This window comes from Lepidochelys kempii, chromosome 12, assembly GCF_965140265.1.
Source record: "Lepidochelys kempii isolate rLepKem1 chromosome 12, rLepKem1.hap2, whole genome shotgun sequence".
NCBI classification, from domain to species: Eukaryota; Metazoa; Chordata; order Testudines; family Cheloniidae; genus Lepidochelys; species Lepidochelys kempii.
Genome location: NC_133267.1, coordinates 30,227,999 through 30,372,177, shown reverse-complemented (window position 1 = coordinate 30,372,177; position 144,179 = coordinate 30,227,999). Strand labels below are relative to the sequence as shown.

The 144,179-nt window shown below is 40.9% G+C and overlaps 3 protein-coding genes across 8 annotated transcripts in view; all 3 read right to left on the bottom strand.

Annotated features, from left to right (window-relative positions):
* Positions 1–2,174, bottom strand: part of CLEC3A (C-type lectin domain family 3 member A) — a 4,054-nt gene extending 1,880 nt beyond the window's left edge. Inside the window, exon 1 of the mRNA XM_073308472.1 lies at positions 2,060–2,174. Within this exon, the coding sequence (XP_073164573.1) occupies positions 2,060–2,174 (115 nt within the window). The remainder of the gene's footprint in view (positions 1–2,059) is intronic.
* Positions 2,175–24,105: 21,931 nt separating this feature from the next.
* On the bottom strand, positions 24,106–114,470 carry VAT1L (vesicle amine transport 1 like). Its single transcript, XM_073307987.1, has 9 exons — positions 114,012–114,470; positions 103,816–103,945; positions 98,249–98,464; positions 81,496–81,638; positions 74,693–74,796; positions 73,538–73,593; positions 70,421–70,615; positions 30,148–30,231; positions 24,106–27,223 (listed from the first exon to the last, which is right to left on the bottom strand). The coding sequence occupies exons 1-9, from the start codon at positions 114,233–114,235 to the stop codon at positions 27,125–27,127; spliced, it is 1,251 nt and encodes a 416-aa protein (XP_073164088.1). The 5' UTR covers positions 114,236–114,470; the 3' UTR covers positions 24,106–27,124.
* Positions 114,471–128,339: 13,869 nt separating this feature from the next.
* NUDT7 (nudix hydrolase 7) lies at positions 128,340–135,480 on the bottom strand. 6 transcript variants are annotated; one of them, XM_073307983.1, is made up of 4 exons: positions 135,381–135,477; positions 131,748–131,898; positions 130,273–130,431; positions 128,340–128,883 (listed from the first exon to the last, which is right to left on the bottom strand). In XM_073307983.1, exons 1-4 carry the CDS (start codon positions 135,416–135,418, stop codon positions 128,500–128,502), a joined length of 732 nt encoding a protein of 243 aa, XP_073164084.1. In that variant the 5' UTR covers positions 135,419–135,477; the 3' UTR covers positions 128,340–128,499. The 6 variants fall into 6 exon arrangements, with proteins under 6 accessions (XP_073164084.1, XP_073164081.1, XP_073164082.1 ...); XM_073307980.1 differs by lacking the exon at positions 135,381–135,477 and adding an exon at positions 132,490–132,625 and having other exon boundaries at positions 131,748–131,901; XM_073307981.1 differs by having other exon boundaries at positions 128,341–128,883; positions 131,748–131,901; positions 135,381–135,480.
* Positions 135,481–144,179: the final 8,699 nt, after the last annotated feature.

Here is a 144,179-nt window from a genome sequence, read left to right as displayed (position 1 = left end):
TTGCATAACTCTTTAGTTGGGAGAAAAATCATAGTAATTACAATATTCAGGGACAATCAAAATGCTATAATGCAATAAAATTAAGCAGCAATCATTTAAATCCCATAAAATCACAATGTCAAAGCAATGCAATTCTAGTAATAATTATAAGCTAAACAAAACATTCACCTGGGTGAGACTCAGTGCTCTGTGACACTAGTGCACCTTCTTCCTTCAAAATCAGCGAGATTATACCAACACAATATTAATGCAGGATGAGAAAGCAACAAATATTCATAAACAAATAAATCGCATATTTAACTATTTTGAAATACATAGGTTTAGTAAAATTAATTTCCCAAGATTAAGTATAATATTAATATGACAGCTTGCTGTTTTGCTCATTGGTTTCTTTGGGCTCTCTTTAGGTGAATACACATGAAATTCCAATGGACTCTCATAGTAGTTCACTTATTCCAACTTTTTAATGTGTTGCTGAATTATAAATTCAGACTATTACTTAGAGATCAGTCATTATTGTACTAGGGCTGCTGAAAAGATTTGGTTTTGGCTGTACATTTGAGGCCTGGTCTATGCTATACAGTTAGGTCAATGTAAGCTGCATTGCATCAACCGCACTGTGGAAATGTCTTCACTTAAATTTGGATCCCCCCACCGTAAGTGTCCCTCTACACCAGGTTAGTAACACCACTTCCCCGAATAGGGTAGAATCAAGGTCGATGAAATTGGGTCAATGAAGTGTAAATTGAGTTACTTCCGTCGACTGTTACTGCCTTTCAAAAGCCATCCCACAATGCCCTACACTGACAATTCAATTGGTACAAGAACTCCTGGTGAGGACACGCACTGCTGACATAAGGAGCCAAGTGTGCACATACGCAAGCGATTTAATAACTACGGTGACTGTATGCATACGTAAGTTAGATCGACAAAATTTTGTAGTGTAGACATGGCCTAATTTAACTATTAGATGGGGTGGAGATGTTGAGAGGTTTTTTCCATAGAATTTTCGCTTTAAAAACTATATTGAGTGATTGGGCTACAACCTGCTTTATATACTTGTCTTGGCAAAAGAACCCCAACCAATCCCAAAAGATGCCATGGCAGACATTTTAAATTTTGGGTGTCTAAAGTTAGTCACCTAAATAAAAGAGGCCCGATGTTCAGATTTACTTTGCCACTGCACAAAAATGCACATGGGTTACAATAGGAATCAGGGCTCCCAGATACCATGGTAATGAACATGGTGTAAACCCCTCAAAACTAGACAGATAGATTCATGAGAAGGGGAAACAAATGCCATACAGCCTCCTGACTTTCAGAGTCGTATGAGCATCGTAAGAAATGGACTTGTGTAAGCTGCTTACTTTTCACTGACTAACAAATATTCACCAACTGTGTGATCTACATTATGCTTTCTAAAAAATGGGAAGTAAGTTTAAATTAAATACACACATTTCCCAACAACATTCAAGGTTTTTGTCTTTGCTTTGCATATTTTTATTGGGAAACTATACTTTTCTCATGAATTCTTTCTGGTTTCTTTTGTCCATCATTGTACAACACTCCGTAAAGAATTAGAACTGAAGAATATCCCACAAATATCCCATTTAAAAGTTATAAAACTTTCTAGGTCATGGAAAATAAATCTCTACAATAATCCTTGGGAGTCTGTTAGTTTATTCAGCTTGTTTTAACCAGATGCACACGATATTCCACCTTGGTGATATCCATTATATAATACATAACTGAAGATCATGGGCCAAACTGCGATCTCATTTACAACTCAGAATCCCAAATAAAGTCAATGGAGCTAGAGGACACTTTTTGGCTCTGTACCCTATATTTATGTAATACAGTTTGGCACATTACACTTCACTTTACTAGTACATGTAACCCAAATAACATATACAAAATCTTCTCTCTAGACAGAGTAAATAAAGGCACAGATACTCTTTGATAATACATTTAAAAAATAATATTAACCACTGGGTTCAAATAAGATTTAAGAGTATTGTAAATGCCTATAGTATATACACCCCCAAATTAAACTGATTACCTTTCACTCTACGTTTACTGTGCTTTCTGGCTTTGAACTTGGAAGCCTGGCCAGTAGCTTGATCCAGCAGTAGTATGCTAATGAGGAGAAAAATTAGAAGTCCAGTTTGTGCCATGTCTCTTTTCAAAAGCTAATAAGACTCTTCCAGAGAGTCTCTATAGCAGCTAAGAGAGCAAATCACACAGCCACAGCTCAATATGAACTGGCTGAGGTCAGCTTTATAAAACCTTAGTGATAGAGTTGGCTGTACTCCTTGCTTACGAAATGTGTTTGATGCTTCAGCTGGCTTCAGCATAAGGTACCCCCTTGTTCTCATTCTTCCTCTTTGACTGAACTGAACAATTTATTTGTTTTGCCGTCAGTGAACTCCATTTTTCAAGGGTTAATATTTAAAACTTTGAGGATGAATGTCATAGAAAAGCAAATGGGCATTCAAGAAACATTCATCCATGCACTGTCACTTTCAAGGAGATACAGTCAGACTACTTACGTGAATGTCATAGAAGCATTTAGCAACATCCCCATCCAGCTTCTTGAAAATGGGTCTGGCCTAAGCCAATTAAAGCTAGACAATGAACGTGATCCTCCTTCCATTGAGGTCAATGGGAGTTTTGCCACTGAGTTCTTTGGCAGCAGGCCTGAGCTCTGTAGCTCTCTGAGGGGTTTTGGTCACTTTCTATGAAGGGTACATTTATCAATAGCTTACAAAGGGTTAATAAGTGACTAACAGATGTTACAAGTTTACCAGCATAAGTAGTATGTGTTATAGACTGGGGTAAGATTTGAGGGGAAAAGTGCTGGTACTCTTCCAGCCTCCTCCCACACAATAAGCGCTTCTCACTTGAGTCATCAAAATCAGACGTCCCTCAGTTAATTGATGTCCACTGGGCTCTTTGAATCAGGCTTCCCTGGGTGGGGCTTGACTATGCCCACGGAATCTGCTGTCCTCCTTGGGCCTGGATCCTTCTTGATTGGAAGGGGAAAAATAAGCAGTGGTACCTCTTGCCCATTTGTGGCACCAAAACGAGATGTTGCCCACAGGGAATTGTGCCTCTCCTTTTTCACATGAGGAATGAAAGAGCTAACGGAGTTGAGGTTCAGATAATCATCACTGGGTCTCTGGGTTCACAGCTCAGGGAGATGAATGGGGCAATTCACACCTGTCAAAGCTGTTCCAGACTCATCCAGACCTCTTTACACTGGCTACATTCCGTTCCCATTTGAGAGGTTTTCTTTGCAACCAGAACAGCTCGGGGCATGTCGGGGCTGGAACAAAAGCTGAGATTCAGGAGAACAAGATAATAGTTTCAGAGAAGTGCCTATATAGTGCATAAGTCTGTACTGGCTGTTCCCAAGCCCTGGTTATCAGGACAACAGCAGAAGGTGTTATGGATTGCTATAAACAACCTCTTTGACTCGAACAATCCATAACACTTGATTAATCATTAAAACATCTATTAATCATTAATTAACCCTTTAAAAACTATTTATAAATGTACCCTTAATAGAAGTATGAGTGGGTCTCTCTAGCATCTCTCGTCAGAGGATCTAGGCCCTTCCCAGTTATGGTAGATCAGCATAATGAAGTCTCTGTAACAGGAATGTTAACTCCTTGGTGTTGTTCTTAAATATCACAGCACAGCAGGGTCCTGTAATAGCGGGCATTCTGACATACTGCTGACCAAGTACAAGACATGTATGTAAACGTATAGTCTGCCTTGAAAACATAGGCTGCCATTTAAGCTGCCACACCAGAGACTGAACTGTGAACCACTACAGCTGAAAGCATGAGTCTCTACAGCACAAGCTAAAAAAGTCAAGCAACCAAGCTGAGAATGTAACAGACTCATATCCTCTGTGGATCAGGTACAAAGGGAATCGTACGTTTCAATAATTTCATCAGTGACTTGGATAATGAAGTGGAGTGTGCACACAAAATTTTCCACACTGGAAGGGGTCCAGGCACTTTGAGAATAGGAACAGAATTCAAAATGACCTTGATAAATTGAAAAATTGGTCTGAAATCAACAAGATGAAATTCAATAGAGACACGTACAAAGTACCATACTTGGAAAAGAAAAAAAAAATCAAATGCACAACTACAAAATGAGGAATAACTAGCTAGGCAGTAAGTATCAGAGGGATAGCCGTGTTTGCTGCTTTTACAGATCTAGACTAAGAGTCCTGTGGCACCTTTTAGTCTAACAGACATATTGGAGCATAAGCTTGCATCCGACGAAGTGGGTATTCACCCACGAAAGCTTATGCTCCAATACGTCTGTTAGTCTATAACGTGCTACAGGACTCTTGCTGCTTTAGCTAGGTAGTAGTATTTCAGAAAAGGATCCGGGAGTTATACTGGAACACAAATTGAATGCGACTCACCAATGTCATGCAGATGCGGAAAAGGCTAATATCATTCTAGGGTGTATTAACAGGAGTGTCTCACGTAAGATACTGAGATAAAGGTTCTGCTCTATTTTGCATTGGTAAGGCCTCAGCTGGAATACTATGTCCATTTTTGGGCACCCTACTTTAAGAAATTGTGGACAAATTGGAAAGAATATACCCATAGTGTGGATGCAGTTATATCAGTGTAAAGGTGCCTTATGCCAGTATAGTTTATTTCCCTTCCCCTATAAGAATACACTATACTGGTACAAGTACCTTTATGTTGGTGTAACTGCATCCATGGGGAGAGGGGGCATGTATTGCTTTAACTATATTGGTATAGTTAAAGCAGTTCAGCTTGTGTGTTTAGACAAGGTCTTATGATCACCTCCAACTTGCAAAAGCCATAGTCTACAATATTGTTTATAGTCTACGATATTGTTCAGTGACCCAGGTAGGTTTTTAGAAGCAGTTTTCTCAGTTTGTCCACACTTGCTTTCCAATAACAGGGTCATTCAGAAAATGAGATAGCTTCATTTATAGGAACCTGCAGGTTGGTCCATGGAGGCTGCTCAGGGTAGAAAGTATGCCCTATTGACAGTCGGATCTTTATCTGCTGCTGCAAACTGGCTTTGAACAACCCATTCTTAGCCTCCACTGTGTATATAACGGATTTGTGGAAACAACATGCAGTTACACGTTGAATACTAAGAGAGCTATGTGGAACTAGTCTTGGATGCTGGGCTGAGCTCCTGAAATAGGTGTGGATGCACAAATCATTTCCTGTTGCATGGAATAAGAAGTTACTGTAAAGGATGGTCCTGTCAGTCACATATCTCCTGAGTTGGTAGAGCTGCAAATAAAACACAGCTGGTGAATAGACCTTTTAAGATGGTGAATGCATTGATCTGTTCAAAGGAAAGCTGTTCAAATATTGCTTTTTGGCCAACTATGTTTTACTGAGGTTTACCACCTCCTCCAGGTTTTGGAGCTAACAGATTACTATTTGTGTCATGTCATGCTTGGACAAAATGTGAAACTGACATGTTGTTGCAACAGCTATTTCTGGAGTTTCAGTAAATTGTTTTCCAGAGTTTCATACTCTGACAAACGGGACCAATATAGGCTTAGCTAGAAAAGCCCTTGAGTTTGTGGCTAATTGTCTGTTGTAGAGAGAATCTGAAAGCTGTCAAGAATTACACTGAGCCACTGCCAACCTGTGGAATTTCAAGTGGCACAATCTGAGGAACTAACAGGATAGATAAAAGTAGATAATATAAAGCTAAGTGTAAGGTCTCTTTCCCTATCACAATTCTCTCTCCAAATGTCATTTCAGACTATCCAAGGTGGAAAGCATGGAGTACACTGGATAATATACCCTCGTTTCAGTTAAATGTAACAGGTTTGCAAACTCTTCAAGTCACTGAATATGTTGTGCTTGGAAAACTACTGTATGTTTCAATTTCCTCAGTCCCTCAAAGCCTTGTAAGTGCCTTTTTAAAGGAGCTGAGCTCAGACCAAGCAGGCATAAGGGGATACTATGGCTGAAATCCCAGAACTAGAAAAAACACATGGATACTGACTAAATGAAGTTGCATGTCTGGAAAAGGGATGGATCAACCTCCTAGTGTGTGAGGTTTTGTAAATGTGATTAGCCGTCATTCTGGGTTTGTGCAGGGAGGGTCAGATGGCTAATCTTCTTTCCTGTCATGTTAACCCATTCTTTCTAACGGAAATTTTCTAGTTAAAAAGAAGACTGTGCTATGTATTAGAGAGAGGGGGGGAGCAGGATTTTTACTACACAAGGTAGGATGCATAACAGGAATTTGTCTGCTCATACACTGAAGACTAGAAAGACCCTGAACACAGACACTTGCTAGATGAAGAGTTCTGGGCACTAATTTAAAATGAAAGATTCTAAGAGTATTTTAAGTTTCTTGCATAAATATTTTGTGTCACACATAGGGGCCCGTATTTGGGCCTTTTCTAAGGTGACTATCACTGTCCTATATAGGTGGCCTAGAGTATTGTATCCTTATTCTTCCAATTCTCTTGAATAGTCAGAATATAGCAGGTTTCAGAGTAACAGCCGTGTTAGTCTGTATTTGCAAAAAGAAAAGGAGTACTTGTGGCACCTTAGAGACTAACCAATTTATTTGAGCATAAGCTTAATTGGTTACTCTCTAATATAGCAGGGGTTCTCAAACTTCATTGCACTGCGACCACCCCCGACAACAAAAATTACTCCACGACCCCAGTGTCCTGGATCACCTAGAGCAGTGGTTTCCAAACTTGTTCCGCCACTTGTGCAGGGAAAGCCCCTGGAGGGCCAGGCCAGTTTGTTTACCTGCCACATCCGCAGGTTCCACTGATCACGGCTCCCACTGACCACGGTTCGCTGCTCCAGGCCAATGGGAGCTGCGGGAAGTGGCGCGGGCCGAGGGACATGCTGGCCGCCGCTTCCACCAGCTCCCACTGACCTGGAGCAGTGAACCGTGGCCACTGGGAGCTGTGGTGGCCAAACCTGCGGACGCGGCAGGTAAACAAACTAGCCCAGCCTGCCAGGGGCTTTCCCTGCACAAGTGGTGGAACAAGTTTGGGAACCACGGCTCTAGATTCTAGAGTCTAGAACAGGGATCGGCAACCTTTGGCACGCAGCCTGTCAGGGAAATCCGCTAGTGGGATGGGACGGGTTGTTTACCTGCAGGGTCTGTAGGTTCGGCTGATCGCAGCTCCCACTGGCTGCCGTTTGCTGTTCCAGGCCAATTTTTGCCTAATTTTTAAATTTTGCCTAATTTTTAAAAGCCAAATGTGACTATTAATCACAATGCACTACCACGGTCACATTCTACAGGAAAAATATGAAACTAAAGAATTAGGGTTAATTTAAATTTGGATAAGAAAATGGGTTGTAAAGAAAGATCCTGAGTAGTAAGTAGAAGGAAGGCCTTGAAAATAATTAGACATAAAGCCAGAAGGAGTGAAGTAGGAAGGACATCTCGTTCAAAGAATAACTAATAGGATAAGGGGAAGTTTGTGACAAGAAAGCACATGACCAATAGGGGTAGCTGCAAATGGTTTTAAATAAGACAAAGAGAATTGGTCTTCAAATGAACCAGCATGGTCCTTCCAACCCACACACCAATGTTGCAGCCTATGTGAACGAGGTGCAGTGGAAAAACTGTTGGTCAGTAAAGAGGAGGGGAGGAAAGGCCTTGAGGAGAAAGGAGGTTGTAAATTGTATCTGGACTAAGACTGGTAATACAGGTGAAATGTCTCCAATTGGTTTTAAATTGAAGTCAGTATTTGGGAATGACATCACTTGTTTGTTGCAGGGTATAAAAAAGTTAACTCTTAAAGGGCTCATTGCTAATATCTGCCTGACTACTCTGGAGTGCACCAGTATGGGTCTAAGCACCCCAGGGTTTAGCCCACGTGTATCTTGATCAAATGCTTATAAGTGTTGTGTCACTGTTTGGATGTCGTAAATTGCTAAATATTTAGGCTTTTTAAAGGCATGTTTAGAGCAACTTTATAAAGTACCATTTGGCCTTTGGACTTTAAGGAATTTTTATGGTTAAATTTGAATCATGGTAATACCCTGCATAAATAATTCCAACACTTTCCCAACATTGTTTTTGTTAGGCTGTAGTGTAATGACAAAAAGGACATATTTTACTACATCGTGTTCCAGAAGAGAATTCACTCAAAAAAAAAAAAAAGAATTTTTACCATGTAAAATGCAGTCAGTTATTTCCATAGAACTTGCTGAAATCTTCAATCAATGGCCTCCATTTTCTATTTCAGCCAAAATATTTTAATGCACAAAATATTTTTTTTCCTGGTTGCAGCAAACACTTTAACTCAAACAACTCATTTCTCTTTGGGGCCCTGAGTGCACAATTAAGTGACCATTCTGCAGACTTTCCCTGAACTCTTGTGCTATGTATTTGGAGAGGAAAAACACCAGAAGTAATTTTCCATTGAAACATTTCTCTGCTGATTAATATGTGAAGTATTCAAATGGAGCTGAATACCCAAACTCACTCCTCCAGCTGGGAGACCTCATGCACAGGCTGTGGTTTGGGTTTTCTGTCCCAAACCCCCAATTTTTACATTTTTTAAATCCTGCAGTTTTGGGGAAGGGTGAATTATACCCTCTTTGTTTATTAAAAATAAAATGGAACTTTGTTTTGTCTTCTTTAAGGAGAAGGAGAGTTAGGATTAAAAGTAAACTCTCTGTTTCTTTGCATTCCAGGTGCAATGAAGATGCTGAAAGGAGTCTTTTAAAATGCTGCCCCTTCTCACTTGGCAAAGATTTCATGCCTGACTTGGGAATTACTGGTGGCACCTTAGTTTGTTTAAACCTATGTTTGGGTTTTTTTTATTTTAAATAAGCAAGGATGACTCATTGTGATAATTTCTCCCCTGTAACGTGTGGTGCTTTCTTTCGCTCCCAGGAAATTATCTGAGAAATTTCAGACTCGAAGTTTTGTTTTTTCTGTACCAAGATTGTCCCAGCCTGGCACTGCTGCTATTCTTCCACAGATAGGCAACTTTCAGACAAAGTGGCAGGAATGAACGCTTAGCTTCAGTAAGCGAGACAGAGGACAGCAGGTCACAAATGTACACGGGGCGGCAAAATTGGTAGAGCCGCCCCGATGAAGACTAGTGGGCTATTATCCTTATGAATTCCCCTTCCTGAACAACTTACTTAACAGTGCAGCTTGCCTCTTGCCAGTAGGTCCAGCCAGAGTGAGATAAATGTGCTGGCTTGTTTGGATTGCTTTCCCACATGGGATTTGGTCACTATGGACTTTTGAGAGTAGGTCTTTTCACGTACGTGGTCCTTTCTCCCTTTAGCAGCTGCAGCCTACAGATGCATGGGCCACCTTGTTTACATTGGCCTCATTAGCACTACAAAAGTGATTTCCACAACTTCTTGTCAACTGTTGAGACTAGCCCACTTCCACCTTAATTGAATTGGCTTGTTAGCACTGACCACCCGCTCCACACTTGGTAAGGCAACTCCCATATTTTCATCACCTGCCCAATCCTTAATCCTTCCCAGGTGGGCTTAATAACCCCAAACACCAATTTGTGTTGCCTCTGCGATAGGTGAGTCTTATCGCATCCACTGTGCAAGGATTCTGGTCCTGGGACTCTTAAAGGAACGGTGGGCTGGGTTTTGCTCTAGCTTTTCCCGCACAGACATTAACTGTTCCCCAGATCCAACTTCCTCTCTCCCAAGAGAGTGCTTCATTCACTTTCCTGGACACATGGAATGGGGTAGCTGACTTCTCAAGCTACCGCCTCTGACTTTAAAAGGCCAGTCCCCCATAATAATGCCAGTGGGGGGACAGGAACATCACTGGGCATTGAGTCAGACCTTTAGCAATACATGATTCATTATTCTAGAACTCCGGCAATTGTGTCCGCAAAATTCCAGAATGCTGACAAATACATCAGTGAAACATCAGGATTCACATTCCCATTTACCCTAAGGCCCCTGTACACTGCTCTGTCAGGGGGAATGGGAATTAGAATAGATGTAAATGTAATCTATTCCCATTTCAAGGTCCCTTCACATGGCCAGAATGATGTAAAGGGGCTCAGAATAAAGGAGAATCTAGCCTTTGATTTGTTCCAATTTTTTTTTTATAGCTGTTGTTTGGATTTGTATAGTGGCAAATGAGGGTGTGTGCTGTGTGGGCGAGTTTGTTTATTTGCGATTGTGTATGCTGATTGTGCTGTAGGGTGGGTGGTTGTGTTTATTTAAGTCTGGGGGCATTGCTAGGAGATCTGTGTGGGTGGAAGTTGGACCTAGTAACCCCGCATCTGTGCAGTCTCCCTCATATAACCAATGAAATTGTTGCAAGAAAATCAGGTGTAGAGGAAGAATGGTGATATGTTGAGTTATCTTTGATAACACAATGGCCTAGGTACTCTTAGCAACACTTCAATGGGCATTCTAGGCTAGCGTTTTGAGTGACCCAGTGACATTCCTGGAATCTTATTATACAGATTACTGTAGCTCTCACTAATAGTCTGATCTGTCTATTTAGACATTACGTCCCTTTTCAGAAATGTTGCCATCTCATGGAAGCTCAGGTGTATAACGTTCCTTCCAATTTTCACATCTGCTATGGTCACTTTGGACTTTTATGGCAATCCTTACATGTTTATTTTAAATGCACTGGTCAATGGAAGGTTCTCAGAACATTTATATGGTATAAATATATTACATCAAAAGCACGCCCTCAATTTTCCTGATTATTCATATGATACAAAAATCTTTGAGGGCCTTTTTAAAATCTTGGTGACTTCCCTTTGCTTAATCTAACTTGGGCATTTAGTTATCATACTGGATAGCTGGGAGAGCACAGCCTGGTGGCTCGACAACTCTTGTGTGGCTGGATTTCCAGGCAGCTAGCATCTTTGGTGGTAGGAAACCGGAGAGAGATGTGGCCACTAATTGATGAATAGGTTTAGACTGTCCGATGATATGAGCTGTAGCTCACGAAAGCTTATGCTCAAATAAATTGGTTAGTCTCTAAGGTGCTACAAGTACTCCTTTTCTTTTTGTGAATACAGACTAACACGGCTGCTACTCTGAAATCAGAAATTCCATTGATGTACAGACCTTAGCATTTATGACAACTCTAGAATTACTTAAACAAATGGGGGCTGGAGAAATCTTTGTTACAGCCAAAGCAATTGTACATGATAGGAAAGATTCATCTGAAGTTTTAGGGAAACTAGATGTGCTCTCAGACAAAAGAGTGCTGACTGACAGACAAATAATCCCCTCAGGATGTGGACTAAAAGTTGCCCAGGCAAGCATCAGGAAAGTTGCCCAGGCAAGCATCAGCTGCTAGCCATGGAAAGGAGGGAATGAAAACTGCTTTATCCCTAACTCCTTCACCCTTGAAAAGTCTATAAGTTTGGTCTCTGTGGTAGAGCTGGAGGAATCCTGTAACAGCCCATTATTTAGGTATCTCCATTTGCACATGAGAGTGACTGCTCTGTGGGCTCAGGGCTGTTAAGGGGTCAGGTTCAGTCTATAGGGATTTCACCATGCAAGACAAGAATGCAAATCCTCAATGTTTTGTTGTCTGACATGGCATACTTCAAGCAGTAGCTATGTGGTCCACTTTTCTCATTTATTCCTGGATGCCTTGCACTTCAGATATAATACAACCAAAACCATATTATAAGTTGTATTATGCTCTTTTGAATTGCAGTTTATGCCTATTTCCAGTAGATGGCTTAAGAGACCTAGGAATAACTGAGTACTCAGTCCATGATTTTGTGCTGCTAAACCCACCAAACTGAACAGAAAAGGCCTGATTCTTTTCTCACAGGTTTGCACTAGGGTAATTCCACTGAGGTTTATGGAACCACTCCAGATTTATACCAGTGTCAGTAAGCAGAGCATTGGGCTTATGCTGTATTGTATATTCTCCAGACAGTTCTTCAGTGCATGATCTCTGGTTGCAAAGATAGCCAGAAGGATGAACTTTTTCATTTAGCATGGGATCCAGGGATATTTCACATATGGGAATATAAAATAGGCAGGGGATGTTTTTTGTTGTTGTTAATATTGTTCCCCAAATGAATGCCTTGATTTCAGTGCTAGTTAATCAACCTAATCCAATGCTGTGACATGATTTCAAGAGTGCTCACGTGTGCTTTAAGTATATGGCAATATGACAGGCTGGTTACGTAGCCTTTAATGAACTCTGTGATTGCTGGATCAAAATTATTTGTTTGCTGAGCCTCTCACTACATTGCTATGGGAGAGTACACACATGCCAAGACTTGATGCTTAAGTTGTTACCCACATTTAGAGAAGACACCTTAAGGCAGGCCTCTCCCTAAGACCCAGGCCAAGCTATTGGGCTGGATGCTGGGGTGAAGGAAGTAGGAATCCTTTAGCCTTAGGGGTGTCTGGAGCAGCCTCCCTGGAGTGGGGAAGGAGCTGGAGAAGGCATGCAGCTAGACCACTTGGTGCTGTCATTCTCCTGGCCCAGCCCCAAATGCCTTGTGTGCGTGGCCAGGCTCCATACCAAAAAAGGGCACACTACTACTGCATGGCTTTCCCCCCACTGCTATCAGCCTTATGTGGTGCTACCATCCCAGCTGTGCGGCAAGAAGGCCCCTCACACCCAAAGAGATGCATGGAGGAAGGGTTTGCTCTGATGAGCCAAATCCTCGCTGAAGTCAACAGGGGTTTTGTCTGAGTGAGGCCAGCAGGATTTAACCCTCTAGTCTTACTTTTTACTCATTGGAAACGTCTGTGTGTCAGACATATTTTATCAAGACAGTCCCTTTGCAAAACATATAATTCTAAGAAACAAACCAATTATTCTAAGGAAGGGCTAGTGAATTCATACTCTCAGCACTGAACTTATAAGGTAAGTATTTGCTCCTTAGCTTTATATATCTAATGCCTTTTACATTTGGGAGCTTAATGCAACTGGCTTGGCTGGCATTTTTGCAGTCTTTGATAGAGCAGAGTTTTGTGAGTCTCTTTAGCACATAAAAAGAAAAGGAGGACTTGTGGCACCTTAGAGACTAACAAATTTATTTGAGCATAAGCTTTCGTGAGCTACAGCTCACTTCATCGGATGCATCAGGAACCAGTGCAGCAATGATTGCAAAGTAACATCTGTATTCTCTCTACAGGGATTTTCCATTTCATACATCACTTACTTCACAATTTACTCCAGTGGCTCCTCAAAACCCAATACCTACTAGTCCAGGAGCCTCAAGGAAAATAAGTAGCTTTTGCCAACATCAGGATTTGACCTTAACACATATTTTACTGAAAAACAGAGAATCAAATAAAATCAAGTCAAGGCAATGTTGAATATTTTTCATGGGAAATTGTCATGTGGAATTAATTATTGATCAGTTGTTCCCTGAATTACAAATACTGTAGCTGCAACAACTGGGTTAACTTCAAGTGGCAGTTGTAAGATCTTTGGGGCAGTAATTAACTTTATGTTCTGTGTTTATACAGTGCCTAACACAATGGAGTTCTGGTCCATGACTGGCGCTCCCAGGCACAATAATAATACAAATAAATAAATAATAATAAAACATAATAATGATCCTCTCTCCAGCAAAGTCTGGAGCAAAACTCCCATTTATTTCAGTAGGCGCAAGATTGGGCCTAATTTACCATCTTATTGGGGATAAAGCAGGAAGCTTAATAATCATTATTATAATTAACTATCTTTTTATTAGGTCTGTGTTCGCTCTGTTGGCCCAATGATTAATAAACAGAGCACTACGAAACGACATTGTTCAGTGATGGAATGTTGCGCTAGAAGAAAGCTCAAACATCTCCACATGAGTCATATTAAATATTGTGTGTTGTTATTAAATTAAAGCCACCATGTCAGCACAAATGCTGCCTAGGCAGTGCTGAAATAACACCTGTCTTCTGCAAGTGAACTGTGTGAATATGTAAAGCCAATATCATGCAGCACAGTCTGGAAGGACCTTGAGAGGTCATCTGGTCCCGTCCCCTCCGCTGAGGCAGGACCAAGTATACTTAGGCCATCCCTGACAGGTGTTTGTCTAACTTGTTCTTTAAAATACTCCAGTGATGGGGATTCCACAACCTCCCATGGAAGTCTGTTCCAGAACTTAACTCCCCTTATAGACAGAAAGTTTTTCCTTAGATCTAACCTAAATCTCTCCTGCTACAGATTAAGCCCATTACTTCTTGTCCTACCTTCACTGCACATGGAGAACAATTGATCACCATCCTCTTTATAACAGCCCTTAACACATTTGAAGACTACCAGTTCCCCAAATATTATTTTCTCAAGACTAAACATGCCCAGTTTTTTAAAATCTTTTCTCATAAGTCTGGTTTTCTAAACCTTTTAACATTTTTTTTTTGTTTCCTACCTGTGGACTCTTGCCAGCTTGTCCACATCTTTCCTGAAGTGTGACACACTACTCCAGCTCTACTCATTACTACTTTACTCACGAGAGCTGAGTAGAACAGGACACTTACCTCCAGTGTCTTACACTCCTGTTAATATACACCTGAATGATATTAGCCTTCTTTGTAACTTCATCACATTGTTGACTCATCTTCAATTTGTGATCCACTATAACCCCCAGGTCCTTTTCAGCAGCACTACTGCCTCGCCAGTTATTCCCCATTTTGTAGTTGTACATTTGATTTTTTCTTTCCAAGTGTAGTACTTGTCTTTTCACTTGTCTTTACTGAATGGGTATCTATTGTCATTGGTATCTAATGCCAAATGGGCGACTGTACAGATCAAAGTTCCCTGGGCACTTTTGTAGGACAAAAATTTAGTCTGACACCTTTGGGCAATATGTACCCTTCCCATGACTGCTATGCTCCACACCATTTCATATACACATGAAATCATTTCAATAGTGCTCTATGTAATTCTTTGGGATTAAAGACATTATAGTGTTAATATTTTACATTTCAATATATAATGCTATTTTCCATCTGAGGAGCTACAAACACTTTGCAACAGTTCAGTAAACCTCACACTATGGGGACAAGCCAGGAAGCTTGGAGCTGAGGTTTGATTTGAATCCAAACTTCGCCAAAGTCTGGCCACGTTGGAACTGGGGTTCCAGCTTTGGCCCCTCTTTACCCAGAACACCTCCAGGGAGGTAGTGTGCTTAAGCCCACCCTGTTGTGACTGCCAGAAAGGAGAGCAAAAATGGTGGTAGTTCGATAATAAATGCCAAATTCAGCACTGAGCCATCCCATTCAATGTAAGTAAAGAATTTAGCCTATTGTTCCTAAACTAAGTCTTGGGTAAGTTATTTCATTCTTTGTTCTCCAGATGCAACTTACAGACTTTGAGTGCAACTTTCAACTCAGAGCATTGTTTCCAGCAATACCTTCCAGTTAGCAGAAGGGCTAAATTCAAAGGGCAGCTATGGCCTTCTCGGGAATGGCCTGGGGGAACAGGGAGGTCTTGAGTCTATTCCGATCTGTGCTACTGACTCATTGTGTGGGCCTGGGCAAGTTCCTTAGCCTCATTGGCCCCTTCTAGAACGGAACTTAACAGTGGAACCAAAATGCACTGTTGAAGGAAACTCAGCCTTTCACATGGAAAATAATAAGGTCACTGGTGAGTCATGAGCAACTCAATTCCAAACCCAAATGTGAAATGCAGGCCCTGGAGGGAAAAAATAGCAATAAGAGTAAAATAACAGAGAACTAATCTGCCAAAGCAAACTGATATTGATGGGGAATGAGAAGGAAAACACTTCAGTCACCATCCATTCTTCTTGGTGTTAGTACTAAAAGAAATGCCCTCTCCTGCTGGAGTCTCTGTAAAATCCTCTGCATCTGATATAGTTCCTTTTCATAGTATGATACCTATATTCTGGCAGGTATATAAGGCCTGTATTCTACTTCCTTCCCCAGGGTTTCATAAAGCATTGCCTATGTTTCATGTGGAGGACCTCAGTTACCTAGTCACCTGGTGCGAGGTGGACTCTAGACTATATATTCAGTGGACTCCAGACTATATATACACAACCACTGTACAGGCATTCATTACAAATAACTTGTTTTCATTGGTGCGTGTAGCTTTTCAGGTAGCTGAACAGTTTGCTATGACATGGAGATGCTGCACTTTATTCCTTGAGGGTCTGTTTACATTGCAGCTGGGGATGTGCTTCCCAGAGCAGATAGACAGATGCGTGCAATATAGCGGGGGGCAGCATGGGCAAAAACCTGTCCAGACCCTGGGTACGTACTTGGCTAGCTAGCCCGGGTCATTGCCTGTGCTTCCCCTGGCTACACTAGTATTTTGAGTTTGTCTACCCATTGTGGGAAGCATGCTCCCTTCTGCAGTGTAGTCACACCCTAAGTAACGTGATGCATGTTTGGGGGTAGGAGTTGTCAAGTAGGGGACTATGCAGTCATCTGTATTGCAAACTGCAGCTTATCAAGAAAATGATACCTGGTGAGGAAGTGGCTCTGGTCTGACAGAAAAGCAATGCATTTCCTTCGCAGAGGCAGAGCAGTTTCTGAAAGGGTTGTAGGTCACCAGGGGCTGATTGATTGCTGCATATGGAATGGAAGAGAGCGCCTGATGTTAGAATGGGCATGAGCAGGGGATGAGCAGGTCATGGGCACTGTGAATACCTGCACAGCTCTCAGAGCAGATTTCTCAGCTGAGAGGACTGAGCCCTCTCTCCCCAACTATGTGCTACAACTGCCTCCTTAGCTTCTTGTCTCACTATTTTTTTTCCAGCCCAGTTGTTTTTTCAGACTCACTGTACTGTGTCAAAGCTCCATCTTCCCCACTCAGCACCAGAGACTCCCCAAGCAAAGGTTAATTGTATCCAGATCAAAGCCTTCCCATTTCCAGGCTGCAAGCAGGCAAGACAAAGCTCCCTCCCTTTTCCAGGATGCAGTAGAACACCCTCGTTCCCTCTCAGCTGTGGACCACAATTCCCCCCCAGGCTCCTCCCCTTCCTCCTCCCCTTTTTTATGCATGGCAGCTGGATCCTGCAGCATCTGTTCTCCAACCATTTAACCCCTGGCAGGCTGCTTTGCTACACTGCAGCCCTGCTAGATGGTGGCAGCATTGCTAACCTCAGATGTTCAAAAATAAGGAGTCAATCCTCTGCTCCCCGCCCCCCCAAATAGTCTTGAGCCTGGGTCAAAAACCATGGGATTTTAACTGAATTCTTTTCCTTTGCCTTCTATTTTGGAGCTCTTTGGTTTTACTTGGGTCACATTTTTCTGCTTTTCTCTGTAACCATAAGGGCTAAAATCTTACTTTTCTCTCTTTAAAGGGCAGCTAAGATCCTCACATAATCACGACTTCAGGAGCAGGGGTTTTCAGAGAAACACCAAATATTATGAGATTTGGTAACCCTTCGGTTCTGGCCTTTTGTCCCCCTTCTCCAAAGTACCTAGGCAGCCTTCTGCTACATGGAGGGTTAATCTACCTCACCACACTTATAGGCCACCACTCTGTGGGGGTGGAGAGCCTGGCCCCCACAAGGAACTGCCATGGAGTGACTATGCAGAAGGATTCCCAGCTCCTGTGTGGCAGAGAGCAGTGCTCTGATGTGACTCTGCCCATAGCCAAGCAGAGGAGAGATATGGCTACAGATCCACCTGTCAAACCTTCAGCATCTAGGGTGGAGTGGCAGCCGCAGCTGCTCTAAAAGTCATGGCTGCAGCAGCACCATTAGTGTTATGCACCATTTTGTGGCATGGGGAAGGAGGTTTCCCATTGCCCCCTCGGAAATCTCCTGCATGAGGCCTGTTTACTCAGGCTTTGCACCAATTTGGCCCCTGGAGCATTATTGCAGTGTTACATACATCTCGTTTTGCCTCATTGCCGTGCTGATGGAATGTTCTGCAGCCTCTTGGAAATGCTGCTCCTTTTGGAAAAAAATGAGAGACAGAAAGTCAGTTAAACTCCATTGCCCGAGCTGAACGCTCTCCCCAGAGATATCTCCAGTGCTGCTGTGAAGGAGATGAGGACAGAACGACTCTGAGCCTGCACTGGAGCAGAACAACCTGGTAGAGATTAAAGGAGACAAAGCCAAACCTCCTCAGCAAATCACCCTGCAGCCTCCATTCCCCTGCTGGCCTTGGTTTGTAGGAATGAGTACTGGCTGGTTTAGTTCATACAAAGAAAAGGAGGACTTGTGGCACCTTAGAGACTAACCAATTTATTTGAGCATGAGCTTTCGTGAGCTTCAGCTCACTTCATCGGATGTGAATCATACAGATTCACATCCCCTTTAAACATCATATAACTTGCCATTTTCAAACAGTGAGGCATGCCACCCTCCTTTGAAAGCCATGGGACCCCCCACCCCCCTCCACACACACACACATAGAATCCAAATGTTTTATTAGACTCTCCATTACTGCACGGTGCAGTCTGGGGGCATCTCACACCCCCAGTTAGGGTCACTCTAGCTGTGGATGAAAAATCCTTTCTGATAGCCGGGCTGCAGAGAAGTTGGGAGAGGATGGGTGGGAATCCTGCACTTCAGCGCACACCGGCCAACAGAAATTATGGGAGGCACAGCCTTGTGTTTTACACCCTCCCTACTTTTCCTGTCAGAATCCAGCCTGGAGACATGAAATGGCCAACAGGCCACCCACTGAAATTACAGGCATGGGGAAGGAAGTCAGGCAAAGAGGAATGAGTGGACAAATCTGGTTAGCAGGCTACTGGATTCCCTGCAAATAACTACAGGCAGGTATGTAGGTAAGTAGGGGTGTGTGCTTGTGCACACGCTCACGTGTTATGGCCATTGGGGAAGGAGATGGTGTAAAGAATGGGTTCCGTTTTTTAGTGGTTTTACTCTTTGGTTGACAACCAAAACCAGCGGAGAAAGAGATTCATGGCTTTAATTCTAAGCATCCAAAGGAATTCTTCTCCATCCTTGGGGTTTACTTTCTCCAAATACCCACGCAGGATTACATCCCTCCTTAGCAGAGGTGGGTGAATGCTGCAAACACTTATTCATCAAACAATTCATCCAACTAATCATGGCAAGATTTATGAAATAATTCAACAAATGACAGACAAGCAGCTCCTCCTCAGGGGTTGCTCTGCCATGATGCACATAATTAATGTAATCTTTTCTCCTACATCACACCTTCTCGCCTCTGAATCATCTGTGTTTTTCTCTTAAGACCTTCCAGATTCTGAACAACTTCCGGCAGTGAAGCACTGAACACAGTGTTGTTCCACTTGGCAGGCATCCAGCCAGCATGCAGATAACCACACAATTTGTAATAGAAGTAATTGATAGAGATACCACAGGTATGGCTTAGTTAAGATCAATCAGATGGGATCAATCAACATGACAGCTCAGACTAAGAAGATAAAGTCACATTCACACAAACTAACCTGTTCCCTCAAAAGAAAACATTTGCTGAGGAATCTCAGCCTGGATATTAAAAATGACTTGGAACAAAGATGTCTTGTTTGAATAATGGGGATGCAGATGTCAATTATAGCTGGATGATTGTTTCAGCTCTTGTCTTTGTGAAAAGGGTGTTAACACCAGGGATAAGGCTGGCTCACACTGCGGGATATACAGGCTGCCAGTGTAAGAAATATCTCCATTGATTGCCTAGGAGCTGGAAGTGTTTTGTACGCTGTATGTGTTGGCAGTTATGTCAATAACCAGGAGAATCCATTCTTGGGATGACCACCAGAAATAATCACTAAACTCAAAGAGAACGAGGACTTTAGGGGGAAATATTAAACCCCCATCCCATCCGCTTTATGTACTGCAAGATGAATTTGTATTTTCTTTGGCTTGATGTGATAGATATACTCCTGCAATTCTGTTGTAGTGTAGCAACTCCTGTGTGTTACAGAATAAGATAATTGAGTACAGATGGCCCAGCAGGAAAACCTGGAAGAGGCAGAGCTTTGCTGGTAATCACAAAGAGTTTACAAAGGGCTAAGGCTGCTTGCTTTTGGCCTGCTCTTGGCCCCACAATCAGCAATGGACTGCTCATTATTTGCTTATTAAGACTGGAAATCAGAAAGCAGAAATTTGATGTGCTTGCCTTCAAGTTGGCATGTGTGCTTTTGGATTATGGGACTCATCCAAAGCCTACTGAAGTCAACAGAAATTCTTTCCATTACTTTAATGAATTTTGGATCAAGCCCTGTGTGACTGAAATTAATCAAAGATAGCCCTACTGCTTTGATTATACATCAAAGTGAACAGTATTGATCCATTTTCTCCCTCCATGCACTAAAGAAGATAACTTTAAGGCCTATATCCAAATGACAAGGCATCCCAGTATGAATTTGACAAGACCACTAGACTTATTTTCTGACAAGAATATTGGTGGGTTCTTCACAGAACAAGGTTCAAGTCCACTTTTGATCCCCATGGACTTTCCTTAGAGAGAGCTAAAGGAAATCCCTCCAAGGTACAGCTGACTAGACCAGTGCACTAAAAGAGTGAAGATAGAGCCTGTTACTCACCTTTGAATAAACTCCATATTCATGAATAGACATTGGAGGCTTTCATTAATCTATGCTGTAAGAAAACTGAAAATTTACAGTGTGGAATCCTGAGGCTACTTCTGTCTTCAGAATTATTTTTCATACTCTTTAGAATAAGATGTTTGATATTTCCTCTTGCAGATTACTCCACATGCCTCATAGAATATTTCCTGATGGTTATTTGGTACAGGCAGTTTCATTTTGTCTTTTGTTGTTGTGTACAAATTCACTACAAAAAACAAGCTACATATGTTAGTTGCTACACCCTACAGTTCAATATAGAATTTGTAATATCTACATAACCTTACCCTATATAATCAACACAGTTCAGAACACCAGATTGTTTATGCATTAAAATATTCTTCTACCCTATCCACATACCATACTATGATGAAACTTATACAATTCTGAAATTACGAGCCTGTGATTATTTTCCCTTCCAAATCTTTATTACACATATTAAACTATATATATAAAATCAACGTATATACTCCTAGCAGGTTATTTCCATTACTGAACAAAACAAGGGAACAGAATTGAGGTTAAATATAGTCAGAGCTGAGTTATATTGTAAAAAACAAAACAAAACAAAAAATCCCTGCAAATATCTATTCAGTTTTTTTAAATGAATTCACTTAGAATGTCTTCATGTTCCTTTGATGTTTAATTTCTAGGAAAATTCCAGAAGATGAGTTTACTGGGAGGACTATTCATGAAAATAGAGAACTTTAAACCAAGTTGGGAAAAGTAATATTTTGAATTAATAAGCATGGGTATTCACATGCTTTTAAGAGATACGCTTATTCCACTCAAGGAGTGGAAACATATCACGTGACCTACATGTCCAGTCAGAACTAAGCAAGGCAGCTCAAAGTTTGACTATCAAATATTCACAGCAAACTGCTTGACACCCAATCTACAGACCAAGGCTATTCAGCCAAAATGTTTGGCAAATAATTTAGAATAATGAGTGATTATTTTAAATTCAGAAAGTCAAAATCAAGAAGTGAAATTCACTAAATAAATAATTTACTATGATGGATTAATTCAGCGCGGAGTCTCAAAATTGCTGCCCTCATGCCTTCACAGTATGCATAGTTCACTCCCGTTGAAGTCCATCTGAGTTTTGCCTACGGCAGGTCCAAAGGATTGGCTCTTCTCTATGTGCCTAGATATCTGTGGTCTCCTCAGAGGTACCTCCAAACTGCAGTAATTAAAGCGTTGGAGCAAGAAGGTGGGGTTGTGCATAGTGGGTGTGGGGATGGAATCTGATGCTCTACTCTGCCTGAGGAAGAGAGGAAACTGAGTTCCTTCTTTCAGTTTCCCTGTGTCCTTCAAATATTAGTGGTCTCTGAAATAAGGCACTATGCATCTTAGCCTTTTCATACTCTGCTTAAGTGATCTTTAAATGAGTGTACTTCATTGTCACATATAATTGCTGCATCGCTCTTATTTTCTTTCCTAAGGCTGCCTTCAGCCTCTGCTCACATTTCATTATTCCAAGTCACTGCCTTATAACAAATAGGTCCTTTGTTCCCCATCTGATTCCATTATGTGTTACTCACAAGTCCTACCAGTAGAATGCTTCTCAGAAGAGTTAGCAAAACTTTTCTGCTGTCAGAGTAGCAGCCGTGTTAGTCTGTATTTGCAAAAAGAAAAGGAGCACTAGTGGCACCTTAGAGACTAACCAATTTATTTGAGCATAAGCTTTCATGAGCTACAGCATCATTGAAGTGAGCTGTAGCTCACGAAAGCTTATGCTCAAATAAATTGGTTAGTCTCTAAGGTGCCACAAGTACTCCTTTTCCTTTTCTGCTGTGACACTCTGTAGGCTTAAGTCCATTGTTTGATCAGAGAATGTGCATTTTGGATCTTTTGAATATCTTCACACCTAAGTAGTGAGAGTTGATATTTTATGAACTGTAATTTGCAACGTGAAGACTAGCAGCTCAGCTTACCTTCAGTAGTCACTGCACAAGACACCAAAGCATGTACTCTGGGAAACAAGCCTATACTGGCATGGAAATGGACTGGATGGTCTAACAGGTCTTTTTCATCTAGAACTTCAATGAATCTGAGAAATGACTGGTGGCTGTGTTGATAGCTGAGCAAGCAATCAATGGAGCTCTTAGGTCTGGAACCCCTGTCCTCCTTTTTCAGGCAAAAAAGCCTGCTGAAAAACCCAAATAAGGAATGTAGAAATCCTGTCTATACTACTGGCAGTCCAAAATCAGAGGTGGTATTCATGACACAGCACAGACAGGTTTCAGTATTATCTGAAATCTAAGCAACCAGGTGAAAATGCCAGGCATTCATTAGATCAAAGAAGCTTATTTAAAGGAACTCACTAGATAGAAGGATGCCTCACTTCATACAATCCTTCAGCAAGACATTTATTCTGAAATGTCAAGTCATTTGGACTATCCATGGAAAGGTGGGATTAAGAAGTAATACCCTGAAAAAGTCATCTAGTTAAAATGGGTACCTTAGCAATGAAGTCAATGTAGAACTGGAAATTCACATGAGAGACTTCTGATGGAGCTACTAAATCAAAAAATCACCAATAGGTGTGCTGAGAGGATATATGTGTATAAAGTTATCACTGGTTTATATATAAAATATTGTGAAAGCCATCAGATCAATAGCACTGGTGTGTGTATATGTATATGATGTGCTAATGATCTGATGGCTTTCACAATAATTAAAAGCACACCCAATCTTCAGGATGTGAATCAAAGCCATATCCATAGAGCTCATAAGAATGCATTCAGAAGATTATATAGTCTTATCAACACACCTGGAGTGGATGGAACTTGGCTGTGAGATGTTTCATGTCCTCAGGGACACCCTGCAGAATAACACATAGCACTTACAGTCAAAGCACTCTACAGATATTGACCAGTTAATACTTACAACACTCCCTTAGTACTATATTGGCTATTTGTCTAACTCAGAGTCTGATGAGGAAACTGAGGAAGGGAGCTGTTAAGTGACTTGGCCAAGGTCATATAGCAAGTTAGTTGCAGAGCTGCAAATAGAAGTCAGGTCTTTTTATTCCCAATACTGTGCACAGAGCCACATGACCTCCCTTCCAACCAGTCCGTCCTGATTGTTTCAGATCATAACCAGGTATGTGGTTCTTTCACTTACACAAGTTAACTCAACTGACTTAAATAGAGCTCCAGTGGGTATATCAGGAAGGAGGGGTAAAAACCCGAGCCCGTTAGCCCATAAAAATATCGTATTACTTTCTGAAGGGAAAAAAAATGCCTCTGATCTTAATGTGCATGCCCAGATTTATCTCCATGCCACCTGAGAGAGAACAATCTCGGAGTTGGTGTTTACATGCTGTGACCGCCACTGGTTCCTCCCCCTAGCACTTCAGGAAAATACTGCTGGGATAGTCTGATCCATAGACTCGCATAGACTGTTAAAAATACCAATTCTTTGTAATATCATAGAACATTTTATGTCTGAGTTGTTACTAGTCTGAAAAGCAGTGTTTTCAGCTGGTTTTAATGACCCTGGTCCAGTGTATTTTGCAATAAAAATGTTCTTTTTCTTAACCTATCGTAGCCTGCTCCCAAACAGGAGCAGTATGCTGGAATGAGTGACACCAGTCCAGGGTAATGCTATGCGTAATACTTTATTTATATCTTTATGTAAACATAATTTGCTTTGTAGGCACAATATAACAAAAGCTCTAAAGCAACAAGACAATTAAACAACGTTTCAGTTCACTTCAATCGGACTTAAGTTAAATAGAAGGTTTCACAGTTCCTTAAGGCAAAATTGAGAAATAATTTATTTCTAACCAATCAATTATCTAGGGAGAAGTTGTTTAACTGACAGAGTTAGCAAGTGGTAAATGCAAATATTTGTTTAGACTGTGAGAGGGTTTTGTTCAGTAATAACAGCCTAACTACTAGCATTTTCTTCTGAATGGCCTGTAACATGCCAGACAAAAGAGATGCTACCTTCTGTGAAGTTTCAGTAAACTCTTAGGGCTAGTGGGTCAAATTCTGCTCTCAGAGCCCAGTACTGCTTCCACTGAAGCTAATTGCAAAACTCCCATTCATTTCAATAGAAGCAGGACAGGACCTTTGCTTAGTCTGGATTTACACCAGTGCAATGGAGAGCAGAAGTTAGCCCATGTTAGGGGAAGGTAGATCCGGAGGAAATTCATTGTATCCAGTGGAATTTCTCCAGCCCTTTAAGGTGATGTTTTGGAGCTCAGAAACTGCCCCTAAATTGGCATTAGTTGCATCAGAAGTATTTTTGCCTCACTAAAATAACCAGAAAGAATGAGAAAAATGGTTTCTTTTCATCATTGTCCTCTATCATTTCTACAGATACTCTAGGAACGTTAATCTTTATTTGACTTGAAAGGAAATTTAAGTGCAGTCCCACCAATACTGTGGTATTAACAGAAGAATTGGTTTGTTATTCTGCTTGCCCTAGTTATCTAAGGCCTTGGGAATGCCACTTTACTGCCAGCTCAGGGTTACGAGCAATATTGCTCAGTTTGGTGTCAAATGAAAACTCATGAATTATGTTTTAAAGTGTGTTGCAGGATAAAATTGCTCCAGAAACTTTTAAACAAACATAACCAACCATTTTTCTTACTGTTGTCATCTTACGTGACAAAAATTAAATGGCAATTCCTTTAAAGGCCCAATTTAGCAGTCCTAATGCATGTAAAACTCTCACTGAATTCATTTGGTCTGTATTCTGATGGCAAACTTGGGCCTAATATGGCACTAATACCTTAGATAAACTCTGGTATGACAAGATGATACAATTATGCTGAAGTTCTGCATTAAATTCTATAAAAAACTGAAATTCTGTTTTGTATTTCAACAACAGCTTTTTCTGTGGCATTTTTCTCTGTAAACTGACTATTTGGCTTTTCTCATAATTTGTATTTTTTTTCAACCCATAGAAAACTCATTTCAAATGAACATTTTGCACAATTAACTAGTATTAGAGCAGCAACTGCATGAACACAGAGTAAAGAGATGGACACTACTTCTCAGGCAGCATGGATTAAACAGGAAAAGAGGAAGGAAAAAAAAAAAGGAAAGAATCTTCTGAAACCTCACACACAAGTCATCCAGACCTATCTTTCCCATCACATTGAGAAAAGCCTGAGAAACCCATTTTTCACTTGGATCATGACATAATGCTGCTAGGTTTAGGAGATCAGCTAACTTGGCATTTGGGAGATGTGTTTTCTTTTGTGAAAAAGATATTAAATCCAAAAGGGGATTGTCAGAATATGAAGTCTTGGACATTCCTTTACTGCTTCTACTGTGAGTGGCTGCGGTCATTAAAAAAAAATAAAAATAAAAAAGGACCATGGAAGAACTGACCAGCTGCTACTTGGGTAAATGGAAGATAGGGACAAGCATATTTATTTCAGTGTCATGTTTTGTTTTCATTTCCATTACTGGGAGGTAGATACGCTACATGTTCTTAAGGGCTCGATCCTGCAAACATTTCCGCACGTGACTAACTTTATGCAAGGGAACAGATCTGCAACGGGATTACTCACCTATGTAAAGTCATTCATGTGCATAAGTGATGATGGAATTGAGGCCTAAGATTTGTGAGCAAATTGATTAATCTTTGTAGGAGTTCGGCACCATTACTCAGCTTATTAGTCCATTAGTGATTTCAGAAGTGTAAAATCAGCCAACAAAATAACATCTATTCCATGTGCTGAACAATGATCCCTACTGTTAGCCAGCTTTTATATATCACTAAGAATACGGTTGCTTCAGTTTTTGGACACAGCCAGCTCAAATTAAACCTTGGGAAGAGGTGCTGTTGAATCAACAGTAAATTTGGTAATAGTTTCATATGGTTAAGAAGCACTGGGCAGAAAAAGTGGCCCATTGACTTTTCCTGAAAGTAATATAAGGGAATGGTACATAGGGTGATCAACAGTAAGCATGAAACTTGGCACCATGCATCAATTTCCATTTAATTTGTAGTGCTGATGACTAATGTGGTTATACAACACTAATCAAAGACGCTTAGTAATGACTTCCGGCATATTTTCTTTCAGACTCTACCATATATTATCGAGGTTCACAAATGAGGTATTTTTTAAAACTTAAGACAGAACTGTTTATGAGATGAAGTAGCATGATTCAGGGAAACAGAATCAGTCTTCTTTGCTGCCTCTTATTTGTGTCTCATAAAGAAATGCTATGTTTTGACCTTCTTTACTGAAAGTCCACAAACTGAAAGCCCTCCCTCTGATTAGTGCAGAATACCAGACGATGGGCAGGGAATTAAAAAAACAAATCTCCAAATTGAAAAAACATTACACAAATTCACATGAAGAAAGATGCCCATCTAAAATTACACAGTACATTAATAAGGCTTTTAGATAGGAAAAGAAAATCAATGGGACTCCTACAGATTGGCCGTCACACTATGGAATGTCATAATACTGCACTGGATAGGAATGGCACTTGAGTTCAAAACAACAATGATCAACAATTTATAGCTCAGCTGGCTGCAGACAAATACAACACACACTGTACTACAGCATTTGTTCACTGATGCACAGAATAGATTTCCCAGTCTTGTTCTCTTCTACTCAATCACTCTTTCTGTTTCCCCCCATCCCTAAGGGTTACTGGATGAATGGCATGCGTTCTTTATTCTCATTGTCCCCTTCATGGTCCTCCTCCTCTTCTCCTGCTTCGCTTGTCTCTGTGCTGTCATTGGCCATCTGTGGACAAAATGAAGGAAATCGTGATGTTTACGGTGGTTTTTCAGCTATTTTAATTTTAGCTTGACTCACCTGATAAAATGATATTAAAAAAAATAAAACTTTGTTAAAAACTGAAAATGCACATTCTATCTGTGCAAAAGCTTTGTCTGTTGTAGAGCAATTTCAGTGTAAGATCATAAACCATTCTCCAAAGGATTACACAGCTGAATTATTTATCAGGAGCTGCTATGTATGACAGTTGTGCAATTGAGTTTGGTGTGCGTAGCAAAATAACATCAAGGCTCCCATATATGAAAGAAAAATGCGTGGGAGGTTCACAAAGTGCATCCATCATGTGTTTTATGAATCTTTCAGAATCAGTTGTCTCACCAAAGCGAATAGCAAGATACTTTGGTGATTGTTAATAGATGGCATCCAATCCTACAAATATTCAAGGAGGCACAATGTCTTGGGAACCCACAGAATGGTTATTTATTTTTTATAAAAACAAATTAGGACCAATTTGTATAGGACCACTGGGCATGTGAACGTGCGTATACTTGCTGTCATAGGATAAATAGGTACTGAATCAACATCATTACAGTGAAAATACAATGTAAAATTTAATGGTGGGACAGATGCTAGATTTCTATTGTGTAATGAGGGAACTTCTCAGGTTGTAGATAACCACACAAAATATTAATCCATAGTAGTATTTAAAGAGCACAGCATCTTTTTTCCAGATAAGAATGCTATTTACACAGCATATAATAACCAAAGATGTAACAGATGCTTGCATTGCATCTTTCCAATTTGGCTGAGGTCAACAGGCACAAACAGAATTGTATTAATTTTACATGTTCCACGAGACAGCGTTGCATTCATCTGAATAGACCATGGATCCTGGATTGTCTTGCTAACTAAGACTATCCTACTTGGTACATGGTGAAATCCTCATTTGACTTTATAGGTATTTTCTAAACCTGAATGAAATAAGGAATTAAAAACCAAACATTAATACCATCAAGCTTTGACTTAGTTTTCTGCCAGAGATCACAATAATCCACAATGGAGAGTTCATTAGTGGGCTCAGCCTCAGAGGGGTGTATTAATAAGTTAATAATGCATACCCTAGAATGGCTTATTGCAGTAAGAACCCGACTCCTTAATTTCACAACAAACAACTTACTTGGAAACATATCTGGGGAAAGAAAGCAGTTTTACGATGTGTTCTTCCATTCTTTGAAAACCAGAACTTTGAATAAGAGGTAAACCTGGGGGAAATGGCTACAATCACTTTTCTCCTACTGCTCTGAATATATTTGTGGATTATTGTTTCTAACTTATTTTTCTCTTTTTGAAGTTCCTTGGTCCATATGGATCCCTTCATCCCACTTCTGATGCCAAAGTCCAGCTAAACACTTACCTTCGGAGTAGCAGATGAATTTGCAATAGTATTGCTCTATTGTTATGAATTAGAACAGAATCATGAAATACTCTAATGTTCATACTGTAGTTTGGGTTCCCTAACTAAGGGCAATGAATAACTATAAACTCTGGAGGGGGAAAAAAAGGAGTCCAGCCAAAATTATATTTGCTCTATTAGATTGTTGCTAGCTCTTGAAACCCCATGCAAATGAAATGAAATAAATAAACGCAACCTTATTTTAATGGACACGCAAGTGACATTATGAAATTACTCATATTTATGAACGAATTCCCTTCAGTGTTTGTGAAAATATATCACATATCCTCTCACTTTCTAAGTCTGTAGCTTCCACAGACACTAATGGCAATTAGGCATGTGCATTATCAAGAGAATAGATGGCTTAATATGTTGGAGACTCCTCCTCTTTTCTCACTCTTTATTGCTCTGCTGTGTTTTACAGTTTTAGGACTCAGTTGAGTGTCTGGTTTCAAAGAGTGTCTGGTTTCCATGTGTGAGATTCCAATAGCCTTTAAGTCAGGTTTCCTGATGCCTTGTGAGGGTTATATACAGTATTAAGTAACTTGCGGTCAATTTTAGAGCACATCCAAACCTCCTCTCTCCAAATGGGGAGAACTTCAGATCTGAATCCAAACTGTGCATTTTACGTCCATCTTTAGTTAATTTGTTCCTGCTTTTCTTCTATTACTCTTTCCAATGTAAACAGCCTAAGTTTGGCTTGATCCTTCTGATTTCCCTCTACCAAATACTCTCTGTAACCTTTCATTCTCAGCATCTTGATGCGCTGCGCTCAGTCTGAACACAACATTTAGTTTCAGTAGATCCATCATTTTCCTTCTCTCTCAGGCGCTACCCAGTAACAAGTACAATTATCATTACATTTAAGCTTACAAAGCATGACTTTACCCAAAATATCAGCATACCTGGCATTTTCAACAGAGTTTAAAGAAATCACTAGCTGGTTCCTACCCAAGAAATATTCCTTTGTATGGCACTGGGAAGGCAATTCTGCAGATATGCAGGTTTTAAGGGGAGTACTCTCTTGTGTTTATAGGTAAAGATAAGTTGATTTGGTCTGTTTGGCTTCAATCCATTGCATTATCTCCACTAATGTAGCAATCTAGTATTACATGGAACAGCTATTTGTTTTCTATCAGAGACAGAAATAGATGCTGTGTGGTTTTTTCCCCAATCAAAGTAATCTAGTAAGATTTTCCAGAGGCAATACTGGTTTATATTTTGAGAGACAGAGATGGCCATTTTACCTATGAAATGAACTGCTGTGGCTATTTTCTGCAAATCTCTTTCAGAACAAGAACTATAATTTGTACTGTACCTTACAGTACAAATTAAAGATTGTGATGGTTTTGATTTTGTCACTTTAGGTGATATTTATCTGGTAGAAAACCACACGCAAAATAATTAACTCTAAGACCTGTTGACACATTGTAATTTGTATGGAACAGTTATTATATACACAATGCTTTTCACTCACCAGTGGAGTGGGTGCCTTCTCTATATCCAGAATAAGTTTTCCTATATTGCCCCTGTCATGGATTCTCTGCATGGCCTCCTTCACCTGTAAGACAAAACATGTTAAATTCCAAGGATTAGTAACACAGAAACCAGAATTTTATATTCATACTAAAGTGACAGCTATTCTTCATGATGCTCAAGTTGTCCATCAAAGAAAAATGAGGAGAACTAGACAGGAAATAGTTTTACCATCCTGTGACTTCATAAACTGTTCCTGTTCTTCGTTGGGACAAAACAGAGACCTGTCAATTTTTTCATTAAAAAACCAAAGAGAGACCTCTGCCAAAATAGTCAATAGCTCAGTGTTCAAGGCACTCACCGGAGATCTAGGAGGGTTCAAGTACCTTCTCCAAATCAGGCAGAACATGGATTTGAAACCAGGTCTTCTACAGCCTAGGCAAGTGTCCTAACCAGTGGGTCATTAGCTATTCTGAGGTGACCTTTTCTCTCACTGGCTGTCCCCTATGGTTTTGACCAGAAATTCCATCATGGACCTCAAAGGCCCTTCTGATTAAAGTTTCATCAAACCCAGTACATTCCCGTAAAAAGTTTTAATGAATTGACATAACAAACAACAAAAACCAAACAAACATGTTTTGTCAAAAAGTTCCTGGCCAGCTCTAAAAAATTATATGTTTGGCACTGTCTATTTAGATTATAAATACTTAGGGCCAGGGATTCTCTTTTGTATAGCACCTAACACAGTGGGATCTCTGTCTTGATCAGGGTCTCTAGGTGCTAGTTTAATAAAAATAACAAATACTGTGGCCACCTGAACTGCAAACTAATGGCTACAAGTAGTGATCAGCCAGTAATTCCCAACAAAAAGTTCATTCTGCCTCTTTTTCTCTTTGCAGAACATCTGTGAGTAGACTGGTTTCACTAAATGTATTCATTATAGTAATATATTCAACTACCATATTTTCAATTAAGCTGTCATGGTTTTCAATGAATACCTTTTTTGCATGCAGGAGCAATGCTACATACGCTACACCAGTTGTGGCTATTGTCATAATTTAACCCTCAGTGCATGAGCGCTGTGCATTTCCAATTTTTTTTAGCGTCCTTCAGATACCACTGAAAAAAGACATTTAACAGCTGAATGTAATTAGTGCGTGTGAGAAAGGAACAAAAAAACCCTCAGCTCACCAGTGTGTTGGAGAGGAGCTTATTTTGATGTATGAAGTTTCAGAACTCATGGGAGCTGTATGTTGATGAAATGGAATACTGCATGTGTGTGTTTTACTGGCTATTTGATGCATAAAATGTAGACATTATTTAATGGTCGAGGATTGGAAGAGGAGTAGACACTTTCCTCACTTTAATGGTGGGAAACTTCAGTAACTGTGAACATTGCATATAAAGGGTGTTTCATATCATTGTCACTTCATTTTTTTTTTGCCAGAATAATGGGATGTGTTGAAGCAAGAAAGTAAAACACAGAATTATATGTTAATAAGACCTACCACCTGTGACATAGCTTTATTACATTATTAAACAGGCTAGCATAGAAGTTTGAAACTAAACATTGCTCCAGGAACAAATAAACCCTGCACTACATTTAAGGGCATAACTCAGGACCTGGATACTTAGCATGGTCAATTAGGGCCCAAATATGGATACTTAACTTTAGACATCTTGGCTTGGCACTTTAAAAGTGTCTAAGAGAGTAAGGCTACCAACTTCTACGGAAATCCAATGAGAGCTGGACCCCTAAATCCCTGATTAAATGCCACCCCTATGTTTGAAAATTGGAACCAATGAACTCTCAGTTCTGCAACCCAAGTGTTGCCCAATAGTACCCTACATTATAAAATGCTAGACTTTAAAAATCTGTGAGAACATGAATGAATACGTACTTTATAATGGAAACAAAACGTACGACCAATATGAAAGGCTTTCCAATTAATGACACTGCTGTAACTTAATTTTGGAAATCTTCCCTCTTTTCAGCAATCCCAGATGCTTTCACCAAAAGGGAGACTGGTGACCTTTTAATGGTGTACATAGAACCACACTGACTTTTATGACATAACTGTGTCGTGATCAGTAAGTCCAGTTATCCTGTTAAACTTTCTGTACTGAGCAGGATACGTTCTGTGAGCCTAGGAATTCTTTTCAGAAAATATTCTTTTAAGAACAATCACCAGACTCCCTAAAGAAGAAGCAGTTTCCTTATGTTTTAAAACCTTTAACGATATAAATAATCCAAATTAATAGGACAGAACTGAAGGAACCAGCAAACACATTTGCCCACCAGGTGAAACTCATCACCAGAAATGTCATGCTGAAAGCAAGGACACACAACGTTTATTATCATCTGCACCACCTCACATTAAGTGAGGCAAATTTGAGAAAATGTGCTTTCCCAGCATATTTTTTCCCCATGCGCAGGATCAGGTTTAAGACTCTGGAGAAAGGTTCAGGTGTGTTTCTAGGATACCCGTAAGTAGCTTGCGAATGCAAACAGCAGGCCAGAGGAGACGGGAACAGTACAATTTCTAAAAACAATATTGGATATAGGATCCAGGTGAAGCAATTAAGAATAATATTAAAAAACAAACCCAATATGACCGAAACTTTGAAAGAGCTGCTGCAATGTCACACTCCAAAATCTGTACATGAGAATGTCATTTGTAACTTGCTTGCCTAGCCAATGGGCCCGGTTCTGCCCTTAGCTGTATCAATGTAATTTCATTTGATACACAGTATCTGAATCAAGCTGCTGTAAAATGCACGCAAGTAGAAGACTTTGCAGTGTTCGAGTGCCAAAAGTTCATATTTGTTAAATAAGTCTGCGGCAGCTTGTTTCCTCAAGGTGCTAGAGAAAGAAAAACCAGGCCATTCTTTGCCACTAGATCTCACTGCTGTTGGTATTTATTATAACAGTTATTCAAATGAGAGCCATCTGTACTGATGCCTCTCAATTGCACATCAGTGCATCCTGGTGACATTCCGTCCAAAACAGAGGCCCCATGCCTTATTTATCACATCACCCCATTTGAGCTGAGTTCACCGGGCTTGAGTTTAAGTGGGGCTTAAGTGATAATCTGCATTAGACTCTCTTTCTCTGAACCCTGGTAGAATTTCATCCACAGGGCCTGTACACCATTAGCTCCAGCAAGGAACTGCTGGAGTTGTGTAGCATTCGGCGGCCAAGCAGACTTTCTTGTCCCTAAATTACTGGTCACTGATCATGCTGAGTGTATGCTGTCTGCATTTGTCAACTCAGAAAGTCAAAACAGACAAGTAAGATTCACTTTTGTTTTTCTGGTTTAGTCAATTTAATTGTCTGCTTCTTGTGCATTAACACAGTGATAAGAGTGTTTGGGTTGCAGACAGTGCAAGGGAATGTTTACTTACTTAAAAATGGTTTCCATTGGAATAAGGAAGCCATAGAAACATTCCGATAGGCTTGCTTTCATACAACCTACACTTTGGGCCTAATTTGACCCAAATTAGGTTTGGTGCTTAAACTACCACTGTGGTATTGATTTTAACCCCAAGAGGCTCAACAGAGACACAATGACCATCACAGAGGCATTACACGGCTCAGATCAGGCACCAAATGAACATTTCCACACACTCAAGGAGAATAAGAAAAGGCTGCCAATGCTGCTGTAAAGAAGTACAGTGCCTGTGAAGATGAACATGTCCTCCTGTGTAGCAGGAAGAGATACTGATGAGTAGGAAACTGCAATAAAATGAATCCTTTGAGTTTTCTCATATCTGTCCAGCCTGATGGAGACATATTTCCCTCTTGCTTCCCACTCCAAGAACTATAGCTAGGGGGCGGGGGAAGCAGAGGGAGGATGAATGTGTATTGTGAGATGGTAGATGTAGGTGAGGTAGGGTACTGAAGGCTGAATAATGATTGTAGCTGGGAAGGGCTGTGTTGGTGGTAATATGCATTTGAGCAACCATAACTGTTTTTAACAAAAGTTTTTGTTTATTTAATTTATACACACGCACACGCACACACACACACACACGATGCGGTGAAACAGCCTACCCCAGTTTATTTTCCTGTGGGGGATGTTATGGTTGGGAGCTTAGAGCTGCTGCTGTTGGATCAAAGCCATTTCTGTCCATCTGTATTGTGTAGCATGCTGAGAAGAGCAACACTTACTGCCAGTGGGCCTTGGTAGAAGAGGAAGGGCAGAAATGCATTTGCATTAAAGGTCAGAGGATGTTCTGAAATAGGTTTCATGACAGCTGTGTTTTTTGGAGGTTTAGGTTTGACAGCTGCATCAAATCTTCTCCAAGACCACCATGTTGTCTCTGTTAGGATACTCCATAAAAACACAGAGCTGTTTGATTTGGTATCCTCTTTACTATTTGTTATTATCCTTTTCTTTTTAATAACTTCACATTCCCTCAAATCTTTTCACTATGAATTATGCCCACCATAGCTAAACAATCAATCTGGAACTTAGGACCTCTTTACTCATCCAAGTCAAGGCACTCATTTTAATCAACAACTGCAGCTTGTGGAAAACCACCTGATTTAATACTCTCATCTCCTGCCAAATTAGATTTCCTCTTTCTTCTTGTGAAGAAGTTTAGCAACACATTATGTCACTGAGTCCTCAGATATCAGGGGATAGCTGTGTTAGTCTGTATCCACAAAAACAACAAGGAGTCCGGTGGCACCTAAAAGACTAACATAAGAACAAGCTTTCATGGGTAGAAACCTCACTTCTTCAGATGCAGATGTTATTTATACAAAGAAGCACTCCAAAAAATTAGATGAGACACCATCCAAGCAGAAAAGTGAATGGGAAATCCAGACTGGCCAGATGTCTTTGGTCCTGGAGTTTTGGAATTGATCAGTAGACATTGTTTGATATCTAAGCTCTACATTTCTTCAAAGAGAACCTGGATGAGGCTACATTTTAAAAACAGGATTCCTAATTTAGAAAATCCATTTGGGGGATAGGTTTGCTCTCTGAGACATTTAAAAAACTAGACTTCACCAAGTGCTGGAAAAATGTCCTCTAGTGAAGAATCCAGCATCACAGGAGGTTAGATTAGATCATCAACTTGCTCTTTTTCCATCTCTAATTTCTCTGATTATATACAAAACCATGGACTTTTAAAAACAGCCAATATTATTTTCTATATATACAATGCTCCCATAATACTGGTTCACAGCTGTCTGGCTTTCCTGCTGGACTGCTGATTGCTGTGGGTCATTAATGCTTCATTTTGCCTCCAGTCACCCCAGGCAAGGATGTTAGTGCTAATGAGAATTCTGACAATTATTGATTGTGTCAACAGCTGTATGCAAACACAGAAGCTATGCTGCACCACATGGCAACTGCGAGCAGAATGCTGCTCAGCTTCCCTGTGTCAAAACACAAAACCCTTTAATTAATAAAACCCTTATCTTGCACATGGTGACCAGCTCTGATCCCTTACATGAGTAATAAGAATAATCATACACAGATCCACTATGTCCCAGGCCAAATCCCATGTGTAGGCCTTTATGTGGTTGATTTTTTGGATGAACGTTGGCCAGTCAATTCACCTGTTTTAGTATGCTCTGAAGTTGTAGGGAAAATATTAACATGATTCAAATAATTACGCTAACATTTGACTACATTATGAAAACTGAAAGACCAACATGTGATGATGCCTTAAGATTTGAGGCATTTGAAATCGATTTGGAGAAATCAATCATGTATCTTGTTGACATTAATAGGATTAACATATTCATGGTGGCTAATGCCTGAATATACCACAGTGGAACGCACAGTAATTAAACAACTCTTACTTCAAAACCTCCATAGGAAGTTTTAAAAGTATATATATTTTAAAACACAGTTATAATTACAATAACAGCAATTTTTCAACTGTGCCATAATCGACAGAGCCAAGCACGTTGTCTAATGAAAAGAAATACACATTTTATATAGAGCTCTTAAAAGATGTACAGTAAAACAGTAGAAATGCAAAGTATTGTTGGTTACTGTACATTTCCTTCTAACAATGATACTTTGAATTTGTTGCATTACCTGTTAGAGCAAAGGGAAGATTACTGTATCTCATTAGCTGTGCTAAAGCCCAGTGGCAAAGCAGACTCTTACTTTTGAATTGCAATAGTTCTTTTTCATTAAAAATGCACACTACCACATAATAACCACACATTATTTGTCTCGAGTGACTAGGATAGTGATATATATTATGGGGATCTGGGATAGTTTTATTGTAATCACTCTTTAATTAGTGCCTGGAAAGCAATTATACATGAAAACAAATCAAGAACTTAGCAAAAAAAAGTTACAATTAAAAGTAAAATATCAGAATTTAGGAGCTGATGGACAACTATCTAACTGGTTATTTAAAGGCATTCCCATGAACAAACAACTTGATGACCATTTACGGTTCCTATATCTAACTGTTTCTTTGTCTATCTAAACATGAATAAAAATATTGATTCCATTTCTGCTTAGAAATAAATGACTTTTTAAAAGGCTGCTGTAGTAATAATCTTGTTCTACTTTATTGTTATCAGTTCTAAAATGAGACTGTCATGAAACTCAGGAGCCAATCCCCTAGTATTCATTCCACCTCTTTTAGGAATTGAGCTATATCAATGTTGCTGCCTAAGTATGATTTTATTAATAGTGTCCATCTGCAATGAGCGAGGCCTGCAGAACTGCAGCACCTGATTCGTTTGGAATGCAGATCTCCATGAGAAGAAGTGCAAGATTAAATATGATGATTGTCTAATTTGAGTGACTGCAGCTAACCAATTAATAGTTTCATTTTCTGATTTTTCAGGAGTAGTTGCAACAAAATAATATACATATATAAATCATTTCAGCAACTCTACAATCATAGAAGTCCAGGAATGTCACCAATGGAGGAAGTAACTTTTTAATCTATTATCAAATTATGAGAATTATACATACAGTGATCAGTTTGTAACTTAATTTAGCTTTAACCTTGCATTCCCAGGGTCCTTGGCAGGGCTGGTTGAAAATGTTTAGTTGAAATACACAAACAAACGGGTTTTCACTGAAACAAAATATTTTGCAGAAATTGTCTGCTTTCCCTGAAAATTTTGGATTTTTGTTGGAAAACTGTTAGGGCTTCTTTTGGGGAATTTTTCAGCTGCAAAATTTCAGTTTTTGGTTTTCTTGGTGTAGTTTTTCGATGAAAAGCTGAAATTTTCCACTGAGAAATTTGACAGAAAACAAGGATTTCTTTTCATTAATATCAGGTTGGGTTTTTTTTTTCCAGAACCAGCCCCATGCTCCAATCACACATTTTCCATCCAGCTCTAGACTTTGGTGCTGTCCTTGCACTTATGGATCAATCCTTCAATGTGCTGAACACCTGCAACTGCTACAAGTTAGCGGGAATTGAAGGTGCGGTGTACCTTGCAGATGATACTTCATTAAGGCACATTGGTGAGATTCAAATTCAGTAAAGCACTTAAGCACCTACTTAAATCTCAACTTCAAGCACATGCTTAAGCAGCCTTCCTTAATAGGGACGCTTTTCTGAATCTGGTTCTAATAGTTTAAGGACATCTTATGCCTGGAGCAAATAATCCAAAATCATGCTTCAACTGTCTGTTGTTTCACTCCATCTCTTCTTCTTTATTTTCTGTCCCCTCAAACCTGTCAGCTATTCTGCATTTTGAAAACAAGATCTAGCAGTAATCTCTGTTGAGGTGCTCATTGAGGTTTGCTACTATTCAGTTTCCTTTGGAATTTCATTAAGCGCACACAGTCATTACAGTATAACCAAAGCAATTTACTTGCTACATATATAGTAAATGTTTAATAATTTGCTATCCAAATGGAAAAAATATATTGCTAATTATCTCCTGTATCATTTTGCAGTGTGGAAATTAAGTGCAGCTTTTCTATGAAACGATGAGTAATGCAACATAATTATTAAGTGTATCTTGCAAAATCCTCTTTTGAATATTATTTGAATCAATAGGCTCCACTTCTGCTACACAGCTCAAATTAAGAAACAAGCCTCTGGGAAGTTAAAAAAGAAATCTCAGTGTAGCTGAATGCAGAAACATACTCAAGTCAAAGTAGTACCAGGCACCATTTGAACATTAAACTGCTCCCTGTGACAACAGAACACCCGGGGGAGCTTTATATCCATGTTAGTAATGTGGATGCTTGGTACAGAGACAACAAATGCAACATACCAGGGGAAAAAACTTACCTATGGGAACATCGAAATAAAATGGTTTCATCATCCTAAAAAAAGCTGATCAGCTCAGCAGTACCACATATTTTATAAAACTTATTTTTAGGGATGTCTACACTGCATCTGGGGAACTCAGGCTCTGAAGCCTGGAGGGTGAGTTTGAGAGGCCAAGATCCCACCCAAATCTACACAGCCGTTTTTAGAGGGCTCGTTCAAGCTCTGCTAGCACAAATCTGTGGACTGGGATGCTTTCTCCCAGACATAGTGTAGACATGCCAGTAAGACCTTGCATATCCTTTATGAAAGCAGAATCTGGGATAGGAGGCTATTGGTACAGAGGAATGATTCAATATGGTTTTCCCTCCATCTGGGCAAACCCCAGCCAATGGCTCAAAATGACATCTATAAGTTATAAGTTTCCATCTTTAAACCTTTCATGTGCTTCCCCTCCATACACACCTCTTCCTAGAAGAAGACATGTTTACTTTGGGTTGGTGGAGGACTTTTGTGCTAGTTGTCTATGTTGGTGATTTCATTCCCTGGGTCCCTCTCTGGCTGGCTGGAGGTGGCTGGAGAGAAACCCAAGTGGAGGACAGGAATCCCTCTTTCCCCTTGTAAGTGGCAACCACTGCAGTGTGACACCCTGAGTAACACAGTAACCCCTTCCCTAATTCTTGTAAGCAGCACCCTGTGTCTTTGCCCAGTACTTGTGCTACAGTGTGAAGAACAAGCCTCAATTAAGAAGCTACTCGATACCACCACCTAGCTGCTGCTGCCTCCTTTAATCCCTTAAGGTGATCCCGCTGGAACGAGAAACAGATTACACATTCACACACAAGTGATAAGCTTCCACCAAGAAAGAGTCCAAGCTTCCCAAAGACAGACTTATGCCGAAGGGTGGTGAATGGGCTAACCACCTAATCCCCACTCAGAAATCCAAGATGCACAGAAAGTAGGTACATATTAGGTAATGAGAGGGCAGGGAGGACTGTGGTGAGACTCTGAGCTTTTCCTGAATCTCAGCAAAAATGACATTGGGGCATGTGGGTGAAGATTGGGAAAGTTTTGAATGTTGCTGAACAGGTTTGTCCATTCCCAGTTTGAATTTGACCCAGTCCACACGTGGAATGAGTTAAGAACATAGGACTGGAAGGAACCATTTGGGTCACCAAGTCCAGTCTCCTACTATTGCTGGTGCTCCCATCATATAATCCCTTCCATAAATTATTGGAAGACTGTTCCAGAACCTCACTCCTCTGATTGTTAGAAACCTTCTACTCTCCAGGCTAAATGTACTCCTGGCCAGTTCATACCTGTCTGTTCAGTAGTCTCAAGGTAGCCTGGGACATTGGACAACAGCTCTGCCAGTGTAACCACTGATCTCACATTTCAGTGAGATGGCAGTCACCACCTCCAGCAGGACATAAGAAAATGCGTATTTCAAACTCTTCTCCAGGGGGCACTGTGGAACACACCACCATTTATTTTATGACCCAGCACCATAACCTGGCCCTCTCTTTAGGCCCACACTTCTAGGCTGCATGTAAACATTGCTGCTTCTCTATGATCCAGCCTTTCCCCTGTTTCCACAGCTAAAATTCTCATCCAAACCCTCCTCTTGTCATGTCTTGACTACTGCAACAGCTGCCTGTCTGGCCTTGATAAACATCATCTTGATCCCTTCCTTCTTTTATCCTTCTAAGAACATCAAAGAACATCTGCAAGGCTCACCATCCCAGCCACTTCACTTTGCTTCCCTCTTTGCATCCTTCCACCAACTCACCCCGCTCCTTGCATCAAACACAAATAACTTGTTCTCACTTTTAAGGACTGTTACGGCTCAGCCCTACACTACCAATAACCTCTTATATGGTACTGACATCAACCACCACCTTTGCTCTGACAAGGTCAACCTTTATCACCTAGCCTTAAACACGTTCATGCTTTCTCCCATGCTGCCACTTGGGCATAAGTGGATCTCCCCATAAAAATATGCAAAGCCACTAATTTAGTGACCATTACTACTGGCTGTCATAATGGTCTTCAAATTTCTCCTTCAGTCACTTCTGTTGTTATGCCTACAAGACATTTGACAATGGCTAGGCAGCCATGAGTCAGAACTGTTGCTTGGTACAACAATCATAATCATCTCACCATTACATAGTAGTCTCCCATCTGCTTGTTGTTGTCTCCTTTCATATACTAAGCTTGTAAACTCTTTGAGGCTGGGATTGTCTTTTCGTTTTATCTCCGTATGGTGTAATGGGACCCTCATCCAGTTCTAAATGTGGCCGTTAGACACTATTGCATTACAAATAAATAACAGTAATACTGCCATTTTATATCCCACACCAATACAGCCTCTTACACAAAAACAGAAAAGAATAATAAGAGACAGCACTAAGCTTTGCGCAAATGCTAATGTCCGTCTTGAAACTCCCCTTGTGCCAGTCATATACCCTTGAAGAACATGGCAGGAAATCAGCTAGAATAAACACAACCTTTGGAAGTATTTTACAACAATATAAAGCTAAACCGTTTAACCATCTGAGGCAGGACAACGTTTTTGCTCAGAAGCTAAATAGTTCTCTTTGATTAGTACTAGCAGATACTTGGCTGCTTCAGGATCCCAGGAGAGAGAGCGAAGAAGGGGATAGAGGACATATACTGAGATGAGCTTGGTTGCCATTCTTGATATCCCAATAAGGCAGATGCTGTTCACTGGGAGGATTTTAAAAACCTCCTCCTCTTTATTAATCTCTTCCTCATCCTCTGTCTGCAGCAAAACAGTAAAGCTGCGCAAATGTATGCTTCTGTCATAGGAGTCAATGCAGGCTCTTTCTATCACAGAAAAAAGAGCGGGAAGAGCATTCCTTACTCGTAATTAATTCCTCTCCCTACCCTGGTGTGGTGTGTCTGAGGAGCCAGCAGCTTAATCATGTCTGCAAATCACATGGACAGATCTCCATGGTGACAGAATCATGTGGTATGTAAATATGAGTTGGATGGCCGAGGTTACTTTGGCAACCCGAGTGGCACAGGTAATAATCCAGATCTTGTTCAGATTTATGAAGGGATAAGCTGAATAAAACTTGTCCATTTTATATTCTAGGGCTGGTCCTATTTCGCTGCTGTTAATATCAATCACTATTTGAGCCAGACCAGAGCTATTGCTGTTAGAATTAAGCTACTATCAAGAATATTTAGTTAAGCAGTGAAGAAAAAGTCTGCTGCACTGTTTATTTTAGCAGAGATACCCCTTAAGCAAAGCTATAGTACTATAGCTTTCAGTAGCATCATAAAGCACCCTAATTTTTACCATCAGAGAAGCTGCCTTGGTGTACTACAGACTTATGTTGCCCTTAATAAGAGTTGCAGGTTGCATTATAACTGCAGATGCTCTGCTCAGGCCAGAAAGGGAGTTTTATCTTCACTTCATTACCTCGGAAAGAGTCTAAGGTTTTTAATATAAAGGTTAATGTTTCAGTGTTTTGATAGACATTAGGGATCACAGACCATGTTTTAACAAGCAGCTACTGTGAGCACGGAAAGAAGCCATCACTTGTGGTTCCTGTCTTACATCTGGCCTCTGTCTCCAACACTGAATGTTTAGGAGTTTAGCTCTGTAACTGTAAGATCAACAGAAGGCTTGCAAAAAGCCAAAGGACAATGCTGCCTTCTTTTCTTCATGGCCACTGGCTTCAGTAAGGGACAATGCAGAGCTGCCTGGTTCGGCAGCACTTGTGGGAAAGCTGGGGCCATGGGTGTGCATGTGCCCCTCGTGAACCACCACTAAGACCCGTGTAGTCTACTCTCCTGCTTAGTGGGGAGGGGCAGGACCCTGGTCCCTTTGAGAGAGTGCCGCCCTCAGTGGGATGCTCAGGATGTACTACATTCCTTGGGGTACAAGGACTATTTTCTTGTGCCCGTACCCTCCCACACATTTTCCGTAGTCCTCCAGACCTTTGTTTTTGCGTTTTCCATGCCCCATGGTTTTGATGGGCACCTTCCACATTTGTGCAACAACACGCATCAGATTAATATTCTCTTGGGAAGCTTGTTGGCTTAGTAAAAAAAAAAAGCGTTTCATTTATCTTGGGAGTTCACAGGAGTGCTTGACTTTCTTAGGCCAGGTCTTCACTACAGACTCTTACTGGCATAGTTCTGTTGAGCAGGGATGTGATCTCTGAGCAGAATAGTGATGGCAGCAAAAGCCCCTAGTGCAGATGCAATTAGGCTGGCAGAACTGTGCTTTTGCTTATTTTGCTCATGGTATGGAATAAGCTCTACTGGCAAAAGCACAGGAGTGTTGGTATAAGCTGCATTCATGCTAGGAGCTTTGCTGGTGTTGCATAATGGGACAGCTCTCCTGGCAAAGTAGACCAGGCCATAATCTAACTCACTGAAACACTGTGTGTGTTGTGTGTGGGCAGCGGGGAGGGATGGGGATGGTTAGCATCCCATAACCGTGATTGCTTTGGCCTGTCCCCTTCCCTTCTAGAAAGACTTTTTCAACCAGTGCACTGGTTCTAATGAGTATTCTCCTATCCCCTTAGCTCCACCGGGAGATGAGGGCACTCAGCACCTCATAGGATTGATTGGGGGGGTGGGGGTGGGATAGTGTAAAAAGGAAAAATAAAGCAGGAAAAGAAATTCAGGCCAACTGGGGCATACACAATCTGTGGCTTCGACACACAAATGAAAGATTGGGCACCATCATTGGTGCTTTCACGTGTGCAAAAATTCCTGGGGGCTCTAGAAACTTTTGCACCCGGAGTTTACATAAACATTAATTTTTAAAAAGTTCTGGAACATGAATCTAATCAAAAATATTTGACAAAAAATATCAAAAAATGGTTGCAGTTAATTTTGTTTTCTATGTGATGCTAGTTGGTATCTTTTATATAAAAATGATCCTGCATGTGAATGTATGAGATCCAAGATCATTTTGTCTGCTATATAATAACTTTCCCTGAGCCCCTTGTTTTATTTAGTGTTAGAATGACACGATCTGTTATTCGGAACTTTCACACTGACGGTTTGGCCATGTGGGTGAGAATATAAAGTCATTTTAAAATCATCTATACTCATGTATCGCCATTCATGGCTGCAATGAACAGTTCTGGCCTCTTCTCCCTTCTCCTTGTGCCTGTCAGTTAGGAGAACACTTTTCTCTCAGGATTGAGGAACAGCTTGCAACATTGGTCTTGCATTGCCATGACAGCAAGACTAAAAACAGGCCCAAGATGAGAAAAATGTCAAAGGACTAGACACTGATGCTACTGTCAGTTTCTGACTCTCCAACTCTTTCCTCAGTTACTAAAGCCATGTATTAAAGTGACATGTCTTCCAGCTACTGGGTTAAATCCTGAGAGCTTTACTTTGCTTTTACTCTCTCCTTACTCCTATAAGTAAGTGGGTATTTGCTTGAGAAAATCCAGAGGAAACACAGAGTAAATGGTTTTAATTATACAATAATAGAGCTGTCACAGAGCCCAAACCTACAAATCTTTACTAAGGCAACTTGAAGTCAATGGGACAACCTGTGTGAACAAGACATAAAGATGGCAGGATTTGGCACCTAGTTAGCCATTTGGTTCATTAATTCAAAAGGAATTTGCCTGAATACTACCAAGGAAAAATGGGAAAGGATCTCAAGATTTGACTCATTGACTTCAGTGAGAGAGTAGCATCATAGAATCATAGAATATCAGGGTTGGAAGGGACCTCAGGAGGTCATCTAGTCCAACCCCCTGCTTAAAGCAGGACTAATCCCCAACTAAATCATCCCAGCCAGGGCTTTGTCAAGCCTGACCTTAAAAACTTCTAAGGAAGGAGATTCCACCACCTCCCTAGGTAACGCATTCCAGTGTTTCACCACCCTCCTAGTGAAAAAGTTTTTCCTAATATCCAACCTAAACCTCCCCCACTGCAACTTGAGACCATTACTCCTTGTTCTGTCATCAGCTACCATTGAGAACAGATCCATCCTCTTTGGAACCCCCTTTCAGGTAGTTGAAAGCAGGTATCAAATCCCCCCTCATTCTTCTCTTCCGCAGACTAAACAATCCCAGTTCCCTCAGCCTCTCCTCATAAGTCATGTGTTCCAGTCCCCTAATCATTTTTGTTGCCCTCCGCTGGACTCTTTCCAATTTTTCTACATCCTTCTTGTAGTGTGGGCCCCAAAACTGGACACAGTACTCCAGATGAGGCCTCACCAATGTCGAATAGAGGGGAACAATCACATCCCTTGATCTGCTAGCAATGCCCCTACTTATACAGCCCAAAATGCCATTGGCCTTCTTGGCAACAAGGGCACACTGTTGACTCATATCCAGCTTCTCGTCCACTGTCACCCCTAGGTCCTTTTCTGCAGAACTGCTGCCGAGCCATTAGGTCCATAGTCTGTAGCGGTGCATGGGATTCTTCCGTCCTAAGTGCAGGACTCTGCACTTGTCCTTGTTGAACCTCATCAGATTTCTTTTGGCCCAATCCTCTAATTTGTCAAGGGCCCTCTGTATCCGATCCCTACCCTCCAATGTATCTACCTCTCCTCCCAATTTAGTGACATCTGCAAACTTGCTGAGGGTGCAATCCACACCATCCTCCAGATCATTTATGAAAATATTGAATAAAACGGGCCCGAGGACCGACCCTTGGCGCACTCCACTTGATACCGGCTGCCAACTAGACATGGAGCCATTGATCACTACCCGTTGAGCCCGACAATCTAGCCAACTTTCTATTCACCTTATAGTCCATTCATCCAGCCCATACTTCTTTAACTTGCTGGCAAGAATACTGTGGGAGACGGTCTCAAAAGCTTTGCTAAAGTCAAGGAACAACACGTCCACCACTTTCCCCTCATCCACAGAGCCAGTTATCTCGTCATAGAAGGCAATTAGATTAGTCAGACATGACTTGCCCTTGGTGAATCCATGCTGACTGTTCCTGATCCCTTTCCTCTCCTCTAAGTGCTTCAGAATGGATTCCTTGAGGACCTGCTCCATGATTTTTCCAGGGACTGAGGTGAGGTTGACTGGCCTGTAGTTCCCAGGATCCTCCTTCTTCCCTTTTTTAAAGATGGGCACTATATTAGCCTTTTTCCAGTCGTCCGGGACTTCCCCCGATCACCATGAGTTTTCAAAGGTAATGGCCAATGGCTCTGCAATCATATCCGCCAACTCCTTTAGCACTCTCGGATGCAGCACATCCAGCCCCATGGACTTGTGCTCGTCCAGCCTTTCTAAATAGTCCCCAACCACTTCTTTCTCCACAGAGGGCTGGTCACCTCCTCCCCATGCTGTGCTGCCCAGTGCAGTAGTCTGGGAGCTGACCTTGTTCGTGAAGACAGAGGCAAAAAAAGCATTGAGTACATTAGCTTTTTCCACATCCTCTGTCACTAGGTTGCCTCCCTCATTCAGTAAGGGGCCCACACTTTCCTTGACTTTCTTCTTGTTGCTAACATACCTGAAGAAACCCTTCTTGTTACTCTTAACATCTCTTGCTAGCTGCAACTCCAGGTGTGATTTGGCCTTCCTGATTTCACTCCTGCATGCCCGAGCAATCCCTCAGAAGGTATTCAACACTTTGGAGAGTGACTTCCTAGCAATTTGGTAGACATATAATATGCCTACACTGGAAGTTGAGATGCAGTTACCAGTGTAGACAGACATACCCATGCTAGCTCTGATTGAGTTGGCACACTAAAAATAGCAGTGTAGCCATGGTGGCACAAGTGTCAGGAGGGAGAGGCTAGCTGCCCTGACTACATACCTAGGATCATACCTTGGATGGGATTGTATTTGGCATGGCTAGCCCATCCTGCCAGCCATGTTGCAACAGCTACTCCATTATTTTAAGTGTGCTAGCTTGATCAGAGCTAATATCGGCATGTCTACCCACACTGGAAATTACGCCTCAAGCTCCATTGAAGACCTATCATGACTGCTATTTAGAGAGCACTCTTAGATGAGACCATGTGTGTTATCTCAGCTTCTCAGTATGGAAAATCCTGACACAAAACAAGAAGGGCAACTCATTTGATTTTCATTCAGGGTTAAAGATAGTGTAACTTCCTTGGGAATTCAGTGGAGAAGAAAACTTTCCCAGCACTACTTTTAATCTGAGTATAATGCATACTATTGCAGTACATGGCATTATCCCAAGTTATTAACGTACACTTGGAGAAGACAAAGTCTATTTTTGTAAAAACAAAAATGGATGCATTGCTAATTAATACAATATATATGTATTTATGCCCTCTTTAGTGTCAAGGCAGTTCTGAAGGTGAGGCTGGGTGGGTGAGGCTCAGGTGAGGCCTGGGTGAGGCTCAGGAGTTTTCATGTCCACACCTGAGAGATGTGTGGGCATGAAAACTATCGTCTCATGAACCAGGATGAAGTTTTGAAGGACTCTAAGCTGCAAGCTTCTGCAAAGCAGCAATGCAGGCTCCTTGTTAAGATTAGCAAACTCTTAGAATCCAGAAAACAGAGCCCAGCTTGTCCCCTGCAGTATGGCTGCCTGGTGCCACACCACTAGAACCAAAACACTCTTTACAGTTTAACACAGTAAGTAAATTCAGGAGTCCACCACTGCACCTGCCTCCTTGTCTGCTTGACCATAGATCTTGGACCAGGCTCAATAGGTTACTCACCAGCTTGCTCAGAGTTGCTCAACCATACACTGGCTTGACCTGGTTTCCTCCCCATCCTGTGACTGCAGGGCAGCATCGCAGACAATAGCTCATGTGGTGGAAGAGTGCCCAACCCAACATAGGTCTATAAGGCCTAGCCTTGATACAGAGGCACTCCTGTGGTTATAGACCTGGATGTCAAGCAACAACATCTGCATTTGAGAGAATGAGTGAGTGAACAACACAGCCCTAGAGCAGATATAGCCTGACTGAGGAGGATCAACTATGTTAGAGGCAGATAACCAGTGGTGCTGGTAGAGTTGTTACAGTGGTACCTACAGCAGCATTCCTCCTGCACTAGGCGGTGTGGCTGGGACATCCCTGCGTGCTGAAGAGTTCCTGCTGTATTGATTCTTTGGGGTTGTTGGCAGCTGGCATGTTAGACCAGCCCTAGTTTACACCAGGAGTCCACCTTCAAGCATACCATCCCCAGGATGCAGGGAGCTCAGAGTTAGCTTAAGGTCACTTTTGGACCTCCCTTACCCATTTTGAGTTGTGGTGGACACTTCTTAGTGGTAGCCAAGTGTATGGACCATGAAGTTCAAACACTCCTGAACTTTGGAATGTTCAAGAAATTGGTCCATATGTTGTGGTTTAGGTCCATCTCCAATGATAATCTATTTGGTTGAACCACAGATGAAACTCCTGTTGACCTCAGTCGGAATTTTGGCAGCACACACCCTGAAGGAACAGGCCCTTTGTATTTAGTAAACATGAACTAATCCTTGCAGCTAAATTAAAAGCATATTTGAAGCACCATTTAGACTATTCCTATGGAATCTACATCACAACTGTTGGGAGGATTTATAGCAGGAAATAAAGTTTATGGTGTTCTTCTGATGAATTAACACATGCATGGTATAAGATGGTGGTGCAGTGTAATTAAAATAAAACATTTTATGCAGTTATTGACTAGCAAAATCCATGGCATCAGTTTTTTTAAAATATTGCCTAAACAATGTATCCTTGTGATCTTGCAAGAAAAATATGCATCATGCCACAAATACATGTCACCATGATATTGTTTCATATAAACATGTTCTAATAGTTAAAGTCCTTAAATAAAAAAAAACAAAAAACAAAAAAAAATCCTACTCAAACTAAACCAAACCAAAACTACCATTTAATAGTAAGCATCCCTTGCTTTTCTTATTCATTTGATTCTGTTGTACCATCCTACAGATTACTACTGCTTTCTAATTATGATACTCGGATGATAGAAGATGAATGCTGTTGATTTCCCCTTTTCCTCTCCATCTTTTCTCCCCACCCCCAAACCTTGCAATGGTAATTCTGTCTTGTAACTTCTCTGTGGGAATCTGGCAAGTAGTGATCCCTCTTTACACAGAAGAAGCGAAAGATCAGAAACAGCCTTTCTTGAATCATATTGTTTGGCAGCCATGTGAGAGCTCCAAGTCTGAAACACTTCCAGAACCACAGCTTTTCACACAGTGTCTAGACGCTTGCAGGACACTTTTTAAAGACAACAAAACCTTTTCTTTGACAATCTATTCTGAATTCCCTCTCAAATCTGACCCATTGAAGGCGTTCTGAGTTCATGAATAGTCTGTTTCTAAGCAAACATTCTAAACGGGAAGAAATGAACTTGCTAAATATGACCCTCACTCTTTAGCCGGTGAATTTTCATCACTGTCTTGTCAAATAGTAATATTAATCCCACAGTTTCTTGGTGTGTGCTCAGATGTAGCAGAATATAATCTCGGTACTTAGATTGTAAATTCCTCAGGGCAGGGACTTTTCGTTCTTGGTTTATATAGCATCTAGCACAACGGGGTCCTGGCCCACCACTGGGATTCTTGTGTGTTACCACAATATATATAATATTGTAGAGGTGGGGTAGTCTAGTGGTAGAACATGGAACTATTTTTCGGGACTCATGATTTCTACTCGTGGTTCCACCACGGACTCAGTGCGTGACCTTAGGCAAGCTATTTAATCTCTCTGCCTCAGCTTCTTTATTTTTGGTAGGATCATGTTTACCTACCTCACAGAAGTGTTGAGCATAATTAACTTAATATATTGCATTGTGCTGCCATACTTTAGTTGTGCTTGGCTGTTTGTGCTGCTGGCTTTTTAAACTCTGTGAAGTTTGACTAAAGCATATGGGATAGGCACCTATTTTATCCAATCCAAATAAATAAATATAATGTAATAAGTGTAAAGCAACCTGAGATCCCCCTATGAAAGATGGCATCAAAGTACTGTTAAAAAGTCAGAGCATAAAGAAATTTCTGACGATGGATGTTTCACTTATTTTATTAATTATGCTAGTTAGTCAGTTTTGCCCAAGGATACAAACCCACACATTTCCCTTTGGCATATGTGTGTGTGTTCATGCAGGGGAGGGATTTGTAGAGTTATTTTATGCTGCTATGATGACAATGAATAGTTTATTTTTACAACTGTCTGCAAGCTTCCCCAAGAGGCCATTTGAAAACCCCAAAGTCATTTCCTTGCTCCTACTTAAATTTTTCATCACTGGCCATTTGTTCAGAGTTTCGTTTTTTTGACAGCAAAGTGATTTCTTTTGTATCAAGGAGAAAGTACCTTGTGTGTTGATCAAGTGAGGGAGTTTGTTCTGGTTTAAGAAGTACATAAAGCTCTTCAGAAAGAGCACTCCTCTCTTCCCATCTGATATGCATTCAACTAGAATTTGACTGCAATGACTTGTCCAGCTCCTTGGCCCCAGTGTAGGAAACTGCTTAAGTCCGTACTTAAGCATTTTGCTGACTCAAAACTATTGTCTTTAAGTGAAAAGGATTTAATTGCTCTGACTCTACAGACATACAATTGATTATTCAAACGTGAAAATTAAAGAAAATGAAAGCATGGGCAAAATTTCTCATGGCAAGAATTGGGCCTGGAACTTACCATAACTTACAGTTTTGGAATGTTTCAGAGTAACATCCGTGTTAGTCTGTATTCGCAAAAAGAAAAGGAGTACTTGTGGCACCTTAGAGACTAACCAATTTATTTGAGCATGAGCTTTCGTGAGCTACAGCTCACTTCATCGGATGCATACTGTGGAAACTGCAGAAGACATTATATACACAGAGACCATGAAACAATACCTTCTCCCACCCCACTCTCCTGCTGGTAATAGCTTATCTAAAGTGATCACTCTCCTTACAATGTGTATGATAATCAAGTTGGGCCATTTCCAGCACAAATCCACAAATCTCACCCCCCCACATTTGTGCTGGAAATGGCCCAATTTGATTATTATACACATTGTAAGGCGAGTGATCACTTTAGATAAGCTATTACCAGCAGGAGAGTGAGGTGGGAGAAGGTATTGTTTCATGGTCTCTGTGTATATAATGTCTTCTGCAGTTTCCACAGTATGCATCCGATGAAGTGAGCTGTAGCTCACGATAGCTTATACTCAAATAAATTGGTTAGTTTTGGAATGAACACTGAGGAAAATTAAAAAAAAAAGATGAAAAAAAAAAAAGCCCAGTTCTGCCTACTTTGTCGCTATCTCTAAAGCATTGATCATATATGTTTCTGCACCTTAGCTCAGTGGGATGGGAACTAGCTGCCATTTTGGTAGGTGGTCTCTTTCATATTTGCTTTGCTTCAGAAACATTTCTGCTGTAAGTATGCAAGGCATTTAATAAGCCAAAGAAAGAAACTAGAGGAAAGGTCAGTTAGTTACTTATACTGTCTGGCTGAGTAAATCCAAGTGCAAGTTCTCCACCTGTATCCAAACTAAGGCTAATGCATACCCTATAAAAAAAGCTGACCTTCTTCTTGGGGGCTGGCTTTGTTACCAAAGTAACTCAGAATAAACACAAGATAAATCACAACCTAAGCCTTTTCCTTGGCTAGACTGCCCTTAGATCTCCTACCATAGGCCCTGATCTAGCAGATTATTGCAGCACATGCTTCACTTTAAGCATATGAATGGTAGCTGAATTCAATGGGAGTATTCACATGCCTGAAGCGAGCATTGGATTGGCATCTTAATTCACTGCTCCCAGATCCTTACTATTCTGCCAGACTGCTACTCTCACTTTCCTTCTACCTAGGGTAGGGATTATTGAGCCATACCAGCCCAAAGAGATAAAAGTTAACCAGAAGCTTCTTGCAGGGTTCCAACACCTATTAGCAAGGTGGGGCAATATCAGAATCCTTCCATCCTACTACACCAAATGCACATATGAATTCATATCCAAATCAAGCAGGAATGGATGAGTGGCCCTACGGTACATTTGGATTCCCATGGATCTTGCAACATAGATTAAAACCAGACTGGAGTTGAGCACCACTGTTTAGAATTCTCAGCAGGTCCACTGGCCAAAATACAACAGAAACAAACAGTCTCTTTCCTGTGATATTTCCAGTACCAGCTGTCTGGCGGGAAGAGTAGTGAAAAGGAGAGAAGAGAAAAACAACGAGTGATGTCTTGGGCACAGAACTGTGAAAAGCCAATGCTGATGATATGTCTGTAGGCAATGGATTGTCCAGGTGGAGAAATGCAGACAGGCAATTATGTTGCTAAGGCCAAACAAGTGATGCATAGTTTACTGAAGTCTGCCACAATGTTGTTTTACTTCTGCCCCAGAACTCCATGGGTTACGCCTGCTAAGAGATGCGATAGCAATGATTTGTCTAAGCTATCATCACTCTTTCCTAAATTTCATTGTTCCACCCAATCTTTAATGTGAGCTCTTACTTATTCCTCAAGGGAGAATCTCAAGGCCCTTTCCCCCCATTCAAGCAAAGCTCCCACTAAAGTTGATGGAAATGGTAAGGTGCCCTAGGATTTAGCCCACAGTCAAGTACAGGTGAGCGCTCAGCATGTATTGAAGGAGTTTCTCACTAGTTTAATGTGATCTTCATTTCAAAAAACAAAATACATACGAACAGGGATTTGGAATGGTCTATGTTGAATTAGGCCTGACTTCTTAATACCATCACCCACATTTCCAAATTGCTAGTGCTTTAATAGCATGTCCAAATCCTGCCATTGGATGCTCAAACTGGCATGATTAGAAAATGTACAAAGTAGGGATTTGCACATCTACACTACATGCTGATTTGAAGGTCCCAGTGCAGATTTTAGATATCTTGTTAAGATGCTCAGGTTTGAAAATTGTACTTTGTATGTGAGTGAGTGTTAGTTCTAAAACATGACCTTTTAGAAATCACCATAAAACTATTCAGATTTTTATTTCTGCTATTTTCTCTGAGTCAGCAGATACACAACATTGATTTGCCCTACAAAACATCTTCATTTCTGCTCAGTCAAAGCAGAATATACATACAGGAACTTTTTGTATTGATAATACATCAGATGTTTATTGTTCATTACAGATAATGATATAAATTATGTCATTCCAACACTATAGCACCATATAAAAATCTCAATCATCATCTTACAGTCTGATTATATTAGCCTAAGAGATGCTCAAGAGTAATTTTGCTTTCAAAACTATTCTCGGCACAAAATTATTTGGGGGAATGAATGATACAAGCCATTTTATCAGGTGAGGACACTGACTTTGACTAACTGTTGTAATAGAATACTAGAATACTGTGTTCTATTGAGTTAAGTAGACTCAAAAGAGATTCTAGTGTGTCTGGTTTGTGGCAAAAATATATGACTAATAAGTAATGATCACTCGTCCCAACTGATGGTCTACAATATTTTTAGAAAAAAAGAATTTAATCAGAGTCTGTTTTAATAAATGAAATAGCTTTAAAAACTTTTAATGGTAGGATTTTCAAACCTTATGTCAGAGGGAACTTTGATTAATTAAAAATAAAATAAACGAACAACCCAGCAACACCTATGCCAGCCTAAGACTTCAGATGGCATTAGGATGGAATGGTGCACAGCCCAGCTTGTTGCTTAGGGCCATACACTGGACACTCATGGACTGCTATGACAGCCTTCAGGGACAACACCCACACCTAAATTACCTGGGGTGTTTTGGTGGATGCCAGAGAACGGGCCAGGAGGGATCCAGACTCTGTCATACCCATTACTGCAGGGTGGGTGAACTTCTTACTGGTGGAGGGGTTTGTAACCTGCCAGCCAGGAATACTGAATTTGTTTTACACTGACCTTTTTCATGTTGGTATTTTGAATTCTGTCCAATTCGTTCCAATATTAACAATACCATCCCTCTGGTTTTGGCAGTACATCGCGAGACAGGCTTTCTTTGGGGAAACGGTGGCCACAAGTAGCATATTCTGGCCCACAAGCGACCACTGAAAGGAGGAGCAGATTGCAGCTGAGCTTCAGGATAGAGAAAGCCTGACAGCACAGGCATCATAACAAGGGAATACCCTGCGATTGGTTCCTGCTGGTGCTCTGCTCCATGGAGTGCAGGTGGTGTTCCCCACATATATTAGCATGATCTCTTTTCCAGAGCATCTGCAGGTCTCCTTGTTACAGTCAGAGTCATTTGGGGGCTCCTCAGTGGCAGGAGGCATTTCCCCTGCTCACTGTTGGGATGGTCTAGCTTACTCTTGAGAAGGGTGTAGTGTGGCAGCACAAGACAGCCTGGGATTGATTTGAAGCTGCAAGGTTTAATCTGCATCTATGCTTCTCAATTACAATATCACTACATCTGATCACAGAGTTAATGTAACACTTCTGGGTTAAGTACTGTTGATCAAGTATTCAAGTGTGCATTACTATTTATGAGTGCAATTTTTGCAAGCGTCAGGATAATAATATGGAACAGAAGTCTGTCCCCTCTCTACAACAAAAATAACTACTATCTACATCACTGAGCCAGTGTGAAAGTGCAAAAAGCAGAGGAAGAATTCTGCACTACTGCTCTAGAGACTTCCCTCTAGTTCCACCAGCCGGCCAAAACCAGTCATCAGTATTCAGAGTAACAGCCGTGTTAGTCTGTATTCGAAAAAAGAAAAGGAGTACTTGTGGTGCCACAAGTACTTCTTTTCTTTCTTCAGTCATCAGTGTGATTGCCGTTGAGAGACAGCAACTCATTCTTGCTCATGTAGCTAGCAACATACTTCTGCTTTGGCTGCTGTTGCCCAGAGACACTGATAACTGATCCTAGGAAAACTGCTAATTCTACTACAGTTATTATTTTAGAAAGGCGCTTCTTAAAAGGTCTGATCCCTTTTCTTTATCAGACACCTATATTTCTCCTGACACACAAAAAAAGGGTCTCTACAGTTCAGTGTGTGTGATCCTCATCCCCATATTATCTGAGCAAATGGAACTCAGAGGGCATAAAGTTGTGACCCCAGACAAAAACCCTTAAGATATATGATCTAGTATTGTTTCCCACCAGAGCCATTTTACATCTGCTTGGAAGTCTTCTCCGCATTTTACTTCTATCACACAACACTCAGTTAGGACCTCTCTCTTTTTTTAGCCATGCCTGATGCCTTACCAGATACTGAAATCAGGCAGCTAACCCAGGTCAGTCATTTAGATGGCCACAGAAGACATTAATACTAGTGTAGCATATTCTAGGCCCCAGGTGGGCAAACTATGGCCCGCAGGACCGTCCTGCCCGGCCCCTGAGCTCCCAGCCCCTCCCCCGCTGTTCTCCCTCCCCTGCAGCCACTCCGCCGCATGGGCAGCATTGTGCCCGCCCACCTCCCAGGCTTTCCAGTAAGCCTGTCCTGCCCCTCTGAGTGGCCTGGTAAGGGGACGGGGACAGGGAGCGGGGGGGGGGGCAGTTAGGGATGGGCGTCCCAGGAGGGGGTGGTTAGGGAACAAGGGGGCCTGTCAGGGGATGGGGGGTGGATGGGGTCGAGGCAGTCAGGGGACAGGAAGCAGGGTGGGTGGTTAGGAGTAGGGCGGTCCCGGGAGGGGGGGTTGGATGGGTCAGGGGTTCTGAAGCAGGCTGTCAGGGGGCAGGAAGTGGGAGGTGGTGGATAGAGGGCAGGGGCCAGGCTGTTTACGGAGGCACAGCCTTCCTTACCTGGCCCTCCATACCGTTTCGCAACCCTGATGTGGCCCTCGGGCCAAAAAGTTTGCCCACCCCTGTTCTAGGCAAACTATGATGAGGGACATGTTATCTTTTTCTCTCATTCAGATCTCCCAACACCTTTTGGGTCTCTCAGAACTCCTCAGATAGCATGATGAATAGAACTAAGCCACAGCCTCATCATGAGTATTAAATTAACAGATTCATATTTTAATGGCCATAGAGACAATTATGATCAACTAGTCTGACTTTCTGCATAACACAGGCCAAAGAACTTCACCCAATCATCTCAAAGTCAATTAACCAGTGACCCAAATGACCTCAATGGAGTATAGCTCAATCATATCAACAGTAAATTTTGCCCCTAGTCTGAAAAAGGAAAATTGGATCCTGACAGAACTGGATTATTTCTATGCCGACAGAGTACCTTAATACTTGGAGGATGCTTTTGCTGTCAGTTCTTTCCATACCACCAGTTAAACTCCAGCATGACTACCTCAGTTTATTAAGCACTAAATCCCAATCTTCTGAGGAGCTGGCGTCTCTCCTTCATGACACACAGAGAAAAACTCGATTTCTTGAATTAAGAGTCCCTGCCAGTCTAGCCTGAACAATCGAGGGCTTTCTCTCTCAGCCAGTCAACTAATTAACAAAGAGGCGTGAGTGGAATTTTTGAGGAAAATCCTGCATTTCATCTACAGGCTGTGTGGCTTAAAGAGAGCACATCAATGCGGCACAGCACAAGAGTCCAGCTACATCCCTGAAACTTTTAAAAGACAGTTTTAAAACACATCCTAAAGATTTTTCCTTGGTAGCTGCCTGGCCCTGTTCAGTTACAGTCCTGTTCCAATAACTGTTGTGCTGGGCTGCACAAGAAACTTGGACATGGTAATTCTTAGGAGTTCCTCTGATGGCAAATTAGTGCCACTGCAGTTCTATAGAGTGGAGAAAAAGAAATCAATAGAAGCTGATCTCTTTATCTTGGGTCTATTTGACAATTCTTTTTACAAGATGGATCTAACTGATTGTACCATATTTAATCAAGAACTATGGAAAAATCGGGATAGGAAACACAGACAGCTGCATTACCATGTTGAAAGAACTGGATGAATGGATCTCAGCATGCTTGCATCGGGAGCACAAAATATGCAGTTTGTTAGTTTCCTGGCTACAGAGCATTAAAGGGCTAGCAGCCATGGGCAAGACTAGCTATTCAGAGTCCTTTCCTTTAACTTCCCCAAACACAGGGATCTGCAGTGATCTTCAGACCTCCTAATTGCATGATATGTTTACAATTATTTCCTGTAAGAGTCTTGTCCTTTTCTCCTTCTCTTTCTACTCATTCTTTCTCACTGGCACCGGCAGCAAAATTTTGTGACTAGATAAGCTGCCTCTAAGGTGTGCATCACTTATTCCATCCACCACTTGGTGTGGATCTGAGCACCAAGACACAGAACTAACTGGTAGATGTGACACCCAGGGGCCTCAGAATGGCTCAGGGAGGGGCCGCTAAAAAGTTTAAAAGCGGTTTTCGAAGAGGGAAATGACTCCATGAAATATTTTGTTTCCTTAATTCTTGTGAATAGGTTAAATTTCATGGCACAAATAATAAAAATGAAGAGTAAAATTTAGAGTTGCTGCATCCAGTCTCCCAACTACAAAACACTGGATACCCTCTTCCGCTACCCCCAATATTCCTGCACTCAAGTCTGCATTTTAAGCTAAGTTTATCAGGTCTCCCTTGGTAATGCTCTCCAAAAAACAGGTCTTTCTCTGATTTTATCCAGGAGGCTGTTCTTGGGTGCTATCATCACTCTCTATTTAACACAGAGGGGAAACATGCCAATTTATTACTTAAAGATGTTTCACCTATCTTTCACCATCACATATAGTCCTCAACTAAAACCTCTCCAATGCATCATCAGTAATCTACAACCCATTCTGGACAACGATCCCTCACTTTCACAGGCCTTGGGAGGCAGGCCAGTCCTCGCCCACAGACAACCCGCCAACCTGAAGCATATTCTCACCAGCAACTACACACCGCACTATAGTAACTCTAACTCAGGAACCAATCCATGCAACAAACCTTGATGCCAACTCTGCCCACATATCTACACCATCACAGGACCTAGCCAGATCAGCCACACCATCATTGGTTCATTCACCTGCATGTCCATCAATGTAATCTACGCCATCATGTGCCAGCAATGCTCCTTTGCTATGTACATTAGCCAAACTGGACAGTCCCTAGGTAAAAGGATAAATGGACACAAATCAGACATTAGGAATGGAAATATACCAAAACCTGTAGGAGAACACTTCAACCTCCCTGGACACACAATAGCAGATTTAAAGGTAGTCATCCTGCAGCAAAAAAACCTCAGGACCAGACTTCAAAGAGAAACTGTTGAGCTTCAGTTCATTTGCAATTTTGACACCATCAGCTCAGGATTAAACAAAGACTGTGACTGGCTAGTCAACTACAAAAGCAGTTTCTCGTCCCTTGGTGTTCACATCTCAACTGCTAGAAGAGGGCCTCATCCTCCCTGATTGAACTAACCTTGTTATCTCTAGCCTGATCCTTGCTTGCATATTTATACCTGCTTCTGGAAATTTCCACTACACACATCCGACGAAGTGGGCATTCACCCATGAAAGCTCATGCTCCAATACGTCTGTTAGTCTATAAAGGGCCACAGGACTCTTTGCCGCTTTTACAGATCCAGACTAACACGACTACCCCCCCTCAGATACTCGTCACCTATCTTAGTACCCTGGCTCCTTTTGTTAAGTGTTGTTTCCTCACGGTACTTAATCAGCAGCTCACGCCATACAACGGGTTTGTTCTGATTTTCTAATGAATTACAAATTGGTCAAATTCATCAATCTCAGTTTGATCTCCTCTCGGTAATTTCATTAATTGGAAGGATAGAACTGGCTTCCCTTTCACACAGTTCTTTTTTTCAGTAGAATCTATTAGTGCTAACTGCATTATTTTTATTTTCTTCCCTATGTTTCTTGTTTTCCTTCACAGTAGCAATTCAGACCCCAAATCTTCATGCTGCTTTGATATGGCCTGCCATAACTGGAAGCTGCTATTTCCATGGTAAACAATGGCAACCAGAAGTGACAATCAAGCACCGACCCAATAACATGTGTCATGACTCACCTCTTTCTCTAGCTTCCAATTCCTCACAGACTCCAGAAAGGATTGTTTTCTGCTGGCTTATCTTCATAATTAATGAATCCTTAGCAGACTGCTTACTGAGTGCCTACAGGCTATATCTTTATTAATTGGGAGAGTTTTAGTTCAGCTGATCAGCCTTCTGACCTTTCCAACCACAATATTTTTGCACAGGATCAACACTCATCAGTACAATGGACGGAATGTTTTTTAAAGCTCTGTGCACTCGATACTTCTTCCCAAGATTTAGCTTCTTCATACTCCTTCCTGAAATGCTCCCAGCCTAAGACTCGATTTTCAAAGAGCATGTGACTCCTAGCATGCAACTAGAATGACAGGGCCTGATTTTCAGAATTGCTGAGACATAGCTGAGTGGCTCATCACTCAGAAAACAGAACTGAAAATCAGAGGTTTTATTCCTGACTCTTCCATTAACTTGCTGTGTGACATTAGGAAAATCACAACCTACCTGTGCCTTCTCCACACCCATCTGGGGCAAAAAGTGCTTTAAACCCCTCCAGCTGACATGCTTTATATATGCTTAAAGTATTATTTATACATTTAGGTGCACAGCTGGCATGTGAGCGAAAACAAGTCACATTTCAGAATTCTTTCCAGCTGCTGGAATAAGGCATGTATTGATTTGGAATAATTCATGAGTTTAATTACATCCTATTTCTATAAATTATACCTCATATAGTACTTGATTGCAACTTAAAATAGCAGTTCACTAGAACATATATCCCCATCTGTATATACAGATGCAAAATTTGAACTCCTCTCCCTCTCTAAGAGCTCATCCACCACCCTGCTCTTGCAGTAACAATGACTAATGTGCAAGTGCATCATAACCACCAGGGATCTGAGGCCTTAGGGTACGTCTTCACTACCCGCCAGATCAGCGGGTAGTGATAGATCTATTGGGGATCAATTTATTGCGTCTCGTCTAGACATGATAAATCGATCCCTGAATCGACACCTGTACTCCACCTTCGCAGGAGGAGTAAGCGGAGTCAATGAGGGAGCCACCACAGTCGACTCATCGCCATGACGACGGCCAGGTAAGTCGAACTAAGATACTTCGACTTCAGCTATGTGAATAGCTGAAGGGGTTTGAATAGGGGTTTGAACTAAGATACGCAACTTCAGCTACGCTATTCGTGTAGCTGAAGTCGAATTATCTTAGTTTGACTTACCTGGCCGTCCTCACGGCAGCGAGTTGACCGCAGCAGCTCCCCCGTTGACTCCACTTACTCCTCCTGCCGAGGTGGAGTACAGGTGTCGATTCGGGGAATCGATTTATCGCATCTAGACAACTCGATAAATCGATCCCCAATCGATCACTACTCGCTGATCCGAAAAACTTCCACTGGACTGCACCTTCATTTATAGTGAATCAGATAGGGGGAGCAGATGAAGCATAAATGAGGTAACATCTTTTTAGATTCAGATCTTGGTAAACCACAATAAAGGACAAAGAATGTAAAGAAATGATTGTACAGTGAAAGTGGGGCAGGTGGGGTAGTAGAAAATTAATAAATAGTATGCATGAAAGCTGCAAGGGCTCTGTAATGAGGTGTGCAGCATATTTTAGATGGAAGGGCTATGGGAAAATTGCCTCATTACCTTAAAGTTATTGTCTATTCTTTTAAATGTTTAACATTTGAATTTTTCAGCTAAAGTAATTAATTTTAACATTGCCTAAACATCTCTAAGAAACACTCTCTTGCCAGATCCTTTAAAATAAATCAATAAATCACCTTACTCATGTTCTGTTTTCATCCATTTAGAATTTATACTCATTATGCTACTGAAGTAAACTTTAAGTATAATGCAAGCTTTGTATCTATCCTCCATAAAATCTAAGAGAAATTGTTCTTTAGATGCACCTAGGATTAGGAGATTGTTTCTTGGCAGGTTATTCCCATGCTTGTGTTCTTTTTTTGTTTCTCAGTCTTCCCCCTCTCCCCCACTCTCAACATTGCATTACCAAAACATACTCAGTTGATGGACTGTAGCTTCTTGGAGTTTTGTTAGCTTTGATATCTGCATGACATGTACCTTGTTACATTAAACAGTATCTGTATACAGATAATCAGCAGTGATTTACAGGATAAACAATGTAAATAGTCTTTGAACTGCTGATGTTTATTTCATGCAGTCATCAAAGCAAGCAGAAGGTTACACTTCAAGAAAACAGCAAGGCATCTCTCTGGCAGAACAGTGTACACCAGTGTCTCATAACTTTGGATTAGGAAACAACTCTGCATGACCAACTGCCATAAAGTGCCACCAGGGCAAAATTCCCGGTGACAGAACAGGAGAGTCCATACTCTAGTGCTAGAGGGATGGACATTAGAAAAGGAAGCATTTATATTACAATGAATTGAAATATTTTCCTATTCTTTAAATGTAATACTGTAGTGTGATTATTTTAAATCAGGACAAGGTAAATGACTATTTTAATGTCTACTATACTGTAAGCAAACTGAAGAGAGAGACAAGTTGTGGTGAACTTTCATTTCCAGTGCTTGAAATGTTTCTTTAGTCCCTTGGCACATCTTCAAGGACAAATACAGGGCTCAAACTGCTTCTACTGAAGCTAATAGCAAAACTCTCATTGATTTCAAATGTTGGCAGGAAAGTTTTGTAGTGTCCTCAGCTGGGGGGGCTGCTTCCATACAGCAGGAAGACACACCAACCACGCTGAAATATACAAGTTTTCTGTGAATCTTATTGTACTGAAGTACAAATGCTCCTCTTGGTCTCACAGCTAAGACTGATGACAGACAAGAGAAAACCTGGATTTGTGCTGGAAATCACTTTAGATAAGCTATTACCAGCAGGACAGTGGGGTGGGAATAGGTATTGTTTCATATTCTCTGTGTATATATAAAGCCTGCTGCAGTTTCCACGATATGCATCTGAAGAAGTGAGCTGTAGCTCACGAAAGCTTATGCTCTAATAAATTGGTTAGTCTCTAAGGTGCCACAAGTCCTCCTTTTCTTTTTGCGAATACAGACTAACACGGCTGTTACTCTGAAACCAGACAAGAGAGAGGTTTTGTTGAAATTGTAGCCTCCTTTTTGGAGGTTTCCCTCTTTCATTATTCTACAACATCAATACAGGAGCTTTTCCCTTAGAACAGTTTTGATATCTAACTACCTGCACTGATAAGTTCATTTATGCCAGAGGATGTTTGCAGTGGAAAAGCAATGAGATTTACACCAGAGGAGTTCTCTGAAGCCATACGATACAATGTTCTCCACTCCCCATCCCACCAGTAGTTCTAGAAATCTTTCATCACTGGGACATGAAACCTGGATGCTGAGGGCAGAAGGTTGCGACCGTATGCCATTTTAGTTAGCTGGAAAGAACAAAAACTGGTGCAGACACAGGAAAGTGCATAAAAATGGGAATATACAAAACTGTTCCTTTTAAAATAAATGATGATACTAGCATGGATTCTGTAATTCTATTAAAATATCGTAATGCATTTGTTTCAGTGCTAGGTTCTCAAAGACAGTTTGAGTCAGGATGTTTCAGGAAAAATGAACTCAATGCTGCAATAGATTCACTGAGACAACTAGGTGGCCCCATATGTTCCTTTCACCTCAAAATGATTGTAAGCATCTCCCCCCCCTTATTCATAATACTCACCAGCCTCTGATGTCAGCCCCCAACGTTTCCACCTCATGGGGATAAAAGCTAAACACACAATTACTGCATTATCACTTGGTAACTAACATGTTACGAAAGGCATTATTACTCTGTTATTTTGCAGCAACAGGTATTACCTGGGGTGAAATACAGTTAATTCAAATCAATACAGGTAGCAAGGTATCAAGAGTTACTGTACAGCACTAAATTTTCTCATGATGTTCTAGTGCTTCTATCACCTTTTCTTCCTGTGCTCAGCCTAATTAAAGCCCTAAAGGTGGCAATCCTCCTTGAGAGACAATGCTCTTGTGCCCTACATTAGTAAGGGTTTCTGCTGCTACGCAAGATAAAAGTGAAAATTTCTTCAAATTTTCAGAATTTTGGTTATCCTGAGAAGACTTACACCTGACCAGATATCTTGCTCTTCTGTTTTCCAGTAGGATTCTCTTAAATATCACATTACAGCAGAAACAAAGGCCACTAATTAAGGAGGAGCAGTACGCTCTGCAGTCTAAAGAGATTCACAAGGACTTACAGGTATGAAGTGTTTGGGGCCTGGCTCCTCTGTACTGCCTATATTAAAAGGCAGGTCTTTTTCTACAACAGTGCAAGTAGGGAATATGTTTGGCAATTCCCAAAGATGGCAAAGATCAGTAGGGCTCTACCTATCTGGTACTTAGAAGCCAGAGGTCTCTCCTTATGGATAGAACCAGAGATGGGGAGCCAAGTGGCAAATGCTCTTCAGCCCAAGGTTTTCTTCTTGTGGAGTTCCACACAGAGTTCTATACTGTCACCCTTTTGTTCAATGTGCATATGAAGACCTTAAGAGAGGTAGTGATGAGATATGGTCTGAAGTGTTTTCAGTGCACTTATGACACCCAGCTGTATAACACCATCTTGTCCTGGATGAAATGTGCAGTTGAGTGTCTAGGCAAGATCGGGGCGTGGAAAACAGTGAGTTAGACGAAATTCAGTTCAGGTAAAACTAAAATGTTTCAGGTGGCTTAGAGGAAGCAGCCTGAGGATTTGGCTAAGATTATATCCCACTCTGCTCCCAATTAAGGGTGTTCATCCATCTTTTGTCAGCAAAGGTCAGAAACTACATTTGTGATTTGTGGGCACTGCTGGTTAGTTTCCAGCTGCCTTCAGCAACTATAACCTAAAATGCTTTCTTTCCTTTTTGGAATCTGGTCAGGAGGTTGCAAGCTTTTCCCACAGATGCAGATTTGCTACTGTGGTCCATGTCTTTGGTAATCTTCTAGATCAATGGTCCACAGACTCGCGGAGGTTCACAGACTATACCTAAGAGGTCTGCGAAAGATTGTCATTGGCATAGAACAGTGGTTTTCACCCTGGGGTCCACAGACTACATCTAAGATTTACAAAGGGGTCCACACCTCCATTCAAATTTTTTTAGGGGTCCACAAATGAAAAAAGGTTGTAAACCGCTGCTCTAGATGCATTCTACATGGTACAGTACTGTAAATCCATTTGGATGCTGAAGCCAGTGCAGGCCCTTTCATTAAAAGGAATGTCTCAACAGGAGCCTGTGCCACCTGAGCTGGAATTCCCTTGGTAGATAAGAAAGGGACCTGCTAGAAGGCATTCTCCATGTAAGTCCCTCACACCACATGGTCCAAAATAGCCCAAGTTTGGTGACTTTCTGGGCATACTACAAAGCAAGTTTTTTTGAGCAAGCATTTGGAGTGCTTGGAAGTGGTCCAGAGCTTTTGTGGGGTCCTGGGAGGTGGGGAGATTTTGTTTTGCAATATTTCCCTTCCTGAGTGTGGGAGGGGTTTGAAATTATTTTGTTGTTATTGCTATGGTTGGTATTTTTAATTGCTGCAGGGCAGCTAGAGCCTGGGATAGGTGTCTAACGTTCTGAACAAAACATATAATTTCCAAACATTGTGCCCCAGTCCATTCTTTTAAACAATAATTTCACTTATAATTTCATGCCTCTTACAGATGCTACTTTTGTAACTATGGTAAACTGCAAAATTAGCTTTCACTAGAGAGTTAAGCACATACATAATTTACTAATGTGCTGGATCTTAAGAGAACATGTTTTAGAATTTACCTTGGACGATAATCTGGAGTCATCTATGGTGTACAGCCATACTTCATAAAAGGTTAGGCAAATGCGAACTCACTTACTAAATGCTTATTGCAGACTAATCAAAATGGGGAAAAGCAACTTAATGAAACCAAATCAGAGGCTTGATCATTAGTTTCCAACAAAGACAAACATATAGCTCAGCAAGTAACTAATTACTTGGGATTCTGATCTGAAAATTTACAGTTTACACTGGAGTGCCGTCTTGCCACACAATCAACCCTTTGCTACTACAATATTTTAAGCATGCAGCAGCAGCACATTACCTGCTCTCTTAAATACTCCACGGCATAGGCAAATAACTGCAAAATGCTTGGAGGAACTAATTCATCATTCAGCTCTGCTTAGTTAGTGATTAATAATTCCAACTAAACTTCCATTTTACAAACCGTGGGTTTTGTTAGAGTCTCTTTTGGCTAAACCTCTGGGTATAAATCATAAAACGTTGCTAATCCGAACCACTTGAGAACAGGCTTTTAACTCGGATTTATGGATGGGGATTTGCAATAAAGAATTAATCTTCATGAGTCAGCATCAACAGATATTACAGCAGTAAAAATATACTCCTACAGTCAGTGACCTAGAAACTGATTGCACTCACATCTGTATAGTCTAGTGTAACTCCACTGAAGAGAGTGAAGATTTACAGATTTACAACAGTATAACTGAGATCAGAATTCAGCCCACTCTTCAACAGTTTGTTTTATTCCTTTAAGCAGCCTGTATTAAGAATGCATGTTTAGACCCACATCAAAAGGGCATTCTGTCTTTTCACTGACTTCAGTGGCATTTGGATCAGGCCCTAAAACTGAGGGCTCAAAACAAATGGAAAGGATTCCACCCTAGCTAGACAGTGAACACAGTGATCCCAATCCTGCTCTCACTGAAGACAATGGAAAACCCCTCATTGATGTCAATGGGAGCAGAGTCAAGGCAAGTATGTCAGTCTAATATCCTGCAAGTCATTTAGCAACCAACTAGAAATCACTGTATGAATTCAACCATACAATGGAGTTGTATGGAAAATACCTGCTGTAATGCACTTCACTTCCTATATCGCTAGGTTGAATTTGGAGAGAGGACGGAGGTGCACACACAATCTATTCATTTGTAGATTCATATCTGCTGAATGAAGGAAGAAATAAAGACAAAGGCAGCTATCACGTAGGCAAAATGATTAAAAGTGGTACTGCAGTGGGAGATGGGAGTGTTCAGCATATCTGAAAAATCAGGCCACTTATGTATATATAGTGAATATAGATTTAAATAGCTGACTTGAGGGACCTAGGTTTGAAAAGTTTGGCCTCTGTTAAGAAGGAATGCACAGGGCTATGGTAGCTGAGGCTGCATTGAGTGCTTGGAACAAGATTAAAACCCCTTCACACTTCAGATGTCACCAACTGAATTTAGTTTCCAACTTGGAGAGGAGAAGCCCTTGTGGCACCTTAGAGACTAACAAAGATGAAGTGGGTTTTAGCCTATGAAAACTGATGCCCAAATAAATTTGTTAGTCTCTAAGGTGTCACAAGGACTCCTTGTTGTTTTTGCTGACACAGACTAACATGGCGACTAGTCTTAAACTTGGAGACAGTTACTGGTCAGTGAACAAGTGAATTTTCCATGAGACTTGGGAGATTACTAAGTTTTTCCAGAGAAAACTACTCAGATCATTCACTTTTAAATTTTTGGACCAAAGAGTCCTACCTCCCCCCCCCACACACTTATCAAGCCAGTGATCACTAACTAAGGGTTTCACTCACACATACACAGTCTCACCACAGACACAGGCCACATGTCTAATGGTTACAATTAAACAGCAGGAGGAGTAATTCTCCTTATTGGTCACAACCTTCTCCATGTATGCTAGGAAAAGCCAAGCACTATGTCAATATCTACCATGAACTACCAGTCCCCTGCCCAACCTGCCTCAAGGTCTCCTCAATTCCACCTCTGGGGAGGCAAATCGGGGTAGTGTGCTGTCGTGATGCCCAGCCCACATGCATCCTCTTTCTCTCTCTAGGCTTCATCCTTATCGCCACCACCCGTAACTCCACTGCATTTCTTTGACTTGCTCCCTATTCCGATAGCAGGCTGCTCATATCAATAGAAAGCCCACCACTTTAAGTTTATTTCTCCCATCCTGCATGTGTATGCCTGAGGCTCGTTTTACCCACAGGAGTCCTCAGGTGTTAACTTTCATTAGACTAGGGCTTCTCTCTGGAGAACAGCAGGAGAGCTGCCAGATAAAGGAAGTATTTCCATAGTGGAGCTACAGGTATTGCTTAACCAGTAACTCTGCCTGCAAGTCAACCTTCTCCTTAGCCCCCATTGCTGTTAGAGGCTTGCCACAAGGCAGGAGGGGACAAGGATAGGTATTTTTTCCACGCCATATGAAGAACCTACAGTAAAATGAACACGTGTCCATACAAATGGTGACTAGTACTGTGCCCTCTAAGCTGTGCGCGCGTGTGTGTTCACACAGATCCGAAACCCTGCGCACACAAAAATTTGCACAGAAGCACAACAATTTGCACAGAAGAAATTTTTGGTGCACACTGCCTGTCAAAAATTAGAGGGAACATTGGTGACTAGTGCATAAATATACATTTTAAAATCATGACTGAGTTGAATTGAGCTTCTGAATTCAGCCTGTGAGTTCTGCATCAAGGTTACCAGTACTGATGAGAAATGAGAAGCAATCAAAATAAGTTCATGATGCATTCCAGGAAGGGCCAGATTCATGAAGTTCAGAGACCAAAAAACAAAACAAAACAAAACAAAAACCCAAACCTTTCCCATAGTCCAAGATTGATGAATCTAGGGCACTAGCTCTGGCCCATCTCCAGGTCCATCATATTGATTTTGTTCTGGAAAACTGACCTGGGCATATTTCCTAATGTTTAGAATGACGAGTAATTCTATATAATCAATTAGAAACCCAAACATCTCAGGATCATTATATTCCTGCAGATGCCAGCCAGTAACACATTTTGTAAATTGCCTCCTAGATCATGCAAACTGAGCAGGATTGATAAATGAGCTAGATTTTGCAAGGCTGCAGTCTTGAACAGATGGATTTACATATTCCACAAACTAATGTCAGAGACATAGTTTACATACTCCCAAATGTTATATGAAATGTTACCAAACAAATGAAAGAATATTGCTTAAAGTCGCCCAGTAAATTCCCATCATGTTGACTAGAAGATCATCCTGCCACTTATAACCTTTTTTTACACTGTTTTCTCTTGGTCCAAAATTGCTTAGGCTCCTAATTGTCGGTGTTAAGTGCCTCCTTATTTTAAAGCCTATATATCACAAATAAATCTACAATGAAACAGTAGCATGCTCAGTTCCATCACTTACATCCTCATGTCACTTAAGAGATTTTAAAATATTGTGCAATGCCATTTAATAAAAAACAAATCAGATTCTGCATATATCTATCAGTGTTTTATACTGCTGCTCATCAATGTTGTATCTGATCACCTTAACTAGAAAATCAATAGCAAAGTAGAGTCTCTGGCACTTCTCCCTTTATAGGGTCAGAACTGTGAGAGATAGGTCTCTCCTTGGGGAGGGATTGGGAGAAGTTTAGGAATAAAAGAGGTGTTTGAAATACTTATGGCTTATGGCAGAGAGGTTCTCTCGAAGAGGGAGGCTTTGCCTTGTTTCCCAAAGACTCTAGATTTGTCTGAGCTCCTCAGAAAGATTGTTCCATAGCTGGATCCCCTTGGCAGAAAATGCTTTATCCCCAGATCTCACATGCTTCGTCCTGGGCCTTGTGAGCTGCACTGTCACAAAGAAGTGCTGCTGTCATGGGAGTTCATAGACTGAAATTGGGTTTTGATATAACTGGGGCTTGATCCATTAATTGCTTTGAAAATCAGGCTGTACACTGGCATAAGAAGTGGACTGGAAGCTGGTGGAGAAACTTGAAGCCTGATGTGCTCATGGCAGCCTGAGCCAGGCAGAAAGCAGGCACTGCATTCTTTACCACCTGGAGCCTGTGCGTCATCTTCGCATTCAGCTTCAGATACAATGAATTACAGTAACCCAGGCCAGACATGACAAATGCATGGAACACTGTGGCCAGGTCTGCATCCAGGAGGAAAGGACAAAGTTTCCTAGTGAGCAGCAGGTGGAAAAAGACTTTTAAGGAACTGATGCTATCTGGTCATCCCAACATAATGAAGGGAGACTTTGATGAATGGGGGCTGTGCACTGTCACTGGAAGGTGAACACCATGTCCTGTCCAGTTCTTTGAATTGTTTCCCCTTTCAAACAGTATCACTTTGGTCTGACCTGGGTTCAGCTTGAGCCAGCCGCTCTTCATCCAAGAACCAATATCCTGTAGGCATTCTGATGGTTTGGTAATGGCAGTGGTTGCATCAGTTGAGAATGAGATATGTAGCTGAGTGTTATCAGCATACTGGCAGCAGCTAAGCCCATGTGTAGGAGTATAGGCCCACATTAGGCATGAGTGAACTATGGTTTTAAATTGAGTTTGGATGGTAGTATAAGTAACAGGCCCAAGGAATGTAATCAAAAAGAATAAAATCATGACAAGGTTGTTTGTGTTAAACTTGTAGTGACCATTGAAATATCAGAGTTATTTAAGATTTGGGTTGAGGTTATTACATTTTTTAAAAACTGGGTATCGGATGCAGTAAATTACTGGTTTGTTTAGTTTATTATAAAGAAATGCTTGGCTCAGTAGTTAGGGAGAAATATGGCAAAATGAGATAAGAAAACCTTGAAGAAAGAGCCCCAGTCATTAATCTTGTCTGCACTGGAACAGAGGATAGGGTTCAGCCCTAAGCTTTCATCTGGCTCTAGCAAAAGTCCCATAACCAGCTATGACTTAACTTGGTTTTTATACACGATTACAAACAAGGTTTTTCTGGGAGTTCTTTATGAGAGCTTTCCTTTGCCCATCAGGAGTCACGTCATGGTGGAAAGGTGTCTCCTGAGTCTGATCCGGTTGTAAGTATTTTGGCCAATGCTTGTAACTGTTGTTGCAAGGGTACAGAACAGAGGTGTGTGCATATGCTTATATTTGTGTTTTGGATGTAACAAACATCAAGTGGCCTTTGAACTAATAAAGGAATACTCGTGTGGAAACTTAGTTGTGGTAAACCCAAATGAACTTATTATGAAAATTATTATTTCCAACACCCTGGCATCTCACTATCTCTGCTAGTGGTCTGAAATAGACATTGAAGAGAAGCTGGGATAGATGAGGCCCTTCAAGAAGGGGAGCATTTACCCATCACCACTCTCTGAGTTCTACTGGAGAGGAACAATTGGAGCCATTGTAGTGCTGGGCCAAGTACTCCTGCTAAGCCACATAGGTGTGTTAGCACTACCTTGTGGCCCACTGAGTCAAAGGCTGCAGAGAGATCCAGCAGCGTGAACATGAGGATCTTACCAGTGACCATAGCCTGCGGAGGGAGTCTTTTAGTGCTGCTAGAGCAGTCTCTGTGCTGTGCCCTGTCTGAACTCTGATTATGAGGCATCCAGAATTTTGGCTGATATCACACATTGACGGAGCTTGGTGGTTACTACTTTCACCGTGGATGCCAGGTAATACCAGCACAATCACAGCCAACCTATGTACCTTTTCAATAGCAACTGTACAACTAGAATTCACATTCAACAGAGCTGGGGGAAGCAATCATTTTAGCTGTGTGTCAAACTTGGTACATTTCACAAACAAATTCAGGGCAAAATTAAACCTTGAGGTGGTATTGTAATACAAATGAATAATAAAAAATGTCTGTTCAGACTGCTAAGAAGACCAGAGTTATTTTTCTAACAACATTTTAGGGACAGCAGAGTTTTCAGAAAACAGTGGCTTGGTTAAGTAGGGGTGTGTAACTATCCTATTATCAGCAGGCTAGATTGATTGCAATCCTTTAAACAGAGTTGAACAAGCAATCGAAAAATGTGTCCCGGAATATTCATTCAAATCAGAAGATAACTCTGATCTGCCCAGATCAGCAACACTTGTGTATTCACTTTCTGCAAACATTTGAGTTGTTCGACTGATCTAGCACAAATATAGGCATGAAATGAGTCTCGTTGTAAAGTATTAGGCTATTCACTGAAGGCAGATTCTGAGTTGTATTCAACTAACATCTGCAATTCATGCTGCATTGGCTAGTTAGACAATTCATCCAATCAGGTAATAGAAAGAATACCATGTGACTATTCATCACTTCATACATTAGGAGTATTTGCACAAACTAGGAACAGATCCTCTGCAAACCAACAATTATTCATTGTAGAAATGTGTGCATAACTCTTGATAACAAAGAAATGTGAGACTGTCAGGGTTTTGGCAAACAATTCATGCACAGAAGTAAAAGCAAAATGTGTTGGATAAATTAATTACTGTAAATAGTTTACTAAGTCTGATTTCATATTTCAAAATAACTATTTTCCTACCTCTTCCAGGGCCCATAATGAATCAACCAGAGGCTTGATCTTCTTCTCATTGTACAGGGTTATGAGTTTGTCCATTATACCCTTAATTAGGCCACTTCGGCCCTGTTTGAAAAGTAGATTTAGCAGAGAAAATCCAGCAATGACTTTATTCTCTTCATACAGCTTGATAGGGTTCACTTTCTCAACCTGCCACCACTGGAAAGGAACAAATGACATGAAGGTTACAAGAACAAACTAACATATAGACAAAAGGGTTCACAATGCTACAATGTATGCAAACAGGTTACATCTCGCATGGGAGAACAAACAAACATAGAATAAAGGTTCTCTGCAAACAGGACACAGCACTTGATCAAAAGCCCACTAACTTCAAGGATTTTAAGAAAAAACAAAGCAAAAATACAGAGGCACTGTTCTGCTGACAGCTCAAGGGCTAGGGTGAAGGAGAGAGGATTCATGAAATAAAAGTGTGAACAATAGCAGCAGAAAGACACAGTATGAGAAAATAGCTGCACAGAAAACTGAACTGTCCGATGTAGAGTAATGGGCATAAAATACACTTGTTTGGTTTTCGTGCCCAAATTCCAAAGATTTCCAGAGCTGTCTTAGCCACAAGGTTTGCACAGAGAAATGGGGTAGACAGACATGTAGCCTGTGAAGGTCAAATGCAGGGTTTTGGTGCAAACGCAGACAGCTGGGAGGATGGATAATCCTGTGACTAAGGGGCAGGATTTAGGAGTCTTGAATTCTATTTGTGGCTCTGCCACAGTCTTCCTTTGTTACCTTAGGGAAGCCATGTAACCCCTCTGTAAAACCCCTTAGCCCTACTCCCTCCCTATAACCCATCCCACCAAACATACTATGTAAACCTTACTGCTGCTCTTGCCTCTCTGTCTAGTTCCTGCTGAAGTCTTGTACATTGAAACTTTTGGGAGTTGTGTATTATCTCTAATGACATTATTTTGTCTATTGTAGCCCCAGGGCAATCTTGTAAGTGAGATCTCACATCTTAGCGAGTTTTATTCTAGTGGGCAAAATTTTAATTAAAAAAATTCTTATGGTTTTTGGTAACCTAATTTTCACAGGGTTAATTAGATTAGTGTAAAAAAGCAGTTTACATTTTTATGAACAATTCAATGCCCTACTTAATATTTTGATTAAATATTCCCTTTGATTGCCTTTTCAGTTTCCAGAGGTGGCATTATTCCCTCCAGTACCCATTACAAAGCAGCTATTATTGACTCATTCTGGTTTAAGACTTTGTAACATCAGCCTGGACATGTTGATCAAGGCTTTTGTTTTAGCCTATAACTTCCATACAGTTAGTTATCACGCTAGCTCCAGGGAACCTGGTTTCAAGACAATTGCAATGTGCAGCACACTTAGATTAAAACCTTGGTATCTGTTTATGGAACAGTATAGCCCTTCCTAGTGGATTGCATTAGTATCCTAGAACAAGTCTCATTCTCTGGGCTTCTCTTGGTTTCAGATGGAGAACCAGTAGCTCGAGGAACCAATGTAACTGTTGCTTTCTTCCAAAACCTACAGTAGCTGCTCTAGATGGGACCAATGGGAGCCAATTGCAATTTCTACCAGGGCTGTCTACTCTACCAATTAAAAAACATGTGGTGACCCGTCTCCTTGACTTATTCACATGTGCAGCGCGAAACTTGCCTAGTCTTAGGCTCAAAAACAAACCAAGGCAGCAACAGAGACAACAGAATAACTTAATGGACATGTTGGTCTTGCATTTCCCGATTGTCCCCATTATGTCAAACTAGCAAGACCAGGTTGTTTCAGCACCCACAATATCTTTTTCTGTATGTTCGTATGTAGCTATTTTCTTTGAAGATAATACAGATTTTAACGGAGACAGGAATTCCTTCAGACTATTTCAGGTCTATGTTTGTATCTAATTACAAGTATCTTTGCACATTTTAGCCCTTGCCGCTATGTGAGATAGAGAGGTAAAGTCTCTGAGTGTCTCTTATTGGGGATTTTGATATATCCTCATTTTAGCTCCATAGAGATATCTGAAGTTAATTTCTTCTGGGAAAAAGAGTTGCTGGTATTGATGGTGTTGATGAATTTTTAGCAGACAAATTGTGTGTGGTGGGTCTCTGATTAGCAGCTTGTGTCCTTGTTTCTCATATCTGAAGGAATCACTTTCTGAGCTGGTTGAACTTTTCCTTGCAAACAATTTAATGACAGATTTGGCCTTTTTTATGTTTGTGAATTGTCTGAACAGTTTTGTTCATTACTTGTAATAGGCCAGGGAATAGTTGATTAATACTTCAGCTTTTAGTTTGTTCACATCAGTGAAAAGAGTAAGACAGCACCATAAGCACATTTCAATGGGTGTCTATCCTTCAATCATGGGTTGTGATTGCAGCTTGTGTAGACACACCCAAGCTAGCATTAATCTAGTTAGTTGGGGTACCAAAACAGTGAAGCCATGGTACCACATGCTTCAGTGTGGACTGAACAAGCCCATCCAGAAACCAGGTAGTTACTCATGCACTGCTGTGGCTTCACTGCTCTGGTGTCTGAGTAAGCTAGATTAAAGCTAGCTTGGGTATGTTTACATGAGCTGTAGTCACATTGCAGTGTAGACATACCCTGTATGGCTCAATTAATTCCTAAGACTCTTCTGTACACCTGGAGATGACAGAACATCAGCTGAGCCCTGTGACCCAAGTAGATCCTTGAATTCACATCACTGTACATCCATATTAGAGAAGGAAAGAACCCCCTGGGAGTACAGTTGTATAATGGATATAACATGCTATTACCAGCTCAGAAAATAAACTGATGGTTTAGTTTTGTCTAAGATATAAAATGACTTTATACAGATTATTGGCAACTCAAATATTTATTGCATACAGAGCAGACTCCTGTCTAGCTGTCATACCAAAAGAAAAACATATCAGTCCAAGCTACATTTACCACTCTTCGTTTGCACTAGTGTGATGTTATATACTGGAGTTAGTAAATGATGAAATGGAGACAAATTAGGTTGGTGTTGGTAAAGATGAACTAAGCTGCTAAAAATAATGGGTTTAGGAGATAAATGCTAATAAGTGCGGTATAACAGAACCACAGGAGCACTATACTTACTGATTTTGCAAAGCTAAAGAAGCTTTTTGTTTCCCCAGTAACCATATTAGATGAACCTGAAAAAAAAGAGATCACGTACATGTAAACACCCCTTATAACATGCCAACGAATGAGGCCATTTAATTGTCTGCATTAAAAAAATAAAAACATTTCTATTTGTGCTTTGGAAAAATTCTTAGTTTTTTTTCCAAATTGCATAAGCTACAATGATGCCCTTCCTTTTATCATTGCTACAGCAATCAAAGAAGTCAAGTTGATAGCATCCTACACATTTCAGAAACAAAAGAAAGATTTGTTCATACCAAATGACAGATAAGCTTTCATTATTTCTGAGATCAGAAAAACCACCAATTCAGCCTCTCAAACAGATGTTCATAGACAAGCAGACTAGATAATATTAGGTATTTTGAGAGCAAATCTCTTCCTCCCCATTACAGTTTCCTCTCTACCACTATAGTTTAGCAGCTAGGTGGTAGCTATAACCATATAGACTTCCCCTCTCTCAGTCTTCAGAGATATGTAGTATCTAACTCTCCTCTCACAGAGGCTGGGGATGTTGCTGTTTCATTAGCAGTAAGTTATGTGGCACGTAGGCAGAGTTATAGGGAAGCAATTTCTATTATTAAATACGCTGAGTGGCCAGTGATACATGCTCAGGCTCTAAAATGTGAGATTTAGAAGTCTGGATTCAGCTTGCACTGCTTGGTGTCAGACCAAATGAAGCCATTCCTGAATGACTCTCTTTCTATAGTTCCATGCTTCATACTACGGTTACTTCTGCCAAACTGCTAGCTTCCTGTGGCCTGAGGAATAAGACATCTAAAGTCGCTCCCCAAACATATTCCATCTATGTGGCCAAGTGATGTTCAACTATCTGAACCACAGAGCCATTTCTGCCTTTGAATATTTTGAAAAAAACAACTTGCTTTGTAGCAACTAGCTTCTCCTAATGTTTTAGCCTATGAATCAGATCCTCAGAGACTCTTGAAAAGAAATGATTGAACTGACCAAGTGTAACATGGCAGATAATTTCTTCATACTCCCCAGGGAGAATGTAGTAGCTTGGATTTTTTAAAGGGTGTCCCCATGCTGCTAGAAGAGGTTGGCATATTGGTATTTTTGAAATAAACTTCTAATTGTTTTGTTTTTACTCACCATATAAAATGTAAGTCCCAAGTGGTTTGAGAAGACTGAGGCCTTTTCCAGTATTTTCTCCACACAGACAATCCAGAACGATATCTACTCCTTCTGCTGAGATTCTAAGACAAAAGGAGGGTAAATTTCACACTGCAACAGGACTCAAGGCTGCATTTCTTTTAACTGGTCTACTATAGGGTTATTGTTTACATAGCACCCACAGTTTGAAAGGCAGTTTAGAGAGGAGTCGGAAGAGTTTATTATCTAATGTTAAGATTTGCAAAAGCAACTAGTGATTTTGAGCATCTCAGTTACAAAGTACACAACTGGAGCCATTTTAAGAACACCTAATTCTCCAAAAGTGCTTAGCATTCACGCTCTGAAAACCAGGCGTCTCCACTTGGGTATGCAACAATGGAGACACACAAGATCAATAGGAGTACTTGTGGCACCTTAGGCTGCAAGTACTCCTGTTCTTTTTGCGGATACAGACTAACACAGCTGCTACTCTAAACCTGCCAAGATCAATAGTCTCTTTTGACAGGTTTCAGAGTAACAGCCGTGTTAGTCTGTATTCGCAAAAAGAAAAGGAGTACTTGTGGCCCCTTAGAGACTAACCAATTTATTTGAGCATAAGCTTATGCTCAAATAAATTGGTTAGTCTCTAAGGGGCCACAAGTACTCCTAGTCTCTTTTGAAAAACTTGGCCTAGAGTCTCAGCCCTGCCACACACAGACATGTTAAGTAGTATCTTACTCCACAATCAATCTCATTGAAGTTAATGGGGCTATTTGTGGAGTAACATACTACTCAGTGTGAGTAAAGATGTCAGAATCTGGCCTGATTTAAACATACATATGTGAGATGGGAAAGGAGTTGCGTCAAAGAAAGCCAAGTGTTTAGTAAATGATTGGTTACCTTTACACTATTTTTGTTTATTTCTTTCTTCTGGAAAAATGAATGAGGAAGAAGAGTATAGTGGAGTGGTCAGAATGCTATAGGTGGTACAGATAATTATGGAGGAAAGAGAAGTTTGGCTTCATTGAGATTCGACTGGGATAGTATATTACAGGATGATAAAAATATGTTTATCTATCTGAGCAACAGTGTTGTAACCAGAACAACTGAGGGAAAGAAGCAGAACATGAGAAAGTAGAAATTATATATTGTTAATCTCTGGCACAGAGACTATGTGAATGGGGGGGGGGGGAGAGAGAAAATCATTATTTAATCACTACAACTATTTTACAGGGCAAGATGGGAATCTAAAATAGGGAGGTTATGAAAATAAATCAAGAAGAGTTTATGCAGATCAGAGAGGCCTGTGAAAGACTAGAGCATGGATCATGGGAATGAACAGCTGAATGTAATAACAGCATTGGTCTACTTCATAGAAGATATCGACCATGCAGCAGAAGTGCTGTGGGAGTGTTTGCTCACAATACAGCCCAATCTTCTTCATGTTTCATTCAAGTCAACAGTCTCAATTCTTTTCTCACACCAGTGTAGATCAAGAATAACTTCACTGAGGTCAATAGTTATACTAGTGGGAAGCCAGTGCGAGACGGCAATCCAGTGCAAAAATGCTACTTAGGTGACTAAGGGCTGAGTCTATCCTCAGACACATGGGGATGTATTGGTGCTTATAAAAACAGCTGTTAGATGTGAATTTCTTCAGGGAAGCAAATAATTCTACATGATACACTTCGATTCATCCCCCATGCATATTCAGAGGGAAACTTGAAATCTATAGTTTCCACACTAGAAACAAATATTACATTTGTAACTCCTGATAATGATGGCAGGCACTCACAGTTATCAAAGAACCTAAATAAGTTAGGGTACAAAAAGATTTATAGTGCTGGTGCCAGATAGTAACTTCACTTGGAGCCAAATTGTATACATTTCACCTGTGTACATGGAAGGAATCATCCATGGGTGGGTCTCCTCTTTTTTTGTGGAGGGTGGCACAGGGTACCATCACTCCTGCCCTAGTCTCTGTGGAGACCCCTCCATGGGTTTGGGTATCCATGCATAGGCTGGTGGAATGTGTATTGTAGTAAAGAATACAGCCTTGAGCTGTATTGTCCCCTCTTCAATGTGAAAACTACTTTAAGCATTAAAGGGGCATCATGGAGGCATTCAGAGGCTCGGGGGGGGGGGGGGGCCAGGGAGTGCCCAGTGGGGTTGGAGGCACCCTAGATGCATAGGGGCAGAACTGGGGCATCCTGGGCTCCATTGCATCTTGCACATTAATTTGGAGGATTCAAAGGCGCGTGGAGGTGGGGTGGGGGTCAACCCCTTGCTTTATGAACAAGAGGGCAAATCCAACCACCCAGATAGAAGAATTCAAAAAAAACTCAGTGGGGAATCTTACAGAGTTTTTTACCACCTACGCAGTTTCTCTCATGTAGAGGTACAGTCTAGGCTTTGGTCATTAAAACTACAATGAAAACCACTGTGCTAACTCACTTTTACACAGCAAACTCCACAGGGGCTGCAATTCAACAGTTTTGACCCTGTCTCCATAGATCTTAAGAGTTTTCAATTGATGGCTCAACATGGGCCTACCAGGATCCTAAAATAATTTGGCCAGCCAGTACAGATGGTTATAACAACCATGCTCTAGCCTGGATAAGAATTGAGGTTGCAGCTGAGGTTGTTTAACAGTGATCTAATGTCATACTCTAGTTTACATAACGTCCTTATCTAGCTAAATAATGTTTGTTCCAGCATAGCTCAATCTGTGTCCCTTCGCCCAGTCATGTTAGAATTCCATTTAGCTACAACCAAGTTTAAGAAAGAATTGTCCATTTGGTAGAAGAACAATCGACCTCCTCATCAAAGGCAATTCATACTGAATCTGAGCCCTAAAGTTTGTGCTCATTCGGGCTTTGCTGCACAGACTCGAACAGCATACGCTCTTCAGCCTGGCAAGGGTTGAATAGCCAAATAGATCCTTCTATGGAAGGGCCTACACAAAAACTGCAGCATACCAGAAAGATTTGTGGGTATAAATTTGAGTGTGAATGGGTGTCACATGGCAGGGGAGGTCTGCTTCTGCATTCATCAGACAAAATAAAAAAGGGGAAACGGGTCATTTTCTATCTCACTTCTCCTTAGATAGTATGTTTTTAAGCATCAGAACATGGACAGAATTCCGTTTTGGATTTTTGATCTATGAGGTTCCTGCACTGAGTCAAACCAAGCTTAGAGAGAAGTCAATAGGAGCCATCCACATGAATCCAAGGGCAGAATATGGTTACAATTTGTGCAACAGAGGAGTTGAATTTTTATATGGTTCCAATACATAACCTTGTTAGCATACATTTCTGAACATAGCTCAGTATTTACTGGCCAAAAAACCACTATCTTTTTTCAGGTGCAAAATATAACCTGACAACGTTCAGAGCTATTTTAAGAAAAGAGAGAGAATTATTAGTTACTCTAATGGTGCCAGTAACAAAGTCTGGGTTCACATTTCTCTGCACTAACTAAACCTGTGAGCTCCTGCCTCCAGTTTGACTAAAACCTGCTATTTTACTTTATAACCAAGCAAATATCTCTAGTAGTTGTAAATAATTGACCAGTTCTCTTTAATTAAACAATTATGCTAACCACTGGTACATTATTCTACGATAATTATACCCTGGGGACTGTCAAAGGCATAAGGTGCAGTCAACAGTTTCTACTCCCCAAAAGCAACTGTTAGCTTGTGATGACCCTACCTCTTGCAATTGCCTAACTGCAATTAGACAAAGTCGGAGAACAGAGAAAGCTTTATGACCTATAAAGAATCTTTCATTTTCCTCAGAAAAGAGAGAGAAAGAGCTCTCAAATGTCTGCTGGAAACACATGACAAAGAGCCACAAAACATAAGACTTCTTCCCTTAGTAGTGTAACAGTTAGACACTGCTGATATGTGTGGGCCAATAATTTCTCCAGGTGGGTAATATCTTTTTTAGCTACTGAGCTACAGAGTTCTTCTTCAGGTCTGCTCAGCTCTGCGTGCTCAAAAACTTGTCTCTTTCACCAAACAGGCCTTGGACCAATAAAAGATATTTCCTCACCCACCTTGTCTCTCTAATATCTGGGGACTGGCACTGCTAAAACAGTGCACACAATTTTCTCTACAGTTAGGCAGTTTGGTGAGCATTCATTTGTAAACACATGATACTTAACGACAGGTTTCAGAGCAGCAGCCGTGTTAGTCTGTATCCGCAAAAAGAAAAGGAGTACTTGTGGCACCTTAGAGACTAACCAATTTATTTGAGCGTAAGCTTTCGTGAGCTACAGCTCACTTCATCGGATGAAGCTGTAGCTCACGAAAGCTTATGCACAAATAAATTTGTTAGTCTCCAAGGTGCCACAAGTACTCCTTTTCTTTTTAATGATACTTAACGTACCCTCTCAGAAGTAATCAGGGCAGTGAATGTATCTTTATTGTAAACATCATCCCAGTCATTGTTACTGCAGGATTTTGATATAAAGCAGGCTTTGAAGTAGAGCCACTGCCCTCTGGCAACCAAGCCGTCTATCTACTAGAGCGGGTCAGGGATTTTCCATCAAAATGTTTTTTCCAATGGAAAACCCAGTTTCTGCAAGATCAACGTTTTCCATTTTCTGATTTGAGACCAAACCAAAAATTCAAAATATTGGAATTTCCCATGGGATGGACATTTTGACTTTCCACAGCTCTCCACCTACATTTCAGTGACACACTCATCACCCTGCCATCATAGTCACAGCAGTCTTCCTAAAGAGGAAATGTAACATTTTGCATGTATGTTTTATCTTCCATTCCAAATGGCCCCAAATCACAGTCCCTGTGGACTGATCATAGGGGAAAATCCACTAGTAGTAAACCAGAGTGAAAGCTACAAAGTGCTGCCATGCATTTTAATGGACTCCGTGTAGCAAAATTTCTCTCCACTATAACTGGGTTCCACTGTAATAATCCCTTGGAATAGAACAATGATCATCTACCACAATAGGCAGTGGGGCATTCCAAGGAGATTGTATCTTCCTCTGGTTGAGCACAGGAGAAGTCAGCATCCCATGGATAAGGAACGGGAGCTGGTTTTGAATTCTGATGAAATTTTTCTTCAAAATTTCAAATGTTGAACAGTGAAAAAATTCTGTGAACATTTTCTCCCCGTTTGTTCAAATGGCCCTAGTACAGTGGGAGGTAGCTGACTCCTGGTCTGTTGCAGCTGCTCCCAGAGGGAAGTGAAGAGGAGCTGGATCATCATGCTACAGCAGCTCCCCACTGGCAGTGAAAATTCAGCCCCAGCAGCTTCCAGTGGGGGGAAGTGAGGTCCTATCAACAGTCCAGGGCTGAGGAGGTCATGCTGGGCAGATACCCTTTGCCAGACAACTCTTCTCTTGATCTAAGGAAATGTCGTGTTGAGTGAAATTTTCTTCTGATATAAAAAGGCCTTTGTTACAGTCCCGATTTAACTCCCCCTGAAGTCAGGGACAGTCTTGCCACTGAACTTAATGGGAGTTAAAAAGGGTGTTAAGGGGGTGATACAGAGCACTCACATGCATACCCCAGCATACCAACTTCAGCTGCCACAGGGGTGTTTAGCAGTAGTCAGACTATTCAACCCATGTAGGATGAAAGAGTGATGAATACTGTATCCAGCTGACAATGCAGAGAATACTTGTGGGAAGCACAATGTAATTACTCACACTAGAATTATGTCAGGATATGGGGACTAAACACCCTGATTTTACAGAGGAGTGCCACAGGATCTTCAACAGCCACTCCTCCAAAAGTTCCCATGGTTTCCCCCAACACCAAGCTGTGGCAGCAATGACTTGAGAAGGAAGCATGTCACCAGTCGAATACCCAACACTACTTCCTGTGGCCTATGTTCTTTTTGGGGACATCCCATCTATGCGCTGAGCCTGCTTAGCTTATGAGATCCACTCTGATCCCAATCCAAGGTGATATAAGCTAAAAACTTTGCATATATTTTGATGCAGCATCCCTTATGGAGAACCTTATGGAGAACCCACACAACATGCTACTGGAGTGCGTGCATGTGCAATGGACATAGAAATTTCTGTTGCTCCCTCCAGCTGACTGAGATAGTGCATCAGTGCAGTCAAGACATCTTTATTTTTAAAGTAGAATTAGAAAACAGCAACATCAAATATTTGTTTCTAGAATTAGAGAAGATTTTCTTTACTTTCCCTACCAAATGTATCCCTTAGCAGCCAACACTAATCAGACTAACCCAAAAAACTGCAAGCATTTGTGAATCACTGAAGCCTAGGTGACAACTTCAGGAGGTCACCAAATGAATCTAACCTTAAAGCAAACAGACAAATTTTAAGTATTCACAATCCAACCAGACACCATAGAACTCAAGATACTAGTGGTTTGCACAATATAAGAACCTAGATAGACAGAATCACACAAGAGAATTCCCGAACATTTTGAAGAAATTGCACCAAATCTACTAAAAACAACTTAGTGAACAGCAATAATAAAAGACTATCAGGCTACAGGAAAATAATATGAGATTAAATCCCCCCCAGTCAAGTTCTTTGTTCTCTTTCATTTAATTCCTTTGGCTTGTAGCAGGCATCTAAGTGAACATGCTCAATAAAGCCCATGTTGGATCGTAAAGGAAGAGGGAAGTACTGATTTGCTATAATTATCTTTTCATTAGAAAGTTAGAGAACATCTAGATTAGATCTGTGATTGTTCCAAAACCAACCTGTTTATTCAGTTCTCATAGATATGCTTAACTCACTGTTTTCATAGTAATTTGCTAGCTACTACTTGATAATCAAAACAAAATCCTTACCTCTTTACTTCTTGGACATAATCTGCATTTCTGTCAAACAGGTGAGTTACTGAATCTTTGATTGCTTCATGCTTGAAAGAGGAAGCTGTTCCAAAAACAGTAACATTGGGGATCGTTGAGCAGAGCTGAGCAACAGCTTGACCCTGCAAATATATTATTATATCAGTTCCACGGACAAAATCAGTTACTTGATTTCTGCCTGCCAATTCACTCATAATACAATAAAATCCCAGGCTGGCCATATGCAGTTTTCAAAACTTTCTTTATCCTGGTTAGACATTTCACAGTCACACAGTAAAACAGATGTAAACCCACGCATATCCAGAAAAATATTCTTTTGGGATAAAATTAGTTTAGCAAGTGATAAATTATACTGGAAAAACTACCACACATATATCCCTTTCACAATGGTGTTCTGAAGTGAATTCAGCTATTGTAAAATGTTCCAATTAAAGGGCAGCATCCACTTAAAATGATACTTTTGCATGAAAGACATTTACATACTGACCTAAAATGATGATTATTGAAGGATTACCAGAAAAATATTTCTATTTTTTTTCCAGTTTGTTTACTATGGGCATTTGCCAGTGTCTTAGGCCAGAATTTTGAGTGTACTTTGGGGGAAATCCACAATGATCAGTGGATCTTATGCTCACCTGTATGATGTGCATCTTTAGGCTTTGAAAGCTCTTAAACACTTGAAAGCTCTTAAATAGCTTGTGTCACTATAAACATGTGAGCAGTGGAGGACTCATTTACTTAAAATTACATTGGGTGCACTGAGTAAGAGCTAAAGTTTCACTGAGAGTCAATGAGACTTAGGATTCTAAGGCCCAGATCCTCACAAGATATTTAGTTTCCTACCTTCTATTGATTTAATTAAAACCAGTGGGAGTTAGGCACCTAAGTACCTTCGGGATCTGGGCCCTTATGAACAAGCAGGATATCACTTTTTCCTGGTACAGTCATTTTCCTCCATTTGGGTGGGTTTTTCACATAGCAACAAAACACAGAACAATGGTTATTATTAGAATAGGATATGAAATTGTAAATGCTGGTGTAGTACCTGAAATTACTTAACTCGTGTATGAAGAAATTAACATGGTTTTAAGTTAATGGTATCTCTTAATAAAGAAAGGAGGGTTGGAGAGAATACAGAGAGTGTTTCTTTTTCCAATTTTGGTCTTTTTGTCAAAAACAGCATTTTTAGGAAAAATTGTAGACTTCACAGAAATTTCTCATTTTTGCAACATTTTCTGATGTCTTTTTTAAACATAACTTTTTACTGAATTTTTTTAATCAACTGTTTATAAAGTTATTTTTCTTGCTTTACAGAAAATACATTTTCTGACTGAAAACGGAGTATTGAGAAACAAAAACTTCTTAACATGACTTTGACAAAAGTTTCATGGAAAAATTTCCTGAAAGTTTCATGGAAAATGCAAAACAGAAAACTTCAAAATGTTGGGGTTTTTTTTTTGCAAAATCTTCCTATTTTCAGCCAGCTTTCTGCACAGAAAAAGTATGCCCTTTTTCTTATTATACATATCATTCATCATGGATAGCTCTCTGAAAACAACTGCTCAAAGAGCAATGGCAGTAAAAAAAAAACAAAAAAACAAACCAAACCCAAAAAAACCGCTAACAGAATGTTAGGAACCATTAGGAAAGAAGACAGTAAATATCATAATGCCACTATATAAATCCATGGTATACCCACACCTAGATTACTGCATGCAGTTCTAGTCACCTCATCTCAAAAAAGATACATTAGAAATGGAAAAGGTACAGAGAAGGGCAAGAAAAATGATTAAGGGTATGGAATAGTTTCCATATAAAGAGAGATTAAGAAGATTGACTTTGCAGCTTGGAAAAGAGACGACTAAGTGGGGATATGACAGAAGTCTATAAAATCCATGAATGGTGTAAGAGAGAAAGTAAGTGTTATTCAGCCCTACGTATACCACAAGAACTAGGAGTCACCCAATGAAATTAATAGTCAGCAGGTTTAAAACAAACAAAAGGAAGTACTTCACACAATGCAGTCAGCCTATGGAACTCATTGCCAGGGAATGTCGTGAAGACCAAAACTATAACTGGATTAAAAAAAGAATTAGATAAATTCATGGAGGATAGGTCCATCAATGGCTATTAGCCAAGACTCGCCTCTGTACTCAGATCTCTTCAATCACCCCTCAGTTCGCTGGTCTTCCAGATGCCCTTTATGGTCACTTATGCCACCACAGGTTATGATAATGATGAAACCTGCTTGGCATAACGAGTGGTCAGCAATGACAGTCATTAATCATCTCGTTACCCAACCATCTGCCCACTAGGTTTTGACCTGCCAAGGCACCTGTGGTCATCCGTGAACCGGTTTCAAACAGGACAGGGCAATTGTGCAGCCACTCTCTTCAGATGGGGTGCAGTCAACTTCAGACTATGTTGCATATCCTTGACGAGTGCCTGCTGACTTACATTGACGGGGGACTACCGGCTCTTCACTTGGCTGATGACGATGCTATTAAACGACAGGGCACACTGCACACATGCTGAAGAGCCAAGATGGTCAGGGATGCTCTAGTTGTCCCTATGCCACTGACTGCCAGATGCTGGGATTGAATGGCAGGGGATGGATCACTTGATGATTGCCCTGTTCTGTTTGTTCCCTTTGAATCATCTGGCATTGGCCACTGTTGGAAGACAGGACTAGATGTACCATTGATCAAACCCCGTATTGCCATTCTTATGTTCACCATTTACATGTAGATATTCATCTTACTAAGGCTGCAGTCAAGCTACGGAAGAGTAACTATCACTGTCAAGGTTCCTTCCCCACTCTGAACTCTAGGGTACAGATGTGGGGACCTGCATAAAACCCCCAAGCTTATTTTTACCAGCTTAGGTTAAAACTTCCCAAAGGTACAAACTATTTTATCTTTTGCCCTTGGACTTTATTGCTGCCACCACCAAGCGTCTAACAAATATATAACAGGTAAAGAGCCTACTTGAAAATGTCTTTCCCCTCCCAAACCCCATGCCCCCTTTCCTGGGGAAGGCTTGATAAAAATCCTCACCAATTTGCATAGGTGAACACAGACCCAAACCCTTGGATCTTAAGAACAATGAAAAAGCAATCAGGTTCTTAAAAGAAGAATTTTAATTGAAGAAAAAGTAAAAGAATCACCTCTATAAAATCAGGATGGTAAATACCTTACAGGGTAATCAGATTCAAAACATAGAGAATCCCTCTAGGCAAAACCTTAAGTTACAAAAAGACACAAAAACAGGAATATACATTCCATTCAGCACAGCGTATTTTATCAGCCATTTAAACAAAACAGAATCTAACACATATCTAGCTAGATTACTTACTAAGTTCTAAGACTCCATTCCTTTTCTGTTCCTGGAAAAAATATGAAACAGACAGAGAGAGACCCTTTGTTTCTCCCCCCTCCAGCTTTGAAAGTATCTTGTCTCCTCATTGGTCATTTTGGTCAGGTGCCAGCGAGGTTATCCTAGCTTCTTAACCCTTTACAGATGAAAGGGTTTTTCCTCTGGCCAGGAGGGATTTTAAATGTGTTTATCCTTCCCTTTATATTTATGACAATCATCCTCTCAGTTTTACCATTTCCAATTTAAAGGAGAACTGACAACAATGGGATCAACCTAATTTGACAAACTGTGTTTTGGGACCCTAAGGTACAATGAAAAATATATGTTTCCAGCCATGTGCTTGAGCTTAGAGATTTTACATAATAGTTTCCCTAAGTTTTTGTCTCTAATAAGCAAACTTTCACCCTCTATATGATTATCCTCACTAGTCCTTCCATAGAAATACTATAAGTAATGTTGACAATCCTCTTTGCCCTTGATCCTTTGGAATAGAATTTTGGCACATGCAACACAAAAATAAATACCATACTGAAAAGGAAGTTGATTAGCACACTCTTTGCTACTTGTATTTGACATCTTTTCCCCCAGGGTGGGGGGCATAGCATGTGGGTTCTGAAGAGCATTAATTTTATGAAGTACGGTCTGGGGGCATGGCGTTAAAAATCTGTATATCTTCTTTAAAGATTCTGAAAATGTTTGGAGGTGCCTTGGGCTAATCCTGTACCACAATTCTCCTTCTACTGGAAAAGTTCTGCAGCATGTTATGCCTACCTTAAAAAAAAAAGAAGAAGAAAGAATTATGGTAGGTTGCAAATGTTCGATCTTGATAAACAACTAGGGCAGTTTGGTGCTGCTATATCAGGGTTTTGTAGCTCTAGTGAGGAAGTCACAGTGGGAGGCATTCAAAATGCACAATCAGGCCTAGTGTACCTCCAATAGCCAGAGCACCTTGCTAAGCTTACAATAGGAGATAAGTGTGTGAGAGACAAATATTGCATTTTTAAACATGCCTACTCCACCTCTTTTATTAGTAACACTATACTTTAGGATTGGATGCCTGTTAAATGAGGGATGAGGAAGGACTTTCAAAGATATTTCATGGTTGAGGTTAGTTTGTGTCATTTACTCAAACGCCTTTTTAAGATAATTTTGCCATTTTACAGCAGAGGAGTTGAGCCCCTGTAATCTGACCAGTGCTTTTTTTTTTTTTTTTAAATGTATTCCTTCTAGCATGATCCATTAGAAAGTATGAAATATCTTGTAGTATTTTGAACTGGTCATGTTGCTTAAGCTCTCCTGAGCTATGAAATACAATTGCAGCCGCTGCTTCTGGCTGACATTCACAACATGATGGTCTGAATTTAAGAAAGAAAAGTCACGTTGCTCTTTGGTAGAGCCTGGAACAAGGAGCAAGTCAGACACAAAATGAATCCTGATTCTTCTCCCACTTAAAATGAGACTAGTTCAATAGTTACTCCTGGTCTAACTGAAAACTAGAGCAGGTTGGAAAAATTAATTTTTTTCTTCAGTTTGCTGATTCATCACAATCGAAATATTCTGTGGAGACAGCTCATTTTTAGGTAAGTTCCTCCGAAACCCAGGCAGATTTCAAAACATGCCCAGGCTTTCAGAGTCACAGACCCCAAATCTTCCAAGTTTCCCTGTTCTGGTAGGCTGAAGGGAAGCTGGGAGCCTGAAAGCTCTGGGTGTCCCAAGCTCTGGGGCTCTCTGCTCAGTTATGGCTCCCAAGGCATCCAGACTCGTGGCTCCCTTTCTTCCCACCAGGAAGAATTTATTCTGAAGTTATCGACATGAGACATTTCCATTTTTCTGTGTCACACAGAATTTTGAATTTTTTTAAATTTTGTTTTCAATAGGAGCAAAACCAAAATTTGGACGTCTTGAAATCCCCTGTGAAATGGAATTACCATTCTGCACCCAGTACCACTGAAAGCAGAATAATCAGGCTGGAAGCAGAGCTCTGCAAAACGTTCATATCAAGCTCAGCTTTTGCCTGATTTCATTACAATCTTTCTCCAGGCTAGGTGAGATGTTTGTAAGTGTTTCTAATCAGCTGGGTCAAGTTATGAGTGAACGCACTCTATAAGCAGAGGGGGAAAGAGTCTGATGGATATTCACTTCTATCAGATGGTTGTGACAAGAAAGCAGGCACAACTATGTGTAGTATTTACTAAGCTTTTTATTATTATTATTGTTATTATTATTCACAAGCAAGATGTGGAGAGTGAGTCAGAACAAATTAACCACCCACTCTTGCAAGGCCTCTGTACATAGGGCTCCCTTTGAAACCAAAGGGCTCATCGGCTTAGGCCCAAAATATACAGGACCCCTTACAAACTAAGGTCCAGATCCTGCAAGCAGCTCCTTGTGGATGGAAGCTCCTCGGCTTGGGCAGAATTCCATAGACGTCAATGGAGCTCTACGTGGGTGCAGGAGTCTGCTTGCGGGGAGCTATTTGCAGGATCTGTGCCTTAAACTGTCTGAGTTTTACATCTCTAGTCACAGTGGGCTTTAAATGCTCTGAATTAACATGGAAAAATGGTATTTTCTTGAGGCTGGGGAAGGAGATATTGGATAAACACTGAATTGCTTACATTTGGAATTGAATATAGAGTTGTCCCTACAGTTATTTTGTTAAAACAGATGTACAGAAGACATATTTATAAGCCACATTCAGCCTCTGATTGCGCCTGTGTAATCTCACAGAGACCTGGAGGCAAGAACTGGCACTGTGAGTCTAATAATGATGTCTGGCTGAATTTAGCAAACCCTTGCTGTATTTCTAGCCAAAGGTTGGCGTTTGTAAACTGCCTGCATGATTAGTAAGATCATTCATGGATAAACACACTTATTGTTCATTCCAAATAGAACTCCTGGTGATATATAATAAATATCAGTAATCAGCTTTTATTTACACTAGGATAACTAGATAGCCCTGTGAGTCTTGGCATCCTTCCACATAAGGATGAATGTAATTTTCACTGGAAGTCCATTCAGTGGTGTTTTTCAGGAAAGGACATTATTACTACTTATACTATGGTAACTCCTAGAAGCTTCAAGACGGGGACCCTGTTGTGCGAGGTATTGTATAAATATACAGCAAGAGATAGCACTGGTCCCAGAGACCTTATAAACTAAGCAGATAGCGAAGCAAAGGGGGGGAAAAATGGAGGAGGATGCCGAAACACAGAGTGGGTAAATGACATGCCTGAACGTAACCCAGGGAACCTGGGGCACAGCCAGGAACTGAACCCAAGCCTGCTGAATCCCACTCCAGTGTTTCAAAGCACAGGCCATCTTTTCTCGCTGCCATTGGCCATTTTTGCTTGAGAGGGAATTCCTCATCCCTCAGAAACATAGGGAACCCAGTTCTTTTACTAGTCTCCAACTCACTTCCGCCTTCAACTGGCTATATTGTTTTGAATCCAATTTTAACCCTCCCGCGCCCATGCCAGAAAATTACACCATGAGCTTAGAATGGAAACAAGATCTGGCTTTTGTACCTTTCTCTTTGTAACCACACTTCTGCGATGGGACTGGTTTCATTTGGTGCCATTTTCCATTTTGATGCCTCCTAACAGACTGGGTCAGTATGAACCATGATGATAAATGGATATTTTGTGAAGGATGCTAATGAAGTCAAACTCTGACCTTCTCATTGTTCTAGAATATACTTAGTTTTCTGCGTACAGTCCCTTTAACTTGGGAGGAAAGGGGATAATAAATGTTCCTTGAATCAAAAACACTGAATACTGAAAAGGTCAAACTATTATAGTAGAAAGCCATTATATACATGATGCAAAAATTCCCAGAGTTTCACATTTCCAAGAGAGTGCCGGGCCATTAGGAAAATGCACAAGAAGAAATGATGTGTGCCAAACCTGCTGCAGATTGGATGGTGCACCCATTGTAGATACAAGCCTGACCAAAACCCCAGACTACAACATCCCTCTGACATTTGTGGGTGTTCCAAGTCCAAACTGGATAAAGATACCTTTATAGTGGGCTGAAACAAGAATGCTGAAGAGTCTGGAGCCAATTCTAAGAAGGACTCTTGTGTAAGTTTCTCTTATCCTCCTACTCCTCCTTCTCAGGACAAATAACCTTAATTTAATATCCTCTCTCTTCTTTTGGCGATGTAGTTCACACGTACATCTGCGACCCTCCATACCAAGATATAGGGCCAGATCCTGATACAAGACCCTACATGCTTTTCCCAATGAAGTCAAGTACCTGTGGACTCAAATCTTAAGTAAAGACAGGTAGAATTTGGTTGCATGCCAAAGCAGTGCTGTGGCTATGCAAACCTCTCAAATCTCCTTTCTAATCCCTTAACTCATTTAGTTTCCTTCCAGTATAGTTCAGATTAAAAGTTCATGTTTATGAGGTTACACATTTTAATTACAAATACCTGAGGGTCCAGTCCCGGGCTCCTTGCAGAAATGGGATGTGCATGGAGGACTTCTGCAGAAACTGGAGAGAACAGAGTCCTCCCCTCTCCTGCACTGGAGCAGCAGTGAAGCTACTTGGCAACTAAGCCTGGTGACGAATTGCTGCACATTCTCTACAAGGAGCACAATTTGGCCAGAGTCACCCCCCAGTTGAGGATATGCCAACCACAGCCCATATCTCCTGCTTGCTAGGATAGTTCCACTCGAGAGAACATCTTTGTAATGGATGCAGACCTGAGAGGGCTTCCAGTCCTACCTGCTCCTTGCACAGCAGAACCACATCAGCAGCTTCACTGCTGGTTAGCCTTCTGCCTGCTTCCTGGATGTTGTGGGGGTGGGGAAGCAGGCAGAATTTCCCCAGAAATAATCACTTATGCGCTGCTAAACCAGCCTAGCACTTATGTGATTAAACATGCACGACTACAATACCCCCCACAATAAAACCAACCCAACAACAAAAGACCAAAGCCACCAACCACTCTTCCCCTCCCACCCCCAAATTGTTAATATTTGGAAATAAATCCCGATGCATAGCCACAAAACAAGTTCTTGTTTTCTGAAACTGAGAAAATAAAACATGGAAATCCAAATCTCATTTGACAACTAATTTTACCTTTAATAGGACTTAGCAGCCTTTGGATAAAGTGATCAGCTGTTTCATTGAAACAATCAATGTTATGATGAAGTATTTGCTTGAAACAGAATTAATCTTATTTCCAAAACCTGTAATTTTTACACTGCTTATCATGCAAAACACCACAGTTAGAGTCTTTAGAGAAATAAATGACTCAGATTAAAGTGCTTCTATGGAAATATAAGAAATCTCTCATAATATTGTACTTGGCATACAAGCAAGTTTCAAAGATGGTTTGATGGATTTTATTTACATGAACGTCAATTTATAGAACCAATATGTTGGGTCGCTACAAAATCCAGTAGAAATGGCAATATTGTGTGTGAATGTTTTAAGGTCCAGTTAAAAGGCCTGTTTTTTTTTTTAAAAAAAAAGTTCAGCTACTCACCTGCAGAGTGGGAAACCTGTCGTGTTTTGCTAGTCATACAGGAGAACCAAAAAAGTGAAATTTAAGAAACATAAAATTGAAATTGACAGTTTAGTTCCATTGTTTATGAATTTCACTCAATTTAGAGAAAAAGCATGGATGATGAAAAGTAAATTATATTTTTAAGTAAGTTTATTTTAACAATCTTAAGGTGTTACTGGGACCACAGGAAAGTTGGGTTTTTTAAAAAAACACAAACAAACAAAACAATAGATTTTTATCTTGACAACCTCCCTTTTGATCAAAATGGGCCAGATCTGCAGCTTGTATAAACTGGCATAGCTACACTAACTTGCTAACTTGCCCTAGCTGTGACTCTGACCCAAAATACCTTTAGCAAGATTTCTGTGTATGAAATTTGTTTATTTGATTAGATATAAATTGAGTCCAGCTTTAAAACCTGAGTCAATAAATCATCTAAAAAAGGTAATGCACAGTACATCTAATATCTCAGAATGAGCAGCATAAAAAAAACCAAAATATCCTTCCATTAGCCTAATTTTTGTCAAGTCTAGAGATACTGCTCAATTCTTTTAAATCATTCAGTTTCAACCTTGTATTAGATTCCTGTTTGGGACTGAATGTGGATAGAATCTACTATTCATTATCAGATTTTTTTCCCTTGGTATATTCATATTTAAAGGTGGACATGAAGCAATGCCTATATTCAGGATATGTTATGGGATACATGTGTTAAAACATTCTGAATAGGACGACTGTGGGCGAGGATTGTATAATAGCCTCTCAGCATCTAGAATGAGATATCTGAGGTGCAAGGAGACATCAACCTACACAATAACGCACTTTGTGAAGGTGTCATTTTCCAATTAAAACAGGGAAACTGGAAGCCAGTAGAAAAGGCAAACATTGCTGAGTAGTGAAATGGAATATGAGAAGTTCAAACTCATGAACAGATTTGGGACAGGTCTGATTTTAGTTACACCAGAAGAAAGTTTTCTGATCAAAACAGGGATCATTGAATGATAATGGCCTCTTTTTACCCAAAAGCAGGCCTATTTTTTAGCAGAAATTTGCAAAATGTTTCCCTCCCCCCACCTGCAAAATTGGCCAGTTGTGTTCAATTTAAAACAAAGCATGTAAATCAGCACTGCTCTATTGACATCAAGGGAACTATACCATTTTACTCCAGAACAAAAATGCAAGTCCCTATGTGACAGGATACAAATAAATAATAATAAGGGCCGCCTGCCTTTCACATGACTCAACAGGGGATTTAAGGAAGGGACTTGTCCTCTGGGGAGGGATGGCTGAAAAGGCTTTTTCTGTGGCATCTGGGGACTACAGCTTGCTACGGTCAGGGGAATTGCTTTGTTTTGTGTTACTTCTTGAGTTTGTGTGTTTGAATAAACTGTGCACTGAGGCAAGGACCTCAGACAGATTTTTGCATGGCACTGATTCTTTCCTGGGCTGGTGACACGTTTCCCCACACTTTAATTGAGGATTGCCATTTCTTCATGAATATTTTGCACCATTTCTGTTGCTAACAATATGCCACTGCTTACGTTTGCCATACACTCCTCATTCTGCTTCTCACTTACCTAAAAATAAGATATTTCTCCTCCCCTCCTCCCCCAAAATAAAACCTTGTAGATTTGTACTAAGGCTACAGAGGCACAGTTATCAATAGCTAAACCAAAAAATGCCATCATCGCTCACGTAGATTGGTTCGCTGGGAAAATGTGTGCTGCTGTGTCTGCCAATTAAAATGAAGAGTACCTGACAAACAGTAAACAGTGCTGTCATTATGACCTAAAAGCGCTGTCCTACCAGTTTTATCCTTCAAGTTCAAACGTATGAGATCGCGGTCCGGAACCTACTCATGCTGCTTGCACTTCCTCTGATGTTAAACCTGAAAGTGAAGGTCACATCACAGCTAGAGGGTTGCAATCAATGTCTCTGCATGAGCGTAAGTTTAATTTTAGCTTATGTGAAACTGAAATACTAGTGCAAGAGAGTCACTCAATATTAACGCCTAACAGTATCTAGAGGTTAAGTGATGAAGTGGTGCAATTTACATCCTTATGGCTTTCAGCAGGCGTGCAAAACATGGGCAACGCACATATAGAAGATGGAAGGGGAGGATAAAACCCCAGAAAAATAAGACTATAGGGTAAAGCAGGGCCCTACCCTTCTGCTTCCTTCTCATTGCCCGCCATAGCCTCTTTGTGTGCCAGTTACACTAGTTTTGTATGTTTACTGAATGCCAAATTATGGCCAACTAGACTCTTTCACCACTAACACTGTCCTAGTCCCTGGGTTTAGCAGGGGGCCCTGATGAAATATATGGTCTAAAGCATATATACCATAAATATATGGTATAAAGCGGTCTTGTAGTGTCATGCAGGTCACTACCAGACTACTCTTCCAGGCTCGCTCTATTCCATGCGTCTCTTCCCCCTGGATCCTCTTCAAGTAAGTTTCAGAGTGGCAGGGGAGGGTCCTGTGCCCAGGGAAAAGCAAAGAAAAGGGCTGGGACCAAGGCATGAATGCTCAGCAGCTGTGCCAGGTCTATTTTCTCAATAGGCCAGGAGAGGAGAACCCTTCTGCCAATAGGCTTGACCCTACTCCATTGTAGTCAATGAAAGTTTTGTTATTGTCTTCAGTGGGAGGAGGATCAAGTCCAATAGGAGGAGGATTCCCATCTACCTGTTGGCATCCACAGCAGAAGATGCCTGCTGCTCCTCTTCCCTGACCTCTGAGGAAGGGCAGAGAAGATCCCTTAGTCTCCCTAGAGAACAGAATCAACAGAGAGTGTGAAGAGCAGGGGGAAATAACAGAGAGGAGAGAGAATGGGCGGTAAACTGGAACAGGTGGGACTCTTTTGCATTTTGTCTCAGGCTCTATAACTCTTGGGTTGAAGCCCTGTCACCTCCACCAGAGGAATGCATGAATTACACCAGCATTCGTAAGTTACTCAGAGCGATTTTCATGGGAGTAGCTCTTGTTTTAACCAAGTCTGCAGGAACAAGCCTCGGCCTTACTGAAAGCACTTCCTACCTAAGAGCTCACCATGGTCACATTGTGCAGCTCTTTCTATGGATGTAGAGGATGAAATGCTGTAATTTGAGGTCTAACCATACTAATCTATGTAATACATCATTTAATGTGGGATTTTTCAAAAGAGCTCAAAATTGAGATAGTTCCACTCCCATTTAAATTATGACCAATAAGCAAAGCTAGGCTAATGCTGAGTGCTTTTGAAAAATATTACCCTTAACAAAATAAAGATAAACAAATCATAGCTAGATTGATTTTTTAAAAAAAATCTTTTCTCTTTATGTATCCCGTATGGCACTATTCTCATAGCACTTCATTTTCAGCCTTCATTTTGAAGTCCACCATTTTAAGGGGTGCAACTTTGCACTCAGTAATGCAGAGGCACAATTGCTGTTACTCAGATGTCGAAATACCCACAAGAGCCCGTTTCAAACAATTAGATGTCTAAGGGTTTGTCCACGTGGAGACAACAGTTAATTCAAATTGACTAAAGGTATGAATTTGAAGTCGATTAGTTAAATTACATTAAACCTTTGTGTGAACACCCTCTTTTAATTGTGAAGGAGAGTGACCACACAGAAATTTAATGAATCCACTTTGGTCCAGTTGAATTAACTTTCCTGGATGTCTCCATTTTGACAAGCCCTACATGGCAAGGGCTGGTCTCATTGGTGCTGAAAGTGGGAAAAACAAGTTTTTTAAAATCAACGCTGAATCTCCCATAATCCAGAATTAAACATTTAACCCTATTAAATTGTTTTCAAACGTTCATTTCTTGTGTGACCCAAGAGCAAGAGAACTCACTCATGCTGCACCTGAGCACTAATGAACCTTCATCTCAAGTAACTAGCTAATTGCTTTATATTGAGGCAAAAAGTCCCACTGGGGTTCATGTTACTATTCCATTTGTTTGCCAGATGAGCATTTTTTGTAGAGATATGGCAATGCTATCCTGGCAAGCAAGTAGGGGAGGGGGGTCAACTCTGTGCTGAATCAAACACTCATAGCCATTCCTAGGGTGATAGAAGCCCCACCATGAGACTTCTCATTCAAAGACCACCAGAAATAGAAGACTTACCCTTATAGGGTCCACGTGGTATAATTGGACCTGCATATCGTGATTACATCCTGCCACTGTTTTTTTTTTAACCTCCAGAGAACTCTCCCTTTTTTACCCCCAGCATGGAGATTCATCCATGGATCAATAAAAAGATGTTGCATTTTTGGGGCATTAAGAAGGTGTGTAATGTCTAATTCAGCAAGGCTTTTAAGTATTTACCCACCTTAAAACTCATGAATAGTCCCATTGAATTCAATAGGATTTCTCATGTGCTAAAAGCTAGGCACATACCAAAGTACCTTGGTGAATGGGGGCCTAAAACAGGGAGTATGGCAAGCCCTCTCCTTGGAGTCTCTTCATTGTTTTGAAAGTTACTGATCATGACTGACTGGGCATCCTACAACATGCCATACACACACAGTATTTTTCCCAGGGAGTTTTCACTCCTCATTTAGGCAACAACCCTGAGCCAGCTTCTTCCAGCTGGCCCATTACAATTGGTCCTGCTTTGAGCAGGGGATTGGACTAGCTGACCTCCTGAGGTCTCTTCCAACCCTAATCTTCTATGATTCTATGATTACATTCCTCACACCCAACTCCTGCCCAGACTAGCAGCAAACTGAATTCTCCCAACAAAAAAAAACCTGGAACAAAAGCCCTACAGCATTTGTCTGTCTCTCCCCCTCAAGCATTCCTACTTGGGTGCGGTTTTCAATAGTCCTCCAAATTTTAGAGGCATAGTCAAACAAGCTCCATCTTCTTCCAAGCTGTGGAGAAGCTAGAAGGCAGGTAACTCTCTTCCAACCAGGGTCCTTCCCATGATGAAGGAATAGGTAGATTATATACGAGCCTCCTTCTCAGATTGTGTCCTGATTGGCCGAGAGAGGAGACAGGGCTCCCCTGTTCTATGCTACAAAGCTCCTGGTTCCAGGCCCTAGAAAGACTAGTAACCTTAGATTTTCCAAAAAAAAAACCCAACAATTTTTACCTTGTGATCACTTGCGGTCTCCCAGTATCTGCCTGTCTGCCAGAGAACTCCTGGAATGGGGGTTACGTGGCCCCCAAGCTTCCCCCTCTGACTTTAAAGAGACAGTATACCCAATCACAGTGAGCATATCCCCGAACAGATATTAGCAGAAGGTCAGCTGCTATACTAAATATCATAAGGATTTCTTTTAAAAAAAACAACAAAAAAACCAAACAGGCAGAATATACACAGAGGTCAGTAGGAGTTTTCTCTGGCTCCAGTCAATGAAAGGGCTGCAGGATTTTTCCCAGAGGGAAATCCAAAAATGAACAGGCAAGAACTTAACAATCAACAAGTTTTCTTATATAAAATGCCTGAAGTAACTAGAATAATGAACTAGCATTGCTAAGAGAGGAACAATTGCAAAGTTCTTGTACCACAGGGGTCTATTGTCTCATTAAATTATTCAGGAATTTCTATGACATTTAGAAATCAACTGGCCAATCTTTTCACTTGCTGTCAAACGTTAATGGGCTTTGCATCTGTTAATACAAGAGCACAGAAAATATCTTTTCTCAAAGTGATTTGAATGCTGGTTTTCCTGTATTATTAAATGAGGAACTTCCTGGGAATCATTTGCTCAATGGATACTGTTACATTTTCAGTGTTTTCAATACACTGAGTATTAGTATTGGGCCCACTGGAATCAGGGTCTGTCAGCACATTCACCGTAAGACTCAGCTTCAGTTAGTGAGGTGGAAACCCCCCCAACTAACCTCCACAGTGAAGTTTTCCCTGTAAGGTCTGGAGAGACAACATGGTCTGGATATGGGACTGGGAGTCAGGCAAGTCGATTATTTTCTGGCTGTAATCCTCCATGCGCTGCCACCAACAGAGCTGGCTGGCTACAGGGGGGAATGCACAACACAGCACCTGTGGAGATATAGTAACCAAAGCCCATCCCTGCAGGCCAGCTAGCTGTGGAAATCACTGTGTGCCTTGGGGGTGCAGTATCTCCTGGAGCTCCCACTGGCCCATTGCAGATCTGCAAAGTCCTGCTGAACCTCTGGCCTCCTTGCCTGTAATTTAATCACAATGGGCAGAGCTGGTGATAGACTCCTTCCCTCCCCTCATAACAGCGAGTCAGCATCTCCCCTGCCCTCAGCTCCTCTAGTGATAGACCCAGAGAGCACTGAACAACTGTCAGGAGAAGGACAGGGAAACAGCCACCTGCCTAACAGCAGCAGATACTCACAGGATGAACCCAGCACGCAGACCATATATATAGGAGAAGATGCCTCTGTGTGAGGAACAAGGGAGAGTTAATGGAGAAAAGGAGGGAGAGAGAACAGAAACTGATGGGGGGGAAGGAGGGGAGAATGGAGAAGGCAAGGAGGAAATGGAGAATTGATAGAATATAACAGGAAGGATTTATACATCTGCATTGGGGTAGCTGATGGGTGTAGGAGGAGATAATGGATTTGTTGTTTCAGAGGGACCACACTTTGGGATTCTATGCAAATTTGCATATTAATTTATACAGAAATGTCTACATGGAAATTTCTTTCATGCAGCTCTGGTTCTGTGCCCCCCTGTACAATCTAGTGCCTTAAATGAAAGGTTCAGTCATAAGTTATTACAGTGACAGCAAAGTGCACAGTTTCACTTAATATGGAGCCCCATGTTATTTTAACAGTTCCAAATTCCACACTAAAGATTAATATTAAACAAAGTGGACCATAATTCCTTAGTCCATACTGCACTGAACTGTAATAAGATTATAAATTCCAGACATTTACTGGAGTATTCCGAGAGGGTTGTTCATTGCAAGCAGGATTATCTTTGGCTACAAATATTTTGTGTAAAGAGCTGATGAATGTATTCCTTTAATTACAGCCTATCTTTTAGAAGACTATGGAAGAAGAGGTAAAGACATAAAATCAAGGATAAGGTGTTTGAGGGCTGCCAGATGGTAGAAGACTATGGAATATTAATTTAGAATAAATAAAGACAATTTTGAAGGATAAAGGAGAGAACTCCAGGCAGAGATCTACTGCAGTTCCTGAGTGGATAAACTATATAGTGAAAGCCCCTTTAGTTTAAAGATACAAAAATTCTACTGTCTGTCTTAATTTTAAGCACATACTTAGGTGCTTTCCTGAATCACAGCCTACATGATTTGTAATACAGACCTGCTGACTCCTTGTTTGCTGGTTGGCTAGTGTCGTGTTCCCCTGAATCCATCCAGCTGGTGCTTTGCTCAGGCAATGTGTACTTTGTTGCAGGTGTCAGACTGTAACACTCAGTAGCCATTGCTCACTCCAACTCCGCTTGTCTTTTGTAATTATTGACTTCAGGCCTGGCCTTAAAAAGTCCTGCAATGTTTCTCTTTGCTGTGGAAGATGTAGAACCCCCTTTCCAGGTTGTGCGCAGAAGCAGAGAGGACATTCTGTGTATATCACCTACTCCCTAAACACAGATTTACAGGCAAAATTTCTACCCCTTAATCAATATCTGCTCTTTTAACTCTGCCTTCCCACTTCATTTTTTTTTGTTTGTTTATTGGGATAGCCTCTTATTTGGCTTAGAGCTCCTATCTAATCAATCCTTGAATACGTTTAATATTAGATAGAGATGGAAAACATAAAAACCCTCACAACACGTTGGAAAGTTTAGATCTGAATCCAAACTTCGAGACTCAGATCCCTTTTGTGTGTTAACATACATCAGACCATTTCAGTTATTCATATGACAAGAAGAGTTAAATGCACCAACTTACCACCCCACCTCCTGCAGAGTGAACCAGCACAGACATGCCTTCTCTTAGGTTGGCCACTTCAAAGAGCATCATGTAGGCAGTTACAAAGTTCATAGGAAAGGCAGCAGCTTCAGAAAAGCTCATGTCATCAGGAATCCTGTAGACAAATTCTACTGGGGTACATACTACTTCAGCCCATGCGTTGTAGTTTACGAAAGCCATTACTCTGTCTCCAATCTGCAGTAATAGAAAGAATGACATTGGGATTATTAGGATAGTAAGCATGCACATCAGAATGATTACAAAATGCTATAAACCATTGAATCCATGAATAACTGTATTAGAATATAAGTGACATGACCAGAAGTTCTCCCACCAACCTTTATGGATGATGGGTTGTCCACAGAACTGCTTCTGCCACACTGATTAGGAAGAAGCAATTATTGTTGCAGCCCAGCCTTGGGCTCTTTAGGATTTCAAGAGCCTTTTTGGATCAGTTAAACTTTTACTTAAAAACAAAAACACAGCTCTGCTTCAGGTCTTTCTTTGCTGGTTTGTTTCTTTGGTAAAAATTTAAACCAGGATTAAATTTGCAGGCAATACTAACACTGGAAAGGTAGCTAACATAGGAGGACCAAACTACAAAGTGACATCAAAAGATTTGAGCAGTGGGGTGTCCAAGTTGCGAGGGGAGCTTTGCTACTAATGAAAGCAAGTCCCGCATGTGGGAGCAGGGCTAGAAGGGCACCAACATAAAGTGAATGGACATGACTAAGCAACCCCATCTAAAAGGGAGTTTATTTTCACCTGGCCTTCCTAATCTTGAGAATTTTTCACAAGCTATTTTTCCAGGCAATATATTTGCTGCATGCGGAGGTGTGGACATAGGAATGGGAGGCCTTCTATTTTAAGAAATAAACCACAATATGAAAGTGCGAGTACCAGTGATTTAGCCTTTTACTTTAATGCTAGCATTACCTATTTACTTTGTATTTATGTTATTCTAAGTAGATATTTAAACTGCCTTTGCCTGCTGGAGATAATCAATATGTGACAAGGATCTTAACTACTGAGGCTACATTCTGCCCTGAACTACATCAATGTATTTCCAGAGTGACTCCTCTGAAGTTAGTATAGCTACCATGGGTTTAGACCTGTGTGACAGAACAGAATTTGACCCTATAACTTTAAAATAGGACTTCAAACATCAACCTTGTGTCCTTCGGTTCTTATGCCAGCTTCTAAATCAATCAGCTCCTGTCCACAGGAATTAAAGGAGCAATGCAATCTTCTTTTTTCCTGCAACTGAAGACCCAATTATGATAGAAAAAAATATATATAAGGTGTTTTTCACTTGTGTGTGTGTATATATCTGTATGTATGTATGTATGTGTGTATATATATACACACACACACACACACACACACACACACACACTCTAGTGAAAAATGCCTTCTATCAAATACAAAATGGAGATAAGATAAATTTGAAGATGGAGTGAGATTATATTAGCCACATTAAGTGCTTCTTGGGCATTGGGCTGAAGTGCAGGCACATCAGTTTCATACATTTATTTAGTGGCTTTGATTGCAGTTTCAGATTCTGAGAATTCAGACAGCAATTCCCCATAGATAGCCAAGAATAATAATATGCAGATCTGAAAATGCAAGGCAAATTCTCCTCACTTGCATGGGTGTAGGAAAACTTCAAGAAGACTACACCGGGGTAAGTGAGAACAGAAATTGGTCCAATAGGACAACTCATGTGACTAAGGTGAGGAAAGTTTTGCCCCTCTGCATTTAGTTCTCCTTTGCTGTCATGCTTACAAAAGAAAACTTGATGATGATTAGGCAGCTGGTGTGCTGAGACAGCTGCCTGAGAAACCCTTTTTATAGTACAAAAGCATTTTGGCCTCTCAAGATGTTTTCATCTCTTTGGCCTTGGGATACTGTAAGGTTAGTTAAAATTTAAAGTGCTGGGGACAGTTCTGAAAGGTTTATATCTTGTCGGATGAAGTCGGCGAACACAACCGTCATTCCAATTTCACTGAAATTCCTCCTCCTTTCGAAATGGTCCTTCATATTAACAATGTGTCACCAGCAACAGTTCTGCTGTTTCTCTTCCACTGCTCTAAAGGTGCCTACTTTTTAAACATACAACTTCTGCATAAGATTAGTTGGCACAAGACTTTAGCACTTTACAGTATACACTCGATTACAAAAAAAAAATAGTTACAGAACTGAAGGGGTAGAGCACCGAGGTCCCTCCTGCCAGTTACTGAAGATGCTTTTACTGTATTTTATAGCATTTAACCAGCACGTCACTTCAGCTCTCTGCAAATGAGCACCGCCACCGGAATTAAGAGCTTCTTAAACGGTAAAGGCCCAATCCTGTTTCCTGTGAAGTCAATAGGAATTTAGCTATTGATTTCAGTGGGAAGTAGGAACAGGCCTTTCAACTGCTGTGCTAAATGACGGGTTTTTTTCAACGTAGAGAACATTTTTAGAAACCTTTATCAATGAGGGTTTCCATTAGAAGCCTGGATTTGTCATATCCTCAGGCAATGAAGAGACCCATTAAATTCCAGTTTGGCTATGCCAGAGATGAAAGGCTGAGTTCAGTTGCCGACTAATGATCATGGGCCGAATCCTGGACACATTAATCCTGCACAGCATGGAGTCCCAATGACTTCACTGGCGTTGCATAGAAATGGAGTCCACTTATGGGGAGTGGTGTACAAGATTTGGGCTTTAACTTTTGGCCTTTTTGACCCTGCACACAGGGATGCCAGGTTGTAAAATATGTCTAAAAATTACAAAGACTTGTTTTAATTAGAGGATGGTTCTACCAGATTGAGCATGATTTACCCTGTTCATATCATGCCCTTGATCATGACTTTTAAAGGAGACCCAGTATAATCAGTCAGGCATAATGGTATTCAAGCAAACAGTCATATCCTATAGCTGTCTGATTTCCATTTCAAAAGGATTAGAGAAGTTTAGACCAAAAAATGCAGACAAAAATCTAATCCAAAGCAGAATCTCATCATACTAGTTCTATACACTGGATTATTTTTCCTCAGCTTTATACAGAGTCTAACTCTTTTTTTTTTTTTTAAAAACGCCATTAAGAATGCTAGATCTGCACATCTGAAAGCACACGTTTCAAACGATGAAATCATTGTTTAAAGGAAAAAGGTAGTTGAAAAGCTGTGATTCCTTGAAGGAAAAAATAGTTCTAAGTAATACTAGCCTCATTCCTAATGAGACCCTATTAGAAACCAAATGGACCATGGTCTGTCATGTGACTGAGCACTGTTCACAAAGCTGGTGTGGAAGAACAATAATGCTGCCTAATACAGCTCTCTTTATGCAATGTCTACTTAAAAGAGAAAAAAATACAAGGATCAAAAAAGGGGGCGGGACTATTTCATTACATTGACAAAACATGTTGCTGAGATAAGAACGATAAAATCATTGACACATGCCCAGCAGCCCTACTTCAGGAGATTCATACCTCCATGTTGCATTGGTTCAGCAGGATTTTCACGTAAATCAAGAAAATACTGTGGGAAATTAAAACAGAAGGTTTCAGCTAAGAGAGGTGTTTAACATAAATGATGGAAAACAGAGTGGGATGCCGTACATTTTACACATAATACAATGCTTTAAAATACCTGGTGCCAGCTATGGGATGAGATCAGATGAGATCCCTGTTATTTGTCATTTAACAGTGTACAACTAGGGGTGAAATTCACCCTTCCCTGCATGAAGGGTGAGTAAATTATTATTAGTCTTACTGCAGTGCTTAGAGGCTCAAAGCAGAACGAGGGCTCCGTTATTTTAGTCATTGTATAAGCACAGCATAAGAGAGACAGTCCCTGAATTTACAATCTAATTTAAGTCAAGACCCAACAACTGAGACTAAGCAACAGCGGGAATGTACAGGGGAGGGCAGAGGAGGGTAACAGTGATAGGAAATATAGTTACGCAGATGGACTATGCGTAAAATTAGCAGATTTCTAGTCCAATTATTTTGACTCTTTTAACGTATAAATAAAAAGGGAATATAAATTATCTCAGCCATGTCTGCTGGCTTCCTGCCTCGTCATTACCAGTTGGCAGCATATCATAAGCATCCTGGCAGAAGTGAGTCTTTAAGAGGAATTTGGAGGAGGTGGCAGTAGTAGCTTTATGGATTAGTTCCGGCGGGGCATTTTCATGCATAAGGGGCAGTAAGGAAGGAAGCACAAACTTATCTGTAGGAGGAACAGACGTGTGAGTAATGGAGGCTGTCACCACTGGCAGAGTAGGAGGCAGCAGGGCAGTATGATTACATGGGTAGGTAATGAAAGAATGGCCAAACTGTGAAGATTGCTCTGCCCACTGCCTCCACAACGCTATTATATCCCAGAAGGTCCCACATGAGACCACCAGGCACATCAATGAATTTCACCCCTGAGAATTGATATGCAGTGTGTCTTATTGTTTTCTATAACAGGAATTACAGCTCAGTAAGAATGCAGTCTCATTTATAGCATTCGTTACACTCGGTGCCAAGCTCAGAATCAGAAAAATCTTGAAGGCCTGTGATCATGTTATTAACTAACTTTGGCGAGCTGGACCAAGGGGAAAACTAAAATGCAAGCTTCTGGAATGCAACAATGATAATTAACAACAGTTCACACTCGTATAAGGTTTTTCAGCTTCAAGGTGCTGGGCAAACATTGAAGTCAGTTTGCTTTGCAATAGAGCTTTCAGAACAGGAAACCAGAGGATACATTAAAACTTATTTCGACTTCTGCATGTTAAAAGGATACTTGCCCCGAAGTGCCAATCTGGGCAGATCTTTAAGCACAATATAGCAGCCTAAAATCTTTTTAAAAGGAATTTCTAGAAATGGGATAAACTGATTAAAAATAAAAAGACTCTCGATGCACTAAAAAGCAAGAAGTAATAGAATTTTTCCCCAGTAAGGAAGAATCCAGTGAGACATTGTTGAACAGAATGTATACATGAGGGTTTGGATAAGCTGGGGAACTTTTTCCATGAATTTAAATGTCGCTCTTGGGAATTTGATCTCATTATGATTAAATTAGTTCTTCACTAATCAAGGTTCAGATAAGTGTGGTTTTATCTTAGCTTACTAGACAAGAAAATTGTTCTTGTAGGAAGTGTCTGCTGCTAGTTAATGGCCCAGTTCTGTCCCTTCACTCCCTAGTTATTGGATAGTTTCTTACCCTGCATTGTCAATGGGGCTACCTGCAGAGTAAGGGCTTGTCTATGCTGTGAGTTAGTGTGTGGGAACCCAGGGTATAAATCTATGTTTCACACAGGAATACGGCAAAGCCCACTGTAGAACTTCTGGTGCACTGTAGGAGGGTCCACAAGCCCAATCAGTGTGCAGCAGATTAGTGCACTGTAGAATCCTGCCCTGGCTTGTTGATCACTGACTCACTGGGTAGTTAAACTTTCAGATACTACTCAAAGGGAGCAAGGGTGGCAGAATCTGGCCTTAAATCCTTTCTTCTCCAGTCCTAGTCAAATGCTGGGTCCTTGATCACACTACGAGATAAAGGAAATGTTACCTCAAATCCTGCCACACTGTCCCCCAGAGCTTCTATGATCCCAGAGCACTCAAATCCAGGAACGAGCGGTGTCTTGGGAGGATTGTCGATATTCCCCTGCCGCACCATCAGATCAATGAAGTTTAAACCACTGTAAACACAAGAAAAAAACAAAATCAAAACACTAACATGGGGCTAGGAGAGGGAGAAACTCAGCCAGGACAATGAAAGATGCTGAAGGCTTCCATTGTTTTTAATGCTGCATTGTTCTCCTGCACCTGGGTGGGCAGGTGTGGAGCAGGTGGGCAGAGGGAATTCACATCTTCTCTCATGGAACAACTTGGCTCTAAGTCAGCTGTCTTGGAGGTAGGGCTACTAGATCTGTGATTACACTGAGCTCCTATGCTTAGAGGTTGCACTGGAGTCATAACTACTATTTCAGACCAGAGATCACTACCACCTGGATCAGAGTCAGATCAGTAAGCTAACAATGAAAGGATCCTTCTCTTTACTAACCCCCTGAGATACCTCATGACCCTATACAAGACATTTTGAATTCTTGTGAAATGTGCATAGATCTTTCAGTATTAAAAATATGTAGCTCTGTGAAAAGCAGACTACTTCTGTAAATGAGGATGGTTAGGCTATTCAAGGTACATAAAGCACGTGCAGGGTTGGCCTGGTTAGGTCTCAGCATTACTGTTGTACATCTGTGTGTGAACCAAGGGACATGTCTACCTAAACATTTACTGTGGGGCATGCTGGAGGGTAAATCTATATCACGTCAACATGCCGCACCTTAACTGTCCATATGGATCCTGCTGATGAGCACTAAAAGTTCCCTAGTATGCATTGATAAACTGAGGTTTATTTCAGAGAAAGGACAATGCAGTGATTGGAGATATTCTTTAGGGACTTCAAAAATGCAAACAGTGAAGTGATATTTGTTAGGAGTTTGTATATAATCCACTGTTACATGCTATAGATATTTTGGGCCAGATGCAACCCTGGTGTAACTGCACTTAAATTACTGGTGTTACACCAGGGAGGAATCTGCTGTTATCTCAGCAAGGAACAAAATAGTTAGTGAGAATTTATTAAACATCAAATGGGATGTTATCATCAATAAACTACTATAGATGCTCTTGCACCTTATCATTTTTAAACAGTCTTTGCAAAAAGATTGATTTAGGTCTTTGAAATCTTATGTAGGTGGCTGCTCAAAAGAATCATTGATGACCTTTCCTTGTATGCTCACTTTTGTGAAAATCATGAGGCCTCCTTACCTTGTCTTTGTGTCTCATCTCATTTTATTAAAATAAAATACCTTAAAAAAAAAACAGGGGAGAAAAAGTATTTTGTTTACCCAGTGCCCCATTGTATAGATTCCAGACCCATCAAACACCATGCACACATTTTGAAGACTCCTTACATTCATAAACTAGCTAGAATATACTACAGCCCCAGTCTATTGTTTCAGAGCACAGCCCCGTAATTACTGCCAGCCAGAAGAGATGTATACTGAGGCCCTGTATTCTGCAAAGCTATGCACATGAGTCATCTCTCACACACACATAAAACCATTGACTGGTCACATACAAAGTCACTCATGCGTAAGTGTTTGCAAGATCAGGGTTTTCATCTGGGTACTAACAAAGACATGGACAAACCTGATAAACTTAAAACAGGATAAAGACAAAGTGACACCATGAAACCAAGACAATTCATGGTGAGATCTAGGTCACTGGAAACTTCAGTGGAAATTCCACCTAACGTAAACATTGCAGGCAATTGTGGATAAAATTTTAAAAGTGCTCTCAACCCACCTTTGATTCGTGCATGAGAAAGATTATGGGCCACTTTTGGAAAATACGACTTTGAAAACCAAAGTTGCAGAATTAACATGTGTGTCTCCTGACTGACAAAATCATAGGGATGTCATTTTCATGACATTTCAATGGGAAGTTTTTTTTATCCCAACTGTGCCCATCTCCTCTCCTGGACCCCCATGGGAAGCATTATTATAACCTTTCTACAGAAGGGTTAATGAAGCTAATCAGCTTGCTCAAGGTTACATATGAAACCCACAGCAGAACATGGAACTGAATGTTGGTCCTACGATCCCCTAAGCCAGTACCCAAACCACTGGGCCATCTGTCCTCCCTGAAGACCCAGGGGAAAGATAAAAAGACACTTGTACACAGTGACTGCACTAAGCCTACAGTGAGAATGGTTAGCAGGGGTACAGCACATTGCAGGTTCAAGACTTGAAAATGATTGTGGAAAGGCTGCATCTGATCAGAAAACTATCAAGGCAATTCATATTCTGTAATGTTATGTATAGGGTAGGAAAATTCTGAATGATAAAGAGCTTTTGGGACTAATTAAGAGAAAGACACTCACAAGGATCACCATTTTAAAAACAATTTACACACCTGGAAGGCAACATTTCTCACAAATGTTGACTTCATTGGGGATCATTGTCTAGAGCTTTCAACAATTTGAGTTCTTTACAAAAGTTATTTAATTAACCTTTCTTATGTTCTCCCATTAAGTAACTGGGGGTGGAGTTGTAATGTAAGAGCAAGCCGAGGAATTGGGGTTGTGACATTAGAGCAGGCAGGGGGCACACAGACAGACCTGGCTATGACTGTGGCTATTTGAGAAAGACATATGATTTTATGTACATATCATCACACCTCAATGCACCAACCCGTATGCACCTACTCATTCTGATGGAATTACTTGGCAGACATATTTTTTGAATGGGCATGTTTTCAATTATGAACCTGACTACATAACTCTAGCAAACCAATTCCTTGCCTTTTGTCTTTATCCCCAGGAAACAGCAGCAGCATTAATACAAAAGTTCATATCTATTAAAATTAACTGGTTACTAGAACAGGACTGGGAAGGAACACAAAGGTGTAGAGTTTAAAAAAAATTAAGGCTATCAATCACAGTTAACTCGAGTGATTAATGCAAAACAAATTAACTAGATTAAAAATATTTGTGATTTATTGTTTAACAATACAATTAAAACTGAAATTATACAATACCGACTTAAATTTATTATCAGTATTTTGGTATGTTTTTCTACATCTTCAAAAATATTTGAGTTACAACAGAGAATACAAAGTATACAGTGCTCACTTTATATTATTTTGTATTACAAATATTTGCACTGTAAAGAAACAAAAGAAATATATTTTTCAATTCACCTCATAGAAGTACTGTAGTGCAATTTCTTTATCATGAAAATGCACCTTACAAATGTAGAATTTGTATTTTTTTACATAACTGCACTCAAAAACAAAACAATGTAAAACTTTAGACCCTACAAGTCCACTTAGTCCTACTTCTTGTTCAGCCAATTGCAGAGACAAACAAGTTTGTTTACATTTACAGGAGATAATGCTGCCCGCTTATTTACCATGTCACCTGAAAGTGAGAACAGGCATTCACACAGCACTGTTGTAGCTGGCATTGCAAGCTATTTATGTGCCAGATGTGCTAAACATTCATATACCCCTTCGTGCTTCGACTTGTAGGTCTTTTTTAAAAATCTTTTCTATAGTGCAAACATTTGTAATAAAAAAATAATAGAAAATGAGCACCGTACACTTTGTATTCTGTGTTGTAACTGAAATCAATATATTTGAAAATGTAGAACATCCAAAAATATTTAAATTGGTATTCTATTATTGTTTAACAGAACAGTTAATGACAACTATTATTTTTAATTGTTTGACAGCCCTAAAATAATTGTGGTATTGGGGTATATAATGACAGATTTTGAATTTAATTTAATTAATAGCTGAGCAATCAAGTTTGATTTTGGCCCTGATATTTAAATACTTCAGTCACACACTATCTGGCTTCTTTCCCCCCATCACATTTTTATTCTCCTGTATATGACTTGTTCATGTATATTTTTGAATGTTCTTGGTACTGTGTCAGGAGAAGTACTTTGGCTTATCTGTCATTTATCAAAAAGGGCATGTATAATATATGTTCAAATAGTGGCATCTGGGCAAAGTTTCATTTCTCTGACTCATTCCTGGCCTGATTTGAAATTCCATTTTCTATTTCCATTTCATAAGGCCACATGTACAATCCTCATCAACATCAATGAGGTAACTCAGAGAAGAACAGGGCTCGATGAGACAAGCAAACTCATTTTTAATCTTTAAATAAGCTTAAGATAAATTTGAATGTGAGAATCCAGAGGTAAATTGCTAGTCTATTAATTATCTGTGCAACATTAGGGCTCATGGAATCCCTCATCAAAATTCCTTATGCCTGCTCTAATTTGAAAGGGACAGGTTGGCTTCATTGTCTGGCACAAGAGAACAGCCTCCTCAGTCTTTTCTCTACAAACCTCTGATATTTGAAAGCAGTGGCCTCCATTTTATTAGACGTGGATGCTTTTGCTGTAATTTGGACAGTGGCTAAAGGGCATTCTAAGAATAATCACACAAATATATAATCACTTTCCCTCTATGAACAATGGGATACTAATACTGTTCTATATTACTACTTGTATGACAATCCCTGCTTATGATATATGTAGGAAGGAGAGGTGGTCTTGCATAGGGGGTCAGCGGAGGTGTTGCTTTAGAGCTACGAAGTTCAGATCCAACCATCCTCAAAGGTTGGGGAATGCAGAAAACTGTTTTTTTAGCATTTAGGAGCTGACCATAGGGTGAAATCTCTTTGGTTAAAAACCTCAGGTAAAAGGAATATTAGCATAATTGTAGAGGATATTACAGGAGATTGAAGACACTTCAAGTCTGCAGGGACAATTCATTATGGGCAATTTCAATTTCCCCAGTGAACTACCTGAATGGCACACTGGGGACATGGTTTGAAGATGAACTATTGATAAATAAGTGATTGCTTTACAGAATAGCTTGTTTTGGTGTCCTGATGGAAGGACAGGATTCCTGACTTTGGCTTAAGAAAGATACAGTAGTTAATTGAGGCGGACTGTAGGTAATGCAGTGGGAAAGTGATCGGCGCATAGTTCAGTTCTGTTCTAACTGTAGTTTTCATTTTAAGTAAAAGTTTGGATGCAATTGGAATCTGAGGAGGAAGGCATAGAATGACTCAGGTAACTAATCCCCAAGGATAGAGCATTCAGGCAAGGGTTCTGCTGGACCAGCCTGTGAAATAGCAGTGATATTAACAAGAATGTCAAATAAGCTGAACTTCATGGGCTAAATCACCCCCTTCTTGATTGTTCCATCATTGGGCATGGGTTTGCCCACCACTGAGTCAGTGATGTATCTGAATTCCGAACCCAGGGCCACTGCAACTACTCTGAGGTTCCACCTTCATCTACTATATGGGAGTGTGGCATTTGTTGGCTCCCTAACATGGGGAGTTTTGTGTCTGTATTACTTTTCCCTGATAATCTCTGCAGGTCTGGGGGTGGAGACATAATTTGTTTTCTTTACCCTTCCCCATCCAGTGCAGGGCTGCCCACTCCAGGTCTCTGAATCGCCCAGTCCCTGGACCCTATCTAAACACAATGCCAATGCTGCAGAGTGCCCTCTATGTCCCAAGTTGGGCTGGTACTATCTTATGGATCTGATTTTCTTGCTTTCTCTGGTGTAACTCGGGATTAACCCCATTGAAGTCATTGGGTTTATATCAGTGCAAGTAAGGAGACAGAGAGGCCCTGTGGTCCAGATCCTCAAAGATATGTAGGTTCCTAACTTACACTGAAATCAGTTGACATTAGTAGCCTAAATACCTTTGAGGACCTGGACCCATATTCCTCCTCCCTTTGCCTGCATTATCTAAAACAGTGGTGGGCAACCTCCGGCCCGTCAGGTTACGCTGGCAAGCCGCGAGACAGCATTTACATTGACTGTCCACAGGCTTGGATGCCCACAGATCCCAGTGGCTGTGGTTCGCTATTCCGGGCCAATGGGAGCTGCGGGAAGCAGCATAGGCAGCCGGAACGTACTGGCTGCCACTTCCCACAGCTCCCATTGGCCGGGAACAGTGAGCCGTGGCCACTGGGAGCTGCGGGCAGCCATGCCTGTGGACGGTCAATGTAAACACTCTCTCGCGGCCCACCAACAGACTACCCTGATGGGCCGCGTACGCAGGTTGCCCACCACTGATCTAAAATGACTCCGGAATGCTCAACTTCTTTTTTTAAGAGGAGAGCTCATACTTTCCTCTTATTTAGAGAAACACATGAAATATGAATAAGACTAATCTTTAAAGGTACATTTGACACCATGTGCTACTCTGTTAAACATGGGGTTTCTTTTACTTGCTTCTAATTTAGGAGACAGCTCTGTTCTTCCACAAATGCCAAGGCGGCAAAAAGGGTCACCTCTGCCTCCCATCTACGCATATGCATCATGAGGAGTAGCAGTAACAGCTACCATGTCAAGATGAAAAATAAATAAAGGGAGGCAATTATAGGAGATCATTACCCATCTTCTGCTCACTGCTGTATTTGGAGTAGGTTTGTTCTAGCTGTTTATCTGATCTTGAAAACAGTGTGAACTCAGGCATTTTGTTAAACCCAGACAAAATAAACAAGTAAATATAGCCGTGCCAAGCTGCTCCATCATTACCAATCAAGAAATAATTATAGGGAATATGCAAAAGCTGTGATTCAGCTTGGGCTCTGACTATTGCTCCATCTCTTAGTCACTGAATGAGGCTAACGTATGACTCATCACAAATGAAAGAAACTTTCAGGCAAATCATTGATATTTCAGGACTTCAAAGAAAAAAGTTATTCATCTGGTTTCGAGCTAATAGCAACTCTACAGTGGGTCCCAAGTTTCTCCTATTTATAGTACTCTGAAACAGGAAGGTAAAATTTAACTGTTTTGATTGCTGCAACGAGTATGTACAGACTGTACAGGTACCTGTGCCTTTTCTTGTGTTTTCTAACTAGTATTTAGCAAAAGCTGTATGGTTGGTTTGATTCTCCCTCCCTTCCCCACAAATCTCATCTATAAAATCCCTTTTGCTTGAGGCAGCTATCTTTACATTGACATCATGAAATGTATTACTCAGAGTAGGCAATGCTAGAGAAGTTTCAGAGTAAAAAGAAAAGGAGTACTTGTGGCACCTTAGAGACTAACCAATTTATTTGAGCATGAGCTTTCGTGAGCTACAGCTCACTTCATCGGATGCATGCCGTGGAAACTGCAGCAGACTTTATTTATACACAGAGAATATGAAAAAATACCTCCTCCCACCCCACTGTCTTGCTGGTAATAGCTTATCTAAAGTGATCATCAGGTGGGCCATTTCCAGCACAAATCCAGGTTTTCTCACCCTCCACCCCCCCACACAAATTCACTCTCCTGCTGGTGATAGCCCATCCAAAGTGACAACTCTTTACACAATGTGCATGATAATAAAGTTGGGCCATTTCCAAGTTCATCCTAGATGCATGCTGCATCTTATATTAGAAAGAGCTTGCTACACTGGCCACAACAGGCATTTTCATCATTTCCTCAACCAATCTCCCAACCAAACCCATGCAGCCAGCACCATTTCTACTCCCTGTTCTCTCTTTACCAGCTACAAACACAAGGGTCAATGACCTAATCCCTTCCCACTAATTGCTCAAAACAAGCTTTGGCCACTTGATCTCACTCCCTCTACCCGCTTCCAGCTGGGAACAGACATTGGCTATGGTAGGCTACATGGCCTTTTACCAATCTGCACGTTCCTCCACCTTGAGCTGTGCTACAGCTTCAAAAATATATAGCATAATAAGTGATCCAAGCGTAACTACAAAGTAGTCATTTAGTTGAGTGGTTCCACTGATACAAAAACAATGGGTGTACACCTCCAACAGTTTATTAACAGTAACAAAGCCCCTGGAGCCTATTGAAAAGATAAGTATTATTTTACAGTGAAGTATTCACTACACAGGTAACTACTTTTATTTGTAACACCTAGAGGTCTGCAGTCTTGATGAAGAGGAAATTCATGTGCCGACATGGAAGTAAGTCCCGTCAATCACTTATGCATTTTAAAAGGAACACAGACACACACCTCATTCAAAATGACAAATGTTAACTTTTAAATATTTAATGATTGAAAAAAGCCAGTGAAAAGACATTACAGCTCTGATCAATATAAACCACCAAGCAAGTTTCACTATATTCAATATATAGTCAACATGGACTTGTTGTCATTTATTTCCCATAGTGCCCGTAATCTGCAAGACACTTTAAAAAAAAAAAAAAAAAAGAAAAAGAAAAGGGAGGCAAAATCTCCTCCTGCATCTATATTAATCATTCAGGTTGCTGGATAGCTGACCATAATTCACTGATGCAAGTGAGGGGGAAAATAAACTCTCATCAGTAACAGACCAGCTGATTCACAAAATTATAATATGGAAAAGCTAGTGTCTGTCTGACTGAGGTCTACAGTCAGTGTGTCTGTTTTGCAAACCTATCAGAACACAGAGGGTTCAGTGATACCCTTTGGATACACTAATAAAACAAAGTCATTACCATAAACCAGTGTCACTTTCAGTGTCGATTGTTTCTAAAATAAACAGCTCAGCCATCACCTTCACATTTATTTTCCACAAATGCCAGAGCATTTAGATAGCAGCAGATTACCACTGTGTGATTACAGTGCTCTACTCCTCTGACTGCATGCACAGAGGACCTAATTCCCAATGACATCTGGTTTTCTGCATAACAAAGGCCAAAGAATTTTTCGCAGACTAGAAGATCATAGTGGTCCCTTCTGGCCTGAAAAATCTGTGACTGCAAAGGAAGTTCTGTGCACAGACATATTCTAGGTTTTGGCCTCTATTAATTATAAATATGAGACTTAAGAACAGAAAAATCCAGTTTAGATTGTCTGAAAGACTGTTCTTAACAGGAAGGTTTGGACCAAACATTTCTAGATCCTGACTGGTCACTAACCACCCACCAATTCCTCACAAGAACTTTGGGGCTGGTGCAGAGTTGTCTTGATCTGCTGCCAGTGCTTAAAGAGAAGTTTGAAAAAAAAAATGACAATGATTGTGTCTAGTGAGGGAAAATAATGGCAAGTAGCAAAAGGAAAGGTCATGCTGATCAGCAGTATAGCAACCAATCAGAGGCACACCAACATTTCTCAGATAAAAAAAAACAACCCCCCAAACGTAGCTGGCCAAATATCTCTAATTCTTCCAATCAGCTCTGAGAAACTCAAACATTAAAAGCAATATTATTCTCTTTTTTGGCATTAGAAGTGAAACAACAACCGCTTGCACCACAAACACCCATGGCTTTGCCTTTATCCTTGGCTTGTCTAGAGAAAATATATTTTGATACAAACTGTTCTCAGTATAGATTTGCTCTCTGGAGCTGTCAAATGAAAATAAAATGTAAGCTGCTGAAGTTAGAGCGAGATATGGGAAAGATGACCTGCAATGGGAGAGAGAAAAAATGCCAAAGCAGCTCAGAAGTGGGGTTGAGAGAAAATGGTGAATGAGGGAAGTTAATGAAATAATTAACCACCTTTTGACTTCAAATGGGGGAGAGACAAATCAAACAACCCCAGAGAGCTCCAATCTGCAATTTCTGACAAAGGGAAACTTAGGACAGCCTGCAAAATAGTAACACCTGAAGCTAAACTTTACAGATAAAGGGTCAGCACAAAAATCTGCTACACTAAACACTGCAAAGTCACAGGCCTGGGGGAGGGGTAACCAATTTAATAGCAAGCACCCTGGTGGATTACCATTTGCTGCCTGTCTTCTCTAACAGGAACTCAAAGGAGCAGAAAAAGGAGTGCTTCAAAATGCAGAAATCACTACCCAGAAACATACACAGACATGCATGTCAAGTTACAAGATGCTCTACTCCTAGAGGCTCCCTGAGACTGTCAGACCCAAGGGGAGGGAGAGGGATTGAGAATAAAAGTGGCTTTCAAGAACATATGGAAATGCCCATTGAACCCTGTTCCTGGGCAAGAGGGCTGTGTGGTTATTTACCTCTCTTTCCTCTTTGACCCCAGCCCCTTTCCCTTCCCCATGCATTGCAAGGAGAGCCTTCCCCCTCTCCTGCCTTCCTGAAACTGACACGGGCCCACACCCGCCCCAGACACAGGTGCAACCATCACGATCACAAGATGCTGCCGCGGGGGGATAGGGAGTGGGGGGTGCAGCTGCTGCCTACGGAGGGCGGGGAGGGATGGGGGAGAGGCAGAGAGAGGCGATACTGGACCAGGCTTTGACTCGGATTTTGAGCTCCCCTTCCTGAGGCTCCGGCATGACTTTCTTGGACACCCTGATCTTGTTGAGCCCCCCGAAGCCAGACAGCAGCACGGCTCGCATCTCCTTGGTGTCCCCTGCCCGCAGGCTGCCGCTGCCCTCGGCAGCTTCCTTGCCTCCCTCTTTCTCGATCATCTGCTCCGTCTCGTCCGCTTTCTCCGCGCCTTCCTTGGCCATGGCGGCGGGCTGCAAAGCTGCGGCGGCGGAGGGGGCTGCGCTCAGCCTTTGCCTCCTGTTGAATGTGGGTGATGCTGGGATGTGCAATGGCTGCAGCTGGTTGAACGGGGGCTCTGGTCCTTCCAGCCCTACCGCAATGCACAGAGTAGCTGCGCAGCACGAACCACCAGCCCCGCAGGTAGCCCCCGTGAGTGCCTATCCCAGTTAAATCTATGACGACGAGTTGATCTGGCGCCAGGTACCCGCGTACCTAGACAGCTCCCGGGCTGCAATAGTTTGACGTAGGCAGAAGGGGTTGGTGGGGGGCGGCAGGGAGATTGTTTGTCCGGAGATTCTCTACCCATTAGTAGGTGACCTCAGCCCAGGATATATGGGTTTACTGCGCATTTCTCGGACAGCCTGACAGCGGGCTATGTAGGGCTGGATGTGGGTAGGTGTGAGTCAGCTATCCCTCCCTACTGACCTGCCCAGAGAGCGCTAGGAGAGGGGCAGGGGCAGGGGCAGTATTCCCATAGGATTCCTCCCCTCAGATCATACTGAAATGAGAGTTGGGGGGAGAGATTATCCTGCCCCGTATTGTCATTCTGGTGGGTATAACACACTGCGCTCCCTTTCCTTAGTAAAGTGGTTTGCTTGCCTAAATACCTGAAAAAATAGAGGTCAAATACAGACCTAGATAAAATTAAGCATGTTACCCAAGGACAGCCCTTTGCAGTGAATACTGCCCACCAGTTAGCACTTTATGCTTTTGTGGCATTTCACTTACAGCTGCTCTTAATTCTGGCGGAGAATTTCCAAGCTGTGTAAACCCCATTTCACCTTCTAACACAGACCTGTGCATAAATATAGAAATAAAGAAACTCATCTAAGGAAAACACCTCAGACAAAAGAAACCACTTATAGTGGATCGGTGAGTTTTGCATGGTTTATATTAAAGCCCACCAGGCACAAGTGGAAAATTTTCAAAAATGCCAAAGTGACTTAGCAACCTGAGTCTCATTTTCAAAAGCAACTTAAGCACTTAGGCCAAGCTCCTCCAAGGGGTTTCCTCAATGGAAGTTAGGAGCCTAAATACTTTTGAGGATCTGGGCCTTAGGAGCCTAAGTCCCATTGACATTCAATGAGACTCAGGCTCTTACTGATTGTATCCAACATGAGAAGTCCACCACTCACACACTTAAAGTTATGTACATGTTTAAGTGCTTTCAGAGCCTAAAGCAACACCTCATACAGGTGAGCATACAACCCACTGATCATTGTAGATTTCCCCAATATATTGTAAATAGAAAAAACATCCATGTTTTAATACCAAAAGCTACCAATTTTGTTCAGTTAGCTTCAAAATGTCTCAATTCATACCAGTGATGGGGGTAGTACAGTGGTCATATTGTGGTACAAAGTTTGTCAGGACTCTGGCTTATGCATTCAAAGTACAGTCATATTCCTTAACTTCTCAAATGCACATCTATGTGTCTCTGACTGTATATTTAGCACACAGTATTTAAAGAATGCAAAACAGCTTTAAAAGATGCTAATATTCAAATTATAATTAATGTGTTGGTATAAGATATTGGCACTCATGTACTACAGCAATGAATGACAACATAAGACACTAGGTAGTCCTACTCCAGAGTTATTCTTTTCAGGAAATGAAGAGAGCATTGGTTAAGGCTGTGTTTCAAAAATCTCTGAAAGCAGGACAAACTCCTTTTTTCCACACTCCAGTAGATGGATTTTAGTCTTCAAATCCACCTCAATAACTCTTCAGAGGATACTTTTCAAATAAAATATTTACTAATGTTTGCCGAGGACCTATTTAAAAATGCTCCTTTTAGAAATTCTGATCTCAAAGTATGTTAGAAGTGGTGAATTAAGGTAGCTGTAATTGCAATTGATTATGAATTAATCCATTGTAATTGATGCAAATACAAACATTAACTAATGAATATACATGATAGGGGTACATGACAATGGTCCAGATCTTCAGAGGTATTTAGGCATCTAACTCCCTTTGACTGCAATAGGAATTAGATGCCTTAATACCTTGGAGGATCTGAGTCAATGTGATTATCAGGTCACAATGAGGCTTTGCTTACATGCCGGGAATATCATTGTATTGCATGCATAGCTTGCTCCTTTTTATCCATCATGCATTTCCCTTAAGGGGTATTTTGTAGAGACATTTTAAATGTAGCCATATTTTGCAAGTCAATTTAATGATATTCAGGCAAGTGTATCTTTATCCATGTACCCCAGAGACCAGGAAAGGGAACATTACCAAGGGATGACAAAGTGACATACCACAGGGGAGGAAATCTGCTCATCCTGAATATCAGCACTGGGAGGCATGTAACCATTTGAGAGGCCAAGAAGCTCCCCTCTCTCCATTCTGCTCCCTTGGTTATAATTTGAATACTTCCTTTTCTATGCTAGCTGTACTTGGCTGGATAGATGTTGCAAAATAGAATACCAAGTTCTGTTACTTTAGATTCGGCCATTGTAATGAATGACCAGGCAACTAACAGCTAAATAAAGAATATCATACATTATAGTCCAACCGATTCACCCAGCTGACATTTTAATACAATTTAACTCAAATGGTAAAGTGTAGGATGAGTGGAGAAAATAGAGCAGATGGTGTATATCAGCTCAGTGAAATCCAGTATTAATGGAGAGACTTTGGGGGCAGCTCCAGCTTCTTTGCATCACTTTGGTGGTCTAAAGCAGCCACACAGCAAATAGATCTGGCCCCTCTGGGGATTGCCCTTACCTGGAGGAATCCTCTGGTTGTGTAGGGCTGCAAAGCAACACTAACTTATGCTGGGGCCATGTTGGTCCCTGGTTTGCCTAGATAATGTAAGAACATAAAGCTTCCTTTTTGTCTTCTGTCAAGAGTAGCTTGTCCAGACTGTTGGGTCTAGCCCAGAGGTTCTCAAACTGTGGATTGAGACCCCAAAGTGGGTCACAACCCCATTTTAATGGAGTCACCAAGTCTGGCATTGGTCTGGGCCCCAGCAAGTCTGAAGCCCAAGCCCCCCCTGCCCAGGGCAGAAACCCTTGGGCTTCAGCTTTGGCTCCACCTCCTGGGTGGTGGGGCTCAAGTGGACTCAGTCGTTAGTCCTCCCTCCTGGGGTTGTGTCATAAATATAAAGGGAAGGGTAACCACCTTTCTGTATACAATGCTATAAAAACCCTCCTGGCCAGAGGCAAAACCCTTTCACCTGTAAAGGTTAAGAAGCTAAGATAACCTCACTGGCACCTGACTCAAAATGACCAATGAGGGGACAAGATACTTTCAAATCTGAAGGGTGGGGGGAACAAAGGGTTTGTCTGACTGTGTGATGCTTTTGCGCGGAACAGATCAGGAATGCAGACTTACAACTCCTGTTAAGTTAGTAAGTAATCTAGCTTGAAATGTGTTCGATTTCCTTTTGTTTAATGGCTGGTAAAATAAGCTGTGCTGGATGGAATGTATATTTCTGTTTTTGTGTCTTTTTGTAATTTAAGGTTTTCCCTAGAGGGATTTTCTATTTTGAATCTGATTACCCTGTAAGGTATTTACCATCCTGATGTTACAGAGGTGATTCTTTGACTTTTTCTTTAATTAAAATTCTTCTTTTAAGAACCTGATTGATTTTTCATTTTTCTTAAGATCCAAGGGTTTGGGTCTGTGTTCACCTGTACAAATTGGTGAGGATTCTTATCAAGCCTTCCCCAGGAAAAAGGGCGTAGGGCTTGGGGGGGATATTTTGGGGGAAGATGTCTCCAAGTGGGCTCTTTCCCTGTTTTTGTTTAAAATGCTTGGTGGTGGCAGCATATGGTTCAAGGACAAGGCAAAGTTTGTATCTTGTGGAAGTTTTTAACATAAGCTGGTAAGAATAAGCGTAGGGGGTCTTTCGTGCAGGTCCCCACATCTGTACCCTAGAGTTCATAGTGCGAAAGGAACCTTGACAGGTTGTGTAGTAATTTTTGTTGTCAGAAGGGGGTCATGATGCAATGAAGTTTGAGAACTGCTGGTCTAACCCAATCTTGTTTGCACCTCAAAACAGATTAAGGGCTATCTTATAGTATGGCCATTTTACAGCATCATAATGTTTGGCTTACGGTAGAACAAATGTTTTCCCCACATCAGTGGCGTAAATCTATGTGTTCTAAGGCTTAACATAATGTAAAGCTAAATAGATATTCTTGAATTATATGAAATGCTCTATTCTGTTACATGTTGATTCATAACCACTTTTGTAACAATATTAGATTGCATCATACATTGAGGTTTACGCTAGGAAGTGATACGAGTATTATTCTGACTATTTATTATATGTCTTATGTTAAGTGGCCTGTACTGCTCCGAGCCAGTTTACACTGGTTTCATATCGCTCTTGTGGAATGCCTATGCAAATCATCAAGAGCCTGATCCAAAGCCCATGAAAGTCAAAGGATATGTTTCCATTGACTTCAGTGGGCTTTGGATCAAGCCCTAAAGACACAGATATGTGAAGGTTTGGAACTGTACAAGAACTAGCATAGAAATTAGAAGGTGCCCAGAATTTTGTCCATAATTTAGCATTTATACAGATGCTACAGACATCCCCTAGAAAAATATCTGAAGTATCTGAATGGCACAGACACTTTGATAACATATTGGTGGACATGGTTTAAGAACCTGAACAGAACAGGCTGATTCTTTGATCACCACCTTAACCTACAAGTCAAGCCAATGATATATTTTCCACTGTCATTCCTTGTAACAGTGGTGCTTAAAAGGGGTACTTTCAGAAAAGTTTTAAAAATGTAATATATTATCTGTGGATAAATCCTGACCGTTTGTAGTCAACCATCTCTATGCTGTATTTATTCAGGACCATTTTCTGCTACTGTTATTCATAGTGTTCATACTCTGCAAGCAGTCCCGTTTAAATCCATTTGATAATTCAAGGGGCACAGTGCTATTCATCATAAATGTTATCCTGGGGCTTGGGTGCAGTTGATAGGCATTTCATTCAGTATACCTGTAAGAAGCAGTTAAGTTTCTTTCGGAGTAAGATAGCTGAAACGATAGGAGCCACCACCCAAAACACATGCAAGGCCATACACAAGGCCAGTCAGAATCTGAGCTAAGTGGGTGGAGGAGTTACATTGGGGGTTGAATGAAAATGCAGAGGGTTGGGTATTTTTTTAGTGGAGGGGGGTATGTGTCACTGGACGCAACCAGAAATACCATACAAGCAGCCAGAGAAAGTAGCAGAAAGGCAAAGGCTGCCAGAGAAGCTCTTGTAGTGTGACACAGAGAGAGCTTTTGGGTAAAGTGCTGTCTGGAAAAACAGGCTCGGAACAAAGAAACTGTTTCCTACTGTTTGATTCCTACTGTGTTCACAGAAACAGGACTGTGTGTACATTTTTTTTGTAAATAAACAGGACTGCACCAAAGAAATACCTACGTCCATCATCAATTTCTCCCCATGATGGAAACAACCTGCAAGACCCTGAATATTGGTCAACAGCTCAGGTCAAGAGGGGTAACATAAGGATGGCACAATCTGGCCTTAATCCCTTAATATAATGGGTGGAATGAGATCTCTTTAGTTCATGCCAATATCGTTTTCTTTGTTGCATCAATGAGTTAAATCTCATTTGCAGTCAAAGCACAGAGGATTTTTTATTTTAAGGAATTGTATGTTGCAAACTGTGGTAAATAATATAGCCATCTTCAGCAGACATAAATCCACTGTATGTTTAGGGGGCCTACTTTGTCTAAACCTTGGCAATTTTTAAAGTGAATGTTCTACCAAAATAGAACATTTTCCTTTATAATGTAGTTTTAAATAAACTGCCCAAAGCTTGGAGACACAGAAAAAATAACAAACCACACAATTCTCTTAGCTTTTCCATTTTATTTCTAAATGGGCCAATTCTTCATTCTACATCTTTTCTGTCCTATAAAATGTCCATTGTGAATGATGAAAATTGCATTTTACTTACAATGCAGTATGTGTCTGTGTAACACTTATTTTTGTCAATTATTATAACCCATTGTCCATAATTGCATCTCTTATCAGTGAAGCGATATCAGCAATTATTTCCCATCAGTATAACACATCAAAACAAAGGGAAGGCAAGAGAATATTTAACAGTAAAGTTTATCAGGTTTTGATATTGAGATCTTACATTTCATACATTGAATTACACTCAGAGGTTTTTTTATCTTAGCTGGGAGATTTTTCTCTTTAGCGTAAATGTGTATGAATTCTTGTATGAATCAGAGGTGCAATTAATCAATTCTCTGTTTGTAGTCACTGCAGAGAGCTATATTTTCTCCTTTAGTGTAAAAAAGCAGTTTAAAGCACCTCGGAGTCATTTGGAATAATGAAAATGTGTTGTATTTTAAATTAAGAAGGAAAAGAAACCAGAGCTTTCTTGCTGTGGATTTGGCAAGTCTAAGTGATGTCAGAATGACTCATCTGATTATTGTATTTTCTCAATAGTCTTGTACATAAGTTTTGCCCAGAGAACACAGTGATGTGTACAATTGAAATTAGATAGATCACTTTTAAAAAACACTTTTTTAAAAATATTTTGTAAGGATGCTTTTGTTTAAGGAGGTAAATTATTCCCTCCTACATATGTCTCTTCTGTTGCTTTTTATTCTTTACAATAGATCTACAATGGAGATGGCTGCTTCTATTTAGCAAAATATGACAGAACCAGGTATCATGGTGATGAAAATCATATAAGTACATGCATAGATAGAGCTAATCCCATTTTACCTGTCAACCTCTACTATCCAAAAGTGGGATATGCCTGTCTTTTATCCTTTGCACTGAAATATACCCATGAATCAAAATCTCATGCAGTTAAAAATATGCCACATCCTCCATTCTATTTGGCTAAATGGAATTACACTGTACAATTTTTTAAAAAACAGAACAGCTTATCATATCAAAACATCTTTACTTACATGCTGTTGCCTGATACCTGTACTTCTCTGATAACTCTGTGTTATACAGAGGAAACATACATGCACGCTTTACAAATATATGTTCACTAGCTGGATTAACCTCTGAGTGCATTTAGAAGGGTGCATCTAGACTGCATGCCGCTTTTGGCAGCGTGTCACATACAAACTCGTGCAACCCACCCCCTAAAATGGATACAAATAGTGGTGTAGTTTGTAAGGCCAGCCTTAGAGGAGTAAAGACACGCCTGAAGGGCTCTCTACTCACTGGGGCTATGCCTTCCTGTCTACGATGCTATTTTTTGCAGTGCGGCGTTCCACTGCTGGAGCCTTTCTGTGTCGCAGTGAAAGACTCCAGCATGGGGGAAGGCTCCAGCAGCATGGAAAGGCTCTGCCAGCTCCCCACTACTGGAGCCCTTCACCGTCACAGGGAAAGACTTGGGTACATCCTTGCTGCTGGAGCCCTGGGGAAGACTGTGGCAGCAGGGAAAGGCCCAAACTTTCCCTGCTGCCTCCCCCCTGCCCGAGCATTTTGCTGACACATACACATGTAGTGTGGATGTGATGTGCTTTTCACGGTGGTCGGTAGCTATCCATACACCATAAGCTACCACTAGTGGTGAGTAGTACAGACGTAGCCTAAAGGGCAGGAACAACAATTATAAGCAGATTCAGTCGTGACGATAAGGACGATGGGGAAATTGGCCTGAAAAGACATGGCATTGCTAATTTAGCCAAGCATGGTGAAATTTTGTTGAAACCCTTGAGCATCCTGTCTTTGCGATAGAGTCGCTGCATTGTCTGGGCCTAATCCCTTCATCTCTTTGTGCCTCTGTTCCCTCCGCCCCCCGTTTATCCTCAATGGGGATAAATGATGCCACACAGGTATGATATGAAAATTAGTTAGTGTTTATACTGTACTATGGATCTGGTGCTATCTGGGGGCTAAGTATTAACTACCTCTTTGAATTCCAAAGATTTTTGGAGTTCTTTCATATCTTGTTCTTCTAGGTATTCTGTAGCCATGTACCACTGGTTTTGCTACAGTCGCTGTGGATGTTGGTGTACTCTTCTTCACATCCAGATAGGAGCTAAGAAGGATTTTTGTTTAGGGGATTGGATTGCTCTGAGAACTGGTAATCCACTATGGAGTTTTTTTTACCTTTTGGCTGCTGGGTTAGCTCTCGCCAGACTAGTGAAAACAAAAGCGGTCAGAGTTTGATAACAAATGAGCTCAGTTTATGCCAGAGTGGACAGGGGCCTACATCACTTCTAAAATTGGCCTCCTTTTTAGTGGTTTCAGCAGTCTGGTAAGTTAATTGACGTGAACTAAAATTGAATGATTATGAACTATTCCTATACACAAAGGTGACCCCTTCAGGCTATGGTTAATACATGTTGGCAAGGAATCACATGGAAACTCGTATTATTACTACATGCCCTCTACCTGTTTATGATACTTCTTTGGACTGCCACTATACATTTTGGACTTTTAGGTGTTTTATACATTGCATCTCTGGCTATATTTCACCATACAGAAAAGTAATTGAAAACTGACATTGTCAGAAATGGAGCTAGTTTGCTGACAGCAATGCATACTGCACGCTGAAAGGAGAAGACTGTCACCTTTTCTGCCTCGCTGTCTTTAGGGATTAGGTGTGTTGAAGAGGTGATGGGTTTCGTTACCACGGCATGTTGACATCTGTACTAGCCAAATAAATGTCAGACAATCACTGAGTTGGCATTAGTCTAATTTTCACAGCATACACAGAGAAGTCAGATAAAAACAAAGTACTCTTGTTTGAAGGTTGCAATGTAACAGTACTTTATTTCTTAGAATTCAGAAGAATACCACACAAGAACCCAATCACAGAGAGAGACAATACAGGCTGCTCCCTAAGGCAGAGACGGACAATTTACCCCACCATTTTCTAGGCTCCCTACTATGCTCAGAAGGGAAGGAAGAAAATGCATATTCTTTCTCCACAGAGGGATCTACTGTCTGGTGTCCTAGGTCGATCTTGAATCCTCCATACAACCTGAGCCAAAGAGCTCACTGGTGTCATAATGGTATTAGTGAGAGATAACGAGGTAGAAGGTCATCTAATAGCAGAAGAGGAGAACAAGGGTGACTCTGGCTGTGTGTCACTGCAAGATCATTCAGTACCGAGGACATCTTCATTGTTGAGAAAGTCACTGCCAAAAGCTTCTGCACCATAGAGGCTGAAGCCATCGGCACTGGAGTTGTCAGCACTGAACGGGTTTCTATCAGTACTGAGAGGTCAGTACTAGGAGCAATGCGGACTATGGCTTCAGGCAGTACCTTGGGTACTCAGTGACTGGTCTATGCTGAGGTGTAAGAAGAACTCTATTTGGACAACAAACTACTTTTGGCTGAAGATCATGAGGGGAAACAGCAGTCTGATGAGGTCTTTGCCTAATTTGATTAGGCACCTGAGAGAGTGAACTAGCCCAGTCAAGGTACCTTTTTTGCCTTGGAGTTGAGCTGCAGGTCAGGCACTATCAGGTCCTGAGGCTGTCTTTAAGACAAAGTTTAAGATGGGCCTCTCTCACTTTCTGTGTCCTCTTAGAGAAGGAGCAACAGATTGAGCATGGACGTGCCCCTCTCCAAGGCAAAAAAGACACCTTGACTGCCCCTCATTAAGCAGGATAGCCATGTCACAAGAAGAGCAAGTTGTGAACCCTGGGGACTTTGTTTCAGCAGATAGATCTGGGAGATCTGATCGAAAAAGGTGATTTTTTGTTTTTGTTTGTTTGTAAATGCCAATGACTGTATAATAATATTATTAACTACCCTTAGAAAAAATGCATAGTGCACAGCGAAGGACACTGCAAGAGTTCCATCTCACTGCCATGGGTGGGAAGGATGAATTAATTGGTGCTTGGGCTTGCTCTACCCTTTATGTCCTTGGGTGCGTCCTTGGATCCTAGGGGAATGAGGGCATGTAGGGTGCAGCACAGCTCCAACGGACACTGCCGGCCAAAAGAAACCAATCTCACACATATGGGGCACATATGCACCAAAGTGGAATCTAGTAGACAAGCACTCAAGGACCAATCACTCGTGCCTTTTGGAAAGGTAGGTCTTTATATCCAAATAAGAAGCTCCGGTAAGGCATGCTAGAGACCTATGAATAGCAGGATGAGAGTTCAGATGGCCGAGGTGATGCAGCGGAGAACAATCAGAGAAACTGAACAATACTTTCTTGAGTGCTGCCCCAGGTGCAGACTGTATCAAAGAAAGTTTAGTTACCACAGCCGGTGTCTGCAGGAGACTTCAAAAGCTGTATATGAATAACTGAACAGAGCAGCTGTTACCAGGACTCCTGAATGGCCAGGCAATGGCTGAATTATGTGATGAAAATAGACAGTGAAAAAATGAGACAACTGTCAAAATCTGCAAGGCTATGTCTATGCTACAGCTAGGAGGTACGATTTGCAGTCCGGGCAGACTGACTTGTGGTAGCTCAGCTTGAGCTAGCATGCTAAAAATGGCAGTGTGAATGTTACGGTGAAGGCAGTGGCCCAGGCTAGCCATCCAAGCTCAGATGCAGGAGGTTGGGCGGGCTTGGACTTGGGTGGCTAACATGAGCTGCTGCCAGTGCCACAACAGCAACACAGCTATTTTTAGTGCTCTAGCTCAGGTTGAGCTAGTGCAAGTCTATCTACCTGTGCTTGGAATTTCACCTCCCAGCTGCAGTCTAGATATACGCTAAGGATACTCAAAGAATTTAGCAAAAGTTCTGAAGGAAAGTCTCACATCAGTTACAGCTCATATTGCTAGATATCCAAAAGTGGGACTGAGCTTTACAAAGAATGCATATTACAAGCTATGGATACATGCCCACTTGTGCCAAGACAATGATATATAAGTTGCATTGTATTCAATGGGAAGTGTTATCACTATAATTCCTAGTACCCTTTAAAAATGAAATAATATTCATTTAATGTGAAGAATTGTGAGGTTTTATTCTTTGCATCATAAATTTAAAGGCATCTTTATCTTCTTCAGGCTACAGTACATATAACATTGAGCAGTCATTCATATTACATACTCAGATGTCTGTACAAGCACATCAATCTTTTCAGATTCATTACTAGCTTATCTTTTTGCTAAGAACATCTCTGCTCAAGTGTTTTGTATTTCATGGGCTACAAGATGAAATGCCAACTCTACTGGATGAAATGGAAGAGCCATTCTAGCCTGGAGCCTGATGTGAAACATAGTAGAAATTGGAACATTCCTAAAGAAGAGAAATCAGCTTCTTTAAGAGTCAGAGCAGTAAACCACTACACTTTTAGTCTTGATATTCAGTGAACACAGATAGAGGTGAAATGTCCTATTTAACGTGATAAAGTAAAAAGTTCTGGCCTGTCATACACTTGCATTGCAAACTTTATACTAACTTTATTTATTTAACAGCTCACATTCTCAAGGCATTTTGCCTTTAGGACTAGTCTATTATGCAGGAATTGTACCACTGACCTTTATTTTTTCAAGCTTCTCTTTCTTAACACTGTAAATATCTTATAATTCCTGCTCCCACTGCGCTGTGTAAACACAAGCTCTGTTAATTTAACTGGGAGCAGGAGCAGGTCCTTGTTCTGATAATACTGTATTTTAGGTGAATTCAGCCTGATCCTGCAAACCATGAGTAGATTTGGGGACAATTTTTATACCTTCAAGTCAGTGGCACTTCTATGGGTACCCACATGGCTCCACAGTATGCCAACACTTTTATGGCTGCCTTAGAACAACAATTCCTCAGCTCTCATCCCCAAGCACCACACTGATGACATCTTCATCATCTGGACCCATGGGAAGGAGGCCCTTGAGGAATTCCACCAGGATTTCAACAATTTCCACCCCACCATCAACCTCAGCCTTGTCCAGTCCACAAAAGAGATCCACTTCCTGGACACTACAGTGCAAATAAGCAATGATCACATAAATACCACCCTATACCTGAAATCTACTGACTGCTATACTTACCTACATGCCTCCAGCTTTCATCCAGACCACATCACATGATCTATCGTCTACAGCCAAGCTCTAAGATACAATCGCATTTGCTCCAATCCCTCAGACAGAGACAAACACCTACAGGATCTCTATCAAGCGTTCTTAAAATTAGAATATCCATCTGCTGAAGTGAAGAAACAGATTGACAGAGCCAGAAGGGTACCCAGAAGTCACCTACTACAGGACAAACCCAACAAAGAAAGCAACAGAACGCCACTAGCCATCACCTACAGCCCCCAACTAAAACCTCTCCAGCGTATCATCAAGGATCTACAACCTATCCTGAAGGACGATCCCTTACTTTCACAGACCTTGGGGGACAGGCCAGTCCTTGCTTACAGACAGCCACCCAACCTGAAGAAAATACTCACCAGCAACCACACACCACACAACAAAAATACTAACCCAGGAACCAAACCCTACAACAAATCCCATTGCCAACTCTGTCCGAATATCTATTCAAGGGACACCATCATCGGACCTAACCACATAAGCCACACACCATCGGGGACTCGTTCACCTGCACATCTACCAATGTGATATATGCCATGTGCCAGCAATGTCCCTCTGCCATGTACATTGGCCAAACCGGACGATCTCTACGCAAAAGAATAAATGGACACAAATCAGACATCAAGAATTGCAACATTCAAAAACCAGTAGGACAACACTTCCATCTCCCTGGACACTCAATAACAGAATTAAAAGTGGGAATTCTTCAACAAAAAAAATTCAAAAACAGACTTCAACGAGAAACTGCAGAACTGGAATTAATCTGCAAACTGAACACCATCAAATTAAGCCTGAATAAAGACTGGGAGTGGATGAGTCACTACAAAAAGTAATTTTCCCTCTGCTGATACTCACACCTTCTTGTCAACTGCTGGAAATGGGTGACATCCACCTTGATTGCATTGGCCTCGTTAGCACTACAAAAGTAATCAACTATTGAGAATAGGTCACTTCTACCTTAATTGAATTGGCCTCGTTAGCACTGAGCCCCCACTTGGTAAGGCAACTCCCATCTTTTCTTATATATACTGCTTACTGTATTTTTCATTCCATGCATCTGATGAAGTGGGTTTTAGCCCACAAAAGCTTATGCCCAAATAAATGTGTTAGTCTCTAAGGTGCCACAAGGACTCCTCGTTGTTTTTGCTGATACAGACTAACATGCTACCACTCTGAAACCTGTCACCCAAATGTATACAGCATTGGGTTCTTAGTGATGTACCTTTAAAAATACCATCTCTATCTTGTGCAAATGTACAGCATATCTCTCAGACTTTGCTGACCTGGCTAGAAAATTTTAAGATTTGCTTGTATTCATCAGATGCCAATGGCAACCTATACACTGAAGCAGTTGTCATGACAACTCAATTAACTAAATAAACATAGCTGTGTGCAGTAGCAGATCCAGTCCTGTGCATCATCTGTACCTCAGCCCAAGAGCTCTGAATAGCTGTGCACAAGAATCTGCGCATTTTACTTTGGGCAGCAGGAATATTGATGTACCATATAGTGTTGCCCACTGTGAGCGAATTTGTCTATTTCCCCTGACATTATTAACGGGACCACAGCCAGAGTCCATCTTTGGAGGCACTGAAACCCAGGTCAGGTTATTGTCATCTTCCCAATTGCTTCTCCGACTCTGTCCTATTGATTTCAGTGGGAGTTTTGCCTTAGCAAAGAGGAGTGGCCTCTTCCTGCTGCTAGTGCAGAGTTTGTAGGACAATACTTTGCACTAGTGGGTAGTTAGTGGGAAATGCAGGCATGGCCTATTGCTTTACACCAAAGAAAGGAATATCAGCATTATTTTAACACCATTTGCATTACTACAGTTAAGATGGCATCTTCTTTTCCCTTATAACCGTTTTTAGTTCAAGGGATTCTAATATGCCTGTAAAAATAATCTGAGGCTGAAATCTGACATGTAGTACTAGGGCTCACCCTGGGAAAATGTTTTCCTCCAATAGTTTTATATGTGTACAAATACAGGCCCCGCTCCTCTTTCCACTGAAGTCAACGGCCAAACTTCAGTGAGAGCAGGACCAGGATCAGATACGCACAAGGCCAAGATTTTTTTAAATACATGTGAAATAAATACAGAAATTAAACTATTTAGGGCTCATTAATCTATCAGCACTTTATTTTTTGTAATCCAATACAGGCATTAAAACGGAACAATTTCTGATTCAGAAAATCAAATAGTAAAGTTTGAAAAATAATTTAAACCAACTGTTTACACTGATGTGCCAGTCCCACAGCTCACAGTTTGCTGCTTCTTCCCTGATATAGCGATATATACTGCTCCATGAAACTCTTCTCAGAGGATGAAATTAAGTTGTCAAAATCATACGGAATTGCAAATGTAGGTTTCTTTTCAAAAATTACAAGAGCAAGAAATACAGCAAAGTGTGCAGTGAGTCCCCATATCCTAAGTGATGTTTTACGCTCAGGGTCATCATATACAAAACTGTGCAGCCAACTTGCAACACCATCTGCTCTTTTATAAGGCAAGGTCATGTACTTTAACGGATCGATAAAGTACTCCAGTGGCACCAAAAACACATCACTCACTTCATCTGGATTAGGTCTGGCCTGGAATGTGTCCTCTATAAATCCTACAACTGGTGTTACCAAAGAACCCACCTGAAAGGAAGAAAAAACATGAACTTGTTTGAAATACTAAGAAGAAAATCCTGTTTTTTTTCAAATGTTTTAGAAAATCTATCTACAGTATAACAAAATCATCACTGTTGATAACCTATGAAACAATCATACTTGTGAAGCCGTTTCGGGCCCTAATTCAAAAATTACATAGTTAAGCATTTATGTACTTTTTAGCATTGATATCAATGTAACTACTTATGTGTTTCAACTTACGCAGGTGCTTATGCACCTTGCTCATTTGGGACACACATTAGTGTTTATATTCTCTGCACACTGCTACCAATACAGGGCAACAATCACACACACGAGTCTGATATTCCATACAGTAGAGGTCACTGATAAACTGTAAGGCATTCACAAGCAGCCTATTCGTACAGATTATAAATATGAAAACCTGACACATACTGTTACAATGAAAGCCAACCATCATCACTTGTAGAGTCAGCAAGGAAATGTTACTGTTCCAAACACAAGGGTCACAATCTGCTCTCAGTTACTCTAGTGTAAATCTGGATAGACTATTTACATCCAATCACTCTGGATTTATATCAAGGTAACAGAGCAGAATAAGACAGGTAAGGGTGTTTGTAGACCAAGATCCATTAGGTAACCAAGTATATTTTTATTCAATTGATTACATTACACCATTTTTATATCAACCTTAAGAATTCTCAAAATGAAATTGGTTGTGAGACCCTACAAAAGTAGATAGTGCTGTAACAGAGAGCACTAAAAGTTAACATTTTTGGTATACTCAAATGTATATTTCAAATTATTATAATGCATAATGATATATTGAATGATGCACTTATCAGGAAAATATTTAAGAAAACTGTTGTAACAGCTAGACTTGTCCTTTCTATGAATTTTTGTGCTTTAAAGCTACCTTTACCTAAATACTTCAAGTTTCCAAATATTACATAATGCATGTTTCCACTGTACTCCTAGGAGAAACTACTTTCATCTTCTTATCTGGCAGGATAAAACTAACAGTAAGAAGACTAATATATAAATAAACAAACACAAATTAGAGCATTAACAGAAGATAATTGTGACCTATACATAAAAATATGAAAAAACTTGCTTTGAAAATGTAGCACTTTATATCTTTTCTCTAGTATGTGAAAACTGTTCCCATGAGAGAGATAGCTAGAGCCTAGAAGCTTGAAAATGTAACACTGATTTACACCTCAAAAGACATCTCCAGAACAGAGGAAGTATACTGGCTGCATTCCTGTTACAAAGTAAAAGGTCACTCATTGCTACAGGTTTGAAATGTCAGTGATAAGCTTATAGAAGTGAAATGCAATTTTCAGCTTGTTTCCTCATAATATTCAGAGTTGTTTGATTCTTTTTGGTACACCTTACTTTATCAATTCCAGGTACAAGCCTACAGATGACCTCCACTTGCTCTGGATAGAGTCCCACTTCTTCCTTGGCTTCCCGGAGAGCAGTGGCTATTTCATCTCTATCTGTTGGCTCACTTTTACCTCCTGGAAAGCACACTTCCCCTGGTGATCTTCTCAACTGGAAATTAAAGGAGTATTATTAAGTATCATGAGTTTTCTGATTTCATCTTAAATCCTTGTGTCCACAAAATTACTCCAAATTATTGTAGATCCTTCTAATCAACAAGGCTGAGAACTGGAACAAGAGCTCTACAGGTGAGAAGAGAAATGCATAGTCAGAGCTGTATGAGGAAGCTTTCTCAACATCTGAACACGGTGTCTATATCTTCCCAGTCTAGGTCCCTCACTTTCAGCATCACACAAAAGAAGAGGCATTTTCATAGTAACGTGTTACCTTTTATCATCATATGCTTTATATTGTATACTTTCCTTTAAAATTTATAACCACATTTCAAGGCCTTTTGCCATCTCTGCCTCACATAAGAGATTGAAAAAGCTCTTTGGAACTATCTGTCACTAAAATGGTTACTTTTGCATGGTCAAACAAAATAATTAAATATGCAAGGTACAGAATTCATTAAAAAAACCAAAATCAACAGCAGAAAAACACCTCTGAATAAGTAATGTCTCTATATTATATTTATTTGAAGTTTCACTTTAATAATAGTGAGTTCTATGAACGAACCAGAGCCTTTGTTAGAAAGCTCATTTACCATCAGTGTGTCTGCTCAGTTATTGTAAGCACAGTTATTACAGTGTCAAGATTTTTAAGTAGGAACATTATTACTGCATCTTTCAAGAGATGTTGCACCTCTCAGAAGCCGAAAAAGCAGCCAGGTAAATTACTTATCAAAAAGTACAGACAGTAGACCTAGGTATAATATGTAACAATAATAGTTTTAGAAAGATATCACTGGCACAAAATGGAGAGGAAGGTAGATTTGGTCTCTCACATCTAGAAGTGAAGAAAGAGACTGGAAAAGTAATGTTAGATACAACCTTAGGAATCACATTGGTAAAAACTTTATTGCACAGGTCAAATTTTTGTTTTAATTAAATTCTGTAGGAAACTGATCAATAGTCCCCTTTACTCTGACTTGGAAACTTGTATCAGACTTTACAGAAACATCCAAATTATTGTTGTGTATCTGGAAAGTAAATATCAGTGATCAATGTTAGCATGTGCAAATAAAGAGGTGTGTATGGATATTTTGGTTGCATACATGTGTGAAGACTATACTCTAAAACCATGCAGTAACAATTAAGATTTGTACATAGAGACTAATACTTGGATAAGAATATGGGTTAATATGAGTATCAGCTGAGTGCTTTCCTTCCTTCACTTTTTCTTTTCACACAGCTTAATCTTGCAACACACTTTCTCATTTTACTTTTGATGTTATACAGTTGGCTTTGACCTTCTGGTTCACATACCTTCATTGATCTGACAGTAAATAGCACATGCAGCTTTCCATCTTTAACCATTAGAGGCATAAGAACAGATGCTTTGGCTAGTGGCAAATGGGAGAATTTGTTTCCAACATCATATTTTCTTAAATTGATCTTGGCCTTATCTTTCATACTTCTGCTAAAAAAACACACAAAAATGCTCCATAACTAAACAGAATGCTTATCCTACTCCTTAAGAATATAGGAAAGATTATAAATTTAGGATTTACAAATACCAGAGCTGTCAAAAATATTATGTCCTGTTTTTCAAAATTATCAGGTAAACATAACTAAATATGGTCCTCATACGAGCCTGCAATTATTTTGAATCCAACCTACTGATCATCATTATCTCATTCCCAAAGCAACATGGACTTAATTTTTCTGATTCATATAAAAGTAATCAGTTCGTATTAATTGAATTATATACCAGACATATACTATTATACACAAGCTACGTACACAGAGCAACATTAGCAAATATAACACTGCCATAGTGTGTTTTTATATTACAGCATTTAAAAACACCCTCTTAAATATTTATTAAAAAAGTGTATACAGTGAGCATTAAACTTCCCATCCCCCCATTCTAAATTGCATATGATTGTGCACTTACATAATTAAAGCTTTTTGGACTCAATTTAAGATAAGACTCCACCCAGCTCAGGGTGTTTATGGGAACAGTATTGCTCAACATATTCAACACAGTTAATGAAACAGTAGTTACCAAAGAAAAATCTTAAAGGTGCATGACTGGAAAATGAGTCTGTGTTCTGCCACATCTGACAGCCCCATTTAGAAGGCAGAATTGTTCTGTGCATAGGCCAGTGTTTCCCAAACTTGGGTCGCCGCTTGTTCAGGGAAAGCCCCTGGCTGGCTGGGCTGGTTTGTTTACTTTCCGCGTGTGCATGTAAACAAACCGGCCTGGCCCGCCAGGGGCTTTCGCTGAACAAGTGGCGTCCCAAGTTTGGGAAACATGGGCATAGGCTACTGGATTGGGACTCAGGGGAACTGGGTTCATTTCCCAGCTCTGCAATAATTATCCTATGACATCTTCATCTAGTCACTTAATCTCTCTGCCTCAGGATCCAATCTGCAAAATACTTCATTTAGGAGCCAGCATGGTTCAGTGGAAAGGATACTAGACTTGGAGCCAGAATTGGATTCCATTCCCGGTTCTGTCATTGATGTTGGACAAGTCACTTCACATCTCTCTTTTGGTTTTGCCATATGCAAAATGGGAATAATGCCACCTCATGAGGGTTAGGTATATTAGTTAATAGGCCTGATCCTGACTGCCACTGAAATAAATAGCAAAACTAGGACTGGGCATATTGTACTGCACTTAATGCATACAATCTCAAGGCAACTTGACAGTCATGGAGACTACACCTTGAATTAAGAAGAATAATTTATGATGCTTATGTTTTGCTAACTGTCAACAGGGAGATGTCTTATAAAGCATAGTAGAAAAGAAAGAAAGGCCCAATCCTGAAAACTCACACAAGTAAGTTTACACACCTGAGAAGTCAATGGGATTACTTGCAAGCACAATCTTGCCTCTCAGTCAAGATGTAATATCAAAGGACTGCAATGCAGTCTATTCTGAAGAATTTATTACTCTTGTACAAAAATACATTACAATACTTTTCTTAGTATTTCTTCTATGAAGTATTTTAAATAATTTAAAATAGACTGCTCAAACTAGTCAAATACATTTTGAGTAACAAGGTTTTACTTTAGACCCTCCTCCTTTGTATTAAGAAAGGATGACACATAAAGCTGATTGCCCCAAAACACGTTACTTAAAATTTAAAAAAAAACTGTATTTACATACTTCACGTAAATTCTGTGAATATTTTTATTGGCTACAATACAGGCATTTATCTTTATGAAAAAGGTTGGTAACCCACTACACTTTTTATATTAACCTGAAGAGAGACAGTCCCTACACCCAGGCACATACAATAGAGCGGGTGTAATCAATAGACAGAATGCGGGTCAAATCTGGACCGGCAGACATTTTTGAATGGACACAGAAATCTTTTTATTTACTTAATCATTAGAGGTTTATTATTTTCTTCCCTGGAATCTGAATCTTGACTATGACCTGACAAAGAAATCTGGACCTTGACAAAAAACAACTGACTACCCCTGCAATAGAGAATGGATGGTCCAGTGGCTAAGACGCTAGGAACTGGGAAAACTGGCTTCAAATCCCTGCTCTCCCACAGACTTTCTATGTGGTCTTAGATAAAATTTAGACAACAAATCCTACATCGTGGCAGGGGGTTAAAACCAGATGACCTCTGTGGACCTTTTAACCCTGTAATTCTAAGTCACTCAGGGTACACCTACACTGAAGCAAGATGGCATAGATGCACATAAACCAGCTTGCTAAAAATATCAATGTAACTATGACAGCGCAGATGGTGGCACAAGCTAGCTGCTCAAGTATGTACCTAAGTCTTGGACAGGTTTGTACTGAGGCAGCTAGTCCACTGCTATTTTTAGCATGTTAGCCTGCTCAAAGCTAGTGCATATATATCTACCTGAGCTGGAAATTGCACTTCTACCTGCAACATACATGTACCCTTAGGCCAGGGTATATCTACGCTGCAATCAGACATCCGCAGCTGGCCCATGCCAGCTGACTCCGGCTCTTGGTGATCGGGGCTAAGGGGCTGTTTAATTGCTGTGTAAACTTCCAAGTTCAGGCTGGAGCCCAAGCTCTCGGACCCTGTGAGTCCCAGGTGCCCAAGTCAGTTGGCACAGGCCAGCTGCGGGTTTGTCTTTGCAATGTAGACATACCCATAGTCTTTCTGTACCTCTGTTCTCCATATGTAAAATGGGGATAACACTTCCCGACCTCACAGGGGTGAGGATAAATACATTAAAAGACTGACGGGGGGAGGGCATACACGGAGCTCTACCATCACAAAGGAACACGCTTGAAGTGCCCTAATTCGGCAGGGATTTGTGGTCCCATGCCATAGAAAAGGGGCACGCAGGGATGACCCTGTATGCACGTACACCCAGAAACTGGGACCAGAGTCACTAAATCAGTTGCGGGGTTCACATCTTGAGCGACTGGAGGTCAAGGGCGTGTGTGTGCGCGCGCGTGAGATCTTGGTAAAAACCTACGCAGGTCACCAGAAAACAGGGCACCCTGGTACTGACAGAAACGGCCGCACCCCGACTTGCGCCGGAAGGAGCGAGTGTGAGATTTACAAGCCTGCCGCGATGTCGGTGCCAGCGAGGCAAGCCCGGGAAGTGCCTCTGGGAGTTAGGCAGCCGAGTCCCTTTCAAAGCCTGGCCCTAAGGCCTGACCTACGCTACAGCGAGGCTGATCCCACTACATCGCTGGGTCACCCCCCGTCCCTGTGCGACCCCCAGGCCTGGGGGCAGACGGCGCTGAGCGGGCGGGGAGGTCGCTTAACTACAGCGCCGGGACAGGCCCCGCGCTGGACAGGCACTCCCGCGCCCCAGGGACCGGCAGCGCGGGGCGGAGAGCTCTCACGGCTTCTGAGGGGGGGATGGGAGAAATCCGCCTGGCCCCACAGCTGCCTCGCCACGGGCCGGTGCGGTAGCCGGCGCCCTAACCACGGGGCCTGTTACCTTCCCCGCTCATCCTCGGCGTCTCTCAGAGCCGCCATCTTTCCTATCCACCCCAGGCCCCTGTCCTGAGGGAAAACAGCTCGGCGATGGAGGAGGGACAATTCCCCCACCTTTGCCACGCAATTCGTCCGCTCTCATTGGTTGGCAGCTGAGTTTCCCCAATGAGCGAGCACAGCTGCCCAGCGCTAGCTTCTCATTGGCTAGAGAGGCGGAGGCGAAGGCGGGGCGGGGGAGGGGGACGAGTCCATGGGCGGACGGGGGAGGTAAATAGACCCCATGCTACGCCGGCCTGCGGGGAGAGTTTGGAATGCGCCTGGTTTAGGGTCAGTCAGAGCCCTGGGGAGGGCTCGCTCGACCCTCTAGTGGCCTGGGCGAGGCTCTGCGGCTCCTGACCTGATCGGAGCCTGGGGTTGTGCCACATCGAACTCCCTGGCGAGCTTCCTCCCTCACTTTTAACCAGTCCCAGCCCCCTCAACGGGCTAGTGCCAGAAACTCCAGTGCAGCAGCCCCACGTGTGGGGAGTGGGGTTGGTTACAGATTTTTCCACTCTTTTTGTGATCATCTAGTGAGTCTGGCCGCTTCACCCTGTCACTGCTGCAGCGAATCCCACTGGTGAATCAGTCCCCTCCTTTTAAATAAGGTGCACAGGCCGGATAAGCGCTACAATCCACGCCTGAGGCACCTGGTGGGAAAAGTCAGCTAGGCAGTAGCGCTGCTTCTCCCGTCAGCCTTGATAGGGACTGGAGTCGGTGATCGTCTATCGCCAGTTTACATGGGCCCAGCCGAGAGTCAGCTCTGCTACTACTGGTCCAGTCCTATTATTGCCGATCCAATCCTGCAGCTGTCCCCATGCAGGCCACAGAAGATTCAGGTGAGGAAGCCAAAGCAAAACACGTCCCTTGGACAGATAAAGTTGGACTCCCTTAGATAAAGATACATGGCCAAAATCTATTATTTGAGGGTGCCTCTCAACCAGGCATATCCTACACTCTGTTTGCCAGAAGCTGGGAATGAGCAACAGGGGATGGATCACTTGACGATTCCCTGTACTGTTCATTCCCTCTGGGGCACCTGGCAATGGCCACTGTCGGAAGACAGGATACTGGGCTAGTTGGACCTTTGGTCTGACCTAGTAGGGCCGTTCTTATGTTCCAATGCCTATGTCCTTTCACGAAAACAGTAATGACAATAATCTATCATCACATTTACTCAACAAATTCCCACCAAAGGGACAAAACTCAGTAAGTGAATTATGGGTAAACAAAATGGTCTGTAAATGAAGTTGTCCAGTGGTGTCTTTTTGTCTTCTCCCCAACAGAGGGAGCAGAAATAGCCATGCTCTAAATCTTCTGGTTCTGGGTTTACAACCTCCAAAGAGTTACAAAATAGATTTTATCATTTTCCAGTTATCCTTGTAGTCTGTTCTGGGTTTTGATTTCTACACTGTATATACACAGTTAGGATTTAGCTTCAAATACTGATTAGTGATGTATAAACACTTCATTGAACAATAATCTTTCTATCGTAGTTGGTAATGGGTTGTGTGTGGTTGAGCATTGGCTCTGCCCCCATCACACTGGCCAGCTATTCCAAGGCATGCAGAGGGAAGTTATTTGTACTAGGTATTGGGTGCGCACAGTTTACTTTCACTCAGGGAGCAAAGGGAAACCAGGGACCAGATTGTGACTCAGCTCCTGGGGCAAAGCACTCTCAGCATTGACCTAACTCTTCCCACGGAAGTCAGTGGTAGAACTCCCATTCAGAATGGTGACATTTTTCACCCATTTTGTGTAATTGTAAATGGCTCCCCAAGGCGCAAGGCAGCCTAGAATTGGGCCCTAATGGTTTCATTTCCAGTAGCCAACAACTGAAATAGTTCAGCTTGAACTTTGTTGAGAAAAGTTAAAAACTGCTCTTTCCCTTTAATACCGAAGAAGCCGATTCATACATTTCCATTTAACGCAGACGGTTCTTCTTCCACAGTCTTGACTTTTTCTGTAGATGAACCATTCTAGGAGGAGATTAAGAAAATCTGACACCACATGCTTGAAAGTATTAATTTACAATTAGCACGAATTTTGTGCTTTCTGTTACTGTGTCATTTGGCAAATTCAGCTTTAAATAGGCATCGGTCAGAGAAATAAGCTTCTAGATTGTGGGAATTGGAAAAAAGATCTTAGTTTTCAATAGCCTAGACAGGCATTTGAATTAATTTTTCTGGAGTACACATCATGGCTTTCAGTCATCTCTGTTACATGTAGGTAGTGGAACAGAGTGGGTGTGGTTTTGAACTATACGATGCATTTGCAGGTGAGTGTTAACGACTATATTTAATTCCTTATGGGACAATTTCTGACTCATGCACAGAGCTGAGGGTTTTCATGTGGGGAAACAGGAGCCTAAGACACAGAATCTTCTCTCTACAAGTCACAGAGCTGCTCTGTGGCAACTAGTGCAACCTTAGGGTTGCAGTGGTTTCCAGTTCCCCTTCTCGCCTCACTCCATGGGGGATTATATCCAGTAGATACACATGGCATGTTAGGGATTTTCAAATAAAACATTCTTAAAGTAAACCTCTCAATATAGTTTACAGGAACCAAGCCTTCAAGAGGATAGTCAATACCCACAATCAATGGACACAGACCACATGTAATGCATAACCTAGAACTCCTGCAGCCTCAGCTTCTATCATGGTAATAGCCCCTATGCTGGAGTTTAAAGCAAGTGAGTGGGAGTCAAGAGACCTGGATTCTATTCCCTGATATAGTTCTTTAATCTTCTCCCATGTCCTCCTGGTGTTCATTATATAATATGCTTCTGTTCCTTTGGGGAAGTCAGTGAATCAGTTGCTTTTCAATGTATCATAAATTAAAGTTGTTGTTTTAAAACAAGACATTTGCATAAATTCAGTGTTTTCTTCCCTTTCTTTAGTACCAACAACATGTAAACTAATAGGATTCAGAATTTAAATATATGGAAAGAGTCAATTTGCATGAAAGAGAAAACAACTTACTCTATAGCTTTTTAGTCTTACAACATTCACAGCAATAGGCACAGATTTATCAGTGTTTCAATTTAGTGCTTTTTATGTTTCAGCAAATCAGCAAAGAATTTATAGCCCCCTTTAAGGACACAGAGCACAACAATGTGGTGGTCTCCTATGTCTTGCATGATGTCTCTAGTCAAATGTTCTGTTCTACAAGGAGGAGCCGGGGGAGGGCTTTGGCAGTCAGAGACTTTGGGACAACCAGACTCAAAGCATGGGGTTGCATCCCTGCCCATCCTGGCTATCTTCCATGAACTTATCTAATTCTTTTTAGAACCCAGTTATACTTTTGGCCTTCGCAATATCCCTGCCAACAAGTTCCACAGGTTGACTGGGCGTTGTGTAAAGAAGTACTTCCTATTGTTTGTTTTAAACCTGCTGCCTATTCATTTCATTGGTAACCCTGGTTCTTGTGTTGTGTGATGTTACACCCCATATTCTTCATGGAAATATGGTTATGATATGAATATGGTGGAAATGGGTTTTAACTCTACTGAAATCACATTTAACAGAAGTCAATGGAGTTATGTCAGTGTTGCCAACTCATGATTTTGTCACGAGTCTCATGATAATTATTGTTTTCCTTAAAGCCCTAGCTCCTAGAATAAGGTGGAGATGTGATGATTTCAGCCTTCATTCTTAAACAAAAAGTAAGGTTCTAGCCCTTGTGGCTGTGGAGAAAGCTTCGAAATGTGACCAGTGCATGTTAAAGGCTCAAACAGCAGAAGGCAAATAAAAAACACCAAATCTGTTATTTTTATATAATCTCATGATTTGTGGTGAGCCTGACTCATGATTTTTGAACATTTTGGGTTGGTTTACATCAGTTCAAGATCTGGCCCAAAAGATCTGCTATGTAACAAAGTTCTTGAAATTTACTTATGGAAAAGCCTGCTTAATATTCTGTAGTTTTTTTTTTTTTTTTGGTGGATATCAGTGCCATTTGCGGAAGCAATAGGAATACACAGCTAACTATCCAAGGTGGGCAAGTACAGAGCAGCATATGTTCCTAATATTGCATAGTCTGCTTATTCAAAAACAAAGCAGGTGACTACTGTAGCAGAAGACAAAGTTTCAGTGGTATGTTTGCTCTCAGCATCTTGCTGTGATTCGTACTCTTTTCCCTCAGAGTTGGCATGTGTAACACTCTCCTACAAACTGTGAAACATCCTTTGTTTTCACTAAATAGGCACAGGAACCAAACATTTGGTGGCTGAATAACTGTCATATTGGAACGGGCAGAGCTAGAGTGCTCAGCACATTGTGTGTAAACAGATTAACACCTGCAAACTCTTTAGATAGGATGGTTTTTACTCAGCTTTTTGGCAGTTGGAGAGCTGAGTGTTTAAGAGGAAGGAAAAGTAGACCTTAGGGAACTGGAATAGGATATTGCTCACAAAACACGCAGCAGCCACAGAATGAAGTAATCAATTAGCAGGTTTTGTTTTGTCTGCAAATGGACCCCTCTTCCTCTAAGGCTAGAGCTATACAACAAGGTGTTAAGTATTTTTCTTTGAAATCACTCTGCTGCAAAATAGAGCCACTAGAGTACCCCATTTAGAGTAAAAAGGAAAAGGAGTACTTGTGGCACCTTAGAGACAAACACATTTATTGGAGCCTAAGCTTTTATGAGCTTCTGTGCAAGTACCCACATTCAAACCAAAGGTTTCAGAGTAACAGCCGTGTTAGTCTGTATTTGCAAAAAGAAAAAGGAGTACTTGTGGCACCTTAGAGACTAACCAATTTATTTGAGCATAAGCTTTTGTGAGCTACAGCTCACTCCATCGGATGAAGTGAGCTGTAGCTCACGAAAGCTTATGCTCAAATAAATTGGTTAGTCTCTAAGGTGCCACAAGTATTCAAACCAAATTGGCCTGTTGGTGCAGTAGAGTTCTACTCAATACGTGAAAGAGTAGCACATTTTAGTTTCCATATTTTATTAGCTGTTGCTGTCTTAGTAGCTGAAGATATGGTCTGGGATGAAACTAAACTGGCTTCACCTTAAGTTTAAATGTGCTCTATCCAAATGTTAGAAGAGACAATGAAAGTGTCTAGCCTGTCTGATACATGCTGTACATATGGGTCCTGAGCATTAATGAGTGCAAATCAGCATGGCTCTGTTGACTGCAAAGGAGCTACACTGATTTATACCTGCTGAAAATGTGACCCATGATTTTGTTATACTAACCCTGTACATACATGTGAACTGGGATATTTCTCTCAGCATGAGCTGTTGGCTGGTGAGGGTGAAGGCATACACACTTTTCTGTGCACGTCCTGTTCCTTTTTTACCCTAGGCACTTTCAGGTGAGGGAACAAGAGCACATGGAACATCAGTGTTACTACTTCTCAGTGTTGAGGATTGCTGGACCTTCCTGGTGCTCATGAACAGGCTGCGCTCATATACGCAGAGTAATCAAAGAACCCTGAGCACGGTGCTGCGTACCATGCAAAGACTTGTATGTTTCACTGTCTGTGAGTGCGCAAGTCACATGTTTGACTAAAAAGAACAGAAAAATATACAGGTTGAAATCCTGTCTCCTTCGAAGGCAATGATGAAACTCCCCTTAACTTCAGTGGGCCAAGATTTTACTCAAAGTTTAAGATCATTATAGTAATTTAAAATTTTGTCTGAGCAAATTCCCTGAGGCTTGGGCAGTTTTCTTATGATGTCATTGGTCCAAAGAGTGACATTTTTGCTGAATGTGCTTAAATCTTTAAAATTTACTTTTGCAATTATAATGCTGGGTTCAGTTGGCTGGGGTCAAATGGAACCATCAAGTTAAAGTGTAGCCTTGTTGTAAATGGGTATAATACAATTGACTAATGAACTGCAATAGAGCTGATTCTGCTTAAATCAGGGTTGAATTCTGGCTGTATTCATTAACAAGAATGTTGTTAGATTGCTGCAATTAGAGCAGTATATTCAGGTATAAGTTCCAAAGTCCTTACACTAAATGCATGACTACATATAATACAGTGATTACTGCTTATGCAGACCAGCTATAGCCTTATGTTACATTTATTTGAGCAATAAACTATACAATATTCTGAATTAGAATGAGTATGTACATGCAACCCATTTGTTCTCTGGTCAACTCCAGGTTTTGTGCACATAGGACATAATGGCAGGCTTGGAAATGTTATGCAGTGAGAGTCAGCAGACAGTTGTATTCAAAGCTACTTTAGCGGCTTTTAATCAACTTTTTTGCATGCACATCTTTAGGACACAGACATAATATCCTTGGCCTATTTTTTGAGATGTGGGGATTTTGCAAGCCTTTAGAGCCAAGCTGTGATGAACAAAATACAGCCATTCACATAAATAGCACAGCTTTAAAAAAAAAAAAATCCTCTTTGCTATATAAACATCCTGTCTGCTACCTGATGATAAAAGTCAAAGCATTGTTAAATGTACTAGAAGAAGAGCTCTGTGTAAGCTCAAAAGCTCTTTCACCAACAGAAGCTGGTCCAATAAAAGATATTACCTCAACCACCTTGTCTGTCTAATATCCTGGGGCTAACATGGCTACAACTACACTCTAAAGTAAAAGACACATAAACAGAACCCCAAGAAGCATGTCAGTTTAAGTACTAGATCACCACAGTGACCTGCTGCATTTACCTTACAAACCCATAAAAGCCTTTGCAGGATGGCTAATGCTAAATAATACAGGAACCCATTACCATAAAGCAATCTACTAAATCACCACTGCACAGACCCATTAAAGATTTAAAATCACAAGCTTATGACTTTAGGAATCAGTTGCTTAATTTGGATTCACTTCATTGGCTGCCAATATATTGAAGCTGGTTCTTAAATAGATGCATATTAAATAGAGTTCTAGTGAGATCTGCAATGTTGTATGTATACAAATCAAGAGGAATTTGAAAACATATTTTAAAGTCTTCAACGCAGTATACTATTTTTCATAAGTGGTACAAACCCTTTTTTTTTTTTTTTTTTAAGACAGTTATGCTTTTAAAATTGATTTCTCCTCTTTCAGTAAGCACATGAAACACATTATTTGACTAGCAAATCTTTCTACAGTTTGATCATTTATTCTTCCCACTAAAACAATATAAAAATCGGATGATGGCAAATAATAGTTTATTATTACCTGCAGGCTTCAAGCCATCACCCTGCTCCAAACTATATTGGTTGAGAATAACTCTGCACTATTGATACTGTTTGTCTTGCTCTATTTTCATCTGAAAATCAGCCTGTGGCCTACCTTTAACAGGTTTATTCTGCCATCCTCCCTGAAACAGGCATTGCTTCCTTATACTAGGACACAGACATCACAATCCCATGTTATTAGTTAATCAGATTAATCATAAAATGAAATAGGCATTGGCTCTGCTGCATCCAATCAGCATAATGAACACAGCTAAAGAAGGAGATACAAAAAGGAAGTATGTGAATTAAATTAGAAGCAATTGATAGGACAGCAGGGTCACTATTGCTTTACCATTGCAAGCACAAATCAAGTATTCGTTTGTGCAGGTGGAGGCAGGATGCTGCTAAACTGACAGATTCAGAGGCATCGCATACCACTTGGAAACACAAACTTGCATGCATATATAGAGAGTTATATGCGGATTCCATGACACCGTATTATTTAAACAGAGCTGTAAAAATTACAGTAATATAACTCTACATTTAATGATCATTCACTATCAAATGGTATTTGCATATACCATTATCAGTTTATCTAAGTGTTCCAAACTATAATATTATCTAGGCTTTGTTTTAGACTATTTAAAGAAAAATAAATCTTCCCTAAAATGAATTAAAGGCACTTCACATGCAACATGTTACAAAATATTGATATTAGAACTGGACAAGTTTATTTACAAATAACTGTTTGCCTAATTTAGCTTTTTTTATTGGTGGGGAGGGGTAGAAAAGGAGAAGGGTCAAACTATTTTCTTGAATTACTTTGTTTTTCCGCAGTCATTCATCAAATCACTGCTGATGCCATGTGGGAAGATGCAGAAAGAAAAAACACCACCACAGTAACTGGATTAATTGACAAGGCCACAACTTGCATTGAAATGCAATCACTTAAACTGCACCTGGAAGCTCAGAGATTCTGCATTATTAAATAGTTATAAAACTTTGAAATAGGCCACCCTTGCTAGGCAGCCTCTGGTCTGTATCCCCAAATGTACTGAGTATAATGTTGTTCCACTTTTATTAGAAGACCACTTCTGTTATGTAAATTATTTTTGTAGGTCCCTGGTGTGGTTACTTAAGACAGGTTTGACTGTATATTACTCACACATTTAGAGATTACGCATTGCACACTACATGTCTGTGTCAATTTTAGGCATTGTACTGTTTTGGATCTGATCTGAATTGGACCCAGTCCTAAAGTCCTTGTTTAATCCTGTTTCAGGCAAAACTCCCACTGATTTTAATTATTTCTGAACTTTGACTGCAATGGGAATATTGTCTGAACGAGGACTGAGTATGGACTTTAGGACTGGATTCCATGTTAGGAAAGAGCAGAATGCCAGTCAGATATATATATAATTATGCAAAAGGTAAGTATTATTATTTTATTATAATTCTGGATCATAAATATAGAAGTATCTGTGTGGGCCAGCTGTAGGAGTGAGAAGTTGATTTAGTCTTCTTACTTACCACACATTGGCTTCTCTTCAGGGAGACGGACAATGAAAGAGGCTATTGTGGAGCCATTGGTTTGTGATGTGGACATCTGCCCAACAGGAAATGAGATTCATCT

Excerpts from the sequence above, each read along its gene's own strand:
- VAT1L (XM_073307987.1), bottom strand. The coding sequence starts at position 114,235 with ATGGCCAAGGAAGGCGCGGAGAAAGCGGACGAGACGGAGCAGATGATC. Across the intron at positions 103,946-114,011 it reads AAAATCCGAGTCAAAGCCTG|TGGTTTAAACTTCATTGATC; the intron begins GTCCAGTATCGC and ends TTGTGTTTACAG. Across the intron at positions 81,639-98,248 it reads ACTCTGCAGGAGGTGGGGTG|GGTCAAGCTGTTGCTCAGCT; the intron begins GTAAGTTGGTGC and ends ATATATTTGCAG.
- NUDT7 (XM_073307980.1), bottom strand. The coding sequence starts at position 132,557 with ATGGGGCTGTCAGATGTGGCAGAACACAGACTCATTTTCCAGTCATGC. Across the intron at positions 131,902-132,489 it reads ACCTTTAAGATTTTTCTTTG|CAGAAGTATGAAAGATAAGG; the intron begins GTAACTACTGTT and ends GTGTTTTTTTAG. Across the intron at positions 130,432-131,747 it reads TTACTGTCAGATCAATGAAG|TTGAGAAGATCACCAGGGGA; the intron begins GTATGTGAACCA and ends TTTAATTTCCAG.